This window comes from Gobio gobio (genome assembly GCF_949357685.1).
Source record: "Gobio gobio genome assembly, chromosome: 22".
NCBI classification, from domain to species: domain Eukaryota; kingdom Metazoa; phylum Chordata; class Actinopteri; order Cypriniformes; family Gobionidae; genus Gobio; species Gobio gobio.
The window spans coordinates 36,761,134-36,905,312 of NC_137118.1; the positions used below are offsets into that span (position 1 = coordinate 36,761,134).

General features: G+C 37.2%; 5 protein-coding genes across 11 annotated transcripts; 4 read left to right on the plus strand and 1 right to left on the minus strand.

Annotated features, from left to right (window-relative positions):
• The first annotated feature begins 8,777 nt into the window (after positions 1–8,777).
• On the plus strand, positions 8,778–27,116 carry b3gat1b (beta-1,3-glucuronyltransferase 1 (glucuronosyltransferase P) b). Of its 4 annotated transcripts, XM_079804187.1 has the most exons (9): positions 8,810–8,838; positions 8,931–9,014; positions 13,123–13,341; positions 14,538–14,602; positions 19,914–20,032; positions 22,475–22,576; positions 23,224–23,735; positions 23,810–24,106; positions 24,203–24,353. In XM_079804187.1, the coding sequence occupies exons 6-9, from the start codon at positions 22,537–22,539 to the stop codon at positions 24,287–24,289; spliced, it is 936 nt and encodes a 311-aa protein (XP_079660313.1). In that variant the 5' UTR covers positions 8,810–8,838; positions 8,931–9,014; positions 13,123–13,341; positions 14,538–14,602; positions 19,914–20,032; positions 22,475–22,536; the 3' UTR covers positions 24,290–24,353. The 4 variants fall into 4 exon arrangements, with proteins under 4 accessions (XP_079660311.1, XP_079660313.1, XP_079660312.1 ...); XM_079804185.1 differs by lacking the exon at positions 22,475–22,576 and having other exon boundaries at positions 8,778–8,838; positions 24,203–27,116; XM_079804188.1 differs by lacking the exons at positions 8,810–8,838; positions 8,931–9,014; positions 14,538–14,602 and having other exon boundaries at positions 13,298–13,341.
• On the minus strand, positions 26,469–47,810 carry LOC307118539 (beta-galactosidase-1-like protein 2). Its single transcript, XM_079804184.1, has 19 exons — positions 47,572–47,810; positions 46,970–47,155; positions 46,827–46,895; positions 44,621–44,716; positions 44,184–44,292; positions 44,021–44,113; positions 43,858–43,939; positions 39,784–39,848; positions 39,627–39,711; positions 36,977–37,114; positions 34,758–34,838; positions 33,982–34,088; positions 33,756–33,902; positions 33,594–33,665; positions 29,248–29,326; positions 29,057–29,144; positions 28,861–28,972; positions 28,659–28,775; positions 26,469–27,176 (listed from the first exon to the last, which is right to left on the minus strand). Exons 1-19 carry the CDS (start codon positions 47,661–47,663, stop codon positions 27,093–27,095), a joined length of 1,902 nt encoding a protein of 633 aa, XP_079660310.1. The 5' UTR covers positions 47,664–47,810; the 3' UTR covers positions 26,469–27,092.
• Positions 47,811–47,847: 37 nt separating this feature from the next.
• On the plus strand, positions 47,848–67,889 carry ei24 (EI24 autophagy associated transmembrane protein). Of its 3 annotated transcripts, none has more exons than XM_079803954.1 (11): positions 47,848–47,965; positions 48,527–48,657; positions 51,016–51,161; positions 52,431–52,491; positions 52,781–52,847; positions 52,930–53,054; positions 64,070–64,189; positions 64,288–64,399; positions 64,488–64,599; positions 65,684–65,758; positions 65,854–67,889. In XM_079803954.1, the coding sequence occupies exons 2-11, from the start codon at positions 48,616–48,618 to the stop codon at positions 66,014–66,016; spliced, it is 1,023 nt and encodes a 340-aa protein (XP_079660080.1). In that variant the 5' UTR covers positions 47,848–47,965; positions 48,527–48,615; the 3' UTR covers positions 66,017–67,889. The 3 variants fall into 3 exon arrangements, with proteins under 3 accessions (XP_079660080.1, XP_079660081.1, XP_079660082.1); XM_079803955.1 differs by having other exon boundaries at positions 47,848–47,929; positions 65,854–67,739; XM_079803956.1 differs by having other exon boundaries at positions 47,857–47,987; positions 65,854–67,739.
• An 824-nt stretch (positions 67,890–68,713) lies between these two features.
• Positions 68,714–85,661, plus strand: stt3a (STT3 oligosaccharyltransferase complex catalytic subunit A). Of its 2 annotated transcripts, none has more exons than XM_079804137.1 (18): positions 68,714–68,800; positions 69,418–69,540; positions 69,634–69,694; positions 69,777–69,898; positions 74,400–74,545; positions 75,858–75,948; positions 76,957–77,063; positions 77,210–77,374; positions 77,468–77,648; positions 77,777–77,932; positions 81,910–82,001; positions 82,106–82,261; positions 82,348–82,536; positions 82,619–82,735; positions 82,821–82,923; positions 83,058–83,246; positions 84,995–85,110; positions 85,203–85,661. In XM_079804137.1, exons 2-18 carry the CDS (start codon positions 69,453–69,455, stop codon positions 85,239–85,241), a joined length of 2,118 nt encoding a protein of 705 aa, XP_079660263.1. In that variant the 5' UTR covers positions 68,714–68,800; positions 69,418–69,452; the 3' UTR covers positions 85,242–85,661. The 2 variants fall into 2 exon arrangements, with proteins under 2 accessions (XP_079660263.1, XP_079660264.1); XM_079804138.1 differs by having other exon boundaries at positions 68,725–68,823; positions 85,203–85,657.
• Positions 85,662–86,063: 402 nt separating this feature from the next.
• foxred1 (FAD-dependent oxidoreductase domain containing 1) lies at positions 86,064–99,235 on the plus strand. Its single transcript, XM_079803895.1, has 11 exons — positions 86,064–86,271; positions 87,020–87,240; positions 93,423–93,533; positions 93,756–93,874; positions 94,766–94,860; positions 94,941–95,042; positions 95,119–95,195; positions 95,309–95,469; positions 97,253–97,382; positions 97,479–97,583; positions 97,795–99,235. The coding sequence occupies exons 1-11, from the start codon at positions 86,166–86,168 to the stop codon at positions 98,047–98,049; spliced, it is 1,482 nt and encodes a 493-aa protein (XP_079660021.1). The 5' UTR covers positions 86,064–86,165; the 3' UTR covers positions 98,050–99,235.
• The last annotated feature ends 44,944 nt before the right edge of the window (positions 99,236–144,179 follow it).

A 144,179-nucleotide genomic window follows, 5' to 3' on the forward strand; every position in this document is an offset into this window, starting at 1 on the left:
TCAGCACATCCCACATATTCTCGACTGGATTGAGATCTGGGGAAATTGGAGGCCAAGGCAACACCTCAAACTCCAACTCGTTGTTGTGCTCCTCAAACTATTCCTGAACCGTTTTTGCTTTGTAGCAGGGCGCATTATCCTGATGAAAGAGGCCACAGCCACCAGGGAATACCATTTGAAAGGGTGTACATGGCCTGGAACAATGCTTAGGTAGGTGGTACGTGTCAAAGTAGCATCAACACGGATTGCAGGACCCAAGGTTTCCCAGCAGAATATTGCCCAAAGCATCACACTGTCTCCGCCGGCTTGCCTTCTTCCCATAGTGCATCCTGGTGCCATGTGTTCCCCAGGTAAGCGACACACGCACCTGGCCATCCACGTGATGTAAAAGAAAAGGTAATTAATCAGACCAGGCCACCTTCTTCCATTGCTCCATGGTCCAGCTCACATGCCAACTGTTGGCGCTTTCGATGGTGGACAGGGGTCAGCATGGGCACCCTCACTGGTCTGTGGCTATGCAGCCCCAAACGCAAACAAACTGCAATGCATTGTGTACTCTGACACCTTTCTCTCAGAACCAGCATTATCCTCTTGAGCAATTGGAGCTACAGCTCGTCTTTTTGATCGGACCACACGGGCCAGCCTTCGCTCCCCACGTGCATCAATGAGCCTTGGCCGCCCATGACCCTGTCGTCGGTTCACCACTGTTCTTTCCATGGACCACTTTTTATAGATACTGACCACCGCAGACCGGGAACACCCCACAAGAGCTGCAGTTTCGGAGATGCTCTGACCAAACTCGCTCAAATCCTTACGCTTGCCCTTTTTTGCTGCTTCTAACACATCAACTTTGAGGATAAAATGTTCACTTGCTGCCTAATATATCCCACAGGTGCCGTCCTGATGAATAGATTATCAGTGTTATTCACTTCACCTGTCATTGGTCATAATGTTACACTTGATTGGTGTATATGTGGATAGGCCTATGTATTGAAGCGTGTATGTGGACGCTTGTCAAAAATGGAAGTTTTAAGTCAAAAGTTTTATTAAAAAAAAAGTTTTATTAAAATTCTGGATACATTATATATTTTTTATATCGCGTAGACAGCGTGCAAAGAGAGCAACCTTTATAATCACTAAAAAGCTGTCACTCATTCAATGAACGCTATATCAAAAAGTTCCGTTATATATATCAGTGAAGCTGACTATACAATGAATCTCTTATTTACATAATGTCTACACTTTGAGGATTTGCACACGTGCAGAACTCAGCACTGGACAAAAACTAGAGCGGTGAGTGGATTCTAACTTAAACACCTGTGATTGGTCAGTGTGTTCAAGAAATCAACAAACATGTCAGTGATTGGTTACATTACTCACTGAAGCGAAAACAAGAGCGCAAACACGTCTCAATCAGCTCCCTAGTTTCCGAATCAGTATATCATATATGAATGTGGCCGACTCCCTGGTCCGTGCCCTGACTACTGAACTAGGGAGATGATTGAGACGCACCCACAGATACGCACTGGATCTTTTGCCAACTCTTTTTCGCTAATAATGCTATTATTATGAAGAGAACAGATCCTAGTTCAGCAGTTATGGGCAGCTTTTCCTTCAATAAGTAGCAGAAGCAGCAGTGGTTTGAGTGGGAAAATTACTTGCTATTATCAAGTCCGTCTCCCTCGGTCCGGAGGGGGGCACAGGAATGTCCATGAGGGGGGTCAAGGCCCCCCGGGCCCCCCCCTCTGGCACCGGGCCTACACATTTATATACATTTTTGCTGCATTTGTGGAGTAGTTAAACATTTTAAGAGAAGATTTCAATGTACCCGAAGTATCATTTTTAACTGCTGGATTGAACTAAAGAGCATTTGTTGTGGTAAGTAATTGTTTTAATGACTTATTAGTATAACTTTTACGGTTTGACTTGAAAGTTTACACAGTTAACAACAAGACATGATGTCGAATGGTGCTGCTGAAGCAAAGTTGTAGACAACCATTGCACTACAACCACTAGATGGCGGAATTAGAAAGCATAAAGTATGCCCTGTTTTATTTTTTTGGCCTGGTTTATCATTGGGTTTCACAGACAGGGCATAGATTAAGCCGGGATTAGGCCTTAGTTTAATTATGACATTTAAGTAGCTTTTATTAAACATGTCTTCAAAAAACATTACTGGTGTGCATCTTGAGACAAAAAACAATGGCACTGACATACAGTATTTTAAGATATGCCAGTGCAAACATGCATTTTAGTCTGAGACTAGCTTTAAGCCTGTTGACTCTTCTGTCAGACGCAGTTTAAGTAAAGAGTGCCTGAGAAAAATGCGTTCTGATTCAGTATCTGTGGTCAAATGAGATGTTGTCAGGCTATATGTTAGTGTCATTATTTTAACGTTGTTTTCATAGCTTCTAAAAAGTCTCTCACCTCAGAAAAACCAACTTTCCCGTCCTGTCAGCTGTTATATTGCAACCTTGTCTCTTCACTATATTTTAATTTAAAAATATTTTATTTATATGTTATGCTATGTCCACTGTAGTGGACACCAGGAAAATAAAATTTAAATTTAAATAAAAACATGAATAGACATGAATAAGCAAAAACAATGGGAATTTTTCTTTTAATTACCAATTTTTAGGTTTCAGGATTTTTTTATACTAAACCTTGCATAAAGATTATTCTTAATTATGTTATGAAAGATATAACCGAATGTTTTGATACAACATTTTTCTTTGTGCAATATGTGTGTAAAATGACCATAAGCAGGTTTTCACATTATATACAATGCATCTATATCACTGTGTGTCTAATTTGCATGTTAATATTTTCTTGGGGCAACATGTAATGAAAACGGAAGTGTAATAATGTAATAAGTGGCAACATGTTCATAATAATATCTAATATTTCATAGGAATATTGAAATATTCACTATTTGTGTCTCCCAAAATTCCAGATAAACACGATTTAATAGTGTCCTCTACAGTGGACATGTATGAAATCAATGCCCTGTTTCGTAACAGATAGTCATATTTTGATGAGAAACCCCATAACATTTCTCCTGTGGCCTATACCATGAATCCGGTTTAGCTGGCTTGCCAGATATGTTTAAGCTTAGTTTGTGCCAATCCTGGGTTTTAGGTACCATTAAAGTGGTTTGGCTTTTAGCTGTGTTCATCTCCATAGTAACTTACGCTCCACGTCTAACCTGCTCCAGGGCAGGTTATGTTCTGGATAAGAGATCTCAAACTGAAATTAGACCAATCAGCTGTGAGCAAAGTGACACATCTATGATGCAATAAAGTCACTCCCCCTTCTTCTTCTCCAAATTAAAGGTCACTACATAGCAAATGGTTTTTAAAGACTAAAGTGTCTGGCTTTTAACAATGCTTATTTATTAAAATAATAATTTTGAATGACTTAGATATCATTTAAGTAATTATTATACCCTTCATCAATTACACATGTATCATTTTAGTTAATCAATCATTAATAGGCACATAGTTAAAATTAATAGAAATAGCCTATATAAAGGTCATACAAATAAGCTTTAAAATCAATAAATAAAGCTATAAAAATGACTACATGTGAGTTTAAATGTTCAATTCTCTCTATATATCAACTAAACTAACTGTATAACTTTTAATTGCACTGACTAAGTAAGATTTTTCTTAAAGTTGTCCACTTTCATAGACAGCTCTTTTCTTCTTCCTGTGTAAATAAAAAAAAAAAAAAAAAAAAAAAAAAAATTTGTGGTTTTTACACTATAGAAGCAGCAACAGTCAAATACGTATTTTTACCATCACCATGTCTGGACTTATGCTAAGCTCATGCGACAGTTCATGTTAAACCGGATACCAGACTTTGCAAGGGACATGTGACAGCAGAATTTAGACATGTATATTTTTTCAAAGCAGAGGTGAACCCAAGGTCTCGTTTGAATTGGATGTAGATGTGATATCAAAAGATACAATAGACAAAAAGATCATTCGTACTTGGATTAATACAAGAATAATATGTTTGAAAAGGATTAATCATAAAAAAGTCATCATAATAATCACAAGCATAAAATGTTTCTTTTCCTTATACACCATTTGTGTATTATAAATGACTTTGGTAGCCCTTGGCAACTTTATTGTATTAACAAAAACTAATTTGGGACTGCTATTTAATAGCCTTATAAGCCTGCTGGTTATTCATCATTATTCGTGCAATATATGTAAAGTAAAGTAGGATGGTACTTGTGTGTGTAAAAAATTATTTTAATATTTTTTTGTGCTTTAAAAAAAAAAATGTTGCTTGTTTTTCTTATATATATATATATATATATATATATATATATATATATATATATATATATATATATATATATATATATATATATATATATATATATATATATATATATATATATATATTCATGTGTGTGTGTGTGTGTGTGTGTGTGTGTGTGTGTGTGTGTGTGTGTGTGTGTGTGTGTGTGTGTGTGTGTGTGTGTGTGTGTGTGTGTGTGTGTGTGTGTGTGTGTGTGTGTGTGTGTGTGTGTTTTATATACTATAATTTCTATTTTTTTTTAAAAGTGGGTCCCATGGCCAAACCGGTAGAGAACCGCTGATCTAGTTCAAAACTGTCATAGATTTATTGGTGCAAGCTGTTATGGATTTCAAATGTTGATTAATTGATTAAATTAATTATTGATGATTTCCGAATATGCAATTATATTGATAGTTTTATATCTTATTTTATAGTCTTATTTTTAATTATTATATTGTTAATTGAAATAATTATTAATATAACTAAATAATTAATTCAGATTTCCACACAACCCCATATAGTGTGACAACCTGTTGGGACATTTTGTCAGACAAAATATGAATAAATATATACAACTATATTTCGAGCTTATATTGTGCACTATTACATGAAAAGTCAAAATACATGGTCAGCAAAGACATCCTTTAAAAGTACCCCTTGTCGCACAACGTTGCCTGAATTTCTGAACATGCAAAATAAAACAACGTTATAAAACCTGACAAAAGGCTTCTCTACACCTTCATACACACACATATTGTTATGTACAATTCATATCATTTTAAACAAGATCACTAAAGCAAATCATCTTAACTTCTTCTCACACCATGTGTTGCTGTGACCATGTGTCAGAAAAGGAAGTCCCGTTTTCAAATGGTGCTTTATAGTGACTCCCACACCTTATTGGACTGTTAATTGATATTTTTTTTTACCATTCTAATTGGTTTGCAATCATTTCAAGAAACATGTACTGAACATGAGGCTTAAAGGGTAGCTACATAACACACACAGTTTCTGTCAGTCTCATGTTAATCTTGAGTACCTATTGAATAGTATTGCATCCTTCATATCTCCGAAGAGTCTTTAGTTTTATCGTATTTATAAAAGACAGATACGCTGTACCGATTCTTTCAAAAAACAGCGGAGCTTGTGCAGGCGTGCAGTGGGCGGAGCTTAAGAGACACGAGAGTGCGCGCACACAGACACACACACATGAAATACATCATGGCATTATCCCTGGATAACTTTTGATTCACTATATGTTCGTGTTGTTTATATTATATGCACTAGCATACTGATTGTCAAAAAAACACAGACATTTGATGCAGTTTCACTCACCGCCTGCATTTTCGACTCGTGACAGGGAACAAACAAACACACATGCAGAAATCCGACCATTGCTGCTCCGGAAAAAACAAACTGCATCCACTGTTTCCTTAACACTGGGTTATTTGGGAATCTGAACAAGGTTATTTTTCCCTCACAACCAAAAACACACTTCTTTAGTGACATTGTTGATTTTGTGGTCAAAATGACAGCACTGCCGACGGCTCCCATAAGCCGAACGAAATTCGTTGATGGGCGTGCTCTTGCTCTCGTTCTGATTGATGTGCGAATGCGTTCATCCGGGAGAAGTGCCCATACAAGCAATTTCGCCCTTTATGACCTCATACAGGGCCATACTCAAAAATTTTTTTCGAAACTTATTCGAACCCGAAGGACTGTATTTGGCACAGAAATACTGTCATACCTCCAAACTTTTGGCCATGTTTAGCATGAGAATCCAACTCTTTAACAGTGTAAATAAGTCAGAATGCATGAAATAGCATTAGCATGAAATCCCCCTCTTTAAAGGAACACTCCACTTCCACTGAAAATAGGCTCATTTTCCAACTCCCCTCGAGTTAAACAGTTGAGTTTTACCGTTTTTAAATCCATTCAGCCGATCTCCGGGTCTGGCGGTAGCACTTTTAGCATAGCTTAGCATAGATCATTGAATCTGATTAGACCGTTAGCATCTTGCATGACCAAAGAGTTTCTATATTTTTCTTATTTAAAATTTGACTCTTCTGTAGTCACATCGCGTACTAAGACAGTTTGCAATGATATTACGTACCTGAAAATAGTCCCCAGCACGCTGCCTATGCAAGCAGGTTGTCACGTTGGTTATGTTGATGGAAGTTAGCCTATTTTTAGGTGCTGTGTAATATTGCGCCTGCTGCACCAATGGTACGGCAGCAAAGTTCCTTGATTATTACGCAGGAATGAGAGTATAGTTCCTAGCCATATCGGTCTAGAAAATCACAACTTTTAATTTTCCGTTAGTACACAATGTAACAACAGAAGAGTCAAGTTTTAAATAGGGAAAAATATCGAAAGTCTTTGGTCATTTTTTTGAGCGAGATGCTAACGGTCTAATCAGATTCAATGATCTATGCTAAGCTATGCTAAAAGTGCTACTGCTAGACTCAGAGACCGGCTGAATGGATTCGAAAACGGTAAAACTCAACTGTTTAACTCTGGGGGAGTTGGAAAATGAGCCTATTTTCAAAAAAAGTGTTCCTTTAAGAAAACTTTCCGGTGCCTGATGACAACGCTGTGCTGTACAACGCTGTGCTGTTAATACATTAGTCTGTACCAACAAAATTCATTTTTATGGGTTAAATCAAGTAAACAACAAAACAAATAAATAAAAAACCCCCAGCTTTTTAAGAAAACAATTGCAGGTTTCCACTTTTTAGATTGTGGGCTTTAAATTACCCTCACTTTTAAAACACAGCACAAAGTTCACCAGGGCCGTGCAGAGAGTTCGTCAGGGGCAGGGGCTCAAATGTAAAAAAGGGGCAATATGTAAATATATATATATATATATACCCTGTTCGTCCCTGTTCGTGCGAACCAGCCTCTTACTGCATTTCGTTGCCTTGTACCTGTACTTGTGTAATGACAATACAGTTGAATCTAATCTAATACACATTATATATATATATGTATGTATGCATGTATGTATGTATGTATATATATATGTATGTATATATATCCTTATGCTCATCAAGCCTGCATTTATTTAATCAAAAATACAGAAAAAACAGTAGCCTAATATTGTGAAATATTATTACATTGTATTCTTTTTAACTTTTTATTAATCAAAGAATCTTGAAAAGAGTATCACAGTTTCCATCATTGACATTAAATCCTCATATTAGAATGATTCCTGAATGATCATGTGACACTGAAGAGTGGAGCAATGATGCTGAAAATCCAGCTGTGATCACAGGAATAAATTATATTTTACATTATTTTAAAATGAAAACCATTATTTTAATATATTTCGCAATATTGCTGTTTTTTATCAAATAAATGCAGGCTTGATGAACATAAGAGACTTCTTTCGTAATGCTGCATAATATTAAAAAATGGTAATATAATAAAGTCCTTTCATGTAACCATTTTGCCAGCTTACACTTCACATAATAGGCCTGTAGGAGCCGCTGGCACTTGGGTTTTGTTAACTTTGATAGTGTCATGAAATAGTAAGCGGTGTATCAATATACATAAATACAAGTGAATTTAACACTACTTACCATTAATGCGACTTTTGCTGCTGTGGTTTTGTGCAGGGATTTGTTTGTTGTCAGTTAAAATCCATTTTGTCAGTGATGCAATTTATAAAATGAGACAAACCGCAGGAAATTGTTCCACAAACGTTAGTTCGTCTGTCCATGTAATTTTCAACCGATTTATGAATAAGAACAGAAAATTACTGTTTCACATCACCCAATGGAATTTGAACTTGCTTTGCCAGATCACGATTGGTTGGTGTATATACATGACAAACGAGCATTGGTGAATTGAGTAATACTTTAAAATATATATAGCTAATATATAGATTTTTAATTAAATCAACACATTAGCTCTGATTATGGATGAAAAAAAAAATATTGGTTTACTTTTTTCCCGCGAGGCCACACACTCTCTGAAAGGACCATATTTGGCTCGAGAGCCGCTTCCGAACAGTGGAAAATCAGCTGTCAATCAAAACGCACGCGACCCATAGCAACGCGTTATGGCAACGCCTCAACAGAAATTGTCCGACTTTTGAGCCTTTCGTTACTATTGTATGCATTGTCATGTTATAATAATCACATTTATTTAGTTTTATTGACCACGATATTATCATTGATATTTGTCTGAGAGGGGCACTTTTGATTCATTTTGAAAAAGGGCAGGGGCTCGAGCACCCAAAGCCCCCCCCTCTGCACGTGCCTGAAGTTCACTGTATCCTTCTGACATGCTGTTTAGTTTTTTTAAAGCCAAATGTCATATAAAGCACTTAGTATAAGAAAATTGCAGTTCAAATTACCGTTTAAAGTCTCTATAATAGATCCATCCTCCCATGGAAATGTTCAGAAATCGACATCTCCATGTTTCAACTCATTGTGTGTGTTTGTGCATGCGTATGTGTGAGTGAGACATACAGAGAGAGAAAGAGAGAAGCAGCACAGAATGCTTTACTCCTCTTCAGATAAGGTTATGATAGAGCGTCTGTCTTGTTTTCTTTGTTTTGTACAATTTTAGATTCGAATGTGCCTTTAAATGTAGTTCTTTTGTATTCTCTAAAGCATTTGCAGGAGCAAGGGAAGAAAAACAAAAATGAGTGAAGAATTTGTACAGGGTGGAACTCGGTACACTTGAAAGGCATTCAGGTACGATAATCTTGTCTCCTACAATTCATCGACTTCATACTCTGCTGTTGTAAATATATTTTCTAAAACAATTACAGAATTATAGACCCAGCATCATGGAAGTGCTGTGCAAAGACAAGGCTGTATGTTTCCTTTCTGGGTTTTGTCTTTACAGCTGAGAAACTATGATTACTGTAGCACGTGGACGTGACCGTGCAGGGTTATCTGTCTGCTCTGGTGCTGCTGGCCGAAGGCATCGATTAGGACAGTTAGAGGGTGTTTTAAACTCGAATGTGACATGTGCATGGACATCAATAAATGGACATCAGCCAAACCGCCCCAGGAGCTCACAGCACTGTCCCCTGTAGTAAAGGATTGCATTGGTAGCTTTTAATGACCTGATTAAACCATTTAGAGGCAGATGCCACTTAAAATGAGCTCTCTTAAACTAATAGCCACTAAAACTGGTCTCTTGTGTGATTTGTCAGTTTAACCAGGGCAGGGCATTTTCAGCTTCTGTATTTGCACATCTTTTGTGCAGATCGGATTGAGGAGGAAATCTCATGTTGAAACAATACACATCAGTTTGAGTGAGTGAGTGAGAGAGAAAGGGAGAGAGGGAGATAAATATAGGGAGGGAGAGAGACAAAACATAAGAGAGGAGCAGTGTCAGTGCGAACGTCTGTCGTTTTTGCCAACGATCTACCGCCGGATTTGTTCCCTCTGTTGCCATAGCAACAGTCATTATGCATACTTTTAGATTGTAGAGTTAGTATTCAGGAACTGGTACTATTTGTACACCTAGTATCATTGTAAAAAAATGGTTCACAAATGTTATTTGCTATTTAAATGGGACTGGAATCTGAAAAGTGAAAGTGGAAAACGTGCAATCTCACGGTCTGATTGAGCATTTAATTGTTTTGTCTGATCTTGTTTTTATTTCCACCTCAGTCTGATATCTCACTCCGATATCTCACAACCTGATTTCACTTTCTGATATCCAGCTTTATGATTTCACTGATAGTCCGATTTCACCATCCAGTTGAGTTTCACTGTCTACCAATCTGATTTCACTCTCTGATTTCCTCCTCAGCCTGATTTCTACCTCGGTCTGACTGTTGATTTCACCGTCCGATCTCCACCTCAGTCTGATTGTACTTTCTGACAGTCTGTTTTTACAAACTTTAAGTTTGATTTCACTTTCTAATTTACACCTCAGTCGTATATTTCGCTCTCGTCTACACCGTGACCCCAATCTGATTTCACTTTCTGATATCTTGGTTTATGAATTCACTCTCTGACTGTTAATTTCACCATCCAATCTCCACCTGATTTCAATGTCTGATTTCCTACTCAGTTTGTCTTTACTGTCTAATATCGACCCAAGTTTGATTTCACTCTTTGATTTGCACCTTAATCCGATTCCATTGTCTCATAGCCACTTCAGTATGATTTTACTTTCTGACAGTCTGATTTCACTGCCTGATTTCCACCTCAGTCTGATTTTGTTGTGTGATCCCCACCTGAGTCTGATTTCACAGTCTCATCTCCACATGAGTCTGACTGATTTCATCATCTTGTCTCCACCTTGGTCTGATATTTCACTCTGATCTACACCTCAGTCTGATTCCACTTTCTGGTCATTCCTTTGGATCATTTTGACTTGATACTCATTTATAATTTTTGTTAAAATTGAGTGTTCGTCGGAGTGGTCCAAGATCTCAGGACTTTTGTCGCACTTGAACCATGAATACACAAGAAAACTGACTGGATTCAAGGAGTTTATGTGGTTGTAATAAAAAAAAAGTAACAAATCCTTCCCTCACGGGTCAATTCGACCCCCTTAGGAATGAATGGAATGTGAAGAATGCTTCAGTATACATAGAAAAACCTAAAAAACTAAAACTTTACCAAAAAAATGTTTACGTCTACATGTGTATCTGAATGAATACTGAAGAGATTAATGCGAGTACTGACTTTAGGACCCAGCAGAAACATCTAGTGGCAAGAGTCATGAAATATCATGTTATATATATTTTTTCCACAGGAGGTCGCAGAGACACACAAATTGACCCAATGTGATATATTTTGAGCTGATTTGAGCTAGTTATTGCATGTATTGTAGTGAATTTAAGTTGAACAAATGTGAAGAATGTTCTTAAATTATATTAGCCTACTTATCGATCAAATCTAGTAATTTAAAGGTAAATAAAATAAAATAAATCTCCCAAAAAATGCATAAAAAAATAGAAAAAATATTATAAAAATTAAGTGATAAGCTTTCTGGACAAAAAAATTATAATAATTTTGACCCGCGAGAGAAGGATTTGTTACAGTATGCGAGGGAAGGGTGAAGGTTGAGTTCACTATCTGACAGTCTGATTTCACTATCCAATTGACTTTACTGTCTGATATCAGGTTTGATTTAACTCTCACTCTCTCTAATTCAGTCTGATTTCTAGCTCAGTCTGATGTCATTGTCTGATATCCACCTCAGTCTGATTTTGCTTTTTGACGGCCTGATTTCACTGCCTTACATCCACCAAGTCACTCAGGGGCGGCATTTACGTATGGCAGAGTATGGCAGTTGCCATACACTCTAAAAAAAAAAGGTTCTCTATGGCACCAAAAATGGTTCTTGGCTCGTAATCATAGGGGAACCTTTTTTAGTGCTATATTGCACCAATTTTGGTGCTTCAGTGGTTCTTCAGCGGTTCTTCAGAGGTTCTTCAGCGGTTCTTCAGAGGTTCTTCAGTGGTTCTTCACCAATTCTTTGACTAAGGTGCTATATAGCACCTCTGAAGAACCGCTGAAGAACCACTGAAGCACCAAAATTGGTGCTATATAGCACTAAAAAAGGTTCCCCTATGATTACGAGCCTTTTTTTTTAGAGTGTACCCTAGCATTCAGACAAAACGGGAAATAAACAGCTCATGATGCTGTTCGTTAGTTGCTTGAGTTGGCCTTTGGAAGAAATTGCAGCTTTGAAAAAGCGAATTTAAAGAGCCTTATGCCGTGTCCTAACCAGACGCGATGCAATAAGCAAGTTGTCTGTCCAAGCCGTCCAAACCAGACACGACCCGAGATCAATCAAAAATCACAGCCAGAAGAGCGTGTGGGCGGGCTCTCTCTGCAAGCGCACTTACTGCATTCACAACTAAATGGATAAGTAGCCTACATGAAATTCCTAAATATATTTTAGCATAAATAAAAATACATAATGAGTGACTGAAACCATCTTTCTTTATCATATAATGCACTTGTTTGTTCATCTTGAGTTGACAGTTTGAACATTGTTGTTTGGTCAGGACACGTTGTAGGCTCATAGGGCTGTTTCAGAATATGCATTGATTTCGTATTGTTGTAAAGTCTGTGCATGTCTGTGGCTGATTTTTGTTAAGATATTAAATGATTACTTGGGAATGTCGTTGGGAAACCCTAGGCTTCTGTGAAACGCCCCAATTGGTTTCATTGTCTGACAGTCTTATTAAATTCTCTGACTTCCACCTCAGTCGGATTTTTCAGTCTGATCTCCTCTGCCGGATTTCCATCTCAGTCTGATTTCATTGTGTGATCCCCACCTTGGTCTGATATCTCACTCTGATCTACTCCTCCGTCTGATTTCATTGTCTGATATCCACCTCAGTCTGATCTCCTCTGCCTGATTTCCATCTCAGTCTGATTTCATTGTCTGATATCTACCTCAGTCTGACTTTACTTTCTAATAGTCTGATTCCACTGCCTGATATCCACCACGGTTTGCTTTCACTGTCTGATTTCCATCACTGTCTGATTTCACTGCCTCATCTCCAGTTCCCTCTGATTTTGCGGTCTCATTTTTTTTATCCTCTTTTAAACTCAGCCTCACAGTGATTGAAGCAGACCCTGGCAGCTTTACTCAAGTGGGATGATCTGATCCTTGAAAATTAAACAGGACATTGTGTGATGATCAAGAGGAAAACTTAAAAAAACTCACACTTCATAGGATCTCAGAACATTACAGAACCTTCTCGGATAAAACACAGCCTCATTCTTGAGGCAATATTATTGTTTTCCTCTTGTTTTGGGAATTTCAGTTTGGTGACGTTGTTGATGATTGCCCTTTGTTTTTGCTGCCATCTCCCATCAGCATCCACAATTGCAGTCTTTGTTGTCTGAATGAGAGGACGCATTCTTCCATCGGGATGACCTCTCATCCCCCTACTGGCCCTGGCACTGCTGATACCAGCCCAGAAGCCGTCTCTCTCTTTCTCCGTCTCTTATTGTCTTTCCTCTCTCAAAGGCCACCAGCAGGATATCTGACTGATTCAAATGGTTGAGTCAAGGCAACGAGAGATAGAAGGAATATGTAAGTATAACTGGCTTTAATATAAAATCTTTAAATGCGGATGTCCTTTCCTCTTAAATGCAAAAGTGCGAGATGTATGGTGTTTAAATGTTTGAAAAAATTGTGAAGAATTGTTTTAAAATTCACAGTTGCTAAGCTTGACTATATAGAGCTTCAGCTTTCTCTTACAGCCAAATTTAGCAACACATCCATATCTCCCTCTGGGACACGCGCACAATAAACAAACCGAGACAAGTGTAAGGCACCAAGCAGTGCTGCCTTTTTATTGGTTGTTTAAATGTTTGTCTAAACAGAAGTAAATCTGGGCCTCTTGCATAAGAAATGGGGACAGGCAAGCGATTAGGATGCTTATGAAGTATCTTCAGAGCGATTGAACCTCGATCGTGAAGAAAATGTAGGAGTTTCGGTTATTTGACAGCGTTTTGGAGAACATTGTGAATCTGAAATCATGTCCAAAATGAAAAGATTTGTTTTCATTATGACATTATTTTCATGACATTAATTTTTTTGTTTTATGTTTTAATGTAAAATGTTTTTAATTTAAATTAGCATTATGTCAGTACTTCCATATTTTATAAATACCTTTTTAATATATATTATGAATATATACAAATATTAAAAAAATTACCTAAATATATAATTTCATTATATTATTTATATTGTACATTTATATTTATTATATTTACTATTCTAAAGAAGTTTGAATATTATAATTTGTTCAGTATTTAACAGTGTCATTATGCAGTTTGCTGACTTAAGATAAGATAAAATACTTCACCTCAATTCAGAGGCTTAATCGGTCTTCAGTCTGATTCCCTGGCGGCGCTCATTATTTTGGGACTTACTGAGACACACAATGGTCTGACCTAAATCTAACACCCAAATTATTGACTGTGTGTATGTGTGTGTGTTTACGCCTGGGCTTTCAGAGCTGCTCTGTTCCTGAGCAGAGTTCTCATTCATTCATCTTCCTGTTTGACTAAAATCCTTATAGACAGAATGACCTTTCAAACCATAGAGAATGTTCAGCATGAATTTTCATGGAGTGACATGCTGATCAGGATATCTGTGATATTTATTTGTTCTAGTTATGCTCTAAAATATTTAACTTTTTCCCCGTTATTTATGAAATGATTACTGTTCATGATATCTGAGTCTAAATGTGCTTATGGGTCTCAATTATTCGTATGTGGCAGTTCCTGATGGAGTTGCTCAGACGTTGACTGCTGCTGGGACTATGAAAAGAGAGGGATAAACATCGGTAAGCTCATTTAACACGCATAGAAACAGAAAAACATCTCTATCATAGGGAATGTCCTGCTGGAGTATCTACTGAAGATGTGAAATTTATGACACATAGGGGAGAGCGGCGCACAACCTAACGCGGGGTTAGTTGAAACACACATGGTTTAAAACTTTCCACATGCCACTGCCAGGATACTTACGAAACGTATCAATATTATTTAGAGAGAGAAAAATGCGGCAATATTAAAAAAAAACCTTTGGAAGATATCACTGAACATTTTATTTAACCGTAGTTAAAGGTGCCCTAGATTGAAAAATGTAATTAACCTTGGCATAGTTGAATAACAAGAGTTCAGTACATGGAAATCACACACCGTGAGTCTCAAACACCATTGCTTCCTTCTTCATATGTAAATCTCGTGCGTGAAAAACACCACGGAAAAATAGGCGAATCTCAACATAACAGACTGTGACGCAACAGTCGGGATCATTAATATGTACGCCCCCAACATTTGCATATCGTCGCTGCCCGATGAAACTCACGTATGTCCAAAACGGTTACTTTTCAGGAAGTGAAAAAAACACGTATTTCAAAAGCAGTTGAATGTAGCGTTGTCATACTTGGTACGGCATCTTTACATGTAACCATATTCTTGCCAGTGTAATGATATAATCCACATTTGACCAAAATTGAGTTTAAATGGACACACGTGCATATTTTACAGTAACGGTGGTCGATATGCGTTCTTCCGATCATTAATTAGAATGGCCAAGTCGCGTTTCATATTGACAGAGGAATACGTGCTGGACATTCTCAGCCTCTGGCAAGCGGTGATAGCAGTATGAGTGAGGCATGTTCTAGTGACAATCATGACAGTAGCATTACAGGCTATAATTTGATCAGTTTGACTAAGAAAAAAAAAGTCTTTCAGAGACCGAGTTTATTTACATACTAGCAAGCAAACTAATCTGTGAAGAACTAGATTAGAACTAAACTGTGGAGAGCCTCAATGTCGTACTTTCGGCTATCCAGTGCTGAGCTTCGATGAAACTTCACGAGACCGGCGAGATGCTTTTTTGATTTACTTTTGAGATTTACAGCTTTGACACCAAATGGATATACGTGAAAATCAGATGACATGATTTCACAACTTTTGGCCATTTAGATATGTGAAGCATACTGTATACGGAAATGAACCTGGACATTCAATCCGTCGAAAAATCTCAAAATCAGCAAAATGGACATACGTGGTTTTCATCGGACAGCGACGATATGCCAGCCCATGTTCAAGGCCAGTTGGAACTGCACAGACGAATCATCGGGAGTTCTGTAGGTATTGTGAAGAAACAAGCGTCAAGCGAGGATAGCGAAAATGGCAGATCATGGAAATAAATGTTACGTTCCAGGCTGTGCAGGGGATTTTCATACCCTTCCCACAGAACAAAACTGTCAACAGGCATGGTTGATGTTTATTTAACCGGATACGGCACCAATTTAATTCAAAGTTGTTTGTTTGCTCGGCCCATTTAACCACGGACAGTTTTTCTAACCTGGGACAATATCAAGCAGGCTTTGCTCAGCATCTGATACTGAAGAAGGGGGCAATTCCAACTATATTCCCGGAAGCAGTAAGTAGTGATTTTATCCACTTCAGTACTCTACTGTCAAACTGTACTGTACAAACAACATATTTGCGCGTGCTACCCAAAGTTGAAGGCAGAAGTTCTGGTATTGCCATAACAGTTGAAGACATTTGTTGAAGGAATTAATTAAAGCAGAACTAGGCTGTGCATAAAAAGCAGGGTCTGTTGTCCATCAAAGTATGGAAAATTACAGGAAAATTGTACTTGTTGTATGGGGCACATGTGTGAAGCGCTGAGAAACTGTCGTAAAAGCGTTTTTTTAAAGAACTGTGAAGTTGGGTATTTTTCCACCATTTGGAATGTCCCACCTGGTGCCAATCCAGTTACAATTGACATCAACCCAGTGACTTTGCGTATGTAAATTGGCACAATATTACTCAGCTGCTCTTGAAAAATGCTAGCGTTTGCATATACTTGTGGCAAAACTGTGAGGAGATAATAGAAGGATGCTCATTGGATGCAGAAGGATAAGACGATAGTATAAGATATGAAGTTTTACCAGAGCTGGTCAGATGTTCAGCTGGCATCTCACTTTGTTGTTTTTACAATAAAGTTAACATCTTCCGAGACCTGGAACTTCGACTTTTCCACAGTTTTGCAGGTTCTTACTGAAAATAAAGACTCAACTTACCACTCAGAAGGTCAATTTCCAATCCCAAAACAATTGGTTGTTCTCAAAATCTGCATCTTTGTCAGAAACAGGCTCAAACATATAAGATTGGATGCCTAATGATGCTCCATTGTCATGCCGGACAGTATAGATGCGTTTGCTGCTACTGAAATGAGCCGCGCAGAACTCCACGTTACTATTCATCATGACCCTTCCAAAAAGGGTAAAAACAGACCATTTCATTCTTGGGACAATTTCTAGGGTTGTAAATGGACCTGTAAAACCGTATCTGGACAATTTTTGCCATTAAATAAGCCACACACCCTCTATGTAGATATCAGAGAACAATTTAAAATATTGTTTCAACTCTGGGCACCTTTAAAAGTAAATTACTTAAATTTATTTTTCATCTCTGTTTTTTTTTGTTTATTTAAAATGAGACAAATCTGATATTATTGTAATCTTATATCTGTTATTTAACGGTTGAGATCGTTCTTTAATGCTGATCTAACCAGCAGAAGACACGAGCCAGGGTTAAATCCCAGTTGGGGCATGTTGTCACACTGCGTTACATTGTGCACCTATTAGAACTATTCTATTATATTCCATACTTTTATTAATTCTTTAGAGAAACCATGAGAAAAAGGTTAATAATGACTGAGAGTCAATGTTCAGAAATTATTAATTATTATTGTTTTTAACTATGCTGTATAGCTGTATTTAGCAATGTGTTTGTTGTTAAACTAAAACATTAGTATATTTTTATTGATTAAAAAATGGCATTATTTTATTTTAAAAAGTTAATAATTGTATTTTATTGACAAAATATTTTAGTTTGTCTTGGATTTTTTTTTATTTTTTATTATTATATCATCTAACATTTTAAGCTGTCATTTGGTCACGTTACAATGTACCCCACCTATGGGGCATGTTGTCACATTTCACTTCCATTCTTTCGGGGTAAATCAAGAAAAAAGTATACACTGTATTAATGAAACAAAACCACATAATTGTACTAGACGTGTGAAATTAATGTGGGGGGGGGGGGAGGGGATACTCTGAACCCCAATTGGATTTATATAAACTGAGAAAGTCAAAAAGCGTTAGGTTATGCCCCGCCCTCCCCTACTCAAACACTCTTAAGAGACCCGAGATTGTGAGGATGCATTAGAATTTTTGGTCTCTTCAAATTTGTATTCAAATGCTACAGAAGCAAAGTTTAAAGCTTATGCTGACCTATTTTCTGGGAAAAAGAAGCTGCAGAGAATGTCTCTTTTCCCCCCCAGACTTTTTTTTATAAGTACAACCTGACTTAGCTCATCCTAAAAGCTATAAATCACTATGCTGCACATTGCAGGAATGTGTGCAGTAACGGCAGCAAATGCTTTAAAAAATAGTTCAAATCTCAAACATGATAATAGAGATTTTAGCACTGGCACTTATAAAGCAAGGCTTCTCGATTATGGCAAAAATCATAATTACTATTATTTCAATAAAAAGTTAGATCATGGTTAACAATTTCTCAATGACTTTGAAAACATGCATTTATTTAACTTAAAAAAAAACGTAAACAAATAAATTTGAAATTTAAATTTGTAAAAAAAACATTTATCAAATTAAGATATGATCAGCTTTGTATTAGTGCAATTCCTCAACATACTGAAAACTCCTATAAATTATAAGGGTGAAACGATACACTCGTTACGATTCGATACATATCACGATACGTAACTCGCAATATGATATTCTTGTGATACTAAAAGACATTCAGTTGTGGTCAGAATTATTGGCACCCCTGGTAAATATGATCAAAGATGGCTGTAAAAATAAATCTGCATGTTTATCAATTTGATCTATAATTCAAATAAAACCTTTCATTGAAGTAAAAGAATGGAAAGTTGGGGGAAAATTACGTGTTTTCCTCCAAAACACGTAGGCCACAATTATTGGCACCCCTAGAATTGTTTATAGGTGAAATAACTCTGAAGTAAATTCCCATTAATATGTTTTAGCACACCAGGGTGACTAGGAACATGAAATTGTCTTGCTATGACGTCTTGTTACACAGGAGTATAAATATGAGGAAACAAGAAGATGTAAGAAAAGAGCTAAAGCATTGAAAATCCCCATTTTCACCATCAGGGCAATAATTAAGAAGTGTCAATAAACTAAAGATGTTACGAATCTGCCTGGAAGAGGATGTGTGTCTATCATCCTAATGTACAGTGAGGAGGAGAGTTTGAGTGGACAAAGACTCTCCAAGGATCACAGATGGAGAATTGCAGAGATTAGTGGAGTCTTGGGGTCAGAAAGCCTTAAAAAAAAAAAATCAAATCAACCCCTAATCCTTGCTCATTCAGAAACAAACTCCAGCATATTCAGTTTTTAGACACGACTGGGAATTCAAAAGGGACCGGATTCAATGGTCAGATGAAACTTTAAAAAGAGCTTTTTGGCATTAAACCCACCAGATGGCTTTGGTGCAAACAGGGATAAAAAGTACCCCGTGTCCACGGTTAAAAATACAGGTTTTTTTTACTGAAGGTCCTGGACATCTTGTTCAGACACATCATGGTATCATGGATTCTAGCAAATACCAACACGGATAAAAAAAAATCAAAACCTGACGGCCTCTGCTAGAAATCTTAGAATGGGCCGTGGTTGGATCTTCCACCAGGACAATGATCCAAAACAAACTTCAAAATCAACACACAAATGTGTCACTGAGCAGCACAAAGTGAATCTTCTGCCATGGCCGTCCCAGTCCCCTGACATGAACCCTATAGTGGGGTGAACTGAAGAGAAGATGCACCAACATGGATCTGGGAATCTGAAGGATCTGGAGAGATTCTGTATGGAGGAGAATCTTTCCTTGTCCAGTCCTTCTGAGGCTTGTAGGCTAGAGTCCTTCTCAGCGTTAAACGCTAGAATGAGTCAGTTTTTTAAGAGCGCATGGCTATGTCATAAATGTTTCCGCCCCTGCGGTCTCCTCACGAAAATACTATTTAAAATTCATTTTGGAAATATACTTTGTTTAATTCCAATCGCTAACATGACTTGTTGTTTGCCACAGGTAAAACATGCCGAAGAGAAAGGACTTCCTGGCACTCATTTTGATTGTGCTACCATGGACCTTACTCATCACATTTTGGCACCAACGTGCTGGCAATCCATTGCTTCCAGTTCCGAAGGGTAAATAAGATCGTTCTTTCAAATGCTACAAGTTAATTTAGGCATTTAGTGGCATGGCATCTTACGTTTTGGTTCCACTGGCACATGCCGTTAGATGTTGTGGCACATCCTGTTGCATGGTTGCAAGTGACATATGCTACTGTCTTTTAGACTGTGTTCCAAATCCAAATTCCTTACATTACTCCACTAATATAGTCCACTTGAAGGAGTGAATGAAAACATGTAGGATATTACGCTGTACCCACATTGGACCAGCGGGAATTCATTTGACACGACCCTCGCAGTGAATTATGGGTATTCTCTAGCCAACATAAGCCGTGCTTCCATCAAAGTTACCTGGAACAATTTGTCCCAGGAACTTTTTCCCCTAGACCTGTTGCTGTCTGCATTTACAAGATTATGCAAATTAGTCAGGTGACGTAGGACTTTCCAGTTGGTTCCAGTTTCGCTGGATTTCGTCCTCCGCATAGAAGCATAATAAAGCCTGAATATTGTCGTCAGTCCATTGGTCGTGTTTTTTAAACTCCATTGTTGATTCGAATAGCAAACAACTCTTAATGCACGCACCGCAACAGACTTTTAAAAAATGGAGGTTGAAATAAAATGCTGCGTGAACTCCACCAATCAACATGTTCAGTGCCCAAGTCCCACCCCCGATTGTTCCTGAACTGTGAAAAAGTATTACCGCGCAAGCAGGGACTTTCTGAGGGGGATATTTGTACCCGGAACTTCATTTAGACCCTGGTTCCTTTGGCCGAAACATACCGAGTACCACCCCAAAGTCCCTGTTTCTGGGGAAAGTTCCTGCGTTGGAAACGCATTAGTGGCTGTTTCTATGGGCAGCTATACATAAGCCATCAACCATATTGTAACGGTCAAAAAAATCATCTGTTGAAGTCTATTGCAGGTATAGATATTCATACATGTGTCTAACTACAGTTGCAGACGCTCAGTCAACTTGCTCTCGAATGTTTACGGACTGGCTTTAATCATTCCAATGCGGCGAACGGCTTACGTATAGTGGCCCGCTAATAAACAGACGCTAATGAGGCATCTATGTATATATTTTTTATGGTTGAGTGTACAGCAGTTGTACACATGCATGTAGCGAATTAGCTCTGAGGGGAAATATTAATAATTATTCATAACTCATTATGATTATTCATTATGATTAATTATGAATATTTGAATCAGTTAAATAGATTAACTTGATGTAGCTACATTAACATTACAATCAATCAATCAGTTCCTCCTATAAACGTTCAGTATTGATTATTAATTCCTTCTAAGAAAAGGATATTTTTCATGGCCACAGAAAAATAATTATTTCCTTGAATTTACGTAAGCGCTTAGAGCGCATAACAAGATCGATCATTTATTAAGGGACAATTTGTTTGCAGGCAGGGAGTCAGGACCAAACATATTGTGCACAAACTTTATTAACTATAGCGCGGACAAGACTAAGACTAAAACTAACATGAAACATACATACACAAAACATACATGACAAGAGGTAAGGTTAAAGTGGATGCAGGGAAAAGGGTCAGAACAGATGTATGAGGTTATGCAAAGAGTCTAAACCTTGGGAAGAACCATCTTTGATAAACTCCTTTGTCTGAACAGAGGGTTTACAGTTTTACTAACTACACAGCGATTTGTATTTCGTACTTTACTTGCATTAAGCCTGAGCTGTAGAAGACTGTCCGAGGTGAAATTGCAGGAGAAAGTTTTGATGGTTCCGTCCGATGGCATTGAAGTGGCGATCAAGTTCTTCTGAATCGATTGAAGAAGAAATGATGAGCTTGCGTGGTTGTTTCGACTCCGTTGAGGTTGAGGAAGTTGCACAGGCCTTAAGGAGTTTGGGCCTGCTGGCCCATGTCGTGGCATCTGGTCTCCTGTCCCACACACACGTGAGGCTTTGTGTGAAGGCCTTATCTGGCCTGCTGGGCGGAAGCCCACAGGCACAGCGTGTCCATTGTATGCACAAGGGAGAAGCAGAAATAGGGAAGAGAGAGTGCTTCGCTCCTTAAAAGGTCTGCAAGAGGTCACTACCTCTTCAGTCACAGAGCCAATCGTATTCGGGCTTTCGGAGGGAAAGTTTTACGATCCTTTGTCTCAAGCAGATCCTTTGCCCATTGGTTGCTGCTGAAGGAACTGTTAAAGGTTCTTGTAATATGAATATGTTGCACAGGTATCAACATATCCTATACACAGTCATTCAGATCTTTAGATTACAACTTCGTAGACACACTAAACATGCCATACACATGATTTTCGTTAACCATAGAGTATGCAATTCTGAAACATAAATCCAACAGAGATTGAATTACCACAGACCAAACCCTATAAAAACAAATCATGAGATGGATATATGTTTATATATTTCTCAAGTGGTTATATATAGGCTATATGAGTTTAAGATGGTGTATTTGTCCTTTTCAGAAAGACTGTGAGAGTCTCAGCTCTCTGCAACTTCCTTTCGGTCGTAAACCGTGACTTATCTGATGGTAGCTCTGGGACCTTTCTCTGTTGTGTTGGGGGAAGGTCTGTTACTAAGCACAAAGCATTTAAACATATTTGTTAAATGTAACAGACGATAATTTGTCTGATTCGCCTCAGTCGCTACATGCATTATGGGATTGAATGAGTGCACTCTATAATGTCCACTATGGTTTTGAACACCACTACAAATGGCTATCCCCTCAAATAGTGCCCTGTTTAAGGGTATGGGGGGCGATTCCGGACACTTGGCGGAACGGTAGTAGCGATGTGGTCACATTTAACAAATTAGCTCACAAACATTAGCGCGGTACCTTTATGAAACATATCTTTTTTGTCAATAGGCTTACCACCATCTGAAATATGCAAGTAATGCTCAATTAATTTCCACTTCTTGATTTAGTGCAGTGAATGAATGAATGAGTGAACACCTTTTTGCGGGGTTGTTTTTTTGACAAGCTTGATATAAAATGCCACATCACTATTGTGCAATAATTTCAAGCTCTGTGTATCATGACACTGGATTTGCCACAGAATTTAAAAAAAATGCACAATCAATATCCAATATCCACTAAAACTAATAATAATAATAATATTGGAAGAAAGAAAAACACATATAATTTGATAATGTGGTACTGATATATTGTGTGTTCGTACTCTAAACTAAAACATTTATTTTTTTTGATGAACAGTTAACAGAACTGGGGCCAGTAAAGCTCACCAAAGAAGCTTTAGACTTCAAGAGTCCTGTATCATAAAGAACAAGCCCATCACTGAGGTCACCCGGATGAAGTACGCCCATAGCCGCTCTCCACCCTGGTCTGATGCATTGCCAACTCTTCACGTAATAACTCCAACCTACAGTAGGCCCGTCCAGAAGGCAGAGTTGACCCGCCTCACTAACACTCTCCTACACGTCCCCAAACTTCACTGGCTAGTGGTGGAGGACACGGCGGATAGGACAACGCTGGTGTCCAGACTCCTGCAGAACACGAGACTGAATTATACTCACTTGAATGTAGAGACGCCTCAGAATCTCAAAGCGCTGAAGAAGCCCAGAAATGCACGCATTCCTCGTGGCACCATGCAGAGGAACCTGGCTCTCCGCTGGCTCAGGCAGAACATCAACCCCAACTCGGGTCATAAAGGAGTCGTGTATTTTGCAGATGATGACAACACGTACAGCTTGGAGCTGTTTGAGGAGGTACAGTGCATTTGATCTGCTGTTCATAGTTTGTGTCCTTTCACATAACCCATTCCATCCTCTTTGTACCCCAGATGCGTTGGACTCGTAAAGCATCTGTCTGGCCGGTCGCCTTCGTTGGAGGTCTCCGGTATGAGTCGCCCAAAATCAACTCTCAAGGCAAAGTGTTTGGCTGGAGGACAGTGTTTGACCCTCATCGACCTTTCGCCATCGACATGGCTGGGTTTGCAGTGAACCTTCAGCTCATCCTCAGCAAACCTCAAGCCTACTTTAAGCTAAAAGGGGTAAAAGGTGGATACCAGGAGAGTAGTTTGCTACAGGATCTGGTCACTCTCAGTGACCTGGAACCCAAAGCCTCTAACTGCACAAAGGTGAGTCCTAAACCCAAATTTTCATATACGGTCCAAATCATTTTTTAATTCATTTTGTCAAAGCAAAAAGAAAAATGGGTTCTTCGTCTTTTTCAGGTACTGGTTTGGCACACTCGGACAGAAAGACCCTTGCTTGTGAATGAAGGAAAAAAGGGTTTCACAAATGCCAACGTGGAAGTATGATGAACTGCTGTCAAGCTGTTTTTTTTACTACTGAAGTATCCTGTCAGAACTGGACCAGCAACAAGAAAGTATTATTCAGCGCACTGAGACAGACTCGAGTATTTGACTAAGACACTCTCCCTAAAGGGTAACTCTCAATTAAAAGGGAATTAAAGGTAATATAAAGAGTCAAACTCTTGAACACTTAGCAATAACTTCATTTTTTTCTAGAAAATCCTTGGGAAAACTGCCATTCTAAAAGCTGGAATTAACCACACAACCTTTGCCCAGATTTTTGCCCCTTTTACAGTCTGGATTAGTCTCACTGCCAAAATTCAGAGCCAGTCTACCAATTTTAGGCAGTTGGAGTTGACAGATTTTGCAGAAACTTCCATGGGGGCCACCAACTATGATTCAGTCCAGTTGGAAGATATCAAACATGTTCAATATTTTGAGGCCATTTTAGAATGGATATTGTTTTCATTTTTTACATGTCTCTGTTGTGCTGGAACCATAGATATTTCAACATAAGGGCCTCATTAGTGGCTCTTTCTATGGGCCGCTATACATCCGCCATATTGGAACAGTCAAAACACCAGTCCGTGAACATTCGAGAGCAAGTTGAATGAGCGTCTGCAACCGTAGTTGGATTAATGTTTGAACATATCTGCAATAGACTTCAGCAGATGATTTTGCTAAACAAAAACAATACAAGAGAAAGGCACTAGCTAGCATAACATTAAAAAGTTACCATATAAAAACCTGTAATATTGAGTTAATACCAAGTGTGCTACACTAGTCCTGAAAAGTGAAGCCAAAGCGTCTCGATCGCCCCCAGGTGGTTGGATGCAGTATAGCTCATAAACCCGCCCTCTCCATGAAATGTAATAGGACATAGACAAACTAAACAATCTAATTACACTTCAAATTACATTTTTTTCCATAGATGGTTTTTGTCATTTTATGCAGTTTTTATCACGCTGATGTTAGTTCAAGTGTTCGTTCTTTAAATAAGTTTGGTTTTAGTGAGTTATTTGATGCTATAAAAACGGGTGTGACGTTATGATTGACAGCTGACAGCAAGTAGTCACTGAGGCACCAACGGACATTTTCGGGAACTTCAGGAGGAGATTGGAGCTTTAACTTTAAGTTCTACATTTCCATAACTGTTTATTTCACAAAAAGTTCAGCTCCACTTTGCGTTTACTACTGCGCAGACTCGAGACTCAAGATGTCAGTGCCATATTTGGACACTAGTGGGTGTCTGTACTTACTACAATGGAAGAGAGTGAAGGTGCGTCGCCCATCTTTTTTTTACAGTCTATGGTTAATACATATAGGCCCGGTTTCACAGATAGGGCTTAGATTAAACCAGGATTAGGTCAATAGTAGCTTTTATAAACGTGCCTTAGGAAAAAACATTACTGGTGTGCATATTGAGACAAAACAATGGCACTGACATATTTTAAAACATGTCAGTGCAAGTTGTTTCAGTTAAAACAGATCAAACATGCATTTTAGTCTGGGACTAGGCTTAATTATTATCTGTGAAACCAGGGAATAAAAACACAAACCAACACATTCACATCTGTAAAAACGTTATCTCGTTTCAGGAATATAAATCTCGCCGGTTTCACAACCAGAACTGCGCAATGTTGTAGCATCATTGAATCTTACTGTGAGTGACGACATGCTGACCGTTCCAAGATGGCGAGTGCGCCGACGTGTCTGGAGAGCACATATAGCTACATATCTATGGTTGGAGCGACTTGACAATCTGGTAGTGTGTTATCCGTTAAGTGTATGATGCCCTGTTTTTCTCTGTGACCATTTATACATTCAAATTTTAAAAGTCATGTAGTGTATACCAGGCATAAGACTGCTGCACAACAACTTACAGAAAAATGCTCTGGAAAACTTCCAGTCTAACAGAGCTTTACTATACTGATTTGATTTGAGAGTTCAGATACAGTTTGGATGGAAATAGAACAAAATACTACGTTTTTGTTAATGCATTGCTGATGATACAGGGTTGGAAATGGTGATTGGTAGGTGGATGTTGTGTTAGCAAAAAAGAGTTGCACTCAAAAATCTCTATCCTTTTTTTATACCTGAAATTTAGGCAAAAGTCTGATTGCTTAGAAAGGCATTAATTAGCGCATCTTTCCTCAATGAAACTGCTCAGTGCACAATGCAAGTTGAATTGTAATAGTTGAAGTTTAATTCAAAATAACCCCAAACCATAAATACAGATTCAGTAAGAAATCATTCTCAGTGTTTGCAAAAAGGGAAAACAACATGATAATGCTGGGATCAGTAAATGCACTAATGTAAACAATCGGGTGCCTGTGGAAATTATTGAAAGAAACAAATCAGTATTTTGCCTTCCTGTTGCCTAAACGGCCAGTGCAATATTCAAGTTTTCACGTATAAAAAGAAATCCAATTAAATTACACTAATACAGCTCTCAGCTTGTAAACAGCAAAACAGACAATCAGAAAAAGTACTTTTTAGCTTATGTCTTGCTAACAAATAAAGATCAAACACACACACATACACACACACACTTTAAAATGTTGCATTTGAAGTTAGAATTTGATGAAAAAATGGTTTACAGCAAGACTGCACTTTTTCATGAAAAATGTTGAATATTTAAAAAAGAAATCATGGAATGCAAAGAGCAATTAATACAAATGTTCTATTAATTGTTTAACAATCCAACAGTGACATATAACTTATTGTTCATTTTTTTTCAGGCACTTTGATAGTGTTCATGTCTTTGATGTCTGTGTCTTTTGCCTCGTGTTGTTTTGAATTTTGTTTATTAAATGTCAACGGTCATTCCCAGATCAGGTGAGTCTTCAAAATTGATTTTAAAATCTGCTTCTGCTTCTTCAAACACAATCACCTGTTGAGAATAATAAAAGAACAATAGAACTTCAGACTTTGGGCCCTATTTTAATGTTCTGAGCGCATTGTCTGAAGCGCAGGTGCACTTAGTCCGAATTCACTTTTGCTAGTTTAAAGACAGGAAAATGCATGCCAGGTGCATGGTCTAAGGCCTAGTCCACACGTACACAGGTATAAAAAACAGTCAAGTCCACACAAGCACGGTTTAAAAAAAATATCTGTCCACATGAAAACGCAAAACCACGCTATGATTGGCTGCCTGATTTCCACATGGTCCCATCCACGGCACCGATGCATTGAGGGATGCCATGGACTTCTACAAGTTCCTTTACTTTGGACTCAGTGACGGGTAACTGTATATACACAGGGGCAGGACCCAAGTGGACTGTAATAGTTTCACACACTTGCCTTACTATTTTGTATTTTTGCATTCTGGCGCCTCTGTTCTGCAATACAATGAGATAACTGCGCATGTATCTGTGATAAGCGCTGTTAGCTGTTAGTTATTAAAAGCTACGTCCTCCATTGCATAGACTCGACTCATGTAAACAAAGGAGAACGGCGCACACTTCGACTTCACAAGCCGAAATCTCCGGTTTCACCATCTACACGACAACGCTGTAACTGGAGTTTCTAAAAATCCTCACCCTGGCCGGAGTTTTCAAAAAAGTTCGGTTTCAATAACGATGCTGCGTTTGCGTGTGGACGAACAGCCAAAACACGTAGAAAAAGCTGCGTGTTCGTGTGGACAGGGCCTAAAAGGGTTGTACCTAATCTTTTAATGAGTAATGGGTGTGTTTTGGGCGTAACGTGCAATAAACCAATCAGAGTCTCATCTCCCATTCCCTTTAAAAGCCAGTTGCGCTCGCACCATGGCGGATTCGCTATTTACATGGCGGAATTTGTGAGCGGAAAGACTGAACGATTCACGAGACAAATCCTTTTATTTTTAATATTTGGCCTGTTAGTGTGCTGCTGCGCGTCCCTGTGTGTGTAATAAGCAGAGTGTACACGCATTGTGCACCCGCCTATAGGCGCATATTACTAAAACGCCCTTTAAGTAACACAAAAAATACTGCACAATTGACTTTAGACCAGGTTTTTGTTGGTCAATGTCGCAGTCGTTTTCAGTTGCTTCAAAATAGCAACACGCCAACAATGCGCCTGAACACACCTTGTTTTCAGACCAGCAACGCCCATGGGCGAACAGATGAACGCGAGTGCATTTGCTATTTAAACAACGTGGCACTGGACGTGAAAATTATATCATACACCCGGCGCAAGTGTTTTATGCTAGTTTCAGCCCGACGTATCATTTGTTTTCAGAGGAACTAATTCCAGCACTCAAATTCCAAACATTGGATTCAAGATTCTAAATAATTTTACATGGATTCACCACTGACACAATCACAACAACAAAAACAACAACAACAACATCAATTGTTAGGAGCCAAACACACAATCATTTATATAAACTGACCTGGTTCATTCCACTGTTGAGGAAGGGTCCTGGTAGAAACAGAGCTTGCTGTGGTCCAGCATCCCAGTACCGTCCAATATTTTGCCCATTAACGAAGACTACACCCTTACTCCAACCCTGCGCGGGGACATTTAATAATCAATACATTATTTCTGACCATATGACCAAGTGTTCAAATCTTGTCTAGATTCATTCGACTCACTGGCAGCTTCATGAAAGTGTCACAGGGATATCCATTCACGAATATCCTGCCCTGGAAAAAGCCTGGGAAGCTTGGTTTGTCAGTGATGGACTTCCAAGGTGCCCTGTACAAGCTGAATTAAAAGCATGGATGATTCTTGAAGGATTTTTTTGGGGAATATTTTATGGCCTGTCACATCATGTGAAATTGTACTCACCTGTCAATAAAGCCAGAAGTCATATCCAGGCTATATATTATGAAGTCTCTAAGTGGCGTATGATTTAATAAAATGTCCCCAACAATGCCTGAAAACAGATTTTGATTCTGATGGTGATGGTCATAATGTGTTTGAGAGGCTGTGATATGTTAAAAAACATAACTTAAAAACTTAAAGACATGGTATTGTACCTTTGCGCTGGTCATCCATGTCTTTACCGTAATGCACACGGCCACAGTTCTCCACCAGCAGACTGAGAGTGCGTCTCCCCTACAGAAAACCAATTAGTCAGGTCAAAATAATGTAAGACAGCGAAATACGACTGCAATTTAAAATAACTTTTTTATTAGAATACACACCGAACAGGCATAACATTATGACATATTGATATATTGTGTTGGTCCCCCTTTTGCTGCCAAAACAGCCCTGACCCGTCGAGGTATGGACTCCACTAGACCCCTGAATGTTAGCAGCAGATCCTTTAAGTCCTGTAAGTTGCGAGGCGGGGCCTCCATGGATCGGACTTGTTTGTTCAGCACATCCCACAGATGAAATTTGGAGGCCAAGTCAACACCTCAAACTCGTTGTTGTGCTCCTCAAACCATTCCTTAAACAGTTTTGCTTTGTGGCAGGGCGCATTATTCTGCTGAAAGAGGCCACAGCCACCACGGAATACCGTTTCCATGAAAGGGTGTACATATTCTGACTGCAACAATTCTTAGTGGTACTTGTCAAAGTAGGAGCCAAGGTTTCCCAGCAGAACATTGCCCAAACCATCACACTGCCCCCACCGGCTTGCCTTCTTCCCATAGTGCATCCTGGTGCCATGAGTTTCCCAGGTAAGCGCTGCACACTCACCTGGCCATCCACGTGATGTAAAAGAAAATGTGATTCATCAGACCAGGCAAATTCTTGAGCAATTTGAGCTCCAGTAGCTCGTCTGTTTGATCGGTCTGTTTGCTCCCCACTTGCATCAATGAGCCTTGGCCGCCCATGACCCTGTCACCGGTTCACCATTGTTCCTTCCTTGGACCACTGCAGACCGGGAACACCCCACAAGAGCTGCAGTTTTGGAGATGCTCTGACCCAGTCATCTAGCCATCACAATTTGGCCCTTATCAAACTCGCTCAAATCCTTATGCTTGGCCATTTTTGAGGAAAACTTTGAGGAAAAAATATGTACACTTGCTGCTTAAGATATCCCACCCACTAACAGGTGCCTTGATAAAGAGATAATCAGTGTTATTCACTTCACCTGTCAGTGATTATAATGTTATGCCTGATCGTGTATATTAAAATGTAATTTATTCGTGTGATGGCAAAGCTGAAGTTTTAGCATCATTACTCCAGTCTTCAGTGTCACATGATCCTTCAGAAATCATTCTAATATGCTGATTATATATATATATAGCATTTGTGCTGCTTTTTTTTAGGATACTTTGATGAATAGAAAGTAAAAATTAACATTTTTTGTAACATTTTATGCCTTTACTGTCACTTTATGTCCTTGTTGAATTAGCTAACTAGGAACGTTCTCATAACTTTGGCTAACGTTCTGGTGTATGGAATTCCAAAGCTGACTAAATTATAAATAAATACATAAATACTTTTATTTCCTTATTTATGTATAATTGTATTTTTTTTCCCACATTTATTTATGTTTTATTTATTTATTTCTACATTTATTTATTTTCACATTTGTTTATTTATTAATGTATGGTAATGAGGGGGGCGTGTTTTACGTCAGACATAGCAATCGAGCTCAGAGTGGCAGTGCTGAAGATTTGAGGCCACAGTGACACCTTCTGGTGTGACCAAACAAAACTCAAGCCTTTGCTAAAAGTCGCACAGGGAATGAATGACTTAGAGATGGGCAATAAATAAGAAAGAAATAAGTAAATGTGCAAATAAATAAATGTGGAAATAAATAAATGTAGATATAAATACATATATACACAAATAAATGTTGAAATAAGTAAACGTGGAAATAAATAAATGTAGAAATAAATAAATGTGAAAAAAATACAATTATACCTAAATAAGGAAATTAAAGTATATATACTTATATATTTGAGCTTTTTTACATCTCTTTATATATATATATTTATGTATTATTTATTTTTTTCATTTCTTTGTATATTTATTTATGTCTTTATTTGTAATTATGTCAGCTTTGGAATTCCATTCAATGTACCGGGCATAAATGCATTGAGTTTTTGCCATGAGATTGGCTGATTAGATATTTGTGCTAATGAGCAGCAGAACAAGTGAACCTAATAAATCGGCCAGTGAGTGTACATATTTATATTAGGGCTGTCAAATCGATTAATTGCATCATAAAATAAAAGTTTGTGTTTACATAATATATGTGTGTGCACTGTGTATAATTATAATGTATATTTAAATATTTACACATTTGCATGTATATACGACATATATATGTATATAATTTGTACTATATATATAAATATTTTAAATATAACAAATTTACAACAAATATATACATGCATGTATGTGCATTTATACATAATAATTATACACAGTACAGCCATATATTATGTAAACAAACTTTTGGATGTGATTAATCACGATTAATTGATTTGACAGCTCTAAATTATATATATTACTATTTATGATGAAATTAAGATAAGAAAATTAAATAAATATAAATCGTTGGTTACACTTTATTTTATGGTGACGTAGTAACATTGTACTTATTCAAATAAGTACTGAGTAATATTAATAAATGTACTTACTATGGAGTTTCGGTTAGGGTTTGGTTTAGAGTTAGTTACATGTAATTATGCATAATTTACTGTTATTACTGGAGGAAGTACATGAAGTAACGTGTAACTACGTCCCCTTAAATTAAAAATACAATTATAAGACACTATCTTTAAAAGAGCAAACTCAATATTACCAGAACAAAGATACAACAGTTGTGGTCAGAATTATTGGCACCCCTGGTAAATATGATCAAATATGGTGGTAAAAATAAATCTGCATTGTTTATCCTTTTGATCTTTTATTTTAAAAATTCACAAAAATCTAACCTTTCATTGAAGTTAAACAATTGAAAGTGGGGGGTTAATCACATTATAAAATAAATGCTCTTCTCCAAACCACGTTAGTCATAATTATTGGCACCCTTTTATTAAATACTTTTTGTAACCTCCTTTTGCCAAGATAACAGCTCTGAGTCTTCTTCTATAAAGCCTGATGAGTTTGGAGAACACCTGACAAGAGATAAGAGACCATTCCTCCATACAGAATCTCTCCAGATCCTTCAGATTCCCAGATCCATGTTGGTGCTTCTTCTTTTCAGTTCACCCCACTCAGTTTCTATAGGGGACTGGGATGGTCATGGCAGAAGCGTCACTGTGTGCTCAGTGACACATTTGTGTCATTTTGATGTTGCGTCAACATTTTGATGTTGTTTTGGATCATTGTCCTGATGGAAGTTCCAACCACGGCCCAATGTAAGATTTCTAGCAGAGGCCATCAGGTTTTGATTTTTTATCTGTTGGTATTTGCTAGAATCCATGATACCATGTGTCTGAACAAGATGTCCAGGACCTCCAGCAAAAAAAAGGCCCTCAACATTAAAGATCCAGCAGTATTTTTAACCATGGACATGGGGTACTTTTTATCCCCGTTTGCACCAAAGCCATCAGGTGTGTTTGCTGCCAAAAAGCTCTTTTTATAGTGTCATCTGACCACAGAACCAGGTCCTTTTGAATTTCCAGTGATGTCAGAAAACTGAATATGAATATGAATATGATGATCAAGAAGGATTTTTCTTGAAACCCTCCCAAACAACATGTGGTAATGTAGGGGCTGTTTGATATTTTTTTTTGTTGGCTTTCTGACCCCAAGACTCCACTAATCTCTGCGATTCTCCATCTGTGACCGTTGGAGAGTCTTTGTCCACTCAAACTCTCCTCTTCGCCTTGAATTAAGGTAGATTCCAGGCAGATTCATAACATCTTTAGTTGATTGGAACTTCTTAATTAATGGGGATTTCCAGTGCTTTAGCTCTTTTCTTACAGCCACTTTCTATTTTGTGAAGCTCCACAATATTTTGCTGTACATCAGAACTATATTCTTTGGTTTTACTCATTGTGATGGATGATTAAGCGAATTTGGCCTTTGCGTTTCCTCATATTTATACTCCTGTGAAACAAGACGTCATAGCTAGACAATTTCATTCTCCTAGTCACCCTGGTGTGCTAAAAATTTTAATATTAATGGGAATATACTTCAGAGATATTTTACTCATAAAAAATTCTAGGGGTGCTAATAATTGTGGCCAACGTGTTTTGGAGAAAAACATTTATTTCATAATGTGATTTTCCGCCGACTTTCCATTCTTTTACTTCAATGAACAGTTAGGTTTTTGCTAATTTTTTGAATGATAGATCAAAATGATAAACAATGCAGATTTATTTTACAGCCATCTTTGATCATATTTACCAGGGGTGCCAATAATTCTGACCACCACTGTATATAAAGATTAAAAAGTAAAATAAAATCCTACCTTTCCATCAGGAACAGCTAATTCTAAATTCCTGTGGTGAAAAATGCCAATGAAACTTTGGTTCACAAAAACCTAGGAGAAAAAAAAACCTGATTAAAATGGAAATGGAGCAGATGCATATTCATACACAACAGCACAGCTTGACTGTTTGTCAGCACTCACCAGGGCTCTGTCTTGGATGTTGTGTCCTGATTTTAAAGAGCCTCCTTTGGTGATGGTGGTCTCATAGAGGGTGTATCCATACGCCTGGCCATTACCGTTATTCACAGGCAGATTCTCCATATTAACAGGGAACTGAGATTTGAAAGGCTTGAGAAGAAAAAAAAAAGAGATTTTGAGATGAATTTCTCAGAATTAGTGTTTCTCCATTGTAAAGTAGATTTCTTACCTCGTGTGTGTATGGCAGAGCGTCCCACAGTGAGAGGTGCTGAAACAAAATAGCCACCTCATATTCTTCTTTCGAGTGGAGACCGGGCATCTCGGGGAGGATTTCATCTGAAGAGAACCACAGAAACTGAGCACATGAGCACACGGCTCAGAACATGTGAGCATGTTGTTATTATAAAATAAAATACAGGAACTTTCTCATCGGAAATAACCAGATCGGAAGCAGGAAAATAATATTAACCAGTAATATCTTAGCACACTTTCCCATAAAATGCCCCTATTATGCTTTTTCGGATATTACCTTTCATGTGTATAATATACTGTAGCTGTTTGTGAATGTAAGTGCACAATAAAGAGAACATTCAGAGAGTTATGGTCTTCCAAAAGAAAGAACGATTCTGAAGCGCTGAGGAAGATCTGGGCCTGAAATTCGATTGGGTAATGGGTGTTTCATTTCCATGAGCTGTAAGCAGTAGACCAATCAGCAGACTGGACCGTTTGACCAATCAGAGCAGAGCAGACTCTCGGAAAGGAGGGGTTTAGAGAGAACGAATTCGAACCGTTTCAGACACTGTGAGAAAAGAGGTGATGCTGCAATGTATATTATAAAAAAATACATGTTTTTTTTAACTTGGATGCTGTAAACCTATTGTACGAGAATAGGGAAGCTTTAAAGTAGCATAATAAGGGCACTTTAATAATTTTGCACTGAATATTCTGTTTCACTCATAAATATGTCACATTATAAATATGTCAGTTGAGTAAGGGATCACAAACTGTTAAAATTGCTGAGGAGATCTCTGAGAAGATGGTATTTAGGTGTGTAATCTCCTGCTTCTGACAGAGGAGCATCATAATCTAAAAGAAAGAAAGAAAGAAAGGCTTGTGTTATGCACGTTCATATCAAGCGTGTCACACGAGTCCTGAAAAGTGAAGCCAAATCATCTCGATCGCCCCCAGGTGGCTGGATGCAGTAGGTCATAAACCCCGCCCTCTCCATGTAAGGTAATGGGACATAGACAAACTAAACAATCAAATTACACTTCAAAGACATTATTTCCAAGTAATTTTTGGTCATTTTTATCACACTGATGTTAGTTCAAGTGTTCATTCATTTGGAGTTTTTTGATGCTATAAAAAACGGGGGTGTTACGTTATGATTGACAGCTGAGATTGCCAGCTTCTCTGAGGGAAGTAGTCACTGAGGCACCAACAGACTTTTTCTGGGACTTCAGGAGGAGGAACTTTAATTTCTACATTTCCATAACGGTTTATTTCACAAAAAGTTCAGGGCGTGTGATTAATTAGGCGGGAGCAGTCTATGGGCGGGACCTTGATATCGTGGATCTACTTCTCGCTCACTACTGTGCAGACTCGAGACCCAAAATGTCAGCACCATATTTGGACACCGATGGCTTCACTTACCTCAATGGAAGAGAGTGATGGTGTGTCCTCCATCTTTTTTACAGTTCAATCACTTCCTTCCAATATAGAAAAATGAAGCACAAATATCCCAGAAATAACTGTTGACATCTTGTGTCGATTACATCACTTGGAGCTTGAGTCTGCGCATGTGATCCTGAGGTGGAGACGACATATCAAGATCCCGCCAATCGCATGCACAGCTGGCAATCATGACGTTACACACGTGGTCTAAAACCAAACTTACTAGAGAAACGATCCCTTGAACATACGCAAGTGTGATAAGAACTACCTAAAATGACAGAATCCATCTTTGGAAAATGTTTAAAAAGTGTAATTGTATTTTTTAGTTTGGCTTGCATCCCATTTGATAACATGGAGAGGGCGGGCTTTATGACACTGCAGCCAGTCACCATGGAACGATCAAAATGTTTTGGCTTTACTTTTCAGTGCGACACACTTGGTTCAAGCACTGGCTGCATTTGAGTCCATTTTTTGATGCCCTTCCCTCGCTAACTTCCTTCCTTCTCGTTCACTCGGATGTACGTCATTGCTTACGCTGCACAAGTGACCACTACTAGCGGAACCCTTGCAATGGGTTTAAATGGAATACCTTAAGCCCTTGATCACTTGTGGAAACATTAAGTGTGAGCACTGCAAGTTACTGTTGTGACATCACAATCATGTTATGGTTTATGTCTGGTCAAAAGCAAGGGGTCGAAGGTCTGTCCACTTGACGGAGTTGAACACATTTCAGGTGCTGTGTAATATCATTGCGCCGCTGCACTCATGGTACGGCAGCAAAGTTTCTTGATTATTACACAGGAATGAGAGTATAGTTCCTAGCCATATCGGCCTAGAAAATCGCAACTTTTAATTTTCCGTCGGTCTTAGAACACGATCTAACTATACACGTCACAACATGTAAATAGGAAAATGTTGGCGTTATTTTGTCACTTATTGAGCAGTAGGCTAGCTGGAGCCATTTACCTCCAGTCTTTGTGCTAAGCTAAGCTAGGCTAGGGGTGGGTGAGTCAGCATCAGTAATGACACGCACGGAGATGAGAATGGTATGTATGTACTTATCTAACTCTGGGGGATATGGTGAATAAGCTAAAGTCCCAAAAAGTCGGCGTGTTCCTTTAAGCGCAACCACTGTGCTCTGCAGCTCAGTTCTACATGAAATGCTAGTACTCTAGGTTTGATAGCTCCACACACTGGCCATATTGTGAAGTACATTGAAGTTCATTATGTACTCACCTTCATGTTGTTGCAAAACCTGTATGACATTCTTTTTTCTGTGAAACATAAAAATAAGCTATTTTGTTATATATATCAGTGTTACATTTTTGTCTAAAGTATACAATGGAAGTCAATAGACTCCATTGACAGAATAGACAGTATTCTTCAAAAGTCATACAGGTTTGAAACAAGATGAGGGTAAGCAAATTATGACAGCATTTAATTTTTGGGGGGGTGAACTATCACTTTAAAGTTGATATAATTTTAATGTTAAATACTTTGTCCTATCCTAGTTTCATATGCCGTCACCTTAAGATGACAGTAACACAAACCATAGCTTGTGACCAGAGCTTTGTAAGACGGCTTGGCCAGCGCTCCATTCATAAAGCCAAAGTTTGTCCCTCCGTAGAACATGTACAGGTTGATGGACATTCCTCGTCTCAGTATCTCTCTCACCACGGCAATCAGGTCTGTCATTAGAAAGAAATTTCACATCAGTGCTTTGGCCCTTCATTTTCCTCATGGTAGTATTATAGTACTCGAGACCGGTCTTGGTCTTGAGACCGGTTTTAAGACCCTTTTTTGGTGGCCCTGTCTCGGTCTTGTCTCAGTCTCAGACTTAGAGGACTCTTGATTTTGTTTCAAGACCGGTCAAGACCACAACTGCTGGGCTATTACTAAAATGCCGGTGTATTGTCTGATTTATTTATTAACATTAATGTGATTGGATGTAAAACTTACTGCTTCAGATGCATTCAATAACTTATTTCTAATTTGATTTATTTATTGTGCCAGTTTAGAAATTAATGAGGGATTGTGTGAAAAATGTCACCAAAATCAATACAAATGCTCACAAAATTCAAGATATTGTCGCAAAAAAAGTACTTGTATGAGATATGGATTTTTTTAATATAACATGTCATAGAATTAAGCAATATCACAAGAGCAAGAGAGCTGTTTTCACAAATTTGAGCATGACTGCAAACATTATGTTGTTTTTATACAAACATTCAATATTAAAAAAAAAAAAAAAAAAACATTCTCAACATTATTTATGCATTTGTAATTTACCAATTCAGATGCATCTTCTGTACCACCTCTGCAGTGCAAAGATGAATTTTGTTGTTGATGATTTAATTTGATTGGTAACAGCACTATATAGTATCTAATTATATTTATTGATTAAAAATAAGTCATTTCTCAGGCGGTAATGTGGATTGTTATGAATTTAAGGAGTGCTGGTCTGGTCTTGGTCTTTACTCAGTCTCGCCCTGCCTTGGTCTTGGTCTCAACCCCTCAAAGTCTTGGTCTTGTCTTGGTCTCAACACACATTGGTCTTGGTCTCGACTTGGTCTTGACTAAGACACTACCTCATGGTCAGGCACGTGCAGAGGGGGGGGCTTTGGGTGCTCGAGCCCCTGCCCTTTTTCAAAATGAATCAAAAGTGCCCCTCTCAGACAAATATCAATGATAATATCGTGGTCAATAAAACTAAATAAATGTGATTATTATAACATGACAATGCATACAATAGTAACGAAAGGCTCAAAAGTCGGACAATTTCTGTTGAGGCGTTGCCATAACGCGTTGCTATGGGTCGCGTGCGTTTTGATTGACAGCTGATTTTCCACTGTTCGGAAGCGGCTCTCGAGCCAAATATGGTCCTTTCAGAGAGTGTGTGGCCTCGCGGGAAAAAAGTAAACCAATATTTTTTTTTTCATCCATAATCAGAGCTAATGTGTTGATTTAATTAAAAATCTATATATTAGCTATATATATTTTAAAGTATTACTCAATTCACCAATGCTCGTTTGTCATGTATATACACCAACCAATCGTGATCTGGCAAAGCAAGTTCAAATTCCATTGGGTGATGTGAAACAGTAATTTTCTGTTCTTATTCATAAATCGGTTGAAAATTACATGGACAGACGAACTAACGTTTGTGGAACAATTTCCTGCGGTTTGTCTCATTTTATAAATTGCATCACTGACAAAATGGATTTTAACTGACAACAAACAAATCCCTGCACAAAACCACAGCAGCAAAAGTCGCATTAATGGTAAGTAGTGTTAAATTCACTTGTATTTATGTATATTGATACACCGCTTACTATTTCATGACACTATCAAAGTTAACAAAACCCAAGTGCCAGCGGCTCCTACAGGCCTATTATGTGAAGTGTAAGCTGGCAAAATGGTTACATGAAAGGACTTTATTATATTACCATTTTTTAATATTATGCAGCATTACGAAAGAAGTCTCTTATGTTCATCAAGCCTGCATTTATTTGATAAAAAACAGCAATATTGCGAAATATATTAAAATAATGGTTTTCATTTTAAAATAATGTAAAATATAATTTATTCCTGTGATCACAGCTGGATTTTCAGCATCATTGCTCCACTCTTCAGTGTCACATGATCATTCAGGAATCATTCTAATATGAGGATTTAATGTCAATGATGGAAACTGTGATACTCTTTTCAAGATTCTTTGATTAATAAAAAGTTAAAAAGAATACAATGTAATAATATTTCACAATATTAGGCTACTGTTTTTTCTGTATTTTTGATTAAATAAATGCAGGCTTGATGAGCATAAGGATATATATACATACATATATATATACATACATACATACATGCATACATACATATATATATATAATGTGTATTAGATTAGATTCAACTGTATTGTCATTACACAAGTACAGGTACAAGGCAACGAAATGCAGTAAGAGGCTGGTTCGCACGAACAGGGACGAACAGGGTATATATATATATATATATTTACATATTGCCCCTTTTTTACATTTGAGCCCCTGCCCCTGACGAACTCTCTGCACGGCCCTGCTCATGGTAAATGACAATTAAGTTGACAAAAGACCCCCAGAATAAATAAATAAATATTGTTTTATTATTAGTTTATTTCTGTTTTTAATTTCTTATTAAAAATGTATGCCTATGATAACATCTTACCCTCTGCAGGAAAACTATGGTGTAAACCTCCCCATCCATCGCACCTCCCCGTCCAGAGCTCCGTCACCAGCACGGGACTGTTGGGCTTCACGCACATGCATTTAAAGTCATTTCAAATATTTCACTTGCATTTACAAAAATAGACTGAAATATTTACCTGGACTGCTTCCAGATATTTGATGTCATCATGAATAATTTTCTGTAGATTAAGAGTTCTTAAAGCTGTGATGGAAACAGAATGTTTGACAGTAGGCATTTTTTTTAACCTACTCTACAATTCAAAATTTGGGCTCAGTAAGATATTTTCCTTCCGCAATGACACATTAAAGGATTAGCCTTCCATATTCAAGAGCCTGGATATTTATTAACTCCAATTGTGTTCGTCTGAAAGAAGAAAGTCATATACACCTAGAATGGATTGAGGGTGAGTAAATCATGGGCTAATTTTCATTGTAAACTAATCCTTTAAATTGATCAAATGTGACAGATATTTATAATGTTACAAAAGATTTCTATTTCAAATAATTGCTGTTCTTTTCAACTTTCTGAAAAAAACTATATCACAGTTTACACAAAAATATTTAGCAGCAACTGTTTTCAATATTGATAATAATAAGAACAGTTTCTTAAAATACAGGTGTATTACTGTAACATATCCTATGCCTGCCGTTTCCGTCTACCCACCACCAGAGGTCACCATTAAGACTTTTTCACTGCACACAGTTACATGTTACCCTGGACTACATTTCCCATGTTTCATTGCTCTAATTAGTTCCACACCTGTAGTCAATCACAAGGACTATAAAAAACTGATGCACAAGCTCACTGATCGCTGAGTATTGTTAGCATATGTTGCTGTTTAGTTGATAGCTGCTTTATGGAGCCATCAGTGTTCTAGTCCTGTTCTAGTCTTGCCCGGTGTTTTGATCCTAGCCTGGTTTCCTGTTGGTCTGCCTGTTCTCTGCCTGCCCTGGACTCTTGCTCGCCTTTGATTACCTCTATTTGTCTTGTCCTGTTTGGATACTGTTTGCCTCTGGCCTGGCCCTTAGCCTGGTAGTCGGATTATCCTCTTGCCTTGTCCCCTGGATGACGTTCTCTGTTTGATGACCCTCGCCTGTCCCTGGAATGCTCTTTGTCTTGCCCATATCATGCCTGTTTGAGCCCTGTCTGTTATTGACACAGCTTTAATAAAAAGCTTTGCATATGGATCCGCATGCCTCTCATCTCAGTCCCTCCGTAACAATTACGGAGTCCCTAAAGCAGGGGTGGGGAACGTTGATCCTGAAATTCCACTATCTTGCAGAGTTTAGCTCCAACCCTAAAAAAAAAAACCCAATCACCTGCCTGTAACTTTAGCCATTTCTCATTTCATTTAATTTCGAAGGCTGCGTCCTCCGGAGGACACATCCTGTGAAGGATGCGGTATACGGAGTGTCCTTAATCAGAATTAAACGAGACGTGCTTCGTAGGACACACAGGCACGAAGTATCACGTTCCTATATGCCAACACATTCACACCGTTGTTGCGCTCTCACACCAGTTAAGGGAATGAAAATTATTTGTAACTTGAAAATGACTCAGAAGAAACTGATTTGTTTCTTGCCTTGACAGCAAAGTACTGTTCTAAACGTTTAAAAATCACTCAACACTTGTAATCCTGTTTACCACAAATATCTATTTGAGGTAATACAGCTTAAACAAAAACAAGCTTGAAACTACTTAAGTTTAAACACCACATCTTCACTTGAATGTAAATCTGCCGGAAAGAATTGTGGGTTATCTGCAGCAGCGAAGGATACACCTCATGCACACTCCGAATTCCTGTGAAATAAGGGCGCATTTGAAGGTCACATTCGGAGTGTCCTACTTACTTTTCTGAAATGAGACAGCCTTGATGACGCATGCAGCCTTCGAATGCGACCTCTGGAGGACGCAGCCTTTCGAAATGAGACACAGCTTTTAGTAATTCTAAAGACCTTGATTAGCTTCAGGTGTGTTTGTTTAGGGTTGGAGCTAAACTCTGCTAGAGAGTGGCCCTCCAGGATCAACGTTCCCCAAGGGACAATAAATCTGAGATGGGAGGAAAAATAATAAGTCAATGCTTTTGCGTCCTCTCGCAAATGTTTTGCGTTCCCCCGAGAAACTTTGCGTTCGCTCGCAAAATGTTTTGAGCTCTTTGCAAGCGAATGCACAGTTTATCGGCGGAACGCAGCGTTTTTGCGACGGAACCAAGCGGCAACCTCCTGCAGTTTCTCTTGAAGTCAATACGAAAGTGACTTAAACTGCAATTCATCGTCTGGCCATGGCTGGAGCACTGTTTATTATGTTTCGTTGTCCAGACTGTCCATGTTTGTTTTTGTTGCCGTTTGTGGAGCTTGTGCTGACTACAGAGGCCGCGTTTTTTTTACAGTGTGCTCAGGGGACAGGCAGCTAGCGGATAGTGAGGAGATGTTTGCTGTATGTGACAAAAAATGTTTTGGCCTAAAAAACATGTGACATCGCTTAGAGCACCTTTAAAGTTCTGCATAATTAAGGGCGTGGCCACTTTGAGTGACAGGTGGATTGGCATTTATCTGCTGTCTGTTAGTCATTGCGTCACCTCAGCTCCGCCCACGTCCCGCCTCTTTGGCCATTTTCTGTTATCCGGGAGTGACGCGCGATGACGCTCTGCCAAGATGGCAACGGCCAGCTTGTCCCTACTTTACGCTTCAAAACTGCTCTTCAGAATCCCATGGGTGACGTCACGGACACTACGGCCATATTTTTTTACAGTCTATGGAGGGAACGCAAAGTTTCTTGGGGGAATGCAAAAGCATTGGCTGCATAGGCAGCTGACTTGTTACCTCGTTGCGTAGCGTTTGCACATGAATGTACCTCACAAAACTGATTTCATACAGACTTCTGAGGCAGCGTAACAGTTTAATGATCTACAGTAAAATAAAGCGAGCTTTGGTGAGAGCTAAACAAATATTTAATTACTACAACAGTAATTTCTCGCTAGAAATGACACCAGAAGTGGAAAACGTTGGTCAAAAACCTGACCAGCACACAAACTGACCAGCAACCGCAACTTTCAGACAACATCTTTCTTTTTCTAGCTCAACTGTCACCAAATGAAACACACAGGATTGTGGGATATCAAAGCCAATGAAGGATACATGCTGCCTTCAAAATTCAATCAGATGAAGGTTTCTCAGGAGGCAGGAAGTGAAGCTAACATTGGATTAGGACATGCCTTGAAATACAAGTCAAAGTAAATTTAGAAATCACTTATTTTTTTTATTTTTTTTTTTGCATTTTCCATACTGTCACAACTTTTTCTGATTTGGGGTTGTAAATGGATTTATAAACATACTAAATTATGTTTTTTTGAAAATGTAAAAATGCAGAATGTTTCTTGTGATGGGTAGGTTTAGGGGCAGTGTGTGTGTGTGTGTGTGTGTGTGTGTGTGTGTGTGTGTGTGTGTGTGTGTGTGTGTGTGTGTGTGTGTGTGTGTGTGTGTGTGTGTGTGTGTGTGTGTGTGTGTGTGTGTGTGTGTGTGTGTGTGTGTGTGTGTGTGTGTGTGTGTGTGTGAGATGGGTAGGTTTAGGGGTAGGGCAGTGCAGGAGGATAGAATGAAACGGCGTTGATAAATGCGCTAAAAACCGATTATGCGTCTTGATAGCACGCCAAAATGGCATACGAATTGGCGTGTCATACATACGCCATTTCATGAGATCAGTCTGGCTTTGCGGCAGTCCATGACTGGAACATACTACAAAATACTCTGAAACTTACGTCTCTGATTCCAACCTACACCTTTAAGCAGAACCTCCAAAACACCATAGTCGACTCTTGTTCCTGCTGATAATCCTGAACCATATTACTACACACTTACTTAAGCACTTAATACATTTTTTATTATTATTTTTTTCTTCTTCTTTGCTGTCAACTTCTTTTAATTTAATTGAATTGCTTGTTCTATGTGTCGTGTATGACTATGTACAGAATGTTTGTAATTTATTTCTGTAGCCTCTTGGCCAGGTCATGTTTGTAAATGAGAAGTGGTTCTCAAACAGTTTACCTGGATAAATAGAGGTTAAATAAATAAAAAATAAATAATGGCTGCTGAAAATTCAGCTTTGCAGCCTTGGTGAACATTAGAGACTTTTCTTCAAAAAATCTTACTGACCACAAACTGCAAAAAATCATATTTGTATTTAGAGTTCAGTTGCTGTGTTCTGTTTGTACCTCCTTTGATTCCGCCATATTTTAGACCCTCATGGTCGTCTGATGTTAGGAGAACTTCACTGATGCCCCTTTCTTGGAGAGACTGATAGAAATTATATTAGTCTGTAAACTTTAATAAGCATCAAGGAAAAGTGTGACATCTGAATGTGAAATGTTCACTCACCTCTTTGACAAATGACATGTAGTTTCCATCTCTTGCATGTGATCCGTATTTGTTCTCCACTTGAACGGCAATAATAGGCCCACCTTTCTTGAACTGACAACATAAACCGACATCAAAGATGACTTGTTTTTGAGTACTTTTTGTGTTTCAAAAAGATTCCTACCTGGAAAGACACCACTTTGGGAATGAGCTTGTCGAAGTACAGGTTCACAGCCGCTATGAATCCTGGGTAAGTGGTTCTCAGCATCATCTCTCTATCACGTAACAGCCAGCTGTAGATGGAAAGGGAAGTGGTTTGTTTGAGGTGGTAAAAATGGTCATAAATGTCTTCTCTTTGAGTGTGAAGACCTTTAATATTTAACTGTAACTCTATGCGTCTGTTGCAGGAATAATATATTTTAGGTTTTGTTTCTTTAATGCAAAACTTAAGGGAAGTTTTTTAATTGCCCTCATAACACACATTATCAAAGAAGTGCGGCACATAATGTCAGTGACCAAATGCTGCCTTTGCTTGCTGCCTCACAACTTTAATCACATTTTCTCTGGAATTCTCTATGCTACAGTAGAGCCACTTTTGTTCTATTTAACAGCAGCAATTACCTGGGCAAGCCTCCAAGGTCAAGGTCAGAGCCTATGTATGGTCCTGGCCGTAAAATTACCCAGAGTCCCACCTCTGCAGCCAAGTGAAGGAAAGCTCTGTGAATTGGATTCGCAAAAAATTATCAAACTGAAGTCACAATGAGAGTTATACAGTGCCCTCCACTAACATTGGCACCTTTGGTAAATATGAGCAAAATGCAGCTGTGAAAATAAATCAGCATTGTTTATTATTTTGATCTTTCATTCAAAAAATGTAACTTCATTGAAGTAAAACAAAATGAAAGTGGGGGAAAAACCTCATTATGAAATAAATGTTTTTCTCTAGTCTAGTTCAAGTTGGCCACAATTATTGGTACGCAATTATTGCAACGTCCTTTTCCCAAGATTCCCACTCTCTGAGTCTTCTTCTATAATGCCTGATGAGCATTCCTTCATACAGAATCTCTCCAAATCCTTCCGATTCCGATTCCCAGTTCCATGTTCAGTTCACCCCACTCATTTTCTATAGGGTTCAGGGAACTGGGACGGCCATGGCAGAAGCTTCATTTTGTGCTCAGTGAGATATTTTTGTGTTGATTTTGAATTTTGTTTTGGATCATTGTCCTGATGGAAGTTCCAACCACGGCCCAATGTAAGATTTCTAGCAGAGGCCGTCAGGTTTCGATTTTTTATCTGTTGGTATTTGCTAGAATCCATGATACCATGTGTCTGAACAAGATGTCCAGGACCTCCAGCAAAAAAATAGGCCCACAACATTAAAGATCAAGCAGTATATTTAACCATGGACATGGGGTACTTTTTTTTATCCCTGTTTGCACCAAAGCCATCAGGTGTGTTTGCAGCCAAAAAGCTATTTTTTTTAGTTTCACCACAGAACCCCGTCCCGTTTGAAGTTCCAGTTGTGTCTGACAACTGAGTTTGTTTCTGGATGAGCAAGAAGAATTTTTCTTGTAACCCTCCCGAACAACATGTGGTGATGGATTTTGTTGGGCTTTCTGACCCCAATACTCAACTAATCTCTGCAATTCTCCATCTGTGATCCTTGGAGGGTCTTTGTCCACTCAAACTCTCCTCTTCGCCTTGCATTAAGACAATAGACACACATCCTGTTCCAGGCAGATTCGTAACATCTTTAGTTGATTGGAACTCCTTAATTATTGCCCTGATGGTGGAAATGGGGATTTCCAGTGCTTTAGCTCTTTTCTTACAGCCACTTTGTATTTTGTGGAGCTCAACAATATTTTGCTGCACATCAGAACTATATTCTTTGGTTTTACTCAATGATGATTGAGGGAATTTGGCTTTTGTGTTTCCTCATATTTATACTCCTGTGAAACAGGAAGTCATGGCTGGGCAATTTCATGCTCCAGTGTGCTAAAACAAACATAAAGATAAATATGAATATACTTCAGAGATATTGTACTCATAAGAATTTCTAGGGGTGCCAATAATTGTGGCCAACATGCATTGGAGGAAAACATTTACTTGTGATTTTTTTTGAATGAAAGAATAAAAGCTGCCTTTGCTCATATTTACCAGGGGTGCCAATATTAGTGGAGGGCACTGAAGCTAAAAAGATCGAATAAATAGCTAAAACAAATAAACACATTTATTTATTTAGAAATTAATTAGTCATTTTAATAATCAAACCATTTAACAAAAATGTTCAAATAAATAAATACACAAATAAATAATAAATCAATCAATCATAATAAATAAAACTAATACTTGAAAGTTGGACAATCGTAAAGAAGCACAGTTAATTATTTAGAAAACAATTATTGTCATTTAATAATTCAAGTATTTTCTGTAACCACTTGATCACATGACCTGAATTTCTATCATGCCATTTACAGCTTCACAAGGTCTTTAAATTCCGCAATGTTATTGGTCTCATCATTTAGTTGGAGGGTTGTGTTGCTATGGAAGAGCTTGGATCTACTTTAATGATGTATTCCCAGTGGTGTGCAGATAATGATACGAACCAGGATGAAATAAGAGCGAGAACAAATTCCCTCCTGACGACAGCAGATCGACAGTATTGTCAGAGGACCGGCAACAGGAGCTCTCTGAGATGTTTGTCTAAGTGAAAGTCTAACTAGGCATTAAATAGAGGCGAGATCCTTCCAGGATCAAAATATACAGATCACATATTGTGCTAATTTTGTCACATGTGGGAATTCAAGGGAGAGGAAGGAATTCTTACTCTATATCAAGGCCTCCCTGGAAGTGAAATTCTCCTTTCTCTGGCTGATGGAGAGACCATGGTACATCACTGCAAGACAAACACAGTCTGATAGTTGCACACTTCTCAATATCATTGACTGTGATTGCAAATTTTAAACTTACACAGTGAGAGTGTTGAGACCACAGGCTTTCATTTTCACCATCCGATCCTTCCAGTAAGCTCTGGGCAGGCGGAAGTAGTGTAAAGAGCCGCCCAGAATACGGAATGGCTCTCCTCCCAGACTGAACTGGGAAGAGTTTACTCTCAGACCTGTTGATCGATTTATCCTTATCCTCCCTGTCGGACCTCTGGACACACAACAAGAGAAACACATGGAGAAAATAAAGCATTTTTTTCAAAATAAATTATTATTATCATTTTATTAATGAAATCATTTAACAAACAAATATTGAAAATTGGAAATTGAAAAGAAGCTAATTATTTAGAAATTAATTATTGCCATTTTAATAATTAAAGCATTTTAACAAACATTGCATACATACACATACACATACAAATAAATGTTAAATAAAAAAAGTTAAAAACTAAATGTTTCCATACACTTCTATATCTGTCCAATTTAAATTACTACCGCTTATGCTGCATTGAATTACGCATATTGTATGCAAACATTCGGTGCAACTGCATGCAAACGATTTTTAAATACCAAAATATTAAACATTAAAGACTTCGAAGATAAGTTTGGAATTAAATTTCGTCTTACCTGAAGTGTCGGTATATAATAAAGCACGCGAGACTCAATAACAGAATAACATATCGCTTCTTGTGATTGTTTCTTATACTGAAAATAGCCATGCTATCCTGATTTAAGAGTTATGATAAAGCTAAAATAAAGTGGCTGCTAAGTTCCGGTAAAAGGGAGTGAGATTTTGTGACAGCAAGTTTCTAGGAAACAAACAGAAAGCGTCGCTTGGGAATCTACGGCGTAGTTCTAGTCATTCTGAGCGGTCTAAAAACTACAAATCCCATGTGTGCGATCGCCTCGCGCATGCGCAGAAGCGCTGGCCTGATGCTGTTTTGTTGAGAGCCTGAGAAAAGAGAGTGAAACTTCAAGGCTTCTGGTGAAGAGAAGATTTTAGCCTAAATAGGCACATGAGGTACGATGTGCTGAATTGATATGTATGTATGTTTTCTATGGTAATATGTGTCCGATAATAGTCTGATAATGTTGATTTTTTCTGTAGTTAGCTGCTCAGCTAATGATCTACTGGCTAATGCTGCTGGTTTTGTTGTTTACAAGAAATCTGGTCTATCAAACTTCTTCGTGACAGTGTTTTCTGATAATCAAAATGATAAAAATTCTATTTGACCTGAAATATCAAGTGGTCTTTTAGAGATATGGAGTGTATTTTTTTGCACCCAGGTTTAGCTCTGATCAAAATATCTTACAAAAACATGTTTGTTAGTGTATATGTGTGACCCTTGATCTGGATCACGTTGAGTTCTATTAGGAGATAGTTTCAACATACATGTCATGTCATTTCAGATGTTGACCTCTAAATCTATTAAAAATTAAAGCAACTTTATTTTATTGGTTTCTTTTAGTTTGTTTTCAAAGCTGCTGGATCAAATTGTTAGATCAAATGGTTTTCCACTGAAATGAAAGCATGAAAATGATATGAAGCCACAGTGATAAAGAGTTCTCTTTCTCTGTACAGTTTGCAGACGTGTCCTCGTCCTGTCATGAGATCTTGCCTGGCCCCTGGCTGTCCCTCCTGCAGTTGATGACTCTGCAGCCAGTGTGGCGATGACGGACAGTGTCAGAGCGTTTCTTCGCAATGTTGCGACGGTCAGCACCTAATTTTATATCTAATAAACGTTATGATTTAATGTCCCATTACTTGAAATCACATCTATATCATAAGTTTGCATTTGTTTCAATTTTTTTTTAAAATGTTTTTCTTTACATCCAGACCAGGATTCGTCGTACCTCGCTTAGTACATCTGAGGTGATTTGACAGATCCCAGATCTTCTAATCATGATAACTGATCTCTGGCTAATTTGGTTATTCAAGCGAATTTGCGGATTGGATTAAATTATCTAAAATTACTGCGCGTTCTTGTGTTGCCTGAAGATGGCAGATGCATCGATACTCAAAACCACGATCATCAATGCAGCGATTGGCTGGTGTCAAGACAATGTAATGACATCATATAATTAAAAAAGCCACCTGGCAAAAAACATGACAAATTACTAATTTCTGGACCTTTATAAGGAAACAGCCAAACGACCAAACCAACATAAAAGTTATAATAGATAAATGTTTTCTTTTTTTTTTTTAAACATGATTCCCAATTATTTATATTCACGATTTTAAAGTATTATTTGTACACCCTTTAATTTTTTATTTCAATGTTGTAATTAGCAATACATTTAATTTTAGATTAAATTTGAAGCAGATTTTTTACGTGACAGCATTGATTAAAGTTTCTTAAGGGTCAAGATCAAGTTATCTGCATCTTTTGTGCTGCATCAAGCCACTCCCATAATATCTGTCACCACTCAAATTAATACGCGGCTCAGAGTAACTGTACAGCATGTGTGAGACTGCGATAACATTATAAAGTAATTATTCTATCAAAAATAAATCTCTCGATCAAGTGGCAGTGTCTATAGTATTATACACAACATTATAATATTATTTTCAAATACATTTTATATTATTATTGTTATTATTTAAAATTATTATTGCACCTGGTTCAGTAAGGAACTCTTGTAATAAAGTGGTTGGGAAAAATTTTAAGTATCAACGCCGCTTAAAAAGGTGCAATCTAATCCAGTTTAGATTAAATAAACTACTCTCGAGCAGGTTTAAACTCACGGACCTGTTGCTATGACAGTAAGTCCAGGATGAGCGTTGAAGAACCAAACAATCCAAGATCATGCCAAATCATCAACAATGAAATCCGGCTAACTGAGTTAGCAACGTTTTTTAAATCTTAAAAAGATTTAATTTAATGCGTTCAATAAATAATTATATCAATGTAAATAATTACATTGCACTATTAGGTATATATTTATATATAAAAAATACATTCTCAGTGTTTATAACATTGATAATAGTCAGAAATGTTTCTTGATCAGCATATTAGAATGATTTCTGACGGATCATTTAACACTGAAGACTGGAGTAATGATGCTAAAAATTCATCTTTGCCATCACTGGAATAAATTACATTTTAAAAATATTAAAACCGTTATTTTATGTCATAATAAAATTTCACAATATGACTGTTTTCACTGTATATTTAATCAAATTCGATCGATTTTTAAAGGTATAGTTCACCCAAAAATGAAAATTATCCTATGATTTACTCACCCTCAAGTCATCCTAGGTGTATATGACATTCTTCTTTCAGGCGAAGACAATCGTAGTTATATTAAAAAAATCCTGACTAATCCAAGCTTTATAATGGCAGTGAATGGCCGTTTCTGCTTTGAAGTCCATAAAAGTGCATCTATCCATCATAAAACTGCTCCACACGGCTCCGGGGGGTTAATAAAGGCCTTCTGAAGCGAAGCGATGCGTTTGTGTATGAAAAATATCCATATTTATAACTTTACAAACTGTAATCTCTAACTTCCGCTAACTGTGGTATGCGTGTTCATGAGAGACTGGCGTTCTAGCGTATGACGTAGGACGCTCCGGAGAGAATATGCTAGTTCTCGCGAGAACCATGTTTTGTTTTGCTCTATCCTCTGCGCTTCCACGATCGTCACCAGAACTTACGCTACACCTGCATCCTACATCATACTCTGGAACACCAGTCTCTCGTGAATGCTCATACAACAGTTAGCGGAAGTTGGAGATTACAGTTTGTAAAGTTTTAAATATGGATATTTTTCTTACACAAACACATCGCTTCAATTCAAAAGGCCTTTATTAACCCCCCGGAGACGTGTGGAGCAGTTTTATGATGGATAGATGCACTTTTATGGACTTCAAAACAGAAACAGCTATTCACTGCCATTATAAAGCTTGGAAGAGCCAGGACCTTTTTTTAATATAACTCCGATTGTATTCGTCTGAAAGAAGAAAATCATATACACCTAGGATGACTTGAATTTTCCTTTTTGGGTGAACTATCCCTTTAACGTTATTCACACAAGTTTAATCTAAGTGGCGATCTTTTTGTTTCATTTCAGGGGATCAAGGACTCCATCCTGGGCATTGGAACCATTTCCAAGCTCGATGCTCGGATTCAGCACAAGAGGGAAGAGCAGAGGAGGCGCAGGACATGCGGGGCCCTGGCGATGAGACGGGCTCAGAGCGAGGAACGAAAACAGGACAGGTAATTGTGCCATTTCGCCCCATCCAGTCAGTCTACACTAAAGACAGTCATGCTGTTAAAGTATACTCAACTGTACACGGATTTCTAAGTATACTCAATAATGAGTGCAGATGGACGTGTTCGACACATGCACATACAATTGCTTTTTTGTACTCTACCAGATGTCAAAGGGCAGTGCTGAGTTGTGTCATTTACAGGACATTTGCTCGGAAGGATAGAAGAAGAAAAGTAGCATATTTGCCATTGCAAAGTTTAGAACAAGAACCAAAGCAAATAAATATGTTGTTTTGTTTCAGCACAGTACATCACAACTGTACATATTGCCACTTAGTGGACTCTTCTGCCCATTTTACAATATGTAATTGTGTCTCAGGTGTCCCCAGAATGCGTCTGTGAAGTTTCAGCTTAAAATACCTCACAGATCATTTATAAATCCATGTTGTAAATACCCATTTCTGAACAAAGTCAAGAACAGGCTGTTTTCGTGCATGTCCCTTTAAATGCAAATGAGCTGCTGTGTGCCGCCCCCTCTCCAGACAGTTCCTGCCTCAATCGGATTCTCTGCCAAATACTAACAAGACATCTGTTTGGTTTTGATTATCATCTATATCGCGATCCCTCTCACGGATAGCATAGTTCTTCTTTTATCATTAAAGTTTATTATTTCCACGCATTTTAAAGATATTCGTTTAAACTTCTAATGGATTGTTTTCTGAGCGCACTTACCTGAAGCACACGCACACAGACAACTGGCCGTCAGACGTCTAGTCTCGCGATTAACTAATTTTTACAATTTTTTGTTGTTTAAACGGTCAAATACACACAAGGGTCTTGTTCACCGGTGTTACTTGCGAAAACAAAATATCGGTGCTGTGGGTGGAAACGTGCAGATTAAGGGGCGTTAATATTATAATAAGATCCCCTTCCTACGTTAGAAGGGGAGGGAAATCTGAGTGGCTCGTTTTTTCATGTGCTTGCAGAGAAAGGCTTACCAAAACAAAGTCACTGGGTTGTCCTTTTTCAAGTTTTCTGGGTTGGTTGATGCACGGGGACCCGATTCTAGCACTTAAACACGGAAAAAGTCTGATTTTCATGATATATCCACTTTAACATTTACCTTGCACATGCGCTATTGTACGCGGAGCCTCCTGGTGACAAAAATTATGTCACGCGGACCGTCGCAGAACGTTTATGACCGAAGTATACTTTGGGCTTAATACTAGAGGTTCTGATTAAATGTTTTTTTTCCCCACTTTTTCCTTTTATCAGTGAACCGAAACTAGCAAGTCGAATTTTTCAGTGCTGTGCCTGGAATGGAGGTGTATTTTGGGTATGTTTCTCTGTCTCTTATTGCTCCGCTATGTTTTGATATGTGTGTTTCACTATTCTATTAAAAAATGACTTTTTATTTTAAGGTGACGTAGTTACATTGTACTGACTCAAATAAGATTAAGTACTGGGTAATATTTATTAACTACATGTACTTACTATAGAGTTAGGGTTAGGGTTTTGTTTACTTGCATCATTTACTTTTATTACTAAAGTAACATTTAACTATGCCACCTTAAAATAAAGTGTTACCAAAACACTTTGGTAATCTAATTTCTTTTATCTCACAGCTAAGTCTATTCCTGTTTTATCGAGTGTTTATCCCACTGCTGCAGTCCATCACTGCTAGAATCATAGGTACGTGTCTCTTTTAAAGAAGTTTCATGCCATATACTCCAGATAGGTATTTGTTTTTATGCTTCAACTGATCTGTTTTCAGGTGACCCTTCTCTGCATGGTAATGTGTGGTCCTGGCTGGAGTTCATTCTGACATCTGTATTCAGTGCTCTCTGGGTGCTGCCTCTCTTTGTGCTTAGCAAGATAGTCAACGCCATTTGGTTCCAGGTGAGACTATGGCTACATTCAGACGGCAGGCAAATGTGGCCCAAATATCACATGTGACTAGGGTTGTACTAAGGGCGCCGACCGAATTACGTCTGTACTACCGAGTATCGATTCACATTAAATCAAACGGTACCAAATTTCGGTACCTGAGAACGCATCTGGTGATATAGACTAGTGTCTGTGAATATTAAACCGTAAAAAGACTATTTAAATACGAATCTTGTGTGTCTCTGTGCGAATTAATGCCGTAGAAGCACGGCTTACCACACACATACATACACACACACACACACACATGCACTCACTTACTATCGCACTCACTATCACTATGACGGTCGCTTCACGTGCTATCGGAATTATCGTAAATGCGAGTTTCCCAGGTAAAAATTGCACATGAACGCCCTCTGATGTCGTGTTTACCACTGGGAAGTTCGGAAATTAATTTTGATACCCCAATTCCCGAGATGGGCGTGTCATAAACTTTAACATGCAGGCGGGGAGAACTACTGCTGTGGCAGGTATGGTTGTTTTATTAGTGTTTACCCCAAAACAGCTTGATCGTCTTGTCTTGACATTAATGTAGTGCATTTACATGTACGAGAAATCATTTGAAGCGTATTGTATGTTTGCTACACAGCGAAAATAGCCTGCATTTGACTGAAATCACAGAATCGGCTGAAAGCGGACTATCTGGAATGTTTATATGGTTGTCAGTGCATATGATGTTGGTTTTAATAATATTTTCCCAATAAATAGGCAAGAATATCCTGGCAATTAAGCTGATTCAAGTAAATGTTAAATTTTTTTTGTAAATATAATTTATTCTAAAGCAATATTCTCACCAGTGTTCAATCAGCTTTGACATATTTAAATCTGCATATTTGTGATATTTTTACCTTTTATAAAGGACATTTTTTCTATAATCTTATTAAATATAGGCTATGCTTCAGCTTTCATTTTATTTATTTTTTTATTTGATCTAGAAATTCAATTAGAATAAGACACTATAAGGCTGTTACCAATCAAATTTAAATAATTACCACAAAAAAATTACAACTGCATTCAATAATGTGTTATGAATAATATGTTTGAATATACAAAATAAGAAATATTGGAAAGATGAAACTAAACCACCAGTAGGTGGCAGCAGGTGACCGTCTTAATGAGTGAGTCATTAATTTAAAGAGCACCTAACATGGCATTTAAAATGTTCCAAATATTGTTTTAGAAGTCCCCAACAACAGTTTTGCATGCATGCAATGACAAAAAAGACTTTAGTTTTCTTATAATATGTATTTATTTTTACCTGTTTTGACAGCGATTCTCAAATGATTCCTTTAGTGATTCACTTTTCAAAACCCCGCCTTTACGTGTCGCTAATCTGCGGTGATTGGTCCGATGACCCAGTCAGTTGTGATTGGTATAGTCTGTGCAGATATTTTCGGAAACGGAACGCCCATCAAAGTCTTATAGTGACAGTAATTTGTTAATATGTGTCAGGAGTTATGAATATGAAAACCGCGTCTGTACAGTTTGATTGTAATATGAGCCTCAGCTGATCTCATTCATAAAAAAACTCCTCTATTCTCCTCACGAAGACTCGCGACAAATCAACATCCCTCAGGGCTTTTAGTTCAAAAGTGTGCAGATGAGGAGACATATTGATAGATTCTCATATGTCTGTGTCAAATTTCTAAACAGAGGAGTATTTTTTATTCAATACTTCCTCAAAATGCGCAGATGTAGCCTAATCATGAGCGATTGAGTCTCTTATGTGTTGTTTTCAATTCATACTGGCAGCCGGAGGGCGCTCTGTGCACATGTAGTCCATGTACAGACAGACGAAGAAGATACCATGTGCCATAATAGAAGTCCATAATAAAAGCTTCCTGAGATCGCGAAACATACATTTGACGACTAATAAACACTCAATCGCGACGATGTATGGTTTGTCTTCAAGCCACTTAGTCTTCAAATGCTCATCCTTGGGCAGATGAAAAAAGTTTGCTTTTGAGTCGCACTTCAGAACACAGCGTCTCGTCGCCATGATGTTTTCTAGTTTTCACTGGCGTCTTGGAGCGCAATAAGTGGGCGTATCGTATTCAAATAACTTGACAAGTTGACGTCATCTAGTCAGAGAAAAAGCGTCGGTCTTCTAACGATTCTTAAAAATGACTCAGAGTCGACTCTTACTTTTGAAAGAAAATAACTATATATACGGTGCACTGTCATATTTCAAACTATGCAGGATGTTTTTGTTCACTTAGATCTATGTTACACACTACATGAAAGGTAAATTTCAAAATTCCATGATAGGTGCTCTTTAAACGATTAATTCAAATGGATGATTCATTCAAGAATGAGGCAGTCGTTTATGAATAGGTCATTGAATCTTTGATTCAACCGATTCATTCAAACTCTGAATCATTCAGTAACACTGTTGCTGTGAGATGCGTTATGGTTCTGCTGTGATCTTTGTTTGGAACTATGTTTGCTGCTGAAATCGAACAAAAACAGTCAATATTGCATCTAAAATGTAAGTGACTTAATGTTAATTAATTGTTTATGGAACTGTCATATGAAATAAGTGTCATTTTCACTGCGCGAGCGTCAACAGCACAACCTTGTTACTATGGGGACATATTAGACTCTAGGGCTGTCAAAATGTCTGAAAAGCCAAATTCGAAATTCTTTAATAAATATTAGCAAAATTCAAATTATATTCGTATTCTAAAGGCAATATTTAAATGTTAGATGGAAAATGTACTGTATTGTCTCCTATGGCCACAAGAGGGCACAAGCGAGCGCAACAAGCAAATGTAAACCAAATCAAGCATCGCATATTTTATTGAAATGAAATGACATTCACTTTTTACAGTGCATTAACTTTTTTTAAACAATTGTTATTAAATAAAATATAATTTCATTAATGAGCATGTAAGGAAAATTAGGTAACAAAAGTGCATAAAACTGCAAGTGCATCAGTGACCTGAGAAGACACGCTTCAACAGGCAACGTAATGTGGACACAAAATAGCAAACGGACATTCAGAAACAATCCATTTCCACTCACTAAACATCAACATATTGGTGAAAAACACCAAACAGTCAACTTGACCTGCAGCGAGTGCTGAGCGTTTTTTGCTGAGGTAACGTTATGATCATGTCTTTGCCAGCTGCGCAATATGTGGATACATATATACCGCTTGATTTTTGCCACCAACTGAGAGGATTTTCGTCAGCCGGTATAGCGTATCTATCTTCTTTCATTTATATCCATCTCATGCTCCTAAGCCCTGATTGCCTTCTTCTGCACTGCTCTGTGTCTGACTGAATCAGACGCCGCGAATTCAACGCTGTTAAACAGGTTGCCCATTTTTTACAGCTGCACCGCTGTACTGGATAAAGAAACCGCGTCAGTTACATCATCATCTCGCGTGCCTCTACCAAAAATTCGAATGCACAGTTTTTGCATTCGAATGTGCTTTTTTTTTTGTTGTAAATTCGATGAATATTCGAAATTCGAATAATTTTTTGACAGCCCTATTAGACTCATTAATAATTCACGCAAAAAACAAGATGCACACGTGTAGCCAATTTCACATGCATGAAACCAAATTCACGTGCACAAAAATCAATTCACGTGCGCAAAATAAAATCACACATTCATAAAAAACATTTCACAAATGCAAAACACAATTCGTAGATTTACAACTGTGCACAAATTTTTTTGAATGTTTAAAATGTACAAGTTCATCCTGTAATGTGACTGTGCAAATCGTCATTCACGTGTGAATTGCCTTGGATTTGTGTGTGTGTGTTTTTGAGAATTTCCTGGCAGCGCTCTCCTCCCATCTGGATCAGTCGTACGCTTTAGCCATTCAGATTTAATCTTATCAATCGGCTAATCATAACTGCGTGAGGGCGGGCCCACCTGGGTGTTACGTCATCAGCGTTCGACCACAGTTAGAGATCATGGCTAAGATCATGGCTAAGCAGCAGAGCTATGTGCAGGTTGATCGGTTCATTTCTGTGTTTACTGAAACTAAGATGTTCGAGATCAATTGAAGTGATAGTTTTTTAACTGATGTGTGAAAATAAACATTTATTTTAAGTATTGATGGATTCTTATGTTTACTTCATAAAGACTTATGGGTAACACTTTACTTGAAGGGGTGTGCATAAGACTGACATGACACGTCATGAAAATGAAGGAGTTTGTATGCATGTTTATGACAACTGTCATTAAAGGATTAGTTCACTTTCAAATAAACTTTTGCTTATAATTTACTCACCCCCTTGTCATCCACGTTATCCATGTCTTTCTGTCTTCAGTCGAAAAGAAATTAAGATTTTTGATGAAAAGATTTCAGGATATTTCTCCATATAATGGAAGTCAATAGACCCCAAACGGTTCAAAGTCCAAATGAGAGGTTCAGTACAGCTTCAAAAGGGCTTTAAACCACATCAAACGGTACCAGACGATCAATAAGGGTCTTATCTAGCGAAACGATCTGTCTTTTTTTTTTTTATAAATAAAGTTTAAGTTTTATAAGCAGAAATGCTCGCCTTGCTCTGTTCAGTGATGCGCGCTCGTGACGTCACGTAAAACGCAATTACGTTGAAAAGGTCACGCTAGACGCAGGCGCAAAGATGTTTGAATATGTGGATACGGTCCTCCTTCTGCTCATTTGTAAACACTGACTCTGTACTTCCGCCTGCGTCTAGCGTGACCTTTTCAACGTAATTGCGTTTTACGTGACGTCACGAGCGCGCATCACTGAACAGAGAAAGGCAAGCATTTGTGCTTAACTTATTTATTTTTAAAAAAATGACTGATCGTTTCGCTAGATAAGACCCTTATTGATCGTCTGGTACCGTTTGATGTGGTTTAAAGCCCTTTTGAAGCTGTACTGAACCTTTCATTTGGACCTTGAACCGTTTGGGGTCTATTGACTTCCATTATATGGAGAAATATCCTCAAATCTTTTCATCAAAAATCTTCATTTCTTTTTTGACTGAAGACAGAAAGACATTGATATCTTGGATGACAAGGGGGTGAGCAAATTTCAAAAGTTTATTTGAAAGTGAACTAATCCTTTAAGTGTCATTCGCTCAATTATGTCATTTTTAATGCAAAGATGACATTATTTGAGATGTCTTTATGACAACTTGACATAAACCAATACATCATAACCTGTCAGTGTCTTTGTCATGACAACTTGACATTACCAAGACAACATAACCTCTCAATGAGGCCAGTGCTAAGTGCGAGCTATTGGCCACCCAGATGATTGTTTTGCAGTCATTTGCGTGATTGTAACAGAGAGAGCTGTCTGAGGGGCCAAAGAGTATAGAAGCCCAAGAGGCGAAACTCAATAGAACGCTCCATTGCAACAGTTGCCCCATTACGTGATGGCGCGGCCTCCATTATGGACTGAAAACTGAAGGAAAACGCCGAAAAATAATAGAAGTCAATGGCACTGAACCAACTTAACATAACAAAAACTTAACATAATTTTTTCTGGCCGTCATATCAAAATATGAAAACAATTTAAAATACATTAATGAGGATGACCAACGTTAAATGACAGAAAATGTTACGTCTGTTGGTTATGCATGATGGGCTAATTACCCTTAGGAAAATAGTATTTTGGGACAAAATATTACTATAGTACTATAAGACTACTATAGAAATACTATAGCGGCTCTAGGATATTAGAGGTATTACAGAAAAATTACTGTTCTGTAATACCTCTATAATATTTTAAAGCTGCTATAGTAGTCTTATCGTACTTCTATAGTATGTCCCAAATTACTATAGTATTCCTATAAGATTACTATAATATTTTGTCCCAAAATACTATAAGATACTTTTTCGTAAGGGTATGCCCCCCACCGAATCGGCTTCATTAGCCTACCACTTACGGTTTGCAAAGATACAATTATAAAATTACTGCAAACCTTTAATCTATCAATATTTATGTTCTATTATGCATTTTCCTTGTTATATGCATAACAGAAATTCATGAAATAATATATAGGCAGACACACAGTAATAAGATATTTATTCAAATGTTGATTTTGAAATTAGTGAACATCACCATATATATGATTTGGAAAAATAAATAAATAAATAAAATAATAAATGAACATTTCTAAAGACAGTTAATCTTTTACATAGAATATCACAAAAATATTAACAACTTGTTTTTCAACATCTTCAGTGAAAGTGCACACAGTGAACGTTTCAATGGCAAGAACAAAAACAATCTGTGAATGTCCTATTACAGGCAGAAAGGTACAAAAAAGATGTGCAATTTATTGCAGAACACTGCTTGTGTTTTGACCACTTGCTCATCTTCACAGTTGTGAGGCGCGCTAACGATTTCAGCAGCTTTCAGCGCCATCTACAGACTGTAACCCATAACACGACAGAGTTTCGCCTCTTGGGCTTCTATACTCTTTGGAGGGGCTCTGTATCTGCAGCTAAAATACAACAAAACAAGCATCATTTCCTCTTCATATGGGACATCTGATTACTACAGCAGTTACTTAGATCTGTTAATATTTAATAAACTATCACTTCAACTGATCTCTAACATCTTGGTTTCAGTAAACACCGAAATGAACCGATCAACCTGCACATAGCTCTGCTGCTTAGCCATGATCTTTTGCCATGATCTCTAACTGTGGTCGAACGCTGATGACATAACACCCAGGTGGGCCCGTTATGATTAGCCGATTTATACGATTAAATCTTATAAGGAGAGCGCTGCCAGGAAAGTCTCAAAAACACACACACACAAATCCAAGGCAATTAAGGCGTGAATGACGATTTGCACATTCACATTACAGGATGAACTTGTAAATTTTAAACATTCTAAAGTTTTTGTGCACAGTTGTAAATCTGCGAATTGTGTTTTGCATTTGTGAAATGTATTTTATGAATGTATAATTTTATTTTGCGCACGTGAATTTGGTTTCATGCATGTGAAATTGGCTACAAATGTGTGCATCTTGTTTTTTTGCGGGAGTTATTAACGAGACTATTCTGCTTCCATATGTTACCGTCAGTTTATTATACATTATATATTATCCACTATCGATTGCCAATTACACTAAATTAATGCAGAATCATTCTTGCATTTTGGTGATTCCCAAGTTATGTTTTTACATTTTAATAAGGCTACTTGTCAGTTCGGGCAAGTAAAATTCTCTTTCACTTGCCCCTTAAAAAAATCCACTTGTCCCGGACAGGCGGACAAGCATTCATGTCGAGCCCTGCCTGGTGTCAAGTCAAGTCAAGTCAAGTCAACTTTATTTATATAGCGCTTTTAACAATGCAGATTGTTTCAAAGCAGCTTTACAGTGTTAAACAGGAAAATAATACAGCATAATTTTATTCAGCCGTCTAGCCATTCTGGAGAAAAAATGTCATCAGTTCATTTCAACTATCATACAGTGACAGTGTGGGCTTTAGATCAGTAATTAGATCAGTAATTTAGTTTATATGGTTAATTTTGTTTAATAATTAGATTTATTTCGATATTTAGTTGAAAAATTTTTGAAAAATTGAGTGTCCCCAACTGAGCACGCCAAGCCAGAGGCAACAGTGGCAAGGAAACCAAAACCCCATCAGGTGACCTAATGGAGAAAAATAAACCTTGGAAGAAACCAGGCTCAGTCGGGGTGCCAGTTCTCCTCTGGCCAATTAACAAACAACGTATGATTATTATTCTGGAAACTTTACAGGTCAGAAGTCATAATAGATCGGAATATTCGAAGGATCGGAGGCAACACTCCGGAGACGGGTTTATTGAGAATGACATATCGATTTAAGTATTATTAAATTGTAATATTCGAACAATCGGAGTCATCACGCCAGAGACGGGTTTATTGAGGATGACATATCGATTTAAGTATTATTAAATTGTAATATTCGAACAATCGGAGTCATCACGCCAGAGACGGGTTTATTGAGGATGCCGTGTCGACAATGCAATTTCAGGGGAAGTCTAATTGACACGGTCTCTGCAGACACTTCGGGGTCCTGCGTTGGTCATGTCTGGGCGGAGGTCCACCATCTGATCTGGATACGGCCTGGATCCGGCTGACTGCAGTACACCTTGGGATAAAACAGAGAGACTATCATTAGCATAGATGCCATTCTTCTGATGATGTAACGAGTACATCAGGTGTTATGGGAAGTGTTCCCGGTTCCGGCTGACCTAGTTAATGCAGCCTAACAATCATTTAATTGAAAAAGTGTTTTATGTGTATGCCATAGTAAAGAGATGTTTTTAGTCTAGATTTAAACTGACAGTGTGTGTCTGCTTCCCATACAATGTTAGGAAGACTGTTCCAGAGTTTAGGTGCTAAATAGGAAAAGGATCGACCGCCTGCAGTAGATTTGGAAATTCTTGGTATTATCAACTGGCCAGAATTTTGAGACCGCAGTAGACGTGATGGAGTATAATATGTTAAGAGCTTGCTCAAGTATTGGGGAGCTAAACCATTTAGTGCTTTGTAAGTAATAAGCAAGATTTTAAAATGTATGCGATGTTTAATAGGCAGCCAGTGCAGTGTTGACAGAACTGGGCTAATATGGTCATACTTCCTGGTTCTAGTAAGAACTCGAGCTGCTGCGTTTTGGACCAGCTGGAGTTTTTTTAATAAGCGAGCAGGGCAACCACCCAGTAGAGCATTACAATAATCTAGCCTTGAGGTCATGAATGCATGAACTAACTGTTCAGCATTTTGCATTGAGAGCATGTGCCGTAATTTAGATATATTTTTAAGATGGTAGAATGCAGTTTTACAGATGCTAGAAACGTGGCTTTCAAACGAAAGATTGGTATCAAAGAGCACACCCAGGTTCCTCACTGACGACGAGGACTTGACAGAGCAGCCATCAAATGTTAGACAGTATTCTATTCTGCGTCCTCCATGATTCCTGTTCATTCCAACAACAAAGCACTTGAATGCAACAAGCTCGTAATCACGACTTCTAAAGTGGGAATTAGGAAATTTCCGATAGCACGTGAAGGCAGCATAACTCACACTCGCATCTCGCCTCCCTCTGCCTTTGTATGCTACCGCGACAACACACGCAAGTGACAAATGACGGCAGAAAAGTGTCAGTACGTTATAATCGGTTATAGTCTATTACTGAACCGATACCGAATCGTCCTCGTCTGCAACGCAATGCATCGAAGAAACGATTAATTTCGACACCCCTACTATTGGGTTAGGCAAGAAGCAGAGCTGATTTTATAGAAGTAAAATCACAGCTATATCAGGGGTGTCCAATCAGGGCCACTGTCCTGAAGAGTTCACCTCCAACCCCAGTTAAAAACACATGAACCAGCTAATCAAGGTCTTACTAGGCATACTAGAAACTTCATGACAGGTGGGTTGAGGTAAGTTGGAGCTCAACTCTGCAGGACAGTGGCCCTCCAGTGGCCTGTTGCACAAAGCTGGTAAGTTTGAGATTAGTTTGAGCAAACTCTGGTTTTTCGGGCTCAAGAAGGTGGATTGGTTTTCAGCAGTATTCATCACCATAGTAACTTACACTACACGGCTAACCTTCTCTGGAACAGGTTTTATTCTGGGTTAGAGATCGCAAACCGAAACTGGACCAATCAGCTGCAAGTAAAACCCACACCCCCTGTGTCTCTCGTTTCAAATTAAAGCAGTTTATAGTGAAAAAACTTTAGAGACAAAATTGCTCTAATTATTTATTATATTTAAATTATTTGAATTATAATTACTTTTAAGTCATATAATTATATTATTTGACAAGTAGCCAAATATATATATAAATATAATGCATACATTCATAATTATTTTAAACAACGTGTATTCAATTAAGCTCTTTATGAACCCTGAATTATTAGGCATATTTCTTTGATTCATATCATGCACTCGTATAGTCAGATATACGACAGCTTTCAGCTGCCTTCTCAAACTTTCGCTGCAGCAGCAGTGTTTATTCCTGCCTTGTAAACGTGTTTAAGTTCATGATAATTTTCTTCAGAAGAGAATTGAATTGCGCCTTCTGTCTTGCGAGAAGTGAATCAAACGGACACTGTGATTGGCTGTTTGCCGCACGTGTCACACTTTCAGGTGCATGCGCTTCAGTGTTAATCACAAACTCTGAATTAAACCTGAGTTGACAGAGAACGTTCATATCAAGCTTTGAGAGACCGTTGAACTTGATCTTAACCAGGTTGGATGTATCTGGATTTGTCAACTCTAAACCTACTCTGAAACTCAGAGTTTGTTCAGCTAGCTTCATGCAACAGGCCTCTGGACTTTTAGACCCCCTTCACACAGAGCGTTGATCCCAGAAAATAGAATTTTCAGCATGTCACATGATCCTTCAGAGATCATTCTAATATGCTGATTTTATGCTCAAAAACATTTCTTATTATTATCAGTGTTGTACTGCTTAATATTTTTGTTTTACAGAATTCTTTGATTTAATATTAAGTTCAAAAGAACAGCATTTATTTGAAATGTATATCTTTTGTAATATTATATAATTGTGCCCATGGTGAATTAAAGTATTCATTTCTTTAAAAAAAAGTCTGACCCAAAACTTTTGAACTGTGTATTTAGATAGATAGATAGATAGATAGATAGATAGATAGATAGATAGATAGATAGATAGATAGATAGATAGTTACTTAGTGCAGAACACTGTAGTTCATTTATGTAAGTGATGATTGCAAAATAAAGTGTACTGTGACACATTATACCCAAATATTCTTCATATAGTGGACTACCAGTAAAATTGATAACAATTTGGGACCCAAATTATTCAGACACTTTGACCGGACCATGTTTTGCTTAAGTGTTTTTTCTTTAATTGCTTATGCGACCTTTACACCACAGACTAAACAAAATTAAATTAGTGAAGAAATGTTGAAGGTGTCGGAATAAATTTTGGTTTATATATAAACCAGAAATGTCTGTTTTATAATATTTTAAATGTTATGTTTTGTTGGGCAGGACATTGCTGATCTGGCGTTTGAAGTGTCCGGACGTAAAGCTCAGCCTTTTCCCAGCGTCAGCAAGATCATTGCAGACATGCTCTTCAATCTTTTGCTCCAGGCCCTCTTCCTCATACAGGTAGAAGATCTCTGAAATCATGTGATTCACTCAACTTGTTCATTTTTCTCTCTCTGCCTTTTTCAAACACGTTTCCTGCGCTTGTTGGGTTTTTTTAGGGATGGATTGTGAGTCTCTTCCCCATTGATGCTATTGGTCAGTTGGTCAGTCTCCTGCACATGTCTCTGCTCTACTCGCTTTACTGCTTTGAATATCGCTGGTTTAATCACGGTAAGCTCTTGCTCATCTAATCAATGTCACACATCGGATTTCTGTCTAAACTTTTCTTGATTGAAATGTTTTTTAATGTCTTCTGAAGGGATTGAAATGCACCAAAGGCTGTCAAACATCGAGAGAAACTGGCCGTATTATTTTGGTTTTGGTTTGCCCATGGCACTGCTGACTGCACTGCCCTCTTCATACATCATAAGGTACAATCCGAGTCCATTTAAACTCATTCTGACCATCTTTTGGTCTGATTGTGATTAATATTCACTCTGCTGTTGGGGGTCTTTCAATGCTGTATGATTTATCTCGTATCTTGCATATTGTATGTTTTATTTTACTTTACAACCACTCCCTCTTGCCATTCTATGGGGCCGTTTACACAACATCGTTTTTAAAGGTCCTGTTCTTCGTGATCCCATTTTTCAAACTTTAGTTAGTGTGTAATGTTGCTGTTAGAGCATAAATAATACCTGTAAAATTATAAAGCTCAAAGTTCAATGCCAAGCGAGATATTTTATTTGACAGAAGTTCCCTTTCAAAGCCTACAGCGAACGGCCGGTCTGGACTACATCCATGTACATCCTGCTTTAATTACGTCAGTAGAGCAGTTTGTCGACTAACCTCCGCCCACAAGAATACGCGAAAAAGGGGGCGTGGTCTTGTTGCTCCCTCGTGGAGAAGAGGAAGTGTTGCGTTCGGTTCGGTTCGGTTCGGTTCGGTTGCGTTTGTCACCATGTCGTTCAGACGCTGTTATTTTCATCCCGGAGTCAAATCACCTTTGTTTGGCCTTCAGGGGCTGAATTTCGAGCGCGTTCATCTCCCTGTTATGGTAAGAGGCGTGACCTTCCCGGGCAACGTGAGCTAAGCTGCTGTCGAATCACAACACGGGAACCGCTGGCACAATCAGAACTCGTTACGTATTTCTGAAGGAGGGACTTCATAGAACAGGGAAATTCTCAGGCCGTTTTGAGGACAGTGAAAACAGCGGTATACAGATAAGTAAATTGTGTGAAAAATACTGTGTTTTTTTACGCATGAAACATGAACACATGTTATATTGCACACTGTAAACACAATCAAAGCTTCAAAAAAACACGAAAAACGGGACCTTTAATTAAAAACTCAACTTTTTATGCATTTTGGATGTTCATTTACACGGCAACGCCATTTTTGGGGGTCTGAAAATGCTAACTTTTGAAAACGTGTTTCAAAGTGCAAGTGAAAACGGTGACTTCATATAATGTATAATGTCTGTGCCACTACTGAATTTTGCGCTCTTTCCTCCAGTGGCTGTTTGTTCTCCATTCTCTTCCCGCTTTTCATCATCAGCGCTAACGAAGCAAAAACCCCGGTCAAACTCTAGTAAGTATCTTCTTCTTTGTTTCATTTTGCATATTATTTACGAAAAAGCAGTGATTTTTAATGTTCTGCATCATTGTTTTTTTCCAACGTCGCAGCCATTTCCAGCTCCGTCTCTTTTCCCTGGTCGTCCTCATCAGTAACAAACTGTTCCACAAGACGGTTCACCTGCAGGGCTCCATCCCGACCTCCACGTCCACAGAGAAACTGGCCTCGCCTCACGTGTCCCCGACGCGCCAGCGATCTCTGCCCCCCCAGTGACCTCTTTCAGGATTCCTAACTTTGAGAGAGTCGGGCGGATAGGAAAACGATTTGATGTGCATTGTCTGAGTTTGAAAGCGTGTGTCGGTGTTCTTCTGAGGGATGAATCGGATGGGTTAGTATTGTGATTGGCCGGTGTTCAGGGCTGGATACACACGAGGTCATGATTCTCTGTGTGATTTTTTTTTTTTTTTTTGGACTGTTTTTGTACCCATTATGTGCCATTTGGGTGATTTGTAGAGACAGCACAAAGACCTCAGCATGCACATTTTCTGTGAACTGGCCCACCCTCTTCTTTTAGGCCCTGTAGTTTCTATCTCGACTCATTTTATCTATTTATGGCCTTCTTTTTACTTGTATGTAATGACTTTTTCAGCCTTGTGAGGCCTAGACAAATGACAATGTGTTTATCAGTTAACACTAAGCTCTATGACATGCTTTATAACTTCCCCTGATGGTTTATTTTTCTGCACTGGAAACTGAAATAGACTGAAAAACGATCAAATTGAAAGGCATCTTTACGCAAGAGATGTTTCTTGACCTATATGTTATCTGCTAGACGTTTTTAAAGCTCATAACTTTATTCGCTAGGCATCGTCTTAAAGGAATAGTTCAGCCAAAAATGAAAATTGTTGTAATTTATTCACCCTCATGGTTTTTTTTTTTCATCTGTGGAACACAAAAATAGAGATTTTGCAGAATGTTCGTGCTGCTCAAGTCACTATATACTTTTGTTGTATGAAAAGAGCCACGGGAACGTTTTGTGCACAGAAAAACATTTGACATGACATGAGGGTGAATAAATGCTGTTTTTTGATTCAAATATTCTATTCATGTAATAATGTAAAACTCAAAAGGGAGCTGCTTTTTATTTGGTTTCTTTTATAATGCGTTTTAATTTTCCTAAAACCATGTCAACATGATTCAGTGTCATCTGTAATGGTTCGGGGATGATTTTCATCAGTATGCACAAGTTTTATTCCTCTGCTGCTGTCAGGTGACACTGCCAAACTGTGACGCGTGTGAAACTGTTCTTTAAATGATCACGGATCCAGTTTCCGATGAATGCTGGCATGTCAAGTGGATGTCTACTGTGGTGTATGTTCCTGGAGTTCAGTACCTGAAACCTGTTTTGACATTTGAAACTGAAGCACATACTAAACCCCCGTTTTGATGTCTTGGTATCTGTGGGGGGAGGGCGGTGTGTATTTTAAAAAGGGTTGTAATTATTGTCAGGAGTCCATAGTGTTACACCTACAGACAGATATTTGTGAGTGACATTTTGTAAAAGTATTACATTTATTTCAATAAAAGTTGGTCTGTATACAGTACTTGTATAGAGTGGACTTGCATGTTATTTTACATTTATGCATTTGGTAGATGTTCCTATCCAAACCTATGACTTTTGCTCTGCTATTTTATATACACTGCCGTTCAAAAGTTTTTGATGTTTTTAGAAGTCTCTTATGCTCACCAAGGCTGCATTTATTTGATTAAAAGTACAAACAAAAACAGGAATATTGTGAAATATTATTACAATGTAAAATAACACTTTTCTATTTGAATATATTTTAAAATTTAATTTATTTCTGTGATGCAAAGCTGAATTTTCAGCATCATTACTCCAGTCTTCAGTGTCACGTGATCCTTCAGAAATCATTCTGATATGATTTGCTGCTTAAGAAACTTGTATGATTATTATCAATGTTGAAAACAGTTGTGCAAAAAAAATGTCAGGATTATTTGATGAATAGAAAGTTCAAAAGAACAGAATTTATTTTAAATATAATATTTTGTAAGATTATAAATGTCTCTACTGTCACTTTTGATCAATTTAATGCCTCCTTGCTGAAAAAATAGGTTCTTTCCCCATAAAAAAGAAAATTATTACTGACCCAAGACTTTTGAACTGCAGTACAATGTTGCAAAAGCTTTCTATTTCAGATAAACATTGTTCTTTTAAACTTTCTATTCATCAAAGAATCCTAAAAAAAATGTTATACAACTTTCAGCATTGAACATAATCAGAAATGTTTCTTGAGCAGCAAATCATCATAGAATGATTTCTGAAGGATCATGTGACACTGACGACTGGAGTAATGATGCTGAAAATTCAGCTTTGCATCACAGGAATAAATGAAACTTTAAAATATATTCAAATGGAAAAACGTTATTTTTATATTTTGTTGTTGTTGTATTTTTAATAAAATAAATGCAGCCTTGGTGAGCGTAAGAGACTTATTCTAAAAACATTAAAAATCTTACCGATAAAAAACAAAAATGTTTGAACAGTAGTGTATAATCTTATGTAACAGTCTCTATACATCAGACAACTCAAGTCACTTTTTGTTGCAAGACAAAGCAGACAACTATCCTAAATAAACACTTTGCTTTCGAAGTATAAAAAGCTTCATGAAAATATTTCCTTCTTGACATTATAAACGTGTAACTGAAATGTTATCTAATAATTAGAGTAACACAAAAATGTTATGATACTTGACACTTGAAAGTTCAAGTTTTAAAGTTGAGTGCTGCATGGACTCCACAGTGCTGACTGTATTTCTCCCATTAGGACACGTCATATCTAGAGCGCCATGCGGAACTCGTCTTGACACACTTGACTGACATTTCGAAGACCAATCAGTGACAGCCGTTCGTGCCGAATCGTGACGCTGAGCCAATTAGCGCCCTCTCTACGTGGATGGGTTGGGCTTGAACGCAGAGAGGGTTGTGTGTGAGAGTGTGGAAGGGCTGGAGTGAGTGAAACGCCGATGAATAAGACTGGTAATTGTGCACATTTATAATTTGTAAGCTCATTTATCACAACTACACGGGTTCGTTGTCATTATATTTACTCATGTGCATTCAAAACACTTTTACATATAGTAAAATAGCTTGTGAAAGTGTGAGATAGGTGTGATATTAGCTAGCAGCTAATGAGCTAATGAGGACTTTAATATTTAATTTTCAGGAATAGTTTATCAGGAAAAATAGTGTTCATGTGCATGTTTATGCTCTCTGGATTGATTTATCTTCCTGTACGTATGTGTTTAAGTTTCAATTAGTAGAATTGTGCATAGGAATTGTGCACATACTGACTCTTCCTGATTTCACCGAGATTTGACACTTTAATAGATGATATAATGTGCAGATTTATCGATTTCTTAAAGTGCTTTACTCCTAAAATTCATATTTGACGCTTAATGGATTTAGAAAATCCTCTTTAATCAGGTCATACATAAATTGCAGGATTGTGTAATCATTTAGAAGCTTACATTTGTTTATTGCTTGTACATAGTTTGTTAGTCATATCCTACACTGGCATCACATTTTTTTCTCTCCTGAAGTGTACTTCTATTTCAAGTTTTAATTAAACATGCTGCCATTGTCCCTTTTGTCAGGTTTCAAGAGTTAGTCCTGCCTCCTGTTTGTTAAGATGACCAAGCTGGGCTTCCTCCGACTGTCCTATGAGAAACAGGACACCCTGCTGAAGCTGCTCATCCTGTCTATGGCAGCCGTCCTGTGTGAGTGGATACATCTCCCTTTATACCAGACTTCCTGACCTCACTGTATGTCAACTGTCCTCTAATTCACTCTGTCTTGTCATTTTCTTCCAGCGTTCTCCACCAGATTGTTCTCTGTGTTGCGGTTCGAGAGCGTCATCCATGAGTTTGATCCGTAAGTACAGCTTTCAGGTAGTTATTTTGGCAGCATCCAATCACCTGTTTAACTGAGTTTTCTGTTTCTGTTTTAATAACAGGTATTTCAATTACCGGACCACTCGCTTCTTGACAGAAGAGGGTTTTTACAAATTCCATAACTGGTTTGATGATCGGGCTTGGTATCCACTTGGGAGGATTATAGGAGGCACCATCTATCCCGGTACAGCTGAAGGAGACTAATTTCAAAATTTATAGCAACATAAGGTTATCTGTGTTTTTCAGCTACTAGCAGATCCATTGTGGTCTTGAGCCAAGTACCAAATCCCAGAATGCTTCAGTCGTGCTGCACCAACGTCATTATATTCAATGAAATGTTGCCCTGGAAAATAGTTTCCAATAGAGAGGAAGCCATGTTACTAGTCTTGTTGGCAGTACTGATGGCATTTCCTTATTATTATTATTATTATTATTTTGAAAACAATTTAAAACAAGTCAAGTCACCTTTATTTATATAGCTCTTTTTACACTACAGATTGTTTCAAAGCAGCTTTATAGTGATAACAGGAAAATAATGCAACCAAATTCGATTCTGCTGGATAGCCGCTCTGGAGAAAACAGTGATGTCATCGTCCAGTTCAGTAATATAGTTGAATATTTAGTGTCCCCAACTAAGCAAGCCAAAAGCCAGAGGCGACGGTGGAAAGGAACCAAATTTTCTAACCATTTGTACCAAACCTCTAACCATTTGTATTTGGGGATAGTTCACACACAAATCTAAATGGTCATCACTTTCTCGCCCTCAAGTTGTTCCAAACATTGTTCGTTTCTTCTGCTGAACACAAAAGAAGATAATTTGAATGTTGGTAATCAAACAGTTGACGGTAGCCATTGACTTCCATAGTATTTTTTTTTTTCCTACTATGGAAGTCAATATTCCACAGTAGACTCATAAACTCATACAGGTTTGGAACAACATGATTCAATTCAATTCAATTCAAATTTATTTGTATAGCGCTTTTCACAATACACATTGTTTCAAAGCAGCTTTACAGAAAGTGCATTTCATAGATGTACAGTAAAAATGTTAGAAAGACAATGTTAAAGAATAATGTTCGAAAAAGTTAATCAATCGTGTATTAATTTAGGCCATAACAACGCTGGCGTTGAGTCGTCTCTTCACAGGCGTGGAGTCGTCTCATCACAGGTGTCGGGGCATCTGAAGTCTCCATGAGAGGCTGATACAAACTGGAGCTGACAAACTATTTACCTCGGGACTAGTGTCCCGAGATAACAACAGAAAAGCAGATGGGAAATGATTAGCGTAGCTGCTGTTCAGAATATTATATTAATGCTTTTGATCCGATTTAACTGTAGTATAAAAAGATAATTATAATGTGAATGCTTGGCTAAAGAGATGCGTCTTTAATCTAGTTTTAAACTGGGACAGCGAGTCTGAACCTCGAACAATATCAGGAAGACTATTCCAGAGTTTAGGAGCAAAATGTGAAAATGCCCTCCCTCCTTTAGTGGACTTAGATATCCTAGGAATGACCAGAAGCCTAGAGTTTAGTGATCTTAAAGAGCGCGATGGATTGTAGGGCGATAGAAGATCCGTTAGATACACTGGAGCTAAACCATTTAGGGCTTTATAGGTTAGTAGCAATAGTTTGTAATTGATACGGAACTTCACAGGTAACCAGTGTAGAGATGATAAAATTGGTGTTATATGATCATATTTTCTTGACCTAGTAAGAACTCTAGCAGCCGCGTTTTGGACTAACTGTAGTTTGTTTATTGATGATGCCGGACAACCAGCTAATAAAGCATTACAGTAATCTAATCTCGAGGTCATGAATGCATGAACTAACTTTTCTGCATCAGAAATAGATAGCATGTTACGTAGCTTAGCAATGTTTCTAAGATGGAAAAATGCCGTTCTTGTAACATATGAAATATGATTTTCGAATGTCAGGTTGCGGTCTAATATAACACCCAGGTCTTTTACTGTAGTGGATAATGTGACAGGACATCCTTCCAAGGTAAAATTGTATTGCGAGAGGTTTTGTGGGCAGTTTTTTGGACCAATAAGTAACACCTCCGTTTTATCTGAATTTAATAGCAGAAAATTACACGTCATCCAGTATTTAATATCTTCAACACACGCTGTCAGTTTAGATAACGAATGATGGTGAGGACATTTTCACAAAAGAAGTTTGAAATACGTTTGCAGTGGTATACTGTTAGCGAACATACTGGCACCGGCCATGCTGCTAGGAGCGGCGTCTAGATGAATATATAAATATGTACTGTGCACTTTCCTCTCAATAGCAAAATAAACGCACAAATGGCAGCGGTGAGAAAGTTAAGAAAGCATGAGCTTTGGAATTTGTCACTCCAGTCATGTCACTTGTATTTATTTAGCACTTTATATAATAGATTGCTTTAAAGCAAAAAGCTATGCAGTATTAAACACAAAAAAATTGTATCAGTGTAGCTTTCAATTAGAATTACTTCTTTGATTTCTACTATAATGGTGCATTCACATGGCGTAGGCGTTACCACTTCTCGTTTACTTTGAATGGGGGACGTCATGCATTGCCGAACTGAATTGTGGGTTCCGTTGTGTCGCGTCACTGGTGTTGCTTGCGGCAGAAGTTGAAGTCAGCCAATCAGATCGCCAATCCAAATACCCTAGCGCAGACGCTAGCCAATTGCGTTCATGCAACACCGGAAAAGTAATGTAATTGGCTGTTGTCACTATGACAGTCGCATCAGCACCAAGCTTCAGACACGCCCTCCGTCAAGTGTAGACGCTGACGTCATGTGTGAATGCAGCGTAAAGCAGCTCTCCAGTGTGTTTGTTTTCACTTGCGCCTGACCTCAAGAATAGAACAGAAGAAATTAACCGGAGTAGAAGGTGGAGCCTCTGAGCCACACCCACCTATTATTTAACCACTAGGGGTGCTCCGATTGATCGGCAACCGATCTCGATCGGTCGATAATCGCTTTGGGATGATTGATCGGCGGTCTCCAAAAAGGCTGATCTCATGAACCGATCTCATGCTGACGACACATAAAACCCACACCTGCCGTGAGAGCTGGGGCATGATATGCAGCGACACCGTCTCGTTCTCTTTCCAGCGCGGGTAAAATAATTATAATGCTGAAGGTGAGGTACAATTCCTATTTCTATATTAAATAACTTACGCAGTCATTTGAAAACTTTCTGTGGGACGCAAGTTCACAAACAGCGCGTGTGAATCACCCCGTGATGAACCTTTATGACACTCACTGCTCTTGAATTACTAACTTTTGCAACCTTAAGTGTAAGGATTAATCTAATTTAATTTATTCAGGGAAGACCAATATTCATTTACATTTGATTTCTTATTAAATGTCTTTAGTATTTCTTACCTCAATACTAATGTTAGACCTACCTGAAAAATTGTTTTTAAAAACAAAAATGCACTGCATGATCAAATATTTAGGTGAGATAATTATATACATTTATTATATACATTTATTTGGGAAAGATGGCCTACAGTAGCTTTAAGTTATCTCATTTTCTAAAATAAACACTTGGTGGTTCTTCAAGATCTTGACTCAGTTAATTTAGAGTTAGTTTCATTTCTACAAATGGTGCAAACTCTGCAAGATTATAGATAAAAGATTGCCATTCTGTGATCGGCAATCGGCAGATCATGATCTTGGTAATCGGTGATTGGCCCCAAAAATGCTGATCGGAGCATCTCTAGTAACTACCACAGACCAATGTTAGTTCAGAGGTGTTTACCATTCAGAGCAAACGTTTCTGGAAAACTCTAAAATAACTTTTTTTTTTTTTTTTGGCCAGATTTAGTTCGAAATGACGTTACACCAGTTTGTTCATAGATTTAGGGGCATTTAAACGTTGACGTGTAATTTGTCCCTGACAAATACATTAAATTGTGTAGTATCATTACTATATATATATATATATATAATTTACTTGATTGGACTTGGTTGGGCCGATGGCTGACAGCCGGCATCGTGAACTCTCTTTCTCCAGACACGCGCCACATTAACGGAGTTTAAAAGAATAGTTCACCCTAAAATTAAAAGTGTCATCATTTACTCTCCCTCAACTTGTGCCAAAGCTATATGAGTTTCTTTCTTCTGCTGAACACAAAAGAAGATATTTTAAAGAGTTGTAACATACATGTTCCCCATTGACTTTGATAGTAGAAAAAAAAAATACTATGGAAGTCAATGGGGAACATCAACTGTCTGGTTACCAACATTCTTGAGAAAGAAACTCATATAGGTTTGGAACAAGTTGAGGGAGAGTAAATTATGACAGAATTTGCACTTTAGGGTGAACTGTCCCTTTGTCATCGTCCATCGTGATGTTTCACTGTAGACATTGTCTGATGCCAATTTGGCAGACATCGCCCAACCTTAATTGGTCTATTTTCGCTTGATGAACAACAAAACTGACAGAGATCTCATAAACTTGAACCTTCTTTAGAGACTCTGACTAGCAACACCCTAGCAACCAGGCAGAGAGCCTGCCATCCTCATAGCAGCAGGCTAAACCCACTTAAAATACTGTAGCTTCTGCCTAGCAACACTGTCGTTTTGTTGCTGATATTGATATCTATTTAAAACCTATGCATCACAATATACAGCTCTTTTTTTTTTGCCAAATGAAATGTCATGTGTTTCTTCTTTTTTGTCTACAGGGTTGATGATCACATCTGCGGCTCTTTATCACGTGTTGCACTTCTTCCACATCACTATCGACATCCGCAATGTCTGTGTGTTCCTCGCCCCTCTCTTCTCCTCCTTCACCGCTATCGTCACCTACCACTTCACCAAAGAGCTCAAGGTGAGATGAACCTCTAGACTGGGTAAACCCAGCCTGATCTGCCTGCGATTTGATTTCGCTCTGTACATTCATTTCTACTGCTTCTGTTACACTTTTGCGGGAACCAATCACAGACTGGCTTATCCACCTGGCGCTATTGGCGGGTTTAACACGATTACGGATAGAGAAGCGATGTATCTATGCTCGTTTATCACGCCTCTTGTGCAATAGAAAATGCATAGCAGACTCCCCAGATTCAAAATGTGAGAAACCATAACCTGACAATAAAACAAATCCTAGATTTAACAGTTTTGTTCCTATAGTGTGTGAAGAGTCACGATGTAACAGACTAACAGATACCATCCAGTCCTGACTGAAATCTCACAACATTTCTCATGGTCAAATGTGACTTTAGGTTAAATAACATTGTGTTTGACGGGCAAGAAGAAATGGTGATAATTGTGTTTGGAGTGCTTTTTACTGAAAATAAAAAAGGTTTGTGCTAGGCCTGACTGCGGTTGTTATGCTTCTGTCTTTCGTCAGCTCGCTTTCTGATTGGTTATTGCTTCGTTCCAGGTTACAATCTACAGTGTGCGTGTGCATTTGTCCTCTGGGTTCCCCCCAAACAATAGGATTTCTGATTGTAAATATTGTTAAATATTTACTATTTGAGATCGGTGTAGCCTTGGCGTTCTTCTGAGCAGATTCAAGCACTCTTAAAGGAACACTCCACTTTTTTTGAAAATAGTCTCATTTTCCAACTCCCCTAGAGTTAAGCAGTTGAGTTTTACAATTTTCGAATCCATTCAGCCGATCTCCGGGTCTAGCGGTAGCACTTTTAGCATAGCTTAGCATAGATCATTAAATCTAATTAGACCGTTAGCATCTTGCTCAAAAATGACCAAAGAATTTCGATATTTTTCTTATTTAAAACTTGACTCTTCTGTAGTTTCATCGTGTACTAAGACCGACGGAAAATGAAAAGTTGTGATTTTCTAGATCGATATGGCTAGGAACTATACTCTCATTCCTGCGTAATAATCAACAAACTTTGCTGCCGTACCATGGGTGCAGCAGGCGCAATGATATTTCGCAGCCAGCGCCTGTAAATAGTCCCCAGTACGCTCCGTGTGCAAGCCAAGTATAGCAGGTTGTCACATTGTTTATGTTGATGGAAGTTAGGCTATTTTCAGGCGCTGCGTAATATCATTAGTCATTTTCGAGCGAGATGCTAACGGTCTAATCAGATTCAATGCTAAGCTCGAATATCTTGAAGTGTGTGTGTGTCCCTTTACTCGACTCAATCTACCTGAAATAACTCTATATGTTCCAGGATGCGGGCGCAGGGCTTCTGGCTGCCGCCATGATTGCAGTCGTCCCTGGATACATCTCTCGTTCTGTGGCAGGCTCTTATGACAATGAAGGTACAGTCTTGTTTCAGAGGTATTGTGTATAATATGTGATGTTTTTAAAAAGGCCTCATCAAGAAGTTTTAGAATTAATGTAAATTTCTGTTCAAAAGTTTGGGGCTGAATTTTTTCTTTCTTTCGGCAAGGACCTATTAAATTGATCAAAGGTGATAATAAAGATTTATTTTAGATAGATAGATAGATAGATAGATAGATAGATAGATAGATAGATAGATAGATAGATAGATAGATAGATAGATAGATAGATAGATAGATAGATAGATAGATAGATAGATAGATAGATAGATAGATAGATAGATAGATAGATAGATAGATAGATAGATAGATAGATAGATAGATAGATAGATAGATAGATAGATAGATAGATAGATAGATATGATTAATATAGATATATTAAGATGTTTATAATAAAGATTTAAGTTTATAAAAGATGTATATTTCATGTAAATGCTGTTGTTTTGAACATTATATTTATCAAATAATCCTGGAACAAATCTATAATGATTTCCACAATAATATATTTTAAACATTGAATAATAAGAAATGTTTCTAGAGCACCAAATAAAATAAAATAAAAAAAGATTTGTGAAGTATCATGTGACAGAAGACTGGAGTAATGGCTGCTGAAAATTAAGTTTTGCCATCACAGGAATAACTTTCATTTTAAAACATTTCAAAATGGAAAATTTTGTATTATTTAGTTATTAAAAAATAACAGCATTACTGTTTTTGAAATAAATTTAGCCTTGGTGAGCGTAAGAGACTTCTTACAGACCCCAAACATTTGATGTGTGTGTGTAGTGTAAACTACTGTTCTTGCCATAAAAATTGCATTTTGTGCTTAAATATAATAAAAAATATATAGGAAGTTTATAAATTATTAGTATACATATGTATATGTGTTTCGGTCATATAAAAAAGACTGGTTGTGGAGCGGTTTCATTCCTACACATGATATATAAATAAATAATAAAATATAATTTTGTTTCCTGTGATCTAAAGGAATCGCCATTTTCTGCATGCTGCTGACGTACTACATGTGGATCAAAGCAGTGAAGTCGGGCTCCATTTACTGGTCATCCATGTGTGCGCTGGCTTATTTTTACATGGTGAGCCAAATTTCTAACACAGTGACGCTTTGAATTAGGGTTGTTTTAGAGCAAATCATTTAATGTATTTTTTCAGTTGGATTATGATGTTATTTAAATGCACAAAAAGGTATTTCATTAACAACATCTTTGTGTGTTGGCATCAGGTGTCCTCCTGGGGTGGTTACGTGTTTCTGATTAACCTCATTCCACTGCACGTGCTGGTATTGATGCTGACCGGCCGCTTCTCTCATCGCATCTATGTGGCGTACTGCACAGTCTACTGCCTGGGCACCATCCTCTCCATGCAGATCTCTTTTGTTGGATTCCAGGTGTGGAACTGAATGTCAGCTACCAAATATGAGTAATTGCTATCATTTATAAAGTTCAAAACAAAGAAGTAATCTCTCCTGCTCTTTCTGTAGCCCGTCCAGTCCTCTGAGCACATGGCTGCATTCGGAGTGTTTGGCCTGTGTCAGATTCACGCTTTTGTGGATTACCTCCGGAGCAAACTGAACACGCAGCAGTTTGAAGTGTTGTTCAAGAGTGTCATTTCGCTGGTCGGTATCGTCATGCTCTCTGCGGGTGGTGTGCTCATGCTGACAGGTAATTAACGAAAATAATGTAAAAAAAATATATATATATTAAGAATATTTTTAAGTATTTATTTCTGGTCATATAAATATTATTTTTAGTCTTTTTAAATAGTTTGTTTTTGTATTGGCTTTTGCTAGGGAAAATCTCACCTTGGACTGGCCGTTTTTACTCTCTGCTGGATCCTTCATACGCCAAGAACAACATCCCCATCATCGCCTCTGTGTCAGAGCACCAGCCCACCACCTGGTCATCCTACTACTTTGACCTGCAGCTTCTGGTCTTCATGTTTCCAGGTACATCACCTTCCTGGGTGAAAAAAAAAAAGTATAACTTTTTAACTTCTTAACCCGCATCGGATCGTGGACGGGGGGGTTGACGGAAGTGGGGGGGTGTGTACTTTTATTTACTTTTGTTTTATACAAAATATTCAATCAACTATCACAAACTATGCATCATTTGAAAGCTAAAACACTCAAGATTCATGTTCTGATCTTGTTTTTGCAATAAATACACCAGAGAGGAAAGGGTTAAATGAAACACTAAAGGACCGTCCATGTAAACATTAGCAAAATATTAGCGTTACTCATCTTTCATCTCCTGTCGTTCAGATCAGATCGGACAAATCCAATAAACACCCGCATACATCTCTGTGTAAGAGTCCACTCTTCAAAATGCATCCCACTTTTTAATCCAAAACAACGAAAAAATAGGGAAAAAACTAAAAATCCTCCGTTGTTTGCAAGAGAGTTTTGAGTTAGCGTGATCAATCATGTCCATTTTCAATGAAATATCGATTCTAATCCTTTTCTGGCAAACTCCCCCTGCTAGAATAGTTTCTCCCACGTATTTTAAACCCTCCCCCGTCTCTCTCCTTCAATCAGAGTCTCTTCTGGGATGCATCATATAGAGGAAGCGCCTTACAGGCTTGGTGAGCTGTCAATCATTGCGCCCATGGTTTTCGTTGGATAAAGGCACTCGGTGCCCAGCCAATGCCTTTCCAACAAAGGTTTGATTAATGGACTTAGTAACCAATCAAAAGGCATTATCTTGCGCAGTTTGCGTAAGTAGGCTTTGGTGAATACTGTTTGTGCGCTGGCTGCGCGTTCTCCATGGCGCAACTGCAGTGGAGCGCGCAGTCTCTCACTGACGCTTCCCATCAGCTAAATGAGTTTTTTACACTTTGTAATCTCTGTAAATAGTTGCTTTAGTTTTTCAGTAACTGTTTATCCATTATAATTAGTAGTATATTGCAGTTTATTGCAGATTTATTTGAATGAAAAACTACTCTTTACAATAGCAAATGTTCTGAAATAAATGGCCTTTTTGAAATGACGCCTAGACTTTTCTTGACATAAAAGCTCACAGAAGCCACATTACTGAGAGAATCATCCTCATATTTGAATCATGACATGATTAGACATTCAGTTTTATATTTAAGTTATTTTCAGGCTCTTAACATTAAATTATAATATTTTTTTCCCTAAGTGAAAACAAAAAACAAAAAACGTGAGTCACTTACATGTATATTACTCTGTTCCCATATTACTTTGAGTTATTATGACTCTTGGGTAGCAATATTTCAAGTGTCTAGTTTAAAATAAGACCAGGTTTATGAATATAGACCATAGGGTTTAAGAGCTGCAGACATTTTCATTTGGGTATATCGTTTTCAAAGAATTCTCAAAAATGGGGCGCTTGTTAAGAGGTTAATACATCATCGCATTATCCCTGGTAGGGATGGGCGATATGGCCTAAAATCCATATTGCGATATACATTGCAGCCTCTTGCGATAACGATATATAAATTATGATAGAAGCATTTCAAAACAGGTTACATAGATCCTAAGGAAAGCCAAACTGCTAAATGTATTTTTTTTTAAAGAAAGAAAAAGAAAGAAAGAAAAGTTGTATGTCGTTTTGAGAACATTTATTGTGCAAAACTATAATTATACAACATAATGTTGCAGATAAATAAAATTCAAGTACAAATTCTTTTGTTTAATGCACAGATGCTTTTAATAAAAACATATTTTTTGCAGCCTAATGTAACTCATTTGGTTTTAAACATTTTGTTCTCTTAATGAAATGAAAACTGGTGTCTTGTTTATAAAGGAACGGATACTGTGAATTAGGGAATGGGGATGTCACGATACCAAAATTCCAGTAGTCGGTACCAATACCATAATTTTACGGTATGCGGTACCAATTTCGGTACCACAGCAAAATGTTTTTTTTTAAACTATTTTTAAAAAATTAAATTCAATAAGTTTATTATTGATGATGATAATCATTATAAGTAAATAATACATAAACATTTAAAGGCTGTATGCTGTTTAAAAGTAAACATTGTTTATAAAAAAGATAAAGTGAAAAATAAGCAACCATCTAAGGCATTATTATTATTATTATTATTATTATTAGTAGAGACAAATTATTATTACATAGAGACGTAGCTAAATCTACTCTAGGCTACAACAGTAGCCTAATATATTCAGTCAATTTCTTCACGTTAAACCAAACTTTTATTTTGACGAGTTGCCGTGAAGACCCTTGAGTGTCTGTGTTCATTTCATGATATGACCGTTTTCTAAAATGAAACGGTAAATTCTCATGAAGTGACGGTTAATGCGTTCGTGTCTTCATATTGTGACACACGGCAGAGACTACAAAGTCAGCGAGTGAGTGTTGCATCTAGGGTTGCCACCCGTCCCGTAAAATACGGAATCGTCCTGTATTTACAAGCAAAATTTTACATAGGTCCACACATAGTTCAATAAACACATACGGATTTTGCAGTGTGGAGAATACTGATAGCAAATATAAAGAAATCAATTTCACAATAAGTATTAGAGAAGCTCATTTGCACGTGATTGCGTTTTAGGGGCTTTGTTGCCGTAGTGGCGGAGCCTCGAGAACATGCGCTGTGCCAGTGTGCCTGTAAACTTGCACGGTTTTTTAAAAACATGTCAAGCTTGCGTCGTGTCCACCGTTTGAACGCAAGAGGATCTCCAGATATAGAGCTGAATAGAAGAAAGGTATCAATGGGTTTGTCCTGTCCAAACTCATGATGAACCTCAGGCGAACTGCACACTTTGCAGAGAAGCATTTCACTTTCTCAGACTGTCTTGACTTTCAGCTGGGTCGGGAATGGGTGTCCCTTATTTTTCCACACTGAAGGTGGCAACTCTACGTGCATCTGCACCCATTTTGTCCAGCTCCTCTGTTTCGCTTTCAGCTATGTTTACTCAAGATGACATACGATGATGCGTTGCAACCAATTGCAGTTCGTGGCTCTAAATTTTGCGGGTACATTACGTCATCAACATGCATTATTGCGATTAAAATCTAAATCCCATGTAGACATTATATGCACTTACAGAACACAGACATTTGATGCAGTTTAATTTACCGCCTGCGGTTCTGACACATGACTCTTGAATCTTGAATCATGAATCTTTTATCTCTGGGACTGCTCCATCTTTCAGACAAACACACTTACACAACTCTGTTGCTGCTCAGGAAAAACAAACTGCATCCACTGTTCCCTTAACGCTGGGTTATTTGGGAAGCCGAACAAGGTTATCTTTCCCTCATATCCAAAAACAGTTCTTTAGTGACAAAAAACAGTGACCGCGATATCGGCGGCTTCTGTAACCCATATGAAGCTTGTTGATGCACGTGCTCTCGCTCTGGTTGATGTGCGCACGCGATCATCCGGGAGAAGTGCCCATATAAGGATTTCCACCCTTTATGATGTCATACAGGGCCATATTCGAAAAGATTGTATTTGGCACTGAAATAATCGGTCAAATGTCCAACTCATTTTTTGAAACTTTGGCCATGTTTAGCATGAAAATGTAAATAAGTCGATGCATGAAATAGCATTAGTATTTGCACCCCTGTCACCAATTCTAATTTTATGTCTTAATGCCCATTCGCACCAAGGACTATAAATATAACAACAAAGATATACTGTAGTTCTAAACATGTTTCTTAATATAAAATAACAGCTGAGTCCACACCACATGTATAACAATACTGCACGGAGAGCCAATCAGAATACATCCTGCATTTAAAGCTGCAGCACGTGTTTAGAAAAAACAGAATGATATTGTGTCCGCTGGTGTGGGCGCTAATTTAGTTATCATTCTTAGTGTAAACAGACCTTTATACCCACTATAAATGCTGTTTATAATAAAGAATGCGTAAAACAATATATTAAAATAACACTGCATCAGATGGGTTAACTGTCTCATCTCTTGTTTCCCAGTTGGCCTTTATTACTGCTTTAACAACCTCTCCGATGCCACAATTTTCATCATCATGTACGGCGTCACCAGCATGTACTTCTCCGCTGTGATGGTAAGACACTTTTACTTTATTTTGGTCCGTGTTTAATGTTGGTTTGTTGGTATTTCCCTCTTTACAATGGAAGCTCTGACCTTAGTTTTGTCTGTTCTGCTCAGGTGCGTCTCATGTTGGTCCTGGCCCCCGTCATGTGCATCCTGTCTGGCATTGGCGTTTCTCAGGTCCTCACCACCTACATGAAAAACCTGGATGTCAGCCGACCGGACAAGAAATCCAAGAAGCAGCAGGACGCCACCTACCCCATCAAGAATGAGGTGCGATCAATGCTCCGTTTGATCTTTCTCGGTTTTGTTTGTGTCATTGGTTCACTCAGTGATGCTCTGCTCTGATTGGTCCGTAGGTGGCGAGCGGGATGATTCTGGTCATGGCGTTCTTCCTCATCACATACACTTTCCACTCCACCTGGGTGACCAGCGAGGCATACTCCTCCCCCTCCATCGTGCTCTCCGCTCGCGGTGGTGACGGCAGCCGCATCATCTTCGATGACTTCAGAGAGGCTTATTACTGGCTCAGACACAACACACCAGAGGTCAGTGAGATCCATCATAAACTTCCTGATTCTTTTGATTCTGAACAGTTGCTCATCTTACATTGCTTTTGTCTGTGTACAGGATGCTAAAGTCATGTCGTGGTGGGATTATGGGTATCAAATAACAGCGATGGCCAATCGAACGATTCTAGTTGACAACAACACTTGGAATAACACTCACATCTCCAGAGTTGGTCAGGTGATGATGGAATATAGTTTTACTTTTATAGTGGATTAAATAGCTTAGGCACTTTTATAAATGTTTTTTATTAATATATTTGCAGGCTATGGCCTCCACAGAGGAGAAAGCTTATGAGATTATGCGAGAACTGGATGTTAGCTATGTCCTGGTGATCTTTGGTGGATTGACGGGATATTCATCCGATGGTAGGGGCTCAGATTCATTTTTGACCCACGGAAGCAGCATTGTGGTTCTTAACGTTTGAGCTGTAGTATCTGGATTGGATGAAACCTAAATAACATGTAAATACTCATAATTTTGCATGAATTTCTTTGTTTAGACATCAATAAGTTCCTGTGGATGGTCCGTATTGGGGGCAGCACGGACACAGGGAAACACATAAAGGAACACGACTACTACACGCCCACCGGAGAGTTCCGTGTGGACCGCGAGGGGTCCCCCGTCCTGCTCAACTGTCTCATGTACAAGATGTGCTACTATCGCTTCGGCCAGGTCTACACCGAAGCCAGTGAGTATAACCTGTGATTGTTCTGCTATTTATAATATTTGCTCCATTTTATGTTTTTCCAGTTAACATGGTGACGCCCACTTTTAATGATCCTGTCTTACATTTTGTATATCATTGAATATAGTGTGTGTGTGTGGATATGTATATGTGTGGATGCAACAATACAGTTAGTCCAGGGTTCAATACATACCTCGGTTTTTAACCACGGTTTTCGGTTCGGTTCTGATGGCTTGTCACATCAGTTTTTTGCTATTCTATTCTTAGGCGACAGGAACAACAAGAGGTTAAGGAGAAAAAATACTTTTTTTTATTGCAATACTCTTTCTTTAATTTACTTAAAATAATTGAAAAACCTTACTTAAACTTAAAACTTTACTTAAAAAAACCTTTGTACACATTCCTAGTGTATTGTATAATATAAAATAAATATATATAAAGATTTACACTGGCAGCTCAGAGCAGTACAGCACCATTTAGGTATGAAATTGAATGAATAAATGTAAAAATAAAACGCTACATAGACTTCACTATAAAATATACATTGATTCTTAGCTACTGTATTAGTTTTTCAGTCAAGAGCAGTGAGTGATTTTCTGTGTTTTGTTGTTGTATTAACATTAAAGGGATAGTTCACTCAAAAATGAAAATTCTGTCATCGTGAAATGAATACAGGTTTGGAACAATATTAGAGTGAGTAAATAATGACATAATTTTAGAGGTGAACTGTCCCTTTAAGGGACAGTTGGGGACGTGTTCACTAGGCTGTGCTACTGTCAATTTAAGACCTGCGTGCATCTAATAGACACACGCCGATTTTACTTTCACTTTAGACATAACCGACTGTGTTTGTTAACCTTGTGTATTTGACCGTATTAGTGCAGTAAGACTACTACTTAGTCCAGTAATCACGTGTTTGACAGGCGTCAGAAAAGAGCATGTTAAAACCGTGCATAAGCTCGCAAATGAAATGTTTAACCGGCAAGGCTTTAAAACGCATGCAAATAATGAACTTTCCTGATTGTGAATAACTATAGTGTTCCGTGAGTATATAACTCTACCACTAACGTGTGATGTGAATGTATGTCGCGTTGTTCAGTATATTGGGATGGCGGCAAATGATAGAATTTGGTGAAATTATTAATTAAATGCAAAACCGAAAAAAAAGCAATTCACAAGCGCGTATTGAACCGTGAATGCCGTACCGAACGGTTCAATATTATATTGAAAGTTGTGGCTCCTCTTAGCTATCTATCCATCTATCATCTAATCTATTTTATTGAATATTTTATTTTCATGTAGTGTTATTTTATTAAATATGATTGTGTTTAATATTATTTTGAGTATTTTGTCTTATTGATTAATATTATTTTATTTAATATGTATTTGTTTAACATTATTTTCTTATTGATTCATATTCCCTATTTTATTGAATATTTGTATTAATGTTATTTTATTGAATATAATTATTTTATTATTTAGAGTCTTTTATTGACAAAATTGTATTCATATTTATAAAATAATATTAATCAGTATTTAAAATATTTCATTATGTTGAATTATTATTTTAAATATAATTATTTAGCTATTTCATTATTTCTTATTATTCTATTAATATTTTCACTAACAAATAAGTGACATTACAGAAGAAAAATTTAGCTTGCAAGTGCTGTTTTTATGTTTTTTTACAACAAAAAAAAGTCTTAAGAAGTTCTGGACGACTAGAACTATATGTTTACCTTTCTTTCCAGAGCGTCCTCCTGGTTATGACAGAGTTCGTAACGCTGAGATTGGCAACAAGGACTTTGAGCTGGATGTGCTGGAGGAAGCGTATACTACAGAGCACTGGCTCGTCAGGATATACAAGGTAAACTTGAACTCCCCTGTGCATTTTCAACCATTGTTGTCCTTCCAAACCATCTTAACTTCCAATGATGATCTCCTGCTTTACCTCCACAGGTCAAAGACCTTGACAACCGTGGCCTCTCAAGAACGTAAAACTCAGACACTCAAAATCCCACCCCCCTCTCTCGAACACACAGCACTGAACGTCTGCGGCCCCCATCCCACAATCTGAGGAGAAGGCGTGAAAACTTTTTTTATACTTTTGCTGTAATTGCTGAAAGAGATTTTCTTTTCATACCTTTTTTTTTATTGGTTTGTTTTTTAAATTTGATCTTCAAATGTGTTCCTTTGTCTGTATTCGGGGCAGAAAGGTGTCAAATGATCACCTGGAAAGGTGAGGAAAAAATGTTTGAAAATGTTCAGAAGGCATTTCTGCAATCAACTGGCCAGATAACTGTTTGATTTGTCTTTAAATGGGTGAATAAAGGAGCGACTGGGATTAAATGTATTGGTGTCTTTCTTTTTAACCAATAAAATCACATGCACGTCCAATTTGATGTGCAGACCAGACCCACTGATATCTAGACCCCAATTAATATCAGAACCCCAATATGCCTAGACCAAGATTTCTTGGTCCGAGAACCAAGCGATCAATTTTAATGCATTGAAAAAGAACAGATTTTTTTCCCATACATACATTAAAGATAATGTTATGCACATGTCTCACAGCAGTGTCAGCTGAGGTGCAGAATCTAGATGTTAGTGAGATTTTCCCTATTTAGATTTTATTATAAAAAGTTATATAAGTTCCTATTTTTACAGTTCCTGTAACAGCTGGGCAAACAGAAAAACAGATCACACGGACACAAAATACAAGTGAGAGAAAATCTTAGCTTATTTACAAGCCCCCTACGGGTCGCTCTCGAAACCACATCTGTGGGCTGGTCTTGCTGTGGCGTCATTGTGAGCATGCGCACATGGCCATATGACTTTACGCTCCACTGTGAGCGGCGTGTCAGTGGGAAGGTGATTGGAGTATATTTTCCTGAAAGAGACGACAGTCTGACGACAATTACAATGTGGCGCAAGTTGTTCGCCTCCGTCCCTGCTTTCAGAGATGCAAAAGCGCCCTGTCGGAGTTTTAAAAGCAGCAGCAGGAGAGCTGAAAAGGACTTCTTTAAAGGTGAAGTGATCCACTTCATATACTTCATGCATGTATGGCAGGCGTTAAACCCTGCAGAGCGAAATGTATGTCATGTGTGCCCTCCCTACATTCTCGTTTTTCTAATCCTACTATGCGAAAGGCTAGCTTCTTAATATTAATTTGATCATGCTGGCGTTGATGGTAAACTTCCTCGGAGCGTCAGTCGCGTAATCTAATCAATATTCATGAGCTAAGCCTCGCTCGCAGTAGTTATTCGTTCATTGGCCAGCTGCTTAACGTCCACTTACAACCTCTTGCCTTTCAGCAAATCACTAACGGCAAACGTAACGTTGCCTAATAAATATTAATGAGTCTCGCGTTCACTATAGTATGATTTGTAAATTCGCCTTCTGCATAAATAACATCTTTCAGACAATTCAGACTAATACAAAACATTAATAAAAGCACATTTTGATAGTATTTGTAGTTAAAAACGGGAAATAAACAATACAAATGATTATTCAATTCTCTTTTACCACATTGAATTCCTAAATAATCCTTGTCCGTTTGGTCGTATGTTTCTCTTTCTTGCAGAAAGTTTTTCTTTCTACTTTTACATGTATGAAGTAGAAATGTACCAAAAACCAGCATTACGTAAACATTCTGGCGCCTTATCTAACAACATCAACACAGTATGGTTTCTAGAAATTGTTGGTAATGATGTAACCCCTGTCTCCAGCTAATAAACCAAATGTGTAGGTTGACTGTCATATGGAACTTGTTGCAGATTTGGAGTCTCAGTTCCGGGCATTTCGTGAGAAAGCATCCGCGGCGATGCCCGGCAGTGACTGGAGCCCGTTTGATTTGACCCCTGGCCTGCCCCCTGAGAGGGCTGATGTGGTGATTGTAGGAGGGGGAGTCGTGGGATGGTCCATCGCATACTGGCTGAAGAGGAAGGAGAGCGTGAGGGACAGTCTGAGGGTGCTGGTGGTGGAGAAAGACCCTACTGTGAGTTTATCCAAGGGCACTTAAGAGTGTGTCTCATGTTTTGATGCTACAAAGGTGTTGTCAAGGTAGGCAGCTCACTAGGTTCTGAGATACAGTGTCTGCTATATACTACGTGGGATGCTAATAATTATGTTTTTTTTAAAAGTTCACCCTCAAAAAAGAAAACAAATCATCATGTACCCGTATGTTGGTCAAACCCGTAGATTTAGATGTAGCGCTCGTATCAATGTCTAGGGGAAATAGAATTAAATAAAATAAATAAAAAATTACATCTATATTTAATTCAATTTGATATATTCAATCTGGGTTTACACTGAGAAAGGTTTGATGATACATTTCTATTACTATTATGGTAACACAAACCTCAGGCCATAAAATCCACATACGTTTTAAATTAAATATATTCAAGAACATATATTTGATTATGACCTTTTCCAATGCACCATTCATTGTTCATACAATAAAACCAAATTAGATTCACAATGCAACCCGATTCAAATGAAACTGAATTATAAAATGATAATCGGCTAGGGATTGGAGTCTCCCTGGGAGCCTTGGAAGAAAGAGAAATCCTGCTTTTCAATAAACAATCCCATCCACTCTGTGAAAAGCTAAAAATGTTAAAAATGTTTTTTTTTTTCTTCTTGTGAATTAAACATGAACATTAGTGTTGTCAATCGATTAAACATGAACATTAGTGCTGTCAATCGATTAAACAAAATTAACTATTTTGTCGAATTTTTTTCTGTAATTAATCACGATTAAAAACAAACATTTTTATATTGTAATAATTTCACAGTTAAAGACGGTATATATTTAAAGTATTTGTTTAATGCCATATTTTTATGAATGAAGGCCAGTATCTCTGATACTAATACAACTGATGTCTCTATGAAATAGATTTTTTTTTAAAACATTAAGGATTGACATTCAGCATTATAGTATAATTGAAAGCTATATCAATTTCAACATGTATCAGGCTTTAAAAACATTTAAACTTAAAACAATCTTCACATAAACCCATTACAATAAATGTGGCCTTCCTACCTGTTAGACATATACAGAAATTGAATGAAGTTATTAAACACCTTTCTTAACCGCATAAATTATAAATTAAATATAGATGAATCCTTATTAAAGGGTAACTAAACCCTAAACCAACTTTTTTTAGTTAATGATCTGCAAGACTGGGGCTTTATTAGTGCTGTTCATTGATTTGAGTAAATGTTTAAACATTTAAAGCTGCACTATGTAACTTTTCCGTCCACTAGACTTCGCCTGTTCAAAACAAAGGCGTAGTTTGATGACGGCAAGTTTGAGCGCAGAATCATGTGATTTAGAATCAGAATCAGGGACATGTGGTCTTCACCTCACAACCGGTGGAAAAGAATCGGGATAGGACTCGGGCAGAAATCATATTAATGGATGCAATTATTAACGTTACTGTAGTATGAAGCAGAACAGGACCGAGTGTTGTGGAGCTGAGCAAGGCCGCTGGAGCAGTTGTTAATAAGATGAAGGCAAAACACGCCTCGAGAGCAGCGGGACTTTTATTATGACACAGTCGCCGGCGCCACTTCCGCTTTTCCGGTAATGAGTATGAGGTAACGCAGCTCTGTTTATCATATCAGATACATCTGAGTGTGTTGAAAATGATGTTATGACGTTACTCTGTGCGTTCGCTCGGCGGCTGCTATGACACTTGTTGCACACTGCAGTGAGAGTAAAGCGTTTCTGCAAAATAAAAGCGGAAACCGAGGGTAACGCAGATATGACGCAATCGACAGACGACTCCCTCACACGTCCCGGTTCCTCGGTTAAAATAGCAATTTCTCACGATTTATAAATAGTTGCAAACATTTGGGATATTGTAAGTACTCAACTGAACAAAATATATAACACTGGCCTAGTGGTTTTTGGATATTTTACTGAAAAAATGTTACAAAGTGCACCTTTCATTCTACAATAAATGGTGTAAAAACGTCTGAGTGCTGCCCTCTTAAGGTTGAACGTTGGCTACTGCAGTTGAATTTTCCTATTGGACGTTGTTGGTCATCGTGACGTATGATGGTTCTTCCAACGGCTCACTACCCAAGCCCCTGACACGAGCTCACCGGGCCCTAATAAATGTTTTCCCGTATTGATCACATGAGAACGGCTTCACTCCAGAATGATCTCTCATGTTACATGAAGTAGAAACATTCAGAATTAAACTCACTTGACACTTGCTATCAACATTCTAATGAAGAAAATGCGGTTAAATAATGCAGTTGTCAGTACACGTCAGGCTTTTCTTGCCATATTTTTGCTGCCCGTCATGTGTACAGATACTTTTCATATGAGACGCGTTTTCAAAGCTGGTTGCCGTGGTAGCAAACAACAATACCGTAACGTGCTGGCGTATATAGTCTAACTTTATTTGAGGAAATCTGTTTATAATAGACTATTAGGTTTGAACTTATTGGTCCTGCGCTGCTTATTGATTCAGTTCATTTGAATGAAAATACGTTGCATGTATAGTGGCATTCAGTATAAGGATTTGACTGTTCATAGATTAGGTCAGTGGTCTCATTCTCTCTTGCACTGCTGCTTCGCTAGCATCATCGGCATTGAGCCAGCGGCTCTGGCCCTGTGTCTACAGACAATTCACCCTCCTCCACTTCAGGAGAAGGTGGGGTAGAATGACCGCTCTGTTGCAAAACTACTGCCGTCACTCCAGTCATTCTCCATCTTTGCGACTTGCGAGTCAGACAGCTGTCAATCAATCCATCACTGCGGGTCTCAGGTGCACGCCCCTCGCTCAGCCCCGCCCTCGGTTCGTCCCCTCTGTCTCCGCTGGGCTCTGCACACTTTTTCAGCATTTTTCAAATATTGCCAGCGGGTGGAGTTAGGCTCCGACCAGGGGTTGAGTTACCCTTTAAAGCTACAATTTTTTCTGTTCCTTGATTAACTTTAATTACAGATATCACACCAACTGGTTTATTAGGCTGCTGTCACTTTAAGGTTTGCCGCTGCCGAACATGACGCGGATCTGACGCGCTGTCATGCGCATCTCGTTTTCTCATAACTCTTTTTAAGACATTATTTAACTCAAGACTGCTCATTTGAGAATTCTCGACAAAACAGGCATTTTGGCATAATTCTGCGTGTCATTGTTTGTTCAAGCGCGAAAGAGAACTTGATTCTGGCGCACGTCTCTCTGTGTGTCGTGTGTGTGTGTCAGGACATTCACAGACAGCTCGTTCTCTTTTGTCTTGTCGTGCTTGAATGATTTGAAAGCATTTGCATGAGTAAGAGTGTAATCACGTAACACTAGCCAAAGGATGACAGAAAAAAACGGATGCTCTGTTAAATATTTTTAACATGTTAAACCGAAAAAATTAATTACATTCACGTTCATTTTGACAGCACTGATGAGTTTTTTTTGGTGAACTGGCATATATTAAAATCATGAGACCAAATAAAGCAAAATATGTGTGAGAGTATGTATGCATTACACAAACACATACACACACTTGCTACTGCTAATGGATACACAATAGAGTAGACTGTAAAAAATATATGGATGTAGTGTCCGTGACGTCACCCATAGGTTTCTGAAGAGCATTTTTGGCCGTCGCCATCTTGGCAGCGCGCCACTCCCGGATAACCGAAAATGGGCAAAGAGGCGGGGCAGCAGCGGCAATCCACCTGCCACGCCCTTAATTGTGCAGAAATTGAAGGCTTAATATAATTTTAACAGATGAGTTATAAAAAAAAATTCATCCCCCTCACATCCTCTCTCAATTTTCTAAATAGACCAAAGCAACTTTTTGAACCAGGCTGTAAACATATTTTTGTTCAGCTATAAAGATGGAGATACAGATTTGACTTCCTTTTGGAGCCTGTCTCTAGCGGCCAATCGATGAATTGCAGTTTAAGTCACTTCCGTGTTGGCTTCAAGAGAGACTGCGGGAGGTTGGGATACACAGACACACTGCTGTGAGCATGTAAGATTTGCTGCTGCTGCTGCTGCAAAAAAGACGTAAATCTCGTATAATATCTAGGCAGGTGGAGCTAGGGGGTTTCAGAGGAACTCTGATAATGCGCTGCAGGACTAGCCTACAGCAAACACTGAATCTCATTGGCTGCAGGATCAACAGAGCCAATCAGCTTGTGTCATGCAGGAATGATGTGATTGCTTGTAGGGCTGGGCAATTTTATCGATTCTGCGATATAGATCGATATTTTTTCTCCCAAGAAAGTATCGATTTTTAAGCCGCGAGTATCGATACATAAGTCCCATTCAAAATCCCCGTGTTTACCCCCATTTGCGTTGCAGGAAGAGCGATTTGGTCAGCCAGCCGCTAGTATCGCTGTAGAGCAAGTTACCCGTACTACTAACTTTACACAGACGCCGACGTCTACCTCTTCTTGTTTATGGAGTCAGAGCGAGTAGATAAAAAAAAAATGGCGGCGAATATAAATCCAGCGCCTTCATGCTTAAAAGCAGATGTGTGGGAGCACTTTGGGTTTAAAAAGAAGAAGGAAAGCGACGACTTAGACTCAGGGGTCAACAACATGAGTCGCCCGCATTGACCACACGAGTTGCCCGCGGGTCTGTTCTAAAAATAGCTCACCATAGCAGCTGCGTTCAGTCGCTTCCGTGTTCATTTAAGCGCAGGGCTCCAGACTGAAGCCGAATATATACTAGTGTCTGTAAATAATAAAATGCAAAATACTATTTAAATATTACTCCTGCATGTTCTGCGTCTGTGTGGATGACGAGCGCCGCGCGCGCACTCGCTCTTGTAGTCTCTGCCGACACGAACGCATAAACCGTCACTTCATGAGAATTTACCGTTTCATTTGAGAAAACTGGCTGCGTCTCATTCTGCTCCTGGTTCAGTAGTCAGGGCACTGATCAGGACACAAGCCAATGGGCTGATCCCTGATCAGTGCCCTGACTGAACTAGGGAGCTGAATGACTGAGACGCGCACCCACTGTCATATCATCATGAACACAGACACTGGTAATCACGGCAACCCGTCAAAATAAAAGTTCGGTTTAATGTGAAGAGATTGACTACAGATTGTAGCCTACAGTAAATTTAGCTACGTCTCTATGTAATAATAATACGTCTCTACTAATAATAATAATTATGAAATAAATAATACTAATTATATAATTATTAATGGTTGCTTATTTTTCACTTGATCTTTCATTTATAAACAATGTTTACTTTTAAACAGCATACAGCCTTTACATGTTTATTATTTACTTATGATTATCATCATATATAATAAAACATTTATTTAAAAAAAAAATAGTGGTATTGTACCGACTACTGGAACTACTACTAAACTCTTTCAGGTGTAAAACAGTTTGGATAGTTGTTAATATGAGAATTATGATGCATTATTTAAGAGTTTTAAGTATTACATAACATGATTAGCTCTCTTTGACTTTCTTTTTTAAAAAGTAGCTCTCAAATGAAAAAAGGTTGGAAACCCTTGACTTAGACAAAGCATCGCGGTTGGTTTGCAAGCTGTGTGACACAAACGTGAAATACTCTGGAAATACTACCAAATGTCAGTGTCAAGCTAAAAAAAGCTGTCAAAGAAACTGTTCAGAACAGGCCACTTGCTGCAATTTTTAAAACTCCATTGTTAATTGCAATACTGGACTTTATTTACTTTTCAAAGGCTTGTAAGCTACAGTTTGCACTGTTTCAATAAATGGAACTAATTTTCTCAACACATCTTTGATTCATTTTGTCCAGCATTTGCAAGCTGTAGACTCTCTGTCCCGTCAGAGACATATATTGTGTAATTGATGATTTTAGTTTTCAGTTCAGTTAATTCAATCCAAGTAAATGAAACACTCACAAGATGTCACCAAAATCACTCTGTCCCCTTTAAATCTTTCAGAAAATGATGTAAGTGTATCGAATTATATCGAATCGTATCGTTGGCTGAATATCGTGACATATATCGTATCGTGAGCTGAATATCGTGTATCGTATCGTGAGATTAGTGTATCGCTACAGCCCTAATTGCTTGCAGATTGCATGTAAAGGACATATCAGTCTGCGCCCTCTAGTTCTATATATTTGTGTATGTGACTTTTTTTGCTCACTTAACAATTTGAATGCCAATACATCAAAAGTCATTGCAGCGTCTTTCTGTTCCTCTTTCTGCAGTATTCTCAGGCGTCGACTGTGCTGTCATGTGGTGGAATTCGGCAGCAGTTCTCCCTGAAAGAAAACATCCAGCTGTCAATGACTTCGGCTGATTTCTTGAAGAACATTAATGTAAAAACCTTTTACATTGCACTGTTAAAAGCTTCCTTAAACATTATTCGTGTTACAAATGCACTTTAACATACATTCATTGTTACATGAAGTCTAGGTATTAGTATTTCTGGAGACTTTAAATACATATTTTTAAAGTGCTCAGCAGGATCGTTTGTGCTGGTTTCGAGTTTGAGAACACTGTTAGTAACTTTGTCTTTCTGCTCTGCTGAAATGCCACAGAATCATCTCTGGGTGGTAAATGAAGACCCCGTTGATCTGCAGTTTAATCATTCAGGATATCTCTTTCTCGCCAGCGAAAAATCCGCTCATATTATGGAGGAAAACTACAGCACTCAAAGGTGACGGGACAAGTTTGATCACTATACTGATTTATATCCAATTTTATTGGGTGTATTTAATATCAGGATATCGAAATAACTTTGTGTTAAAGGAACATTCCACTTTTTTTTTGAAAGTTTTACAGAGTTTTTCGAATCCATTCAGCCGATCTCCGGGTCTGGCGGTAGCAATTTTAGCATAGCTTAGCATACATCATTGAATCTGATTAGACCGTTAGCATCTCGTTCAAAAATGACCAAAGACTTTAGATATTTTTCCTATTTAAAACTTGACTCTTCTGTAGTTAAATCGTGTACTAAGACCGACAGAAAATGAAAAGTTGCAATTTTCTAGACCGATATGGCTAGGAACTAAACTCCCATTCCTGCATATTATTCAAGGAATTTTGCTGCTGTACCATGGGTGCAGCGGCGCAATGATATTACGCAGCGCCTGAAAATTGGCTAACTTCCGTCAACATAACCAATGTGACAACCTGCTTGCACAGGCAGCGTGCTGGGGACTATTTTCAGGCGCTGCGAAATATCATTGCGCCTGCTGCACCCATGGTACGGCAGCAAAGTTCCTTGATTATTATGCAGGAATGAGAGTTTTAAATAGGAAAAATATCGAAACTCTTTGGTCATTTTTGAGCGAGATGCTAACGGTCTAATCAGATTTAATGATCTATGCTAAGCTATGCTAAAAGTGCTACCGCCAGACCCAGAGATCGGCTGAATGGATTTGAAAACAGTAAAACTCAACTGTTTAACTCTAGGGGAGTTGGAAAATTTTCAAAAAAAGTGGAGTGTTCCTTTAACTCAGCTTTTCCTATCAGCTGATAAATGTTAAAAGAGACTCGTGATACAAAGTTAAAGATTTATAAAACATGTTTTTGATTTCATTCGTAGATACGCTGGTGCGAAGGTCGCCCTCCTGTCACCGTCTCAGCTGAAGGAGCGATTCCCCTGGATAAACACGGAGGGCGTTGCTCTGGCTTCTCTTGGTTAGCAAACGCTTTCCTTATCTTTGAAACATCTCACATTTGAGCTTCATTACTGAGTAACGTATTTATTCCTCACCAAGGACTAGAGAACGAGGGCTGGTTTGATCCCTGGTCTCTCCTTAACGCTCTCAGACGCAAGGCCGTGTCTATGGGAGTCTATCAATGCTTCGGAGAGGTCACAGGTCAGGATTTTGTCAAAGTATTGCCATGTTACTTTCAAACGAAGCTTGTAGTGATTCTTTTGAATGTGATTTTTAGGTTTTAGATGCTCGTCAAATGTTGCAGAAATCACAGATGGAGACTTTGTTGATGTCAAAAGGATAAAATATGTCAATGTAAGTTTTTATGTGACATCGCAGAACACGGCAGCTATATAACAAACTCGTTATTTCATCCTCTTGAAATAGTTGCACTTATAGCATTGTTGATAGAAGTGATGTGTTTTTAGGTGCAGATGCCCAACAGTCTGGAGTATCAGCCTGTGGAGAGTGCCGTTGTGGTAAATGCGGCAGGTGCAAACTCAGGAAAGATCGCCACCATGCTAGGCATCGGATTAGGCCCCAAAGAATCCATATCTGGTGTTCAGTTTCCTGTGGAGCCCAGAAAGAGGTTAAGACTCATGAATGTTCACATATTTGACATTTTCATGTGAACTGTTTTTATATGGTAATTTGCAATGGTTTCTTACCTACTTTGAATAATAAGCAGTGGCATACACTCTAAAATAAAATGCAAAAAATACACTCACATTTTTTTTTGTATATTATTATTTTAATATTATTAATAATTAATTAAATATCATTAGTCAATACAAATTATTGTATTTTAATTAAATAAGCAGTGCTAAATATTCTAAAATAACTTAATTAAAATGAATAATTATTAGCATTGGTATTCAATAAAACAAATTAACATTTAATTTAAAGGTAAATGAATGAGCAGTGCTATATATTCTAAAATAACTGTAGAAAGAATGTATTTTTATATCATATATTAATTAAATATGATTATAATGAATTCAATATTAGTATTCATAAAAATATATATTTCATTGTAATTTAACTGAATGAGCAGTGCTAAATATTCTAAAATAACTGTTGAATTTATATTTTATTATATTAATATCGTTAGTATACAATACAAATAAATATTGTATAATTTTAATGTAAATGAATGAGCAGTGCTAAATATTCTAAAATATCTGTTGAAAGAATTTGTTTTTATATCATATTATATGAATTAAATATTATGAATTTATTAAGTATCATTAGTTTTCAATAAAATCAACATATTTTAATATAAATGAATGAGTAGTTCTAAATATTCTAAAATATCTGTTGAAAGAATTTATTTTTATATCATATTATATGAATTAAATATTATGAATTTATTAAATATCATTAGTTTTCAATAAAATCAAAATATTTTAATATAAATGAATGAGTAGTTCTAAATATTCTAAAATATCTGTTGAAAGAATTTATTTTATATCATATTATATGAATGAAATATTATGAATTTATTCAATATCATTAGTTTTCAATAAAATCAACATATTTTAATATAAATGAATGAGTAGTTCTAAATATTCTAAAATAACTGTTGAAATAATAAAATCAAAATATTTTAATATAAATGAATGAGTACTAAATATTCTAAAATATCTGTTGAAATAATTTATTTTTATATCATATTATATGAATTAAATATTATGAATTTATTAAATATCATTAGTTTTCAATAAAATCAACATATTTTAATATAAATGAATGAGTATTTCTAAATATTCTAAAATAACTGTTGAAACAATTTATTATCAGCATATATTAATTTAATACTATTAATTTATTAAATATTAGTTTTCAATTAAATCAAAATATTATAATGTAGATGAATAAGCAGTGCTTAATATTCTAAAATAACTGTTGAAAGAATGTATATTTATATATTATTATATATTTTAATATATAATATATTATTATATAATGTATATATTGTATATTATACTATATTATATTACAAATTATTAATAAATACTATCATTACTATTTAATAAAAAACATATATTTCATTGTAATTTGAATAAATAAGCAGTGCTAAAAATTCGAAATAAAAATCTAAATAAAATGAAAAAATATATTTAATTAATGAATATTTAATAAAATATTATTTATAATTAAATATTACTATTTAATAAAAATATTACATGAACTAATATTAAATGTATATAGTTTTTAATAAAATAATATATCAATTAAACAATATACTTAATTCATTAATTAATTCAATTTATCGATTCATTATCCAAATAATTAAAATGACTGACATTTGAATGGTATATAATGATAAACCTGTGGAGTCTCACTGACTGCATCATTTGTATTTCTCACAGGTTTGTTTATGTGGTGCATTGCCCTGATGGGCCAGGGTTGGATACTCCATTTCTGATCGACTATTCAGGGGTTTACTGCAGGCGAGAGGGACTGGGAGGAAATTACATCACGGGAATGTCACCAGAGGAGGTATAGACATGTTTTGATCTGATCTCAAACGTATTCCTTTCATAGTCTGCATGCATTTGTTCATTCATTCCTATATTATTATTCTACCTCTTGCAGACAGAAGAACCAGACACCAGTAACCTTGATGTGGACCACGAGTTTTTCCAAGAGAAGATCTGGCATCGCCTGGCCCATCGTATTCCAGCATTTGAACAACTGAAGGTGAATTTCATAATATAGATTTGTTATTCATGCTATCCACTGCGTGAAGGGAACTTTTCTTTAGCTTTCTTTATTGTCCTGGGACTATATGGTAGCAATTTATGATGCTTGTTAGATGGTAAAGTGGCTGAGAACTGTTTGTTTGTGCTTACTGGAAAGTTTAGCTTCGTTTTTTTCCCCCAAATTAAGCACTTTGGTTCATCTTTGTCAGGTTTCAAGCGCGTGGGCTGGATTTTACGACTACAACACCTTTGACCAGAATGGCATTATAGGACTGCATCCTCTTGTGCCCAACATGTACTTTGCCACAGGCTTCAGCGGTCACGGGCTACAGCAGTCTCCTGCGGTCGGACTCGCCGTGGCTGAGCTTATTCTGGACGGGGGCTATAAGACAGTCGACCTCAGTGCTTTTGACCTTAAACGGATCTTTCGGCAGGAGCCCATACTGGAGAGCAACATTGTATGAAGAGCACAAAACATAGGGTGTGTGTCCTCAGGATGGAGTCACTTAACATGAACGTTGCAATAATGCACATCATGGCTCAGACAGAATTCAGACTGGATCAATGGAATCGATTTTTCAGGAGGTTTGGTAACAAAACATTGTAAGAAAACTCTGATTATTTGGACATTAAAGAGGAGAGTGATCAAGGCTGCTGTGGTTTTAACAAAACATACTGTTCAAGAGATATTTGAAATGACTTGTGGTGGTAGAGATCAGGGAATTCAGTTGTTAATTTGTAATTGCATATATTTAAATATGCATATGACATAGATCATGATAAATCATATTTTTTTATTATTCATACCGTTTCATAAATGAATACCAAAAAAATGATAAACTTTAAAAGTTTGTCCTTAAATGTAAATCAGCCCTCATGGACAGATTATAAATCTGTACATTTTTTAATGTCTGTTAATATGCATGTGAATATTGTGGAAGAAGGCTGAAAAATGAGCTGTTTTATTTTAGCATCATTTTATTGTTTTTTATTTTTATTTATTTCTGCATTAATTAAAAAAAAGTGTGTATGTATATGTGACCCTGCACCAAAAAAACAGTCATAAGGGTCTTTTTTTTATTATTGAGATTTATTATAGGATAGGACAATATTTGGTCGAGAACTATTTGAACTATTTGAAAATCTGAAATCTGAGGGTGCAAAAAAAATCTAATATTTTAGAAAAATCACCTTTAAATTTGTCCAAATGAAGTCCTTAGCAATGCATATTACAACTAATAATACATTTTTTGATATATTTAGCAAATATAGAGAAATATAAAACTTTTAAAACTGATTGATAGAAGTAATATGTAACTTACTGTTCGTTTACATTAGAAATCTGTTACGATTGATAAGATTAATAATATTTTTACAAACCAGAACTTGCAAGGCTACTATTGTAAATATATTATTTTCTTCTCTTTAAGGAACAAACAGGCAAACAATTATTAAGAACAATAATTTACAGTATTAATTTAAACTATACCTCCTGTAATCATTGTTCGCTTCTATTGCAACTACATGCAAGGTAAATTAAAATAGTTAATAATTATAATTATAAAAGTCAACTGTTTTCAGCAAGAAAAATGCATTTATATAAGTAATAAAAAACATTTTTACTACCTTAAAGGTTTCAAACAGGACTACAACAATTAAGTGGCTTTAGTAGCATTTTGTGGTATTTATGAAAACAATATACACACACACATATAAATATATATATATATATATATATATATATATATATATATATATATATATATATATATATATATATATAGAGAGAGAGAGAGAATTACATATTATGCAATTCAATAACATTACGTTGACACAATTAAGGAAATTATGATAATTTTTACATTACCATCATTATTTTTTCCCCATCTTCCTCTGTGTTATCATGTAGAATACAGAGGGAGGGATGATGGTAGTGACAGTGGTGCTCACAGTAGAGATGGGACTGTTCGAGATACGACTATTGGGGACAGAGAGAGAGAGAGATGTGGAAGTGTTAGCTCTCTAAAGAGCCATTGGGTTTGATATTGTAGCGAGCTGATGGAGAATGACTAAGCAATCCATGAGAAATCCTACAAAACAGGACAAAAGAATTTTATTAAATGAAATTAATTTAATTTGTTACATTTATAGCGCTTTTCTAGGCACTCAAAGCGCTTTACATATAGAAGGGGGGAATCTCCTCAACCACCACCAATGTGCAGCATCCACCTGGATGATGCGACGGCAGCCCTATTGTGCCAGAACGGCCACCACATCAGCTGATTGTATATATATATATATATATGGGGATGAATAGGAGGCCATGATGGAAAGGAGCCAATGGGCAACAAAAAAAAAAAAGAACAATAAAAACATTGACAACCAATCAGAATGACTAAAGCTTGATCACTTACAATGGCAGACAACATAACCGCAGCACGTGCTTATAATAAACAGAACTTTACTGTCCGTTGGTGTGGATGTTATAATAGTTATCATTATAGTTATTGTTCTTGGTGTGAACGAACTTAAGTGATCTGATTTGGACAAATTATTTGAAGATCTGATGTGTCACGTTGTTAAACTAGCATTTCCAGATTCTTGCTTCTCAAACAGACGAGTTCAATAAAAATCAACATGGAGACAAAAAGGCAGGCTATGAGGTGTGGGCAGATATCATGTACTGTTGGAACGGAAGAAGACGGAGAAGTTGAACTGATTTTAACTTGAACGCTGAGTTTTTAGAATGGCGTGTCATGCGCGAGACATAAGGCATGAGGTTATACACATCAGTCTAGAGTGTGTTTACATATAGAAACAATAGAAATGGAAAAACTTGATCTGTGTGAACTATTACTACTTCATGACCCTTTATTAGGGGTTCTTGCTGATGGGACAATGTGTTATGTAAAGTATAAGAAACATCCAATGTTGTGCAAAATGTAACTGCAGTAATGTTCAATCAAGGGTTAAGACCAACACAGACATACCACTGGAAATGTTTGCCTTTGCAGCTTTTTGTCTTCTCCATAAACGCACAAGATGGCCAAATTCATCCCTCTCCACGAACAAGACAGGTTTAACAAGCCCTTGACATCACTTCCTTTTCAGCTGAAACAAAGAGAAATATATACACGTTGAGACAGTGTGTTAAAAATTATCTGTGACCAAAATATTTGAGAGGAAGGACTTTAAGGAAAGTTAATAACACAAAATAAAGATACATTCCTTAAAGGAAATCTGTTACAGCTAAATGTGTTCAACATTACCTGTGAAGGGTTGAACCTTTGAAGGACTTGTTCAGCCTCCCTGGCAGCTTCTTCAAGATCAGCATTGAGTTCAAGTTCCCTGTTAATACTAGCAGCTTTCTGACATAATTGGTAAAAATTTGATTTTGAGTATTAAAACTATGCAAAGAGAGCAAAAACATATGAAAGAAAGAGAGCAAAAACATATGTTAAATGAATTACAGATTACAGTTCAGAAAAAAATGCTGAGAGAGAGAGACAGAGAGACAGTAAATTTAAGGTTGTTGTCGGAGATGGAGGAGTAGGTGATCTGAAGTAACTGCAAGACAGAAAAAATATGAAATTACAATTACAGAAATATTGAATTACAAAAAGGCATTAAAGGCATGGCAAGTGTTGTGGTCATTGTGGTAAAACTATGGTAAGGTGTTGTGTTACTATGCTTTAACTACAACTACCACAGTAAAACTATGGTTACTTACTGCTGTAAAAGCATTGTAAGTGTTAGGTTACTGTGCTCTAACTACAAATACTACAGTAAAACTACAGTTACTGTGGTGAAACCATGGTAAGTGTCGTGGTTACAGTGCTTTAACTAAATAGTACATAGTAAAAACAGTTACTGTGGCAAAACCATGGTATGCGTTTTGTTTACTGTGCTTTAACTACAACTACTACAGTAAAACTTAAATTACTGAGGTAAAACCATGGTAAGTGTTGTGGTTTCTGTGCTTTAACTATAAATAGTACATAGTAAAAACTGTTACTGTGGCAAGGCATGATAAGTGTTGTGGTTAATGTGCTTTTTCATTTATATAGATCAGTGATTTTAACACATAACTATAGGTCGTAATACCCTGCATGCACAAACGACCGGAGTCTTTTGTCGGAGGACAGTCTCATGACTTATAATTTTGATGGCACTGATAAGCTCAACAGATTCACGCCCCTTTTTAGGGGAAAATAAACTAGACTTCCCATAGACTTCCATACAAAATAGCAGCACAAAACAACGTCTGTACACAGAAATCACTCTAAACATGTCAAGTAATTATATGTCCAGCCTGCCGGCCAAGAGCGTGAAAGATACATCCACACACTTCATTTGATCAATTTAAAAACATGTCCCTTCATTCAAAATTGGAGGACCGTCTAATGATTTATAATTTTGATGGCACTGATAAGCTCACTGACATAAATATTTGTTTTTGCGAGATGAACTCGGGATTTTGAGCAAGTTTTGCAGGTGCTGTTTGTATGAATTGTTTCGAGAAATGATACTTCTTTTTTTTTTAAACGCCATATTTTTCTTATATTTTACCTTTATTCCACACCGCTGTCTCCACTGTCCTTTGAACGGCTCGTTTGCTTCCTGCTTCTGTGAAGCCCATCCCTCCAAAAAACGCAATGGTCTTAGATTGGTTAGATGGCCAAATGTAGTTTGTAGTTCTGCAACAGCTCTCTCTCTTTCGTAATGACTGCGACGTGGCCTCGCCCACTTTGTTGCGTGTTCGCGGGGGCAGTGTTTATGTTAATAGCGAGGGTTTATGATGTCACCAACCCGGGAAGAAGCTTGTTGTAGTCCAAACCGGCCGTTTTTGTAGGCAATAAACTGCCATAAATTTAAAAGACAATATCTCCGTTTGCATTGAACTTTCAGCGCTGTAACTTTGCAGATACTGTTTAGGCTCAAGGAGCAACATTACACACTAACTAAAGTTAAAAAAGGGAAATCGCATGCAACCACCCCTTTAAATACAGACATTACTGATATGCCGTGTATTAAATAATTAATAGGTTTGTAATCATATGAATCCCACCAAATGCGCATTTGAATCCAATTTAACTAAATTACATTTACTTATGTTTATATTGTAGACACTATTTAGCCTAATGCGCAAAAGATTATCAACACTAACCAATAGTATAACGGACTACCGGCACATCCGGGAACTTAACTGTTAATTTCGTCAACGCCCCCTTTTAGAACAAATTAGAAAATCTTGTGGACGGTTTAGCAAGTCAAGGGAACGAAGTAGTAAATCGTCCGCACGATTTAGCAAATCGAGGGAACTAAATAGTAAACAATGCACATGATTTATAAATAGAGGGGACGAATTAGTACATTGTGCGCACGATTTACTTTTTTTTTCTTGCACGTCATGTACAATTCAGTGGCAGAAACAAGCTTCCATTGTTTATTTCCATGACTTAACTATTACATTTCTGTTTTAATATGATTTTTTTTAATCATACATTAAGACAAATGAACGAGAGCAGAGTCAGTATCATAGAAAAAAAAAATATTAGAACTATTTTAATGTTTTGTTTAACCATTTAAAAATAAAAATATTAGTCAAGGACAAAGCTGATTAACAACCAAGAAACCTATAACAGTAATAGAACATGTGGCAGGTTTATTAGTCTGCATGTACACATAATGCACATCTATTTTGACATCAGATTTTTTTTTGTCCCACCCAATGCTGGTTATCACCATGTCAATCAATACGATTTTGGATTCAATCCTGTATTTAAAAAAAGATAGTCATTCCTAAAACTTTGCTACTTAGCAGCATGAAAAATAACAAATTGATATATATATATATATATATATATATATATATATATATATATATATATATATATATATATATATATATATATATATATATATATATATATATATATATATATATATATATATATATATAAAATACGTTGTCAATATAACAATGTACACTGTCAGTAGGCTATTTTCTACGGAGCCCTGCACATGACATGCAGGAAATAAAAGTTAGGCTAAATCGTGTGCACGATTTATAAATCGAGGGAACAAATTAGTAATCCTGTGGACGGTTTAGCAAATCGAGGGAACGAAGTAGTAAATCGGGCGGACGAATCGTGCAAAAAAAAAAAAAAAAAAACCTCCGTGATTGACAGCTGCAGTGATTGTAGAGGGCTGCCATATATATATACATATTTATTTCTGAGAGACAAGTTTTGCAGGTAAGCCAATATGTGGTGCTGTTTGTATGAATTGTTTCGAGAAATGAACTTACTGTTTGCAGATTTTAAGGATTATTCGAGAAATGCCCCAAAGAAACTGAGAAAAACTGTAAAGAACAAACTGAAGTGGGCACGCGATCACTTTAATCCACTGAACGTCGCTATTTAAATTATTTTTAAATAAGCCTCGAGTTAGGCCTAACGTTACATTACTTAAATACACCACAGGCATTACTGATAGTGTATTAAAGAAATAATACATTTGAAATCATATGAATCTCACCAAATGCACATTTTAATCCAATTTAATTCAAATTACGTTATGGTTGTAGACACTATTTAGCCTAATGCGAGAAAAATTATCAACACAATCAAATATTACACCATTCTTACCGGTAACTTAATCGACTTGCACAGAAGAACGACAAATAGTTTATTCATCATAAAAACAAAACGGAAAGATGATTTGCCAAATAAATCCTGCTAAATTTACCACAAGCGTCCAGTTCATCGCTGAGTGGAGGCTCCGCCCACAGAGCAAATCTGGCCAATGGGCGCATAGCAAAACCGGGCATCTTTGGAATGTATTGAGGATTAATACATCAAAGCTTTAGATTCTAATAGTGACATCACAATGACTTGAGAATATTAGTGCCTGCAATTCTTATCATAACTCACAACTACTTCTAACAACTACAACTACTTCTAACAACTGCTTTTTACAACTACAACTACTTCTAACAACTGCTTTTTACAACTACAACTACTTCTAACAACTGCTTCTTACAACTACAACTATTTCTAACAACTGCTTCTTACAACTACAACTATTTCTAACAACTGCTTCTTACAACTACTAACAACTACTTCTTACAACTACTGCACTTCTTGGTACTTTGATCATTCGAGTTTCCAGAATAGCAACGAAAATGGGACAGCTAAATTCTTGCAACAAGAAAGCCAAAAAATATGATGCAGCCGTTCCATCTGATAGTAAGTTACATGACCATGTTATGAGATTATGAAATGCATTTGTTTGTTCTGTCCAGGGCTCTAACACTTACTTATTAGTTTAAAACACACAAACATGCTTATTAATTCATTAGTGTGTCAAAATATAAAATACATTTCAAAATAACTCACAATTTCATGCATAACCCTTTTAATTCAGTTCAAAATATATTGCATTGGGTGTCAGAGCTCTTGTGGAAAAGAAATAATATGACATGATATTTCATGACTCTTGCCACTAGATGGCCTTATAGCTCTATATATGGAGCACATGAGCTGTTCCACTGGGTCCTAAAGTCAGTTTTTCTTAAGTATGCATTCAGATCATACACATGCAGACATAATTAGGGTTGGGTACCGAAATCCAATATTCCAATATTGGATTCCAATATGGCACCGGTACTTATATAACCGGTATGTACCGGACCGAATCAGAACGCAGATTTCGGTTCCTCATTTCGGTTTCAAAATTCAAACGTGCTTTCGCGCTTTGGCTGAGCCAGAGACAGAGACTCTCAGCGCTGGTCACATCACAACTCATGACAACTATTCAGTGTTTTCAACGACATCATGTTTATTTCAGGTTTCAGACATTTAAATGTTCATAAGTAGGCTACTAGCAAAACACACACACTGATGTCTATGAAAGCGGCAATGACAATCCTTTCAGACGGTTATAATTTGACTAACGTTACGTGTTTTATTCACATCAGATAAATGCACATTATATAGTAACTATATAGTTTACTCTATTCTTCTTCCAGTTCACTGGTCACTTACTTTCATGTATTTCGTGAGACGAGAATGAACTCAAGTGTTGTAAATCACTTTAATATTTATAAATATTTAGCCAGAGAATATGATCATATTTCAAAATAAAGCTGAAGCTCGAAGCTGGTTTGTAGCAGAGCAAGAATACAGACTACTGCTGTTATTACTGTAACTGTTTAGAGTTATATTAGGCTTGTTGTAGTTGGGTGGCTTAGGTTTTACTGTGAATTTGTAAATATGTCAATTATAATTTGTAAATAAGTAAATTGTGTTTTGTATTTATTTATATTCATACATTTAAGTATACATTAAACTTTTAATAAATGGTTCAATTTAAATAATAAATAAATAAATAAAAAGCCATTTAATGTCATCCACCTCGTTTGGTGGCCTTTTAAAAAAAAAAAAGTATCGGTTCAGGCACCGTTTAGGCACCGGAACCGTTTTAAAAGTATCGGTTTGGCACCGGAATCGAAAAAAACCCAAACGATACCCAACCCTAGACATAATACAATCATTTTTTGGTAAAGTGTTAGCATTTTTGGTTTGAATTTTGAGCATTTTTATAAAGTATTAATTTATCATTTGTGAGGCAGTTAATGGTTGTAATAGTGTAATAGATACTGGATAATGGTAACGTTACCAATATTGACACATTATTTGGAAGTCACAGAAAATAGCTAGCTTCTTCATTGAATAATAAGATGGATAGAAGAATCATTTAATAATGTATAGCTATCATAGCTGTAGTAATATGAGTAGGCACTAATAAGTCATATTTCATTTATTCATAATAATTTTGGTTGATGTAATTCTTTTTTTTTTTAGATCAGATTGACACTGCAAAAGTCCCACTCCAACACCATCTGGCTTCTGATGTGGATGTGGCGAAAGGAAGAGTGGTGGAGAAGAAATGTAAGAAGACAAAGAGGGCGTGGTCTGCACTTTTTTGTAAAAGACACACCCAGAAGACCAAAACAGACCAGAGTGCAGATACAGCTGTACCACAGTCTAGCAGAACATCTGATTGTAAGTTACATGACCATGTTATGAGAATATGAAATGCATTTGTTCTGTCCATGGCTCTACACTTACTTATTAGTTTAAAACACACAAAAATGTTTATTAATTAATGAATGTGTCAAAATATAAAATACTTTTGAATGAGGAGGCATTGAAAATCTAAACTGAATTAATAATCTTTTAAGCATTAATGTATACCTTACTTTCGCATTGAAAAACAATATGTATTATTCATAATAATTTTGGTTGATGTCATTCATTTTTAGATCAGATTTCCAGTGTAAAAGACCCACTCCAACATCATCAGGCTTCTGATGTGGAAGTGATGAAAGGAGAAAGAAAGGAGGAAAAATGTCAAAAGAAAAGGTTTTGGATGGTACTTTTTGGTCACAGGAGACCTAAGGAGTCGGACGCCCTGCAATCTACAGCCCACATTGAGTTGGACAGGAGTGCGGACGCCCTGCAATCTACAGCTCACATTGAGTCAGACTGGAGTGTGATTGGCCTTCAAGCTTCATCCTGCATTGAGTCAGACTGGAGTGTGATTGGCCTTCAAGCTCCATCCTGCATTGAGTCAGACTGGAGTGTGATTGGCCTTCAAGCTCCATCCTGCATTGAGTCAGACTGGAGTGCGATTGGCCTTCAAGCTCCAGTCCGTATTGAGTCAGACTGGAGTGCGATTGGCCTTCAAGCTCCAGCCCGCATTCAGTCGGACTGGAGTGCGGAAGCCTTTCAAGCTCCAGCCCGCATTCAGTCGGACTGGAGTGCGATTGGCCTTCAAGCTCCAGTCCGCATTCAGTCAGACTGGAGTGCGGACGCTTTTCAAGCTCCAGCCCGCATTCAGTCGGACTGGAGTGCGGAAGCCTTTCAAGCTCCAGTCCGCATTCAGTCAGACTGGAGTGCGGACGCTTTTCAAGCTCCAGCCCGCATTCAGTCAGACTGGAGTGCGGAAGCCTTTCAAGCTCCAGCCTGCACCACGTCCTTATTGCATCCTTGCTCAAGTATGAAGCCATCTTTAATTTTCACTTTGAAGGTTTATACTTTTACTGGGTGGTTGATAAATAATATGATGGTTTCAGATGGAGCATGTCACTCTGTAGGATGTCACTGCTTGATTTATTATGTCAAATAACCTTATTTGTTTTTTATAGACATCTTTGCCTACTATGAAGTCGGCAATATGCTGGGTGAAGGGGGATTTGGAGCCGTGTATGAAGGAAGGCGTATGAAGGATGGCCTTGAGGTTTCTTTCTTTTTTTTTTTTTTTTACAATATTCACTAGTAATTTATTATCTTCATCCTTTTTATATCTGTTGCAAGTCCTGTAGTATAGAGCAAAAGACCTCTTTAAAATGTCAGATGGACCAAATATACTCTACATGTTTTTCAATTCATGCAACCTTTACATGTTTGTTGACCAACACGTTAATTGTACATCATTTTTACACATTCCTCTTCTTTCCTTTGTTGATCAGGTGGCAGTGAAAATTGTCAAACAAACTGAGGATTTGGAATATATCAGCCTTGTAAGTAGACTCTGCTTTCTATGCTTTATTCCCTTTGTCACTGTTTTCAATATTTGGAAAACCACCTCCATCTAACCATCATACAAAATTGTCTTACTTTTAGCCCGGCTCTCCCAAACCTCTTCCTTTGGAGGTCGCTCTTTTAATTCTGGCAAATGAAGGCCCCAGAGTGCCCCAGATAATCCAGCTGCTGGACTGGAAGGATACTGGGGAATTCTACACCATGGTGCTGGAGCGGCCTTCTCACTGTGAGGACTTGTTTCATTTTGTGACACGCCATGGAAACCGAATCAACGAGAAGTTAGCGAGGGACATAATGCGGCAAGTGACACAAGCCGCGTACATCAGCTGCCAACGTGGAGTGTTTCATAGAGACATTAAACACGAAAACATTTTAATTAACAAAGAGTCCTTAGAAGTCAAACTCATTGACTTTGGCTGCGGCGACCTCCTTCGAAGCTCACCCTACACTACATTCATGGGTATGTATTGAAGTAGCAAATAGCATCTAATGATTTCTAGCATGCTAATGGACACCTAGGCAAAATGCTGTGGCAATGCAATACCCATAACACAAACTCTCTTTCTTACAGGCACACGACAGTACTGCCCACCTGAATATTTATCAACGGGCCGGTATCACGGGGAGCCGGCAACGGTTTATTCCCTGGGGGTGCTTTTGTACTCAATGGTTTGCGGGAAATTTCCGGGCAGCCATGACCTGGACCTGATCAATGAGAACCGTTGGTTTAAATGTGGCTTGTCTCAAGGTGAGATCTTTATCACGACAAAGAAACAAAATAGGCAATAGAACATCTTAATAAAACATGGCAGGGTAGATAATGCAGGACTTTTTCAGATTTCTAACCTAAGAAGTATGAAGTTTAAGGTAATAATGTCTTTTCTATCTTTCTGCACAGATTTCTGCCAATTGATCTGTGCTTGTCTTCAGAGTGAGCCAACGCAGCGACTCGAATTGGGCAAGATTCTTCAACATAAATGGTTTGAGGTACTGAACTAAAAATATTTTGAAGATATAATCCAGCAAAAAAAGTTTTGTTTTCCCTCATGTCATTATTCTATACGTGTTTGTAACATAAGAAACATTTTCCCCTCATTCTTAACATAAGAATGGCCATTTGTAACTTGAACGTGTCTTCCAGTCTCATTCGCTTCCAGTTATTTGTATAATTAATAAACCTGATTTTTGCTTTTGTTTCAGGTCACAGATGTGGAGAACATGTAAAAATATTGTTCCCTGTCACAGCCAGCCCAGTTCTTGTATATATGCAATACTGTAAATATATGTAAATATGTATATATGAAATACTGTAAATATTTGTATATATGTACTGTGTATATATGCAATAATGTAAATATATGTATATATGTACTGTGTATATATGCAATAATGTAAATATATGTATGTATTAAATACTGTAAATATATGTATATATGTGAAAAACTGTAAATGTGTGTGTGTGTGTGTATGTATGCCATACTGTGAATATATAGATTTGGCTTTTTAAATTATTTATTCTGTTTCTCATGTTTAATATATTAGTTAAAACAAGAATTAACATATGAACACGACTACATTATGACAGACAGACAGTACAATTATAATTTATGTCTTATTTGAAATTCACTATAAACGGTAGATGGCAACGGAGGAGCACTTATTGACTTTTTCCACTTCCAGCAATTTCCAATCCTTAAATATATGGAAAAAAATAGGAAGTCACAAAGTCTTATGAAAAACAAAAACTTTTCTTCAAATTATGACTGAATTACCTAAAAAAGAAGTAAAGAGCACGGTCAGTTCAGTGTGATATAAAAGAACAATGGTACATTTAATAAGAGTAGAATATTGACATTTTCCCTATAAAAATTAGGTTTTTGCACATTACTGTTGTCACTAAAAGTACATTTTATCTGCATATCAAAATACACCGGACCCACTTTATATTAGGTGGCCTTAACTACTATGTACTAACATTTTAATTAATCATTTGATACAATGCACTTATTGTGTACATACATGTTTTTACATTGTACTTACATTTTAAAAAATACCTGCATGTAATTACGTCTGTAATTAATTTCTGTAGTTACATTTGTAATTACACAGTTGGCACTTCCCTTACACCTAACCCTACCCTTAAACTTACCCATACCACCACACCTGTCCCTAACACTACCCGTATCCCACCTCAATATCAGCAAAGGTGTTTTGCAATACAATTTGAACACAGTAAGTACATTGTACTTATTTTTTGATGTAAGTACATAGTACTTAAGGCCACCTAATATAAAGTGGGGCCAATAAACCTTTGTTTGACTAGTTTATTCTGAACACACTCATCAAGCACTACCACTCCGCCCTGCCCACCACTATGGGGAAAAATGTATTGTTGGCTATTGCCACAAATATACCTGTGCGGCTTATGACTGGTTTTGTGGTCCAGGGTCTCTCTCTCACACACACACGCACAATGTGATTTTTTTTATAGAGATTTTTTTAACGTTTCTGAAAGCAGTCTCTTCTGCTCACCAAGGCTGCATTTATTTGATCAAAAACTACAGTAAAAACAGTTATATTGTGAAATATTACCATTTAAGATAAATGTTATATATTTTTATGATGGTAAAGTCTCCAGTCTTCAGTCACATGATCCTTCAGAAATTGTTCGAATATACTGATTTGCTGCTCAAGAAACATTCATTATTATTATTATTATTAATATTATCATAAACAGTTGTGCTGCTTACATTTTCTGTGTGTGTGTGTGTGTGTGTGTGTGTGTGTGTGTGTGTGTGTGTGTGTGTGTGTGTGTGTGTGTGTGTGTGTGTGTGTGTGTGTGTGTGTGTGTGTGTGTGTGTGTGTGTGTGTGTGTGTGTGTGTGTGTGTGTGTGTGTGTGTGTGTGAAAGTCTTGATGCAATACCATTGAAAGGTTTGGGGTAAGTAATATACAGTATGTATATATAAATAATATACTTTTATAATATACTTAATACTTTTATTCTGCAAGGACGTATTAAATTGATCAAAAGAAACAGTAAAGACATTTATATTGTTACATAAGATTTATATTTCAAATAAATGTTCTTTTTACCATTCTGTTCATCAAAGAATCCAGAAAAAAAATGTATCAAGGTTTCCACAAAAATATTAAGAATGCAAAAATGTTTTTTAACATTGATAAAAAATTTGAATCATTATTAATAATTGAGCACCAATAATAATAATTGATGATAATTAAGCACAAAATTAGCATTTTACTATGATTTCTGAAGGATCACGTGACACTGAAGTCTGGAGTAGACTGTCCCTCATGGACAGATTATAAATCTGTAAATTTCATATTAAGTCTGTTAATATGCATGTGAATATTGTGGAAGTCTGTTTTATTTTAGCATCATTTTATTGTTTTTTATTTTTATTTATTTATGCATTAATTTGAAAAAAGTGTGTATGTATATGTGACCCTGCACCACAAAACCAGTCATAAGGGTCTTTTTTTATTATTGAGATTTAAGAACTGAATAAATAAGCTTTCCATTGATGTATGGTTTGTTAGGATAGGACAATATTTGGTCGAGATACAACTATTTGAAAATCTGAAATCTGAGGGTGCAAAAAAATCTAAATATTTAGAAAAATCGCCTTTATAGTTGTCCAAATGAAGTCCTTAGCAATGCATATTACAACTAATAATACATTTTTTGATATATTTAGCAAATATAGAGAAATATAAAAACTTTTAAAACTGATTGATGTCACAGACACGTCAGGTTCCAACCTCCACCAATCACAACGCACGCCATCTCCTGAGTACTGATCACCATCACCTGCACCTCATCACGGCACTCATCACCAGCACTATATAACACACACTCACACAGCACTCCAGCACTCCATGTCTGGTCTCGTTCGCATATACTCTGTGCTATGCTTACCTCAAGGACTTCTCTTCGCATACTTACCTGTCTCCAGTGTGTCTCCTTCCCTTTGTGTTCCTCGTCTACTGTGTGGGAGTGTTCCAGTCAGCTCCTCAGTTCTCCAGCGATCTCCAAGCTCCAACGTTCATCTATCTGCAAAGCAAAGGACAGTAACTATCTCTATCAAATCCATTCAACGTCTATCTACAACCAGTTTACTCACCTGTGTTACTTCATCTGCTCTACTGTGGTCAAATAAACTACCATTACCTGTTACGTCTGTGTCTGCCTCCTGTGTACTGTAACAATTGATAGAAGTAATATGTAACTTACTGTTCATTTACATAAGAAATCTGTAACGATTGATAAGATTAATAATACTTTTACAAACCAGAACTTGCAAGGCTACTATTGTAAATATATTATTTTCTTCCCTTTAAGGAACAAACAGGCAACAAAAAATTATTAAGAACAATAATTTACATTATTAATTTAAAACTATACCTCCTGTAATCATTGTTCGCTTCTATTGCAACTACATGCAAGGTAAATTAAAATAGTTAATAATTATAAAAGTCAAACTGTTTTCAGCAAGAAAAATGCATTTATATAAGTAATAAAAAACATTTTTACTACCTTAAAGGTTTCAAACAGGACTACAACAATTAAGTGGCTTTAGTAAGATTTTGTGGTATTTATGAAAACAATATACACACACACATATAAATAAATATATATATATATATAGAGAGAGAGAGAGAAAGAGAATTACATTTTATGCAATTCAATAACATTACGTTGACACAATTAAGGAAATTATGATAATTTTTACATTACCATTATTTTTTCCCCATCTTCCTCTGTGTTATTGTGTAGAATACAGAGGGAGGGATGATGGTAGTGACAGTGGTGCTCACAGTAGAGATGGGACTGTTCACTGTAGAGGAGAAATGAATACAAGTAGACATGCTAGAAGCAGAAGTTGGCAGAAAGAGTGTAGAAGGGCTGAGAGCAGATGTGCCACAAGCGAGAGAGAGAGAGATGTGGAAGTGTTAGCTCTCTAAAGAGCCATTGGGTTTGATATTGTAGCGAGCTGATGGAGAATGACTAAGCAATCCATGAGAAATCCTGCAAAACAGGACGAAAGAATTTTATTAAATGAAATTAATTTAATTTGTTACATTTATAGCGCTTTTCTAGGCACTCAAAGCGCTTTACATATAGAAGGGGGGAATCTCCTCAACCACCACCAATGTGCAGCATCCACCTGGATGATGCGACGGCAGCCATATTGTGCCAGAACGGCCACCACACCAGCTGATTGTATATATATATATATATATATGGGGATGAATAGGAGGCCATGATGGAAAGGAGCCAATGGGCAACAAAAAAAAAAGAACAATAAAAACATTGACAACCAATCAGAATGACTAAAGCTTGATCACTTACAATGGCAGACAACATAACCGCAGCACGTGCTTATAATAAACAGAACTTTATTGTCCGTTGGTGTGGATGTTATAATAGTTATCATTATAGTTATTGTTCTTGGTGTGAACGAACTTAAGTGATCTGATTTGGACAAATTATTTGAAGATCTGATGTGTCACGTTGTTAAACTAGCATTTCCAGATTCTTGCTTCTCAAACAGACGAGTTCAATAAAAATCAACATGGAGACAAAAAGGCAGGCTATGAGGTGTGGGCAGATATCATGTACTGTTGGAACGGAAGAAGACGGAGAAGTTGAACTGATTTTAACTTGAACGCTGAGTTTTTAGAATGGCGTGTCATGCGCGAGACATAAGGCATGAGGTTATACACATCAGTCTAGAGTGTGTTTACATATAGAAACAATAGAAATGGAAAAACTTGATCTGTGTGAACTATTACTACTTCATGACCCTTTATTAGGGGTTCTTGCTGATGGGACAATGTGTTATGTAAAGTATAAGAAACATCCAATGTTGTGCAAAATGTAACTGCAGTAATGTTCAATCAAGGGTTAAGACCAACACAGACATACCACTGGAAATGTTTGCCTTTGCAGCTTTTTGTTTTCTCCATAAACGCACAAGATGGCCAAATTCATCCCTCTCCACGAACAAGACAGGTTTAACAAGCCCTTGACATCACTTCCTTTTCAGCTGAAACAAAGAGAAATATATACACGTTGAGACAGTGTGTTAAAAATTATCTGTGACCAAAATATTTGAGAGGAAGGACTTTAAGGAAAGTTAATAACACAAAATAAAGATACATTCCTTAAAGGAAATCTGTTACAGCTAAATGTGTTCAACATTACCTGTGAAGGGTTGAACCTTTGAAGGACTTGTTCAGCCTCCCTGGCAGCTTCTTCAAGATCAGCATTGAGTTCAAGTTCCCTGTTAATACTAGCAGCTTTCTGACATAATTGGTAAAAATTTGATTTTGAGGATTAAAACTATGCAAAGAGAGCAAAAACATATGAAAGAAAGAGAGCAAAAACATATGTTAAATGAATTACAGATCACAGTTCCGAAAAAAATGCTGAGAGAGAGAGAGAGACAGAGAGACAGTAAATTTAAGGTTGTTGTCGGAGATGGAGGAGTAGGTGATCTGAAGTAACTGCAAGACAGAAAAAATATTAAATTACAATTACAGAAATATTGAATTACAAAAAGGCATTAAAGGCATGGCAAGTGTTGTGGTCATTGTGGTAAAACTATGGTAAGGTGTTGTGTTACTATGCTTTAACTACAACTACCACAGTAAAACTATGGTTACTTACTGCTGTAAAAGCATTGTAAGTGTTAGGTTACTGTGCTCTAACTACAAATACTACAGTAAAACTACAGTTACTGTGGTGAAACCATGGTAAGTGTCGTGGTTACAGTGCTTTAACTAAATAGTACATAGTAAAAACAGTTACTGTGGCAAAACCATGGTATGCGTTTTGTTTACTGTGCTTTAACTACAACTACTACAGTAAAACTTAAATTACTGAGGTAAAACCATGGTAAGTGTTGTGGTTTCTGTGCTTTAACTATAAATAGTACATAGTAAAAACTGTTACTGTGGCAAGGCATGATAAGTGTTGTGGTTAATGTGCTTTTTCATTTATATAGATCAGTGATTTTAACACATAACTATAGGTCGTAATACCCTGCATGCACAAACGACCGGAGTCGTTTGTCGGAGGACAGTCTCATGACTTATAATTTTGATGGCACTGATAAGCTCAACAGATTCACGCCCCTTTTTAGGGGAAAATAAACTAGACTTCCCATAGACTTCCATACAAAATAGCAGCACAAAACAACGTCTGTACACAGAAATCACTCTAAACATGTCAAGTAATTATATGTCCAGCCTGCCGGCCAAGAGCGTGAAAGATACATCCACACACTTCATTTGATCAATTTAAAAACATGTCCCTTCATTCAAAATCGGAGGACCGTCTCATGATTTATAATTTTGATGGCACTGATAAGCTCACTGACATAAATATTTGTTTTTGCGAGATGAACTCGGGATTTTGAGCAAGTTTTGCAGGTGCTGTTTGTATGAATTGTTTCGAGAAATGATACTTCTTTTTTTTTTAAACGCCATATTTTTCTTATATTTTACCTTTAATCCACACCGCTGTCTCCACTGTCCTTTGAACGGCTCGTTTGCTTCCAGCTTCTGTGAAGCCCATCCCTCCAAAAACGCAATGGTCTTAGATTGGTTAGATGGCCAAATGTAGTTTGTAGTTCTGCAACAGCTCTCTCTCTTTCGTAATGACTGCGACGTGGCCTCGCCCACTTTGTTGCGTGTTCGCGGGGGCAGTGTTTATGTTAATAGCGAGGGTTTATGATGTCACCAACCCGGGAAGAAGCTTGTTGTAGTCCAAACCGGCCGTTTTTGTAGGCAATAAACTGCCATAAATTTAAAAGACAATATCTCCGTTTGCATTGAACTTTCAGCGCTGAAACTTTGCAGATACTGTTTAGGCTCAAGGAGCAACATTACACACTAACTAAAGTTAAAAAAGGGAAATCGCATGCAACCACCCCTTTAAATACAGACATTACTGATATGCCGTGTATTAAATAATTAATAGGTTTGTAATCATATGAATCCCACCAAATGCGCATTTGAATCCAATTTAACTAAATTACATTTACTTATGTTTATATTGTAGACACTATTTAGCCTAATGCGCAAAAGATTATCAACACAAACCAATAGTATAACGGACTACCGGCACATCCGGGAACTTAACTGTTAATTTCGTCAACGCCCCCTTTTAGAACAAATTAGAAAATCTTGTGGACGGTTTAGCAAGTCAAGGGAACGAAGTAGTAAATCGTCCGCACGATTTAGCAAATCGAGGGAACTAAATAGTAAACAATGCACATGATTTATAAATAGAGGGGACGAATTAGTACATTGTGCGCACGATTTACTTTTTTTTTCTTGCACGTCATGTACAATTCAGTGGCAGAAACAAGCTTCCATTGTTTATTTCCATGACTTAACTATTAAATTTCTGTTTTAATATGATTTTTTTTAATCATACATTAAGACAAATGAACGAGAGCAGAGTCAGTATCATAGAAAAAAAATATATTAGAACTATTTTAATGTTTTGTTTAACCATTTAAAAATAAAAATATTAGTCAAGGACAAAGCTGATTAACAACCAAGAAACCTATAACAGTAATAGATCATGTGGCAGGTTTATTAGTCTGCATGTACACAAAATGCACATCTATTTTGACATCAGATTTTTTTTTGTCCCACCCAATGCTGGTTATCACCATGTCAATCAATACGATTTTGGATTCAATCCTGTATTTAAAAAAAGATAGTCATTCCTAAAACTTTGCTACTTAGCAGCATGAAAAATAACAAATTGATATATATATATATATATATATATATATATATATATATATATATATATATATATATATATATATATATTGCAGCCCTCTACAATCACTGCAGCTGTCAATCACGGAGGTTTTTTTTTTTTTTTTGCACGATTCGTCCGCCCGATTTACTACTTCGTTCCCTCGATTTGCTAAACCGTCCACAGGATTACTAATTTGTTCCCTCGATTTATAAATCGTGCACACGATTTAGCCTAACTTTTATTTCCTGCATGTCATGTGCAGGGCTCCGTAGAAAATAGCCGACAGTGTACATTGTTATATTGACAACGTATTGTATTACATATTTATTTCTGAGAGACAAGTTTTGCAGGTAAGCCAATATGTGGTGCTGTTTGTATGAATTGTTTCGAGAAATGAACTTACTGTTTGCAGATTTTAAGGATTATTCGAGAAATGCCCCAAAGAAACTGAGAAAAACTGTAAAGAACAAACTGAAGTGGGCACGCGATCACTTTAATCCACTGAACGTCGCTATTTAAATTATTTTTAAATAGGCCTCGAGTTAGGCCTAACGTTACATTACTTAAATACACCACAGGCATTACTGATAGTGTATTAAAGAAATAATACATTTGAAATCATATGAATCTCACCAAATGCACATTTTAATCCAATTTAATTCAAATTACGTTATGGTTGTAGACACTATTTAGCCTAATGCGAGAAAAATTATCAACACAATCAAATATTACACCATTCTTACCGGTAACTTAATCGACTTGCACAGAAGAACGACAAAGAGTTTATTCATCATAAAAACAAAACGGAAAGATGATTTGCCAAATAAATCCTGCTAAATTGACCACAAGCGTCCAGTTCATCGCTGAGTGGAGGCTCCGCCCACAGAGCAAATCTGGCCAATGGGCGCATAGCAAAACCAGGCATCTTTGGAATGTATTGAGAATTAATACATCAAAGCTTTAGATTCTAATAGTGACATCACAATGACTTGAGAATATTAGTGCCTGCAATTCTTATCATAACTCACAACTACTTCTAACAACTGCTTTTTACAACTACAACTACTTCTAACAACTGCTTTTTACAACTACAACTACTTCTAACAACTGCTTCTTACAACTACTTCTAACAACTAAGTTACTTCTTACAACTACAACTATTTCTAACAACTGCTTCTTACAACTACTTCTTACAACTACAACTATTTCTAACAACTGCTTCTTACAACTACTTCTAACAACTAAGTTACTTCTTACAACTACAACTATTTCTAACAACTGCTTCTTACAACTACTTCTTACAACTACAACTATTTCTAACAACTGCTTCTTACAACTACTTCTAACAACTAAGTTACTTCTTACAACTACAACTATTTCTAACAACTGCTTCTTACAACTACTTCTTACAACTACAACTATTTCTAACAACTGCTTCTTACAACTACTAACAACTACTTCTTACAACTACTGCACTTCTTGGTACTTTGATCATTCGAGTTTCCAGAATATCAACGAAAATGGGACAGCTAAATTCTTGCAACAAGAAAGCCAAAAAATATGATGCAGCCGTTCCATCTGATAGTAAGTTACATGACCATGTTATGAGATTATGAAATGCATTTGTTTGTTCTGTCCAGGGCTCTAACACTTACTTATTAGTTTAAAACACACAAACATGCTTATTAATTCATTAGTGTGTCAAAATATAAAATACATTTCAAAATAACTCACAATTTCATGCATAACCCTTTTAATTCAGTTCAAAATATATTGCATTGGGTGTCAGAGCTCTTGTGGAAAAGAAATAATATGACATGATATTTCATGACTCTTGCCACTAGATGGCCTTATAGCTCTATATATGGAGCACATGAGCTGTTCCACTGGGTCCTAAAGTCAGTTTTTCTTAAGTATGCATTCAGATCATACACATGCAGACATAATTAGGGTTGGGTACCGAAATCCAATATTCCAATATTGGATTCCAATATGGCACCGGTACTTATATAACCGGTATGTACCGGACCGAATCAGAACGCAGATTTCGGTTCCTCATTTCGGTTTCAAAATTCAAACGTGCTTTCGCGCTTTGGCTGAGCCAGAGACAGAGACTCTCAGCGCTGGTCACATCACAACTCATGACAACTATTCAGTGTTTTCAACGACATCATGTTTATTTCAGGTTTCAGACATTTAAATGTTCATAAGTAGGCTACTAGCAAAACACACACACTGATGTCTATGAAAGCGGCAATGACAATCCTTTCAGACGGTTATAATTTGACTAACGTTACGTGTTTTATTCACATCAGATAAATGCACATTATATAGTAACTATATAGTTTACTCTATTCTTCTTCCAGTTCACTGGTCACTTACTTTCATGTATTTCGTGAGACGAGAATGAACTCAAGTGTTGTAAATCACTTTAATATTTATAAATATTTAGCCAGAGAATATGATCATATTTCAAAATAAAGCTGAAGCTCGAAGCTGGTTTGTAGCAGAGCAAGAATACAGACTACTGCTGTTATTACTGTAACTGTTTAGAGTTATATTAGGCTTGTTGTAGTTGGGTGGCTTAGGTTTTACTGTGAATTTGTAAATATGTCAATTATAATTTGTAAATAAGTAAATTGTGTTTTGTATTTATTTATATTCATACATTTAAGTATACATTAAACTTTTAATAAATGGTTCAATTTAAATAATAAATAAATAAATAAAAAGCCATTTAATGTCATCCACCTCGTTTGGTGGCCTTTTAAAAAAAAAAAAGTATCGGTTCAGGCACCGTTTAGGCACCGGAACCGTTTTAAAAGTATCGGTTTGGCACCGGAATCGAAAAAAACCCAAACGATACCCAACCCTAGACATAATACAATCATTTTTTGGTAAAGTGTTAGCATTTTTGGTTTGAATTTTGAGCATTTTTATAAAGTATTAATTTATCATTTGTGAGGCAGTTAATGGTTGTAATAGTGTAATAGATACTGGATAATGGTAACGTTACCAATATTGACACATTATTTGGAAGTCACAGAAAATAGCTAGCTTCTTCATTGAATAATAAGATGGATAGAAGAATCATTTAATAATGTATAGCTATCATAGCTGTAGTAATATGAGTAGGCACTAATAAGTCATATTTCATTTATTCATAATAATTTTGGTTGATGTAATTCTTTTTTTTTGTAGATCAGATTGACACTGCAAAAGTCCCACTCCAACACCATCTGGCTTCTGATGTGGATGTGACGAAAGGAAGAGTGGTGGAGAAGAAATGTAAGAAGACAAAGAGGGCGTGGTCTGCACTTTTTTGTAAAAGACACACCCAGAAGACCAAAACAGACCAGAGTGCAGATACAGCTGTACCACAGTCTAGCAGAACATCTGATTGTAAGTTACATGACCATGTTATGAGAATATGAAATGCATTTGTTCTGTCCATGGCTCTACACTTACTTATTAGTTTAAAACACACAAAAATGTTTATTAATTAATGAATGTGTCAAAATATAAAATACTTTTGAATGAGGAGGCATTGAAAATCTAAACTGAATTAATAATCTTTTAAGCATTAATGTATACCTTACTTTCGCATTGAAAAACAATATGTATTATTCATAATAATTTTGGTTGATGTCATTCATTTTTAGATCAGATTTCCAGTGTAAAAGACCCACTCCAACATCATCAGGCTTCTGATGTGGAAGTGATGAAAGGAGAAACAAAGGAGGAAAAATGTCAAAAGAAAAGGTTTTGGATGGTACTTTTTGGTCACAGGAGACCTAAGGAGTCGGACGCCCTGCAATCTACAGCCCACATTGAGTTGGACAGGAGTGCGGACGCCCTGCAATCTACAGCTCACATTGAGTCAGACTGGAGTGTGATTGGCCTTCAAGCTTCATCCTGCATTGAGTCAGACTGGAGTGTGATTGGCCTTCAAGCTCCATCCTGCATTGAGTCAGACTGGAGTGTGATTGGCCTTCAAGCTCCATCCTGCATTGAGTCAGACTGGAGTGCGATTGGCCTTCAAGCTCCAGTCCGTATTGAGTCAGACTGGAGTGCGATTGGCCTTCAAGCTCCAGCCCGCATTCAGTCGGACTGGAGTGCGGACGCCTTTCAAGCTCCAGCCCGCATTCAGTCGGACTGGAGTGCGGAAGCCTTTCAAGCTCCAGTCCGCATTCAGTCGGACTGGAGTGCGATTGGCCTTCAAGCTCCAGTCCGCATTCAGTCAGACTGGAGTGCGGACGCCTTTCAAGCTCCAGCCCGCATTCAGTCGGACTGGAGTGCGGAAGCCTTTCAAGCTCCAGTCCGCATTCAGTCAGACTGGAGTGCGGAAGCCTTTCAAGCTCCAGTCCGCATTCAGTCGGACTGGAGTGCGATTGGCCTTCAAGCTCCAGTCCGCATTCAGTCAGACTGGAGTGCGGACGCCTTTCAAGCTCCAGTCCGCATTCAGTCGGACTGGAGTGCGGAAGCCTTTCAAGCTCCAGTCCGCATTCAGTCGGACTGGAGTGCGATTGGCCTTCAAGCTCCAGTCCGCATTCAGTCAGACTGGAGTGCGGATGCTTTTCAAGCTCCAGCCCGCATTCAGTCGGACTGGAGTGCGGAAGCCTTTCAAGCTCCAGTCCGCATTCAGTCAGACTGGAGTGCGGAAGCCTTTCAAGCTCCAGTCCGCATTCAGTCAGACTGGAGTGCGGAAGCCTTTCAAGCTCCAGTCCGCATTCAGTCAGACTGGAGTGCGGAAGCCTTTCAAGCTCCAGTCCGCATTCAGTCAGACTGGAGTGCGGACGCTTTTCAAGCTCCAGCCCGCATTCAGTCAGACTGGAGTGCGGAAGCCTTTCAAGCTCCAGCCTGCACCACGTCCTTATTGCATCCTTGCTCAAGTATGAAGCCATCTTTAATTTTCACTTTGAAGGTTTATACTTTTACTGGGTGGTTTAAATAATATTATGATGGTTTAGATGGAGCATGTCACTCTGTAGGATGTCACTGCTTGATTTATTATGTCAAATAACCTTATTTGTTTTTTATAGACATCTTTGCCTACTATGAAGTCGGCAATATGCTGGGTGAAGGGGGATTTGGAGCCGTGTATGAAGGAAGGCGTATGAAGGATGGCCTTGAGGTTTCTTTCTTTTTTTTTTTTTTTTTTACAATATTCACTAGTAATTTATTATCTTCATCCTTTTTATATCTGTTGCAAGTCCTGTAGTATAGAGCAAAAGACCTCTTTAAAATGTCAGATGGACCAAATATACTCTACATGTTTTTCAATTCATGCAACCTTTACATGTTTGTTGACCAACACGTTAATTGTACATCATTTTTACACATTCCTCTTCTTTCCTTTGTTGATCAGGTGGCAGTGAAAATTGTCAAACAAACTGAGGATTTGGAATATATCAGCCTTGTAAGTAGACTCTGCTTTCTATGCTTTATTCCCTTTGTCACTGTTTTCAATATTTGGAAAACCACCTCCATCTAACCATCATGCAAAATTGTCTTACTTTTAGCCCGGCTCTCCCAAACCTCTTCCTTTGGAGGTCGCCCTTTTAATTCTGGCAAATGAAGGCCCCAGAGTGCCCCAGATAATCCAGCTGCTGGACTGGAAGGATACTGGGGAATTCTACACCATGGTGCTGGAGCGGCCTTCTCACTGTGAGGACTTGTTTCATTTTGTGACACGCCATGGAAACCGAATCAACGAGAAGTTAGCGAGGGACATAATGCGGCAAGTGACACAAGCCGCGTACATCAGCTGCCAACGTGGAGTGTTTCATAGAGACATTAAACACGAAAACATTTTAATTAACAAAGAGTCCTTAGAAGTCAAACTCATTGACTTTGGCTGCGGCGACCTCCTTCGAAGCTCACCCTACACTACATTCATGGGTATGTATTGAAGTAGCAAATAGCATCTAATGATTTCTAGCATGCTAATGGACACCTAGGCAAAATGCTGTGGCAATGCAATACCCATAACACAAACTCTCTTTCTTACAGGCACACGACAGTACTGCCCACCTGAATATTTATCAACGGGCCGGTATCACGGGGAGCCGGCAACGGTTTATTCCCTGGGGGTGCTTTTGTACTCAATGGTTTGCGGGAAATTTCCGGGCAGCCATGACCTGGACCTGATCAATGAGAACCGTTGGTTTAAATGTGGCTTGTCTCAAGGTGAGATCTTTATCACGACAAAGAAACAAAATAGGCAATAGAACATCTTAATAAAACATGGCAGGGTAGATAATGCAGGACTTTTTCAGATTTCTAACCTAAGAAGTATGAAGTTTAAGGTAATAATGTCTTTTCTATCTTTCTGCACAGATTTCTGCCAATTGATCTGTGCTTGTCTTCAGAGTGAGCCAACGCAGCGACTCGAATTGGGCAAGATTCTTCAACATAAATGGTTTGAGGTACTGAACTAAAAATATTTTGAAGATATAATCCAGCAAAAAAAGTTTTTTTTTCCCTCATGTCATTATTCTATACGTGTTTGTAACATAAGAAACATTTTCCCCTCATTCTTAACATAAGAATGGCCATTTGTAACTTGAACGTGTCTTCCAGTCTCATTCGCTTCCAGTTATTTGTATAATTAATAAACCTGATTTTTGCTTTTGTTTCAGGTCACAGATGTGGAGAACATGTAAAAATAGTGTTCCCTGTCACAGCCAGCCCAGTTCTTGTATATATGCAATACTGTAAATATATGTAAATATGTATATATGAAATACTGTAAATATTTGTATATATGTACTGTGTATATATGCAATACTGTAAATATATGTATATATGTGAAAAACTGTAAATGTGTGTGTGTGTATGTATGCCATACTGTGAATATATAGATTTGGCTTTTTAAATTATTTATTCTGTTTCTCATGTTTAATATATTAGTTAAAACAAGAATTAACATATGAACACGACTACATTATGACAGACAGACAGTACAATTATAATTTATGTCTTATTTGAAATTCACTATAAACGGTAGATGGCAACAGAGGAGCACTTATTGACTTTTTCCACTTCCAGCAATTTCCAATCCTTAAATATATGGAAAAAAATAGGAAGTCACAAAGTCTTATGAAAAACAAAAACTTTTCTTCAAATTATGACTGAATTACCTAAAAAAGAAGTAAAGAGCACGGTCAGTTCAGTGTGATATAAAAGAACAATGGTACATTTAATAAGAGTAGAATATTTACATTTTCCCTATAAAAATTAGGTTTTTGCACATTACTGTTGTCACTAAAAGTACATTTTATCTGCATATCAAAATACACCGGACCCACTTTATATTAGGTGGCCTTAACTACTATGTACTAACATTTTAATTAATCATTTGATACAATGCACTTATTGTGTACATACATGTTTTTACATTGTACTTACATTTTAAAAAATACCTGCATGTAATTACGTCTGTAATTAATTTCTGTAGTTACATTTGTAATTACACAGTTGGCACTTCCCTTACACCTAACCCTACCCTTAAACTTACCCATACCACCACACCTGTCCCTAACACTACCCGTATCCCACCTCAATATCAGCAAAGGTGTTTTGCAATACAATTTGAACACAGTAAGTACATTGTACTTATTTTTTGATGTAAGTACATAGTACTTAAGGCCACCTAATATAAAGTGGGGCCAATAAACCTTTGTTTGACTCGTTTATTCTGAACACACTCATCAAGCACTACCACTCCGCCCTGCCCACCACTATGGGGAAAAATGTATTGTTGGCTATTGCCACAAATATACCTGTGCGGCTTATGACTGGTTTTGTGGTCCAGGGTCTCTCTCTCACACACACACGCACAATGTGATTTTTTTTATAGAGATTTTTTTAACGTTTCTGAAAGCAGTCTCTTCTGCTCACCAAGGCTGCATTTATTTGATCAAAAACTACAGTAAAAACAGTTATATTGTGAAATATTACCATTTAAGATAAATGTTATATATTTTTATGATGGTAAAGTCTCCAGTCTTCAGTCACATGATCCTTCAGAAATCATTAAAATATACTGATTTGCTGCTCAAGAAACATTCATTATTATTATTATTATTATTATTATTAATATTATCATAAACAGTTGTGCTGCTTACATTTTCTGTGTGTGTGTGTGTGTGTGTTGTGTGTGTGTGTGTGTGTGTGTGTGTGTGTGTGTGTGTGTGTGTGTGTGTGTGTGTGTGTGTGTGTGTGTGTGTAAAAGTCTTGATGCAATACCATTGAAAGGTTTGGGGTAAGTAATATACAGTATGTATATATAAATAATATACTTTTATAATATACTTAATACTTTTATTCTGCAAGGACGTATTAAATTGATCAAAAGAAACAGTAAAGACATTTATATTGTTACATAAGATTTATATTTCAAATAAATGTTCTTTTTACCATTCTGTTCATCAAAGAATCCAGAAAAAAAATGTATCAAGGTTTCCACAAAAATATTAAGAATGCAAAAATGTTTTTTAACATTGATAAAAAATTTGAATCATTATTAATAATTGAGCACCAATAATAATAATTGATGATAATTAAGCACAAAATTAGCATTTTACTATGATTTCTGAAGGATCACGTGACACTGAAGTCTGGAGTAGACTGTCCCTCATGGACAGATTATAAATCTGTAAATTTTTTAATGTCTGTTAATATGCATGTGAATATTGTGGAAGTCTGTTTTATTTTAGCATCATTTTATTGTTTTTTATTTTTATTTATTTATGCATTAATTTGAAAAAAGTGTGTGTATGTATATGTGACCCTGCACCACAAAACCAGTCATAAGGGTCTTTTTTTTATTATTGAGATTTAAGAACTGAATAAATAAGCTTTCCATTGATGTATGGTTTGTTAGGATAGGACAATATTTGGTCGAGATACAACTATTTGAAAATCTGAAATCTGAGGGTGCAAAAAAATCTAAATATTTAGAAAAATCGCCTTTATAGTTGTCCAAATGAAGTCCTTAGCAATGCATATTACAACTAATAATACATTTTTTGATATATTTAGCAAATATAGAGAAATATAAAAACTTTTAAAACTGATTGATGTCACAGACACGTCAGGTTCCAACCTCCACCAATCACAACGCACGCCATCTCCTGAGTACTGATCACCATCACCTGCACCTCATCACGGCACTCATCACCAGCACTATATAACACACACTCACACAGCACTCCAGCACTCCATGTCTGGTCTCGTTCGCATATACTCTGTGCTATGCTTACCTCAAGGACTTCTCTTCGCATACTTACCTGTCTCCAGCGTGTCTCCTTCCCTTTGTGTTCCTCGTCTACTGTGTGGGAGTGTTCCAGTCAGCTCCTCAGTTCTCCAGCGATCTCCAAGCTCCAACGTTCATCTATCTGCAAAGCAAAGGACAGTAACTATCTCTATCAAATCCATTCAACGTCTATCTACAACCAGTTTACTCACCTGTGTTACTTCATCTGCTCTACTGTGGTCAAATAAACTACCATTACCTGTTACGTCTGTGTCTGCCTCCTGTGTACTGTAACAATTGATAGAAGTAATATGTAACTTACTGTTCATTTACATAAGAAATCTGTAACGATTGATAAGATTAATAATACTTTTACAAACCAGAACTTGCAAGGCTACTATTGTAAATATATTATTTTCTTCCCTTTAAGGAACAAACAGGCAACAAAAAATTATTAAGAACAATAATTTACATTATTAATTTAAAACTATACCTCCTGTAATCATTGTTCGCTTCTATTGCAACTACATGCAAGGTAAATTAAAATAGTTAATAATTATAAAAGTCAACTGTTTTCAGCAAGAAAAATGCATTTATATAAGTAATAATTTTTTTTTACTACCTTAAAAGTTTCAAACAGGACTACAACAATTAAGTGGCTTTAGTAAGATTTTGTGGTATTTATGAAAACAATATACACACACACACATATAAATAAATATATATATATATATATAGAGAGAGAGAGAAAGAGAATTACATATTATGCAATTCAATAACATTACGTTGACACAATTAAGGAAATTATGATAATTTTTACATTACCATTATTTTTTCCCCATCTTCCTCTGTGTTATTGTGTAGAATACAGAGGGAGGGATGATGGTAGTGACAGTGGTGCTCACAGTAGAGATGGGACTGTTCACTGTAGAGGAGAAATGAATACAAGTAGACATGCTAGAAGCAGAAGTTGGCAGAAAGAGTGTAGAAGGGCTGAGAGCAGATGTGCCACAAGCGAGAGAGAGAGAGAGATGTGGAAGTGTTAGCTCTCTAAAGAGCCATTGGGTTTGATATTGTAGCGAGCTGATGGAGAATGAATAAGCAATCCATGAGAAATCCTGCAAAACAGGACGAAATAATTTTATTAAATGAAATTAATTTAATTTGTTACATTTATAGCGCTTTTCTAGGCACTCAAAGCGCTTTACATATAGAAGGGGGGAATCTCCTCAACCACCACCAATGTGCAGCATCCACCTGGATGATGCGACGGCAGCCCTATTGTGCCAGAACGGCCACCACACCAGCTGATTGTATATATATATATATATATGGGGATGAATAGGAGGCCATGATGGAAAGGAGCCAATGGGCAACAAAAAAAAAAAAGAACAATAAAAACATTGACAACCAATCAGAATGACTAAAGCTTGATCACTTACAATGGCAGACAACATAACCGCAGCACGTGCTTATAATAAACAGAACTTTACTGTCCGTTGGTGTGGATGTTATAATAGTTATCATTATAGTTATTGTTCTTGGTGTGAACGAACTTAAGTGATCTGATTTGGACAAATTATTTGAAGATCTGATGTGTCACGTTGTTAAACTAGCATTTCCAGATTCTTGCTTCTCAAACAGACGAGTTCAATAAAAATCAACATGGAGACAAAAAGGCAGGCTATGAGGTGTGGGCAGATATCATGTACTGTTGGAACGGAAGAAGACGGAGAAGTTGAACTGATTTTAACTTGAACGCTGAGTTTTTAGAATGGCGTGTCATGCGCGAGACATAAGGCATGAGGTTATACACATCAGTCTAGAGTGTGTTTACATATAGAAACAATAGAAATGGAAAAACTTGATCTGTGTGAACTATTACTACTTCATGACCCTTTATTAGGGGTTCTTGCTGATGGGACAATGTGTTATGTAAAGTATAAGAAACATCCAATGTTGTGCAAAATGTAACTGCAGTAATGTTCAATCAAGGGTTAAGACCAACACAGACATACCACTGGAAATGTTTGCCTTTGCAGCTTTTTGTTTTCTCCATAAACGCACAAGATGGCCAAATTCATCCCTCTCCACGAACAAGACAGGTTTAACAAGCCCTTGACATCACTTCCTTTTCAGCTGAAACAAAGAGAAATATATACACGTTGAGACAGTGTGTTAAAAATTATCTGTGACCAAAATATTTGAGAGGAAGGACTTTAAGGAAAGTTAATAACACAAAATAAAGATACATTCCTTAAAGGAAATCTGTTACAGCTAAATGTGTTCAACATTACCTGTGAAGGGTTGAACCTTTGAAGGACTTGTTCAGCCTCCCTGGCAGCTTCTTCAAGATCAGCATTGAGTTCAAGTTCCCTGTTAATACTAGCAGCTTTCTGACATAATTGGTAAAAATTTGATTTTGAGTATTAAAACTATGCAAAGAGAGCAAAAACATATGAAAGAAAGAGAGCAAAAACATATGTTAAATGAATTACAGATTACTGTTCAGAAAAAAATGCTGAGAGAGAGAGAGAGAGACAGAGAGACAGTAAATTTAAGGTTGTTGTCGGAGATGGAGGAGTAGGTGATCTGAAGTAACTGCAAGACAGAAAAAATATTAAATTACAATTACATAAATATTGAATTACAAAAAGGCATTAAAGGCATGGCAAGTGTTGTGGTCATTGTGGTAAAACTATGGTAAGGTGTTGTGTTACTATGCTTTAACTACAACTACCACAGTAAAACTATGGTTACTTACTGCTGTAAAAGCATTGTAAGTGTTAGGTTACTGTGCTCTAACTACAAATACTACAGTAAAACTACAGTTACTGTGGTGAAACCATGGTAAGTGTCGTGGTTACAGTGCTTTAACTAAATAGTACATAGTAAAAACAGTTACTGTGGCAAAACCATGGTATGCGTTTTGTTTACTGTGCTTTAACTACAACTACTACAGTAAAACTTAAATTACTGAGGTAAAACCATGGTAAGTGTTGTGGTTTCTGTGCTTTAACTATAAATAGTACATAGTAAAAACTGTTACTGTGGCAAGGCATGATAAGTGTTGTGGTTAATGTGCTTTTTCATTTATATAGATCAGTGATTTTAACACATAACTATAGGTCGTAATACCCTGCATGCACAAACGACCGGAGTCGTTTGTCGGAGGACAGTCTCATGACTTATAATTTTGATGGCACTGATAAGCTCAACAGATTCACGCCCCTTTTTAGGGGAAAATAAACTAGACTTCCCATAGACTTCCATACAAAATAGCAGCACAAAACAACGTCTGTACACAGAAATCACTCTAAACATGTCAAGTAATTATATGTCCAGCCTGCCGGCCAAGAGCGTGAAAGATACATCCACACACTTCATTTGATCAATTTAAAAACATGTCCCTTCATTCAAAATCGGAGGACCGTCTCATGATTTATAATTTTGATGGCACTGATAAGCTCACTGACATAAATATTTGTTTTTGCGAGATGAACTCGGGATTTTGAGCAAGTTTTGCAGGTGCTGTTTGTATGAATTGTTTCGAGAAATGATACTTCTTTTTTTTTTAAACGCCATATTTTTCTTATATTTTACCTTTATTCCACACCGCTGTCTCCACTGTCCTTTGAACGGCTCGTTTGCTTCCTGCTTCTGTGAAGCCCATCCCTCCGAAAAACGCAATGGTCTTAGATTGGTTAGATGGCCAAATGTAGTTTGTAGTTCTGCAACAGCTCTCTCTCTTTCGTAATGACTGCGACGTGGCCTCGCCCACTTTGTTGCGTGTTCGCGGGGGCAGTGTTTATGTTAATAGCGAGGGTTTATGATGTCACCAACCCGGGAAGAAGCTTGTTGTAGTCCAAACCGGCCGTTTTTGTAGGCAATAAACTGCCATAAATTTAAAAGACAATATCTCCGTTTGCATTGAACTTTCAGCGCTGTAACTTTGCAGATACTGTTTAGGCTCAAGGAGCAACATTACACACTAACTAAAGTTAAAAAAGGGAAATCGCATGCAACCACCCCTTTAAATACAGACATTACTGATATGCCGTGTATTAAATAATTAATAGGTTTGTAATCATATGAATCCCACCAAATGCGCATTTGAATCCAATTTAACTAAATTACATTTACTTATGTTTATATTGTAGACACTATTTAGCCTAATGCGCAAAAGATTATCAACACAAACCAATAGTATAACGGACTACCGGCACATCCGGGAACTTAACTGTTAATTTCGTCAACGCCCCCTTTTAGAACAAATTAGAAAATCTTGTGGACGGTTTAGCAAGTCAAGGGAACGAAGTAGTAAATCGTCCGCACGATTTAGCAAATCAAGGGAACTAAATAGTAAACAATGCACATGATTTATAAATAGAGGGGACGAATTAGTACATTGTGCGCACGATTTACTTTTTTTTTCTTGCACGTCATGTACAATTCAGTGGCAGAAACAAGCTTCCATTGTTTATTTCCATGACTTAACTATTAAATTTCTGTTTTAATATGATTTTTTTTAATCATACATTAAGACAAATGAACGAGAGCAGAGTCAGTATCATAGAAAAAATATATATTAGAACTATTTTAATGTTTTGTTTAACCATTTAAAAATAAAAATATTAGTCAAGGACAAAGCTGATTAACAACCAAGAAACCTATAACAGTAATAGAACATGTGGCAGGTTTATTAGTCTGCATGTACACATAATGCACATCTATTTTGACATCAGATTTTTTTTTTGTCCCACCCAATGCTGGTTATCACCATGTCAATCAATACGATTTTGGATTCAATCCTGTATTTAAAAAAAGATAGTCATTCCTAAAACTTTGCTACTTAGCAGCATGAAAAATAACAAATTGATATTATATATATATATATATATATATATATATATATATATATATGGCAGCCCTCTACAATCACTGCAGCTGTCAATCACGGATCGAGGTTTTCTCTTTTTTTTTTTGCACGATTCGTCCGCCCGATTTACTACTTCGTTCCCTCGATTTGCTAAACCGTCCACAGGATTACTAATTTGTTCCCTCGATTTATAAATCGTGCACACGATTTAGCCTAACTTTTATTTCCTGCATGTCATGTGCAGGGCTCCGTAGAAAATAGCCTACTGACAGTGTACATTGTTATATTGACAACGGATTATGTATTACATATTTATTTCTGAGAGACAAGTTTTGCAGGTAAGCCAATATGTGGTGCTGTTTGTATGAATTGTTTCGAGAAATGAACTTACTGTTTGCAGATTTTAAGGATTATTCGAGAAATGCCCCAAAGAAACTGAGAAAAACTGTAAAGAACAAACTGAAGTGGGCACGCGATCACTTTAATCCACTGAACGTCGCTATTTAAATTATTTTTAAACAGGCCTCGAGTTAGGCCTAACGTTACATTACTTAAATACACCACAGGCATTACTGATAGTGTATTAAAGAAATAATAAATTTGAAATCATATGAATCTCACCAAATGCACATTTTAATCCAATTTAATTCAAATTACGTTATGGTTGTAGACACTATTTAGCCTAATGCGAGAAAAATTATCAACACAATCAAATATTACACCATTCTTACCGGTAACTTAATCGACTTGCACAGAAGAACGACAAAGAGTTTATTCATCATAAAAACAAAACGGAAAGATGATTTGCCAAATAAATCCTGCTAAATGTACCACAAGCGTCCAGTTCATCGCTGAGTGGAGGCTCCGCCCACAGAGCAAATCTGGCCAATGGGCGCATAGCAAAACCAGGCGTCTTTGGAATGTATTGAGGATTAATACATCAAAGCTTTAGATTCTAATAGTGACATCACAATGACTTGAGAATATTAGTGCCTGCAATTCTCACAACTACTTCTAACAACTGCTTCTTACAACTACAACTATTTCTAACAACTGCTTCTTACAACTACTTCTTACAACTACAACTATTTCTAACAACTACTTCTTACAACTACTGCACTTCTTGGTACTTTGATCATTCGAGTTTCCAGAATAGCAACGAAAATGGGACAGCTAAATTCTTGCAACAAGAAAGCCAAAAAATATGATGCAGCCGTTCCATCTGATAGTAAGTTACATGACCATGTTATGAGATTATGAAATGCATTTGTTTGTTCTGTCCAGGGCTCTAACACTTACTTATTAGTTTAAAACACACAAACATGCTTATTAATTCATTAGTGTGTCAAAATATAAAATACATTTCAAAATAACTCACAATTTCATGCATAACCCTTTTAATTCAGTTCAAAATATATTGCATTGGGTGTCAGAGCTCTTGTGGAAAAGAAATAATATGACATGATATTTCATGACTCTTGCCACTAGATGGCCTTATAGCTCTATATATGGAGCACATGAGCTGTTCCACTGGGTCCTAAAGTCAGTTTTTCTTAAGTATGCATTCAGATCATACACATGCAGACATAATTAGGGTTGGGTACCGAAATCCAATATTCCAATATTGGATTCCAATATGGCACCGGTAAGTTACTTATATAACCGGTATGTACCGGACCGAATCAGAACGCAGATTTCGGTTCCTCATTTCGGTGCCAAAATTCAAACGTGCTTTCGCGCTTTGGCTGAGCCAGAGACAGACTCTCAGCGCTGGTCACATCACAACTCATGACAACTATTCAGTGTTTTCAACGACATCATGTTTATTTCAGGTTTCAGACATTTAAATGTTCATAAGTAGGCTACTAGCAAAACACACACACTGATGTCTATGAAAGCGGCAATGACAATCCTTTCAGACGGTTATAATTTGACTAACGTTACGTGTTTTATTCACATCAGATAAATGCACATTATATAGTAACTATATAGTTTACTCTATTCTTCTTCCAGTTCACTGGTCACTTACTTTCATGTATTTCGTGAGACGAGAATGAACTCAAGTGTTGTAAATCCGACAGATCCGATTCTGAGGCGCAAACTAACATGGCGCCGCCCATTGCGCTTTATAGATCAACTAACACACCGTCACTCACACATTTGAACATCAGATAGTTCGTGACACAGTTAAGAAGTTTGTGAATATTTTGAATAAAAAGAAAAAACGAAATAAACCCGATACAGCTGAGCTGTCAGCGCTATTGCAGCTGCTGTGTCATGTGAGAAACATGACGCGTCACCATGGAAACATTAAGGCGATGCGTTCAAAAATATTTAGCCAGAGAATATGATCATATTTCAAAATAAAGCTGAAGCTCGAAGCTGGTTTGTAGCAGAGCAAGAATACAGACTACTGCTGTTATTACTGTAACTGTTTAGAGTTATATTAGGCTTGTTGTAGTTGGGTGGCTTAGGTTTTACTGTGAATTTGTAAATATGTCAATTATAATTTGTAAATAAGTAAATTGTGTTTTGTATTTATTTATATTCATACATTTAAGTATACATTAAACTTTTAATAAATGGTTCAATTTAAATAATAAATAAATAAAAAGCCATTTAATGTCATCCACCTCGTTTGGTGGCCTTTTAAAAAAAAAAAGTATCGGTTCAGGCACCGTTTAGGCACCGGAACCGTTTTAAAAGTATCGGTTTGGCACCGGAATCGAAAAAAACCCAAACGATACCCAACCCTAGACATAATACAATCATTTTTTGGTAAAGTGTTAGCATTTTTGGTTTGAATTTTGAGCATTTTTATAAAGTATTAATTTATCATTTGTGAGGCAGTTAATGGTTGTAATAGTGTAATAGATACTGGATAATGGTAACGTTACCAATATTGACACATTATTTGGAAGTCACAGAAAATAGCTAGCTTCTTCATTGAATAATAAGATGGATAGAAGAATCATTTAATAATGTATAGCTATCATAGCTGTAGTAATATGAGTAGGCACTAATAAGTCATATTTCATTTATTCATAATAATTTTGGTTGATGTAATTCTTTTTTTTTGTAGATCAGATTGACACTGCAAAAGTCCCACTCCAACACCATCTGGCTTCTGATGTGGATGTGGCGAAAGGAAGAGTGGTGGAGAAGAAATGTAAGAAGACAAAGAGGGCGTGGTCTGCACTTTTTTGTAAAAGACACACCCAGAAGACCAAAACAGACCAGAGTGCAGATACAGCTGTACCACAGTCTAGCAGAACATCTGATTGTAAGTTACATGACCATGTTATGAGAATATGAAATGCATTTGTTCTGTCCATGGCTCTACACTTACTTATTAGTTTAAAACACACAAAAATGTTTATTAATTAATGAATGTGTCAAAATATAAAATACTTTTGAATGAGGAGGCATTGAAAATCTAAACTGAATTAATAATCTTTTAAGCATTAATGTATACCTTACTTTCGCATTGAAAAACAATATGTATTATTCATAATAATTTTGGTTGATGTCATTCATTTTTAGATCAGATTTCCAGTGTAAAAGACCCACTCCAACATCATCGGGCTTCTGATGTGGAAGTGATGAAAGGAGAAAGAAAGGAGGAAAAATGTCAAAAGAAAAGGTTTTGGATGGTACTTTTTGGTCACAGGAGACCTAAGGAGTCGGACGCCCTGCAATCTACAGCCCACATTGAGTTGGACAGGAGTGCGGACGCCCTGCAATCTACAGCCCACATTGAGTCAGACTGGAGTGTGATTGGCCTTCAAGCTTCATCCTGCATTGAGTCAGACTGGAGTGTGATTGGCCTTCAAGCTCCATCCTGCATTGAGTCAGACTGGAGTGTGATTGGCCTTCAAGCTCCATCCTGCATTGAGTCAGACTGGAGTGCGATTGGCCTTCAAGCTCCAGTCCGTATTGAGTCAGACTGGAGTGCGGAAGCCTTTCAAGCTCCAGCCCGCATTCAGTCGGACTGGAGTGCGGAAGCCTTTCAAGCTCCAGTTCGCATTCAGTCGGACTGGAGTGCGGAAGCCTTTCAAGCTCCAGTCCGCATTCAGTCAGACTGGAGTGCGGAAGCCTTTCAAGCTCCAGTCCGCATTCAGTCGGACTGGAGTGCGGAAGCCTTTCAAGCTCCAGTCCGCATTCAGTCGGACTGGAGTGCGGAAGCCTTTCAAGCTCCAGCCCGCATTCAGTCGGACTGGAGTGCGGAAGCCTTTCAAGCTCCAGTTCGCATTCAGTCGGACTGGAGTGCGGAAGCCTTTCAAGCTCCAGTTCGCATTCAGTCGGACTGGAGTGCGGACGCCTTTCAAGCTCCAGCCTGCACCACGTCCTTATTGCATCCTTGCTCAAGTATGAAGCCATCTTTAATTTTCACTTTGAAGGTTTATACTTTTACTGGGTGGTTGATAAATAATATGATGGTTTCAGATGGAGCATGTCACTCTGTAGGATGTCACTGCTTGATTTATTATGTCAAATAACCTTATTTGTTTTTTATAGACATCTTTGCCTACTATGAAGTCGGCAATATGCTGGGTGAAGGGGGATTTGGAGCCGTGTATGAAGGAAGGCGTATGAAGGATGGCCTTGAGGTTTCTTTCTTTTTTTTTTTTTTTTTACAATATTCACTAGTAATTTATTATCTTCATCCTTTTTATATCTGTTGCAAGTCCTGTAGTATAGAGCAAAAGACCTCTTTAAAATGTCAGATGGACCAAATATACTCTACATGTTTTTCAATTCATGCAACCTTTACATGTTTGTTGACCAACACGTTAATTGTACATCATTTTTACACATTCCTCTTCTTTCCTTTGTTGATCAGGTGGCAGTGAAAATTGTCAAACAAACTGAGGATTTGGAATATATCAGCCTTGTAAGTAGACTCTGCTTTCTATGCTTTATTCCCTTTGTCACTGTTTTCAATATTTGGAAAACCACCTCCATCTAACCATCATACAAAATTGTCTTACTTTTAGCCCGGCTCTCCCAAACCTCTTCCTTTGGAGGTCGCCCTTTTAATTCTGGCAAATGAAGGCCCCAGAGTGCCCCAGATAATCCAGCTGCTGGACTGGAAGGATACTGGGGAATTCTACACCATGGTGCTGGAGCGGCCTTCTCACTGTGAGGACTTGTTTCATTTTGTGACACGCCATGGAAACCGAATCAACGAGAAGTTAGCGAGGGACATAATGCGGCAAGTGACACAAGCCGCGTACATCAGCTGCCAACGTGGAGTGTTTCATAGAGACATTAAACACGAAAACATTTTAATTAACAAAGAGTCCTTAGAAGTCAAACTCATTGACTTTGGCTGCGGCGACCTCCTTCGAAGCTCACCCTACACTACATTCATGGGTATGTATTGAAGTAGCAAATAGCATCTAATGATTTCTAGCATGCTAATGGACACCTAGGCAAAATGCTGTGGCAATGCAATACCCATAACACAAACTCTCTTTCTTACAGGCACACGACAGTACTGCCCACCTGAATATTTATCAACGGGCCGGTATCACGGGGAGCCGGCAACGGTTTATTCCCTGGGGGTGCTTTTGTACTCAATGGTTTGCGGGAAATTTCCGGGCAGCCATGACCTGGACCTGATCAATGAGAACCGTTGGTTTAAATGTGGCTTGTCTCAAGGTGAGATCTTTATCACGACAAAGAAACAAAATAGGCAATAGAACATCTTAATAAAACATGGCAGGGTAGATAATGCAGGACTTTTTCAGATTTCTAACCTAAGAAGTATGAAGTTTAAGGTAATAATGTCTTTTCTATCTTTCTGCACAGATTTCTGCCAATTGATCTGTGCTTGTCTTCAGAGTGAGCCAACGCAGCGACTCGAATTGGGCAAGATTCTTCAACATAAATGGTTTGAGGTACTGAACTAAAAATATTTTGAAGATATAATCCAGCAAAAAAAGTTTTTTTTTCCCTCATGTCATTATTCTATACGTGTTTGTAACATAAGAAACATTTTCCCCTCATTCTTAACATAAGAATGGCCATTTGTAACTTGAACGTGTCTTCCAGTCTCATTCGCTTCCAGTTATTTGTATAATTAATAAACCTGATTTTTGCTTTTGTTTCAGGTCACAGATGTGGAGAACATGTAAAAATAGTGTTCCCTGTCACAGCCAGCCCAGTTCTTGTATATATGCAATACTGTAAATATATGTAAATATGTATATATGAAATACTGTAAATATTTGTATATATGTACTGTGTATATATGCAATACTGTAAATATATGTATATATGTGAAAAACTGTAAATGTGTGTGTGTGTGTATGTATGCCATACTGTGAATATATAGATTTGGCTTTTTAAATTATTTATTCTGTTTCTCATGTTTAATATATTAGTTAAAACAAGAATTAACATATGAACACGACTACATTATGACAGACAGACAGTACAATTATAATTTATGTCTTATTTGAAATTCACTATAAACGGTAGATGGCAACAGAGGAGCACTTATTGACTTTTTCCACTTCCAGCAATTTCCAATCCTTAAATATATGGAAAAAAATAGGAAGTCACAAAGTCTTATGAAAAACAAAAACTTTTCTTCAAATTATGACTGAATTACCTAAAAAAGAAGTAAAGAGCACAGTCAGTTCAGTGTGATATAAAAGAACAATGGTACATTTAATAAGAGTAGAATATTTACATTTTCCCTATAAAAATTAGGTTTTTGCACATTACTGTTGTCACTAAGGGCCCTATTTTAACGATCTGAAACGCAAATGTCAAAGCGCGAAGCGCAAGTAACTTTGTGGGCGGGTCTCGGCGCTGTTGCTATTTTCCCGGCGGGATAAATGGCTCTTGCGCCCGGCGCAAATCTAAAATGGGTTGGTCTGAAGTAGCTTCATTATTCATAGGTGTGGTTTGGGCATAACGTGAATAAACCAATCCGAGCGTCATCCAACATTCCCTTTAAAAGCAGGTGCGCAAGTTCCATTATGGATTGCTATTATTATGGCGTATTTACCAGGCGCACACCAGGAGCGGTTCACAGCCGAGGAGACTGATGTTCTTGTAAGAGCAGTGAAAGACAGAGAAGTGAAGTTGTAATGTTGTACATTGTGGTAAAGGTGATTTCACAGTCTTTTTTTTTCAGTCTTTCAGTTTTTTAGTCGATTTTTTTTCCTGGTTCTTGACGGACAAACCAATTTGTCAGATGTCCTTATATACATATATGTCTTGCCACTATTGGGCAAACAGGTCTTATCCTTAATTATTACAATTAGCCTGAATCACTAGATTTATGCCTATTTTTTCACATCTTCGTGGCACACCACAATGATTTCCGTCATCTCATGTGTTAATATTTTTTTAGTGTAACAATTTATGATTTGCAAAAATAACTGTTGCATCTGTGTAGGTTACATGAGCAAAGTGTATGCGCGTTGGCCACGCTATACATTATGGTCAAGCATGCGCCCTTAAAATAGCATAATGAACAACGCTCAACGCGCCACTGACTTTAGACTAGGTTTTTTCTGGTCAGTGGCGCAATTGTTTAATGGAACAGCAAAATAGCACCAGGGATTGTTTGCGCCGGAACACGCCTCCTTTTTTGCGCTGAACCGCCCAGGGAGCGCAAGTTCATTCACTATTTTAGCGACGTGCTTCTGTGGAGGGCAAAGCGCGCTTTGCGCGGGTGCAAAATAGGAATGACACATGCGTCGGTGTACAAAGTCAATTGCGCTGGGTGCAAGATAGGGCCCTAAAAGTACATTTTATCTGCATATCAAAATACACCGGACCCACTTTATATTAGGTGGCCTTAACTACTATGTACTAACATTTTAATTAATCATTTGATACAATGCACTTATTGTGTACATACATGTTTTTACATTGTACTTACATTTTAAAAAATACCTGCATGTAATTACGTCTGTAATTAATTTCTGTAGTTACATTTGTAATTACACAGTTGGCACTTCCCTTACACCTAACCCTACCCTTAAACTTACCCATACCACCACACCTGTCCCTAACACTACCCGTATCCCACCTCAATATCAGCAAAGGTGTTTTGCAATACAATTTGAACACAGTAAGTACATTGTACTTATTTTTTGATGTAAGTACATAGTACTTAAGGCCACCTAATATAAAGTGGGGCCAATAAACCTTTGTTTGACTCGTTTATTCTGAACACACTCATCAAGCACTACCACTCCGCCCTGCCCACCACTATGGGGAAAAATGTATTGTTGGCTATTGCCACAAATATACCTGTGCGGCTTATGACTGGTTTTGTGGTCCAGGGTCTCTCTCTCACACACACACGCACAATGTGATTTTTTTTATAGAGATTTTTTTAACGTTTCTGAAAGCAGTCTCTTCTGCTCACCAAGGCTGCATTTATTTGATCAAAAACTACAGTAAAAACAGTTATATTGTGAAATATTACCATTTAAGATAAATGTTATATATTTTTATGATGGTAAAGTCTCCAGTCTTCAGTCACATGATCCTTCAGAAATCATTAAAATATACTGATTTGCTGCTCAAGAAACATTCATTATTATTATTATTATTATTATTATTATTATTAATATTATCATAAACAGTTGTGCTGCTTACATTTTCTGTGTGTGTGTGTGTGTGTGTGTGTGTGTGTGTGTGTGTGTGTGTGTGTGTGTGTGTGTGTGTGTGTGTGTGTGTGTGTGTGTGTGTGTGTGTGTGTGTGTGTGTGTGTGTGTGTGTGTGTGTGTGTGTGTGTGTGTGTGTGTGTGTGTGTGTGTGTGTGTGTGTGTAAAAGTCTTGATGCAATACCATTGAAAGGTTTGGGGTAAGTAATATACAGTATGTATATATAAATAATATACTTTTATAATATACTTAATACTTTTATTCTGCAAGGACGTATTAAATTGATCAAAAGAAACAGTAAAGACATTTATATTGTTACATAAGATTTATATTTCAAATAAATGTTCTTTTTACCATTCTGTTCATCAAAGAATCCAGAAAAAAAATGTATCAAGGTTTCCACAAAAATATTAAGAATGCAAAAATGCTTTTTAACATTGATAAAAAATTTGAATCATTATTAATAATTGAGCACAAATAATAATAATTGATGATAATTAAGCACAAAATTAGCATTTTACTATGATTTCTGAAGGATCACGTGACACTGAAGTCTGGAGTAGACTGTCCCTCATGGACAGATTATAAATCTGTAAATTTTTTAATGTCTGTTAATATGCATGTGAATATTGTGGAAGTCTGTTTTATTTTAGCATCATTTTATTGTTTTTTATTTTTATTTATTTATGCATTAATTTGAAAAAAGTGTGTATGTATATGTGACCCTGCACCACAAAACCAGTCATAAGGGTCTTTTTTTTATTATTGAGATTTAAGAACTGAATAAATAAGCTTTCCATTGATGTATGGTTTGTTAGGATAGGACAATATTTGGTCGAGATACAACTATTTGAAAATCTGAAATCTGAGGGTGCAAAAAAATCTAAATATTTAGAAAAATCGCCTTTAAAGTTGTCCAAATGAAGTCCTTAGCAATGCATATTACAACTAATAATACATTTTTTGATATATTTAGCAAATATAGAGAAATATAAAAACTTTTAAAACTGATTGATGTCACAGACACGTCAGGTTCCAACCTCCACCAATCACAACGCACGCCATCTCCTGAGTACTGATCACCATCACCTGCACCTCATCACGGCACTCATCACCAGCACTATATAACACACACTCACACAGCACTCCAGCACTCCATGTCTGGTCTCGTTCGCATATACTCTGTGCTATGCTTACCTCAAGGACTTCTCTTCGCATACTTACCTGTCTCCAGCGTGTCTCCTTCCCTTTGTGTTCCTCGTCTACTGTGTGGGAGTGTTCCAATCAGGTCCTCAGTTCTCCAGCGATCTCCAAGCTCCAACGTTCATCTATCTGCAAAGCAAAGGACAGTAACTATCTCTATCAAATCCATTCAACGTCTATCTACAACCAGTTTACTCACCTGTGTTACTTCATCTGCTCTACTGTGGTCAAATAAACTACCATTACCTGTTACGTCTGTGTCTGCCTCCTGTGTACTGTAACAATTGATAGAAGTAATATGTAACTTACTGTTCATTTACATAAGAAATCTGTAACGATTGATAAGATTAATAATACTTTTACAAACCAGAACTTGCAAGGCTACTATTGTAAATATATTATTTTCTTCCCTTTAAGGAACAAACAGGCAAAAAAAAAATTATTAAGAACAATAATTTACATTATTAATTTAAAACTATACCTCCTGTAATCATTGTTCGCTTCTATTGCAACTACATGCAAGGTAAATTAAAATAGTTAATAATTATAAAAGTCAACTGTTTTCAGCAAGAAATGCATTTATATAAGTAATAAAAAACATTTTTACTACCTTAAAGGTTTCAAACAGGACTACAACAATTAAGTGGCTTTAGTAAGATTTTGTGGTATTTATGAATACAATATACACACACACACACATATAAATATATATATATATATATAGAGAGAGAGAGAGAGAGAATTACATATTATGCAATTCAATAACATTACGTTGACACAATTAAGGAAATTATGATAATTTTTACATTACCATTATTTTTTCCCCATCTTCCTCTGTGTTATTGTGTAGAATACAGAGGGAGGGATGATGGTAGTGACAGTGGTGCTCACAGTAGAGATGGGACTGTTCACTGTAGAGGAGAAATGAATACAAGTAGACATGCTAGAAGCAGAAGTTGGCAGAAAGAGTGTGGAAGGGCTGAGAGCAGATGTGCCACAAGCGAGAGAGAGAGAGAGATGTGGAAGTGTTAGCTCTCTAAAGAGCCATTGGGTTTGATATTGTAGCGAGCTGATGGAGAATGACTAAGCAATCCATGAGAAATCCTGCAAAACAGGACGAAAGAATTTTATTAAATGAAATTAATTTAATTTGTTACATTTATAGCGCTTTTCTAGGCACTCAAAGCGCTTTACATATAGAAGGGGGGAATCTCCTCAACCACCACCAATGTGCAGCATCCACCTGGATGATGCGACGGCAGCCATATTGTGCCAGAACGGCCACCACACCAGCTGATTGTATATATATATATATGGGGATGAATAGGAGGCCATGATGGAAAGGAGCCAATGGGCAACAAAAAAAAAAGAACAATAAAAACATTGACAACCAATCAGAATGACTAAAGCTTGATCACTTACAATGGCAGACAACATAACCGCAGCACGTGCTTATAATAAACAGAACTTTACTGTCCGTTGGTGTGGATGTTATAATAGTTATCATTATAGTTATTGTTCTTGGTGTGAACGAACTTAAGTGATCTGATTTGGACAAATTATTTGAAGATCTGATGTGTCACGTTGTTAAACTAGCATTTCCAGATTCTTGCTTCTCAAACAGACGAGTTCAATAAAAATCAACATGGAGACAAAAAGGCAGGCTATGAGGTGTGGGCAGATATCATGTACTGTTGGAACGGAAGAAGACGGAGAAGTTGAACTGATTTTAACTTGAACGCTGAGTTTTTAGAATGGCGTGTCATGCGCGAGACATAAGGCATGAGGTTATACACATCAGTCTAGAGTGAGTTTACATATAGAAACAATAGAAATGGAAAAACTTGATCTGTGTGAACTATTACTACTTCATGACCCTTTATTAGGGGTTCTTGCTGATGGGACAATGTGTTATGTAAAGTATAAGAAACATCCAATGTTGTGCAAAATGTAACTGCAGTAATGTTCAATCAAGGGTTAAGACCAACACAGACATACCACTGGAAATGTTTGCCTTTGCAGCTTTTTGTCTTCTCCATAAACGCACAAGATGGCCAAATTCATCCCTCTCCACGAACAAGACAGGTTTAACAAGCCCTTGACATCACTTCCTTTTCAGCTGAAACAAAGAGAAATATATACACGTTGAGACAGTGTGTTAAAAATTATCTGTGACCAAAATATTTGAGAGGAAGGACTTTAAGGAAAGTTAATAACACAAAATAAAGATACATTCCTTAAAGGAAATCTGTTACAGCTAAATGTGTTCAACATTACCTGTGAAGGGTTGAACCTTTGAAGGACTTGTTCAGCCTCCCTGGCAGCTTCTTCAAGATCAGCATTGAGTTCAAGTTCCCTGTTAATACTAGCAGCTTTCTGACATAATTGGTAAAAATTTGATTTTGAGGATTAAAACTATGCAAAGAGAGCAAAAACATATGAAAGAAAGAGAGCAAAAACATATGTTAAATGAATTACAGATTACAGTTCAGAAAAAAATGCTGAGAGAGAGAGAGAGAGAGACAGAGAGACAGTAAATTTAAGGTTGTTGTCGGAGATGGAGGAGTAGGTGATCTGAAGTAACTGCAAGACAGAAAAAATATTAAATTACAATTACATAAATATTGAATTACAAAAATGCATTAAAGGCATGGCAAGTGTTGTGGTCATTGTGGTAAAACTATGGTAAGGTGTTGTGTTACTATGCTTTAACTACAACTACCACAGTAAAACTATGGTTACTTACTGCTGTAAAAGCATTGTAAGTGTTAGGTTACTGTGCTCTAACTACAAATACTACAGTAAAACTACAGTTACTGTGGTGAAACCATGGTAAGTGTCGTGGTTACAGTGCTTTAACTAAATAGTACATAGTAAAAACAGTTACTGTGGCAAAACCATGGTATGCGTTTTGTTTACTGTGCTTTAACTACAACTACTACAGTAAAACTTAAATTACTGAGGTAAAACCATGGTAAGTGTTGTGGTTTCTGTGCTTTAACTATAAATAGTACATAGTAAAAACTGTTACTGTGGCAAGGCATGATAAGTGTTGTGGTTAATGTGCTTTTTCATTTATATAGATCAGTAATTTTAACGCATAACTATAGGTCGTAATACCCTGCATGCACAAGCGACCGGAGTCGTTTGTCGGAGGACAGTCTCATGACTTATAATTTTGATGGCACTGATAAGCTCAAC

Coding starts and splice junctions, on each gene's coding strand:
- foxred1 (XM_079803895.1), top strand. CDS start 86,166: ATGTGGCGCAAGTTGTTCGCCTCCGTCCCTGCTTTCAGAGATGCAAAA. Junction 87,241..93,422: donor TGGTGGAGAAAGACCCTACT/GTGAGTTTATCC, acceptor CTCTTTCTGCAG/TATTCTCAGGCGTCGACTGT. Junction 95,470..97,252: donor CCTGTGGAGCCCAGAAAGAG/GTTAAGACTCAT, acceptor TATTTCTCACAG/GTTTGTTTATGTGGTGCATT.
- stt3a (XM_079804137.1), top strand. CDS start 69,453: ATGACCAAGCTGGGCTTCCTCCGACTGTCCTATGAGAAACAGGACACC. Junction 82,262..82,347: donor CCTACCCCATCAAGAATGAG/GTGCGATCAATG, acceptor ATTGGTCCGTAG/GTGGCGAGCGGGATGATTCT. Junction 82,736..82,820: donor ACATCTCCAGAGTTGGTCAG/GTGATGATGGAA, acceptor ATATATTTGCAG/GCTATGGCCTCCACAGAGGA.
- LOC307118539 (XM_079804184.1), bottom strand. CDS start 47,663: ATGGCTATTTTCAGTATAAGAAACAATCACAAGAAGCGATATGTTATT. Junction 33,666..33,755: donor ACATCCAAGACAGAGCCCTG/GTGAGTGCTGAC, acceptor TTTTTCTCCTAG/GTTTTTGTGAACCAAAGTTT. Junction 28,776..28,860: donor ACACTTTCATGAAGCTGCCA/GTGAGTCGAATG, acceptor GTCCCCGCGCAG/GGTTGGAGTAAGGGTGTAGT.
- b3gat1b (XM_079804185.1), top strand. CDS start 19,921: ATGCCGAAGAGAAAGGACTTCCTGGCACTCATTTTGATTGTGCTACCA. Junction 20,033..23,223: donor ATTGCTTCCAGTTCCGAAGG/GTAAATAAGATC, acceptor TTTGATGAACAG/TTAACAGAACTGGGGCCAGT. Junction 24,107..24,202: donor AAGCCTCTAACTGCACAAAG/GTGAGTCCTAAA, acceptor CGTCTTTTTCAG/GTACTGGTTTGGCACACTCG.
- ei24 (XM_079803954.1), top strand. CDS start 48,616: ATGACGGACAGTGTCAGAGCGTTTCTTCGCAATGTTGCGACG. Junction 48,658..51,015: donor TTCTTCGCAATGTTGCGACG/GTCAGCACCTAA, acceptor GTTTCATTTCAG/GGGATCAAGGACTCCATCCT. Junction 64,190..64,287: donor AGGCCCTCTTCCTCATACAG/GTAGAAGATCTC, acceptor GGGTTTTTTTAG/GGATGGATTGTGAGTCTCTT.